Source organism: Patagioenas fasciata, chromosome Z (assembly GCF_037038585.1).
Source record: "Patagioenas fasciata isolate bPatFas1 chromosome Z, bPatFas1.hap1, whole genome shotgun sequence".
Lineage (NCBI taxonomy): Eukaryota > Metazoa > Chordata > Aves > Columbiformes > Columbidae > Patagioenas > Patagioenas fasciata.
The window spans coordinates 71,490,298-71,634,476 of record NC_092560.1 but is presented as its reverse complement, the minus strand read 5'-3'; the positions used below and the strand labels follow the sequence as shown (position 1 = coordinate 71,634,476).

At 41.0% G+C, this 144,179-nt stretch overlaps 1 protein-coding gene and 1 long non-coding RNA gene across 2 annotated transcripts; one reads left to right on the top strand and one right to left on the bottom strand.

The window, feature by feature from the left end:
- Positions 1-43,237: 43,237 nt before the first annotated feature.
- On the bottom strand, positions 43,238-64,640 carry LOC136115305 (uncharacterized). Its single transcript, XR_010653190.2, has 4 exons — positions 62,626-64,640; positions 57,657-57,781; positions 47,034-47,083; positions 43,238-46,927 (listed from the first exon to the last, which is right to left on the bottom strand). It is a non-coding gene; the product is annotated as an uncharacterized lncRNA (long non-coding RNA).
- A 58-nt stretch (positions 64,641-64,698) lies between these two features.
- On the top strand, positions 64,699-134,944 carry MAP1B (microtubule associated protein 1B). Its single transcript, XM_065861328.2, has 7 exons — positions 64,699-65,003; positions 69,885-69,986; positions 111,559-111,641; positions 115,509-115,649; positions 120,369-126,912; positions 129,061-129,299; positions 130,024-134,944. The coding sequence occupies exons 1-7, from the start codon at positions 64,826-64,828 to the stop codon at positions 130,177-130,179; spliced, it is 7,443 nt and encodes a 2,480-aa protein (XP_065717400.1). The 5' UTR covers positions 64,699-64,825; the 3' UTR covers positions 130,180-134,944.
- The last annotated feature ends 9,235 nt before the right edge of the window (positions 134,945-144,179 follow it).

Sequence of the window (144,179 nt, the reverse complement as noted above, 5' to 3'; positions counted from 1 at the left end):
TCTTAATCCTCCTGCTTTCTTGCTGCAACCAAGACACCTGATGGTGAGTCAGACTGCTTTATGATGGAGGTCCCCTGTCTTACCCATCACTTGAAACTTTGACCTGCACTATAGAATTGTAACTGATTTCCCTCTGCTTATTTTAGTTTAAAACAAACAAAAAACCCCAACAATAACAACTACAATCAGAAAACCAAACAAAACCAGTGGTGCTTGTGACAGTGAAGCTAAATTACAGCCAGACCTTCAGTCTGTGTTTGGTCTCAGACCCCATCCCAGGCTCAGCCAAGCATTGAGGCAGTGCAAATCTAGGAAGTGAACCTCTGTCCTTCAGAGAAGCAGGATTTGGCAGTGGTCAGGCCTGACCACTCCTGCAGGACAGCAGAGCATTAGTGACCTTCAGTGGTGCACTGAGGACAAAGCATGGGAGAGAAGCCCATGCTCTCTCCTTTAGAAATGGTGTGTAAGTCTTTCTCATTTCTAGCACTCACATGATGGAATCCCCTGTGCTGACATTAAAAACTGTTCAGAAAATTTTGGACTACATGCTTTCCATTGAAATGGATTTTGTTTTTCTTTTCCTAGTGGGAAAGTGCTAGTTCTGATGGTTCATCTGGTACTTCGCTTTGGTATCTTCCAGTGAAAAACAATGTATGTTCTTTTTTTGTTTTGAAACATATTCCTGTTTGTACAGCAATATTAATTGTAGTGAAACAAGGCAAACCATACAGAATGTCTGAAATACAATTGGAAACCGCATTCAGTGATGGAAATAGAAAACGCTTCAGCTGACATAGATCAAAATTGCTTCTGGATTTCCAGTTTGTAGAAGCATATGAGATTTTAAATTTTGGGTTGGAAAACTCTACACCACCACAAAAGGTTTAAGAGACTGGGGGTACTACTCCATGTCCTGCTGTCCCAGCATCCCATCCAGCTAAGATGGCACTGGAACCATGTTGTGTGACACGTTCAGAGCCTCCTCCTCTGGTGAACAGGACAGAGAGGCAGTGCAGCTTGGCCCACAAGCTTTCTGCAGTGATCTGTCTGGTAACAACACCAGAGAGAGAGTGTTGCCCTTACCTGTTCCCACAGCACCTCAAAACAGAATTTAAGTGAGTAACATAAAGCCCCTTGCTTTTTGATACATATAAAACTGCATTTGGTATTTTTGCATATATTTACATTTGGTGATAAGTAGGCCCATGACCAGCTTTTACAGGACAGAAGAGGAACTGATTACAGTTCAGCCTTTTTCTTTCTGGTTTACCACAGGTGGCAAGATTTGTGCTACGTGGGAAGAAAACTGGAGCTGCTCCTTTGTTTGGTAGATCAGCTTCACGTGGGAAGTGTATTTTGATTGCACCCGGTTTGACACTGGCGGAACAACAGGCTGTTTGTTTAACAGGACTAAAACCATGCCTGTTTCCCTGCTTGAAAATATCTCTCACAACTTATCTTGTGACTGAGGTCAGCCTCAGATAACTGAATCCTAGTCTGTGCCCGGCTATGGTGCGAGTGAACAGACAGGGAGGAAAGTTTGTATTTAATCCCCAGATTCACACCAGGCTCCCCGTGGCTTGTGCAAAGCAAGAAGTGTGTTACATGTCCCTAAATCCCATGGTGAAATCCTGCACTATTCCTGCCTGCCTAAGGCCCCACTTCATTTCAAACATCACTTGCACTGACTTCAACAAAAAACAAACAAGGCGAAGCCTCTAGCTCTTGCTTTTTAACAGTGCTGTGCTACCACAGTACTATTATAAGCACAGCAGGGCTATTATAAGCACGGTAAAAATGAAGCACCAGCAAAATATATGGGTTGCTTTAGGTGATAATTTTCAGTAAGTTTCACTTTTGAATTTTACCTGGGCTTTCTTACAGTTATACTGAATAGCAAAGAACTTTCCAATACATTCTGCAGAGAAGTACAAACATAATTTCCTTTTGAATCACAGACTTCTAAGCAGAATGCACATGTGGATAGAGTTCCCCTAATAAAATTCCTCCACTGACCTACGGAAATGATGGCAATTGTACAATTATGCAGGTGCTATAACCGGAATGTAGCTTTTTTTTTTTTTTTTTTTTTGATGTTGCAATAGTTATAGCAGTATAGAATAAGTCTACGTATGGAACTTGGCTCCTGTTTAAAGAAATCGCTTTAGAGGTTACTATAGTATACTTTGCCTAACTACATAATTTTTACAAACTTAGAGTAGGATTGTAAGCAATTTCGAGCAGTATTGTAAGTCTTTGAAAGCTTGAAAACAGTTTGAAAGGCTACTGAAGTTTTGGATCTCCTTGAATTTCTTATCCCTGGAATCATACCCAGTCATCTAGTTTAACGGGAGTCACGTGTTTGCTATACCTTTGAAATAGTCACCAAAGCCATTGTTTCATATATTTCAGTCAGCTGTATATTTTTATTGGAATCTGGAAGTGATTGTGGAGAAAATACATCTCAAAGCTGGATCAATAAATAGGAGGAGTCTCTTCCCGTAACAGGAACTGAGATTTCTCCTAAGCAAGTTACATCTTGGCATGTAGCATAAAGGGTGGTGGCTGGAGAGGTTTTTGCCCCAATTATCAGCTCTTTTTAGTTGCCGCTGGATGTAAAATAATTGCAATGGAGATGTTCTGACATACCTTAAACTCCTCTCCTTATTTACCTCTGCATGAAGTTAAATGGCACCTGCATTTTGCTCACTGTGAAGGAAATATGACAGCAATCTTCCAGCAGCCTAAATTGGCATGGCTCCCCTGGCTCTCGCAGAGGTACTGGGAGGATGCAGTCTTTGTGACCTGGAGAGGCTGATTATTCAGTTGAATGTTATTAAACTGCAACTTGAATTACTCGTTTCATGTTATCTGAAATACAGGTACAGTGCTGTGCTGTGTTCAGTGCTTGGTATCAAAAAAGTGCATGACAGTTCCTATTAATAACATAAATGCTAATCCTCTGCTAACTAGCACAACATGTTCATGCAATATGTTTACCGTACTGTGTGAATTAGTTCAGTCCAGCTTCTGATGTCCTCATTTCTTTTACGATACAATGCTCACTCAGACAAGGCTGGATATTTGTCTGAAGAGAAGGGCTTTACCAAAACGGAGATCTAGAGCTCAGTTCACTCCCTTTTGTTTCAGACAAAAGCAAGTGTAGACTTTCATAGAGCAACCATTGAACAACAAACTTTTAATTCTGCACAGGATGAAAATTACTTTGAGATTATTTGAAAACCTCTGCTCCAGAATTTGCTAAAAAAAACCCAACCAACCACAACCCCCCCACCAAACCCAAACTATTAAAAATTATATAAAGGCTTCTGGGTATGCCCCCTTATTTCTTAATGCACTGGAAATGATCAACAGTGCATTTTTCAATGGCTGAAAGGGAGTGTTTCAAACCCTTCTCATTCTGTTTACAGACAGTTTGGAAAGATAAGCAGAATGGCTCACTGTCCAGAAGGGCACATGCCCTTATTTATCTTGTAAATTTGCCCAGGGAGCATATCACAGGACACCTGCCTGAATTATATTTCTCCTGACAGTGATGTCAGATGAGCAAATGCTGAGGTAATCTACAAGAAATGCTGCCAGCATGGTAAAGCACTCTTCAGCCTGTAGATTGATGTTTTCCCTGTCTTAAGAACAACTAAAGACAGCAGAATAGCTGCCTTTCAGCTGCACAGTCTGATTTCACAAGCCTTTGCCTCTGGCTGCAAACAACCAGGGCTCCTGGAGCCTTGCCGCATGTGCTGCCTCTCCCGGGCTTTTCCCCTGATAGCTGTTGATGTCTTATGTCTGCAGGAATTTGACCCATGGTGAACAGCTTTGTTGTTGTCTATATTTCCCATGCATTCTGGTTCCCCTGAATTTTAAATAAATACCTGCTTTGATCCCTCTATGACATGGGGCCCTGCTCTGTAAGCGGCCACCGATAAACATGAAGTTTGCCATCTGGACCACACCTTGATGACTTTAAAAACTCTCCACAGCACCATATTCCACAAGGTACAGCTGGTGGCAAATGGTGTACAAACACAGCACATCCATATTTCAGCTGGGAAGCCTGGAATTGCAATATTCACAGATGAGCAGAGCAAAAACTAGGCGAGGCTGAGTGTCTGGGTTGAGGTATACAGTCATGGGGACAGAGCTGGCTCCAAACTGACCAGTTCCCAGCAAGCGAGGGATGTGTTAAAGAGCTGGGTGCCTGGGCAGAGATTTCTCAGAAGCAAGGCAGGAGAAGACCCGTGGTGAAGCAGGAGCTCCACCAGTGTCCTCCTGTCAGCTTCAGTGCCTGCAGAACAGTGGAGGTGACGCACCTCTGCCTCTGTCTGGTTTAATTCGCTGCCAGGCTCAAACACCACCATGCAGTACATAATGTTGGCACAGAGCTGCGGAATTGTCAAATTGCTGCCATGCTCCTGCTTGCCCACCCAGTTGTATTTCAGCCGGTCAGACTGAGGGTCAGTGAGAAGTGCAGCCCCTCTCGGTGGGGAGTACACTAAAGGACAACCATACAGCAAGCACAGCTTTTCTGCACAGCAAGCTGGGAAGGGCAGGTGTGTATGCTGAATTTGGGGGCGGTTTTCCTTATCCCAGAAAGGAGAGGAATCTTCCTTGCAACTGCAAACCTCAACTCTCTGCTGATGAAAGGAGAGAGAAGGATTGGTCATCCTCGTGGAAAGTGGATAGTAAACACAACCGGCAGCCACTAACTGCAATGAATATGCCAAGCATCTCTGATTGACCTGCTTTGCTTGTCTCAGATTGCATGTCCCCAAACCTGCAGCACGGAAATTACAACTGTCGATGCCAATGAGCCCATTTATACTGCTTCAAATATTTTTTCAGAGTTATTTTTTATAGTGGAGAGATTTTGTCCACCTCCTGTAGTGCTTTGCTTTCCAGTCTGTCCACCATTTCTTTGCTGCTTCCATAGTACCGGGGCTAAATTAATCCTTATTTCACCTAAGGCAAAGCTGGTCCCTGAGAAACCCAGAGTCTCTCCCTGCTTCTGCTGTGCAGTCCTGGGTCATCAGGGCACTGCTGCTTTGCTGTAGAGGAAAGTTAAAGGCTTTACCCTCCCTTGTGAGTCTAGCATTGCCTGTTGTGAGCTTGAGATGTACTCAGGGATATTCTGAAATAACAACTCCTCATATATGGCATTTACAAGTAATAAAAAACTGCCTTTAGGCAAAACAATTGCTAAAATTCATAGGAAAAACTAGAGTGGATGCATTTTTAGGTTTGTGTGTAGTGTTGTGAGAGGTGAGAGAGCAACATGTGTTTACGGACCAAAACCTGCTCTGGCCTGGTGAGATTAGGCAATTAAAGCAGCAAAAGAGGAGCAGCAATTACCTCAGGACACACTGTCTGCAGAACCCTGCAGTCTCTGCAGCTGAGAAAGGGTTTTGCTACCCAAGCTCAGCAGGACAGTGCCATGACTACTCTGCAATAAAGGCACAAACTGAGCCATTTGTGTGTGTGAACATGGGAGCTCTCACTACACAGTGCTGGAATTCGCTTTTCTGGAGCTGTAAACAGGTCTGCCACCAGCTGTCCCACTGGTGTCCTCTGAAAGAATCTGCTCATGGCCCTCATCCTCAGTTGAACCAACAGGCAGAGGCATGGTAATATTCTGCTTCACATGGGGATTTTTTTTAAATGCCTTTGACAAGACAACGGCACTGTGGTACTGAATATCCTCTCTAAATTTAGTACAAGAACCTGGAGTACTAGTGCATTACAGATCTTTGAACTGAAACAAGTCATCTAACAGAGGATTCATGCCAAACTGAAGCTGCTGTTGAAATAGAAAAAATGAACGTAATAAATATCCCATAAACTGGAGAAGTCAAAGCCACTGTCTTATCTTTTCCCTGGTAGAGGTAAATACAGGAATTCAAAGTGAAAAACATGCTGTCCATGGATATCTAACATGTTGTTGAGCTGTTTGGTATACTGTTTTGAATTCATGAATATAGAACTGTGAGGCTGGAGAGAGATAATCACTGTTTTTTTCCCTGTTAATAAGATTCACCCTGTGGGTTCTTTTTCCTCATAGCATGGTGGGTCACCTATGACCTCCAGCCAAGGCCAGGCTCTCTGTTTGCTACCTGCTGCACAAACACATAGCAAGTAGCAGTATCTGTTCTGATAAGTTTACAAGATAAGTGAACAAGGTCAGTAAAGGATTTAGAATGAGAACATAATTTCATAGCCGTCTGAGGCACAGAGGAATGAAGTTACTTGCCCAAGGCCGCATGAGAAGTCAGCTAGAAAGCAAGGACTTAGTGCAGCTCTCAGAGGTAAACATCCAGATCCTTCGGGGAGCACCCAAAGAGGGAAACTGGCCTGTGTTGTCACACCTGTAGTCCCTACTGCATTTTGTGGTTTTACGTGTGGAAACTGTTAATCAAACACATAATTTTATAGTACTGTGAACAGTATGGTGGCGTTTGTTTGTGGGTTTTTTCCTTTTTTTTTGGTCTTCTTTTAAAGCCCAGGGAACATTAGCAATGTAAAGTCAGATTTTATTTCTGTAGGTAACTGTGATGAGTTTGGAGTTACCTCTGCATCTCAAGATTTCCTTAAAGCCTTGGTGTGCACTGTTACCAGCCCACAGACTGGGCCTTGTAGGTTAATAGAGGACTGCACTGTAGAGCTGCTGGGTGTCCTAAACCTGCAAAGTGTGCACAGCACTTCAAGAGCCATCCACTCCTTGCTGACACATTTGCCACCTGCTGAGTGTGGAGTAGTCTGTGTTCAGTTTTTTGGGGATGAATGAAAGAGAGAAGAGACTAAGTGTGCTGCTTCCTATCGAAAAAAGTCAAAACTTATGCTGACAATCACAGAAACAGGTATGAAAACAGGGGTCTTCATTACAATTGTACTTATCAAGAAGGGTCTTCTCCACCGCCTCGTCTACTGGTGCCTCCTTGCTTGAGGAGATTTGGGGTGCTGGCATCCCCAGGGGACAGGCAAGGGCAGCACTACATAGCTGGTGCTTCATTGCCTCCAAACCAGCTTTCTTCGCTCGCAGTGGCATTTCTCATTTCTGTTTTCCTCCACACTGGTTCTGCTGTCCAGATGCTGCGACAGGCATTGCTACTTCATGTCATTAGGTTTGCTTAGTGAACACATCTATAGCTGTGCTGATACCTCTTATTTCTCCCTTTAATCGCATCTTTTATAAACTCTGCAGGTTTCATTCTTTTACAAACTGTGAAATGTGAAATAACCAATGGTGAGTTTGGGTAGCTGCTGCATGCATGATGCTCAGCTTATGGGAGGTGCTTCTGGTTATATGTGGTAACAAACTTTTTGTGGAAACATTCCTGTTCACTGTGGAAGACTATTTCTGAAGCACCCTGACTGCAAACTCTACCTGTGAGCCTGATATCCCTCTCCCTCCTCACCAAGCCTGCAGATCTGTTGCCACAAACGTGTCTGTGTAGCAACAGTGCAACAAAACTTGGACCAATGATGGTACAGCTTAGTAATCTTTTCCAAAATGTCATAAACTCAAAGCCAACACTACTATGTAACCCCTAAGGACCTTGGTCTTCTGGGGAGTGGGGTGGGTTGCTACCGCAATTGCTTTCCCTCTCTTCCTGATGACTTCTCTTCAAAATTAACTGCCTTTTTCTGGGTGTTCGATAGGTGAGGCTGATAGCAATCTTTTTCGCTCATGTTATGCCACCAGTCAATGTAATTGTCTACAAAAGGATCAGAATCAATAAATTTTCTCCCCACCACCATGTGTTGGTTAAAGAAGGGGAATAAATGAACTGACTCCATCTGGTGTGGATGTTTCTTCAGTTTTTGATTCAAGGTCACTGTGTCTATAAGACCAGCACAGATCTTTCATGCAGTAAGTGTAAAAAATCGGACCACTTCAAAGCCCTTGTTGCAGTTCATCTTGGCTCTGTACAGGATTATATGAGCAAACACCTTTGGATCCAAGATCAAGCTATCTTTTGCAAAACTGTCTATGTCTCGGGTCCTATTTTAATGTTAACATGTACTGATATTCTTCATCCTCATTGCTTCGCTATTGCTGCTTTTGCACACCTGATTTTTTTGCACCAGTGTATGTCAGGAAGTATTCTACTTAGTGGTATTATTAATATTAATTTACAATTATATTCTAGAAACAATAGCATTTCCAAACGTCTAGCAGGAGCCGCCTCTGGATCAATAAAAGCTGCCAGGTTAAGGGAAGAAAGTCAAGTCTAGGGCACCAGGTAAACAATGGTCTCACTCAGCAGATCATACACTTAGTGTTTGAGCTGGCTTATTTCATGAACGTGTTCAGCCAAATAAAAATACCTGTGTGTGCTGAACAACATGAACCCATTAGCGTAAGCACAGCAGCTAGCACTATAAAATCATGCGTTTCGAAGAATCTTAAGATTCACGGTCAGGAAGATCTTACTGAAAACTAATCCTGCATTTCTGTCTGGATTTAGTAAATAAAGCACCAGCTTGGGAGAAACGGTGAGTGGACTTCCTATTCTACCCATCAAAATGCATGTATTTTCGTGAATTATATATTAAATCTTCCAGTTCATGGGATAAATATTAAAATATTGATCCCTTTGGCCCCATAAAGATAATGAAAGAAAGATATTGCTATCTGCTCCTGCAGATAAGCCTGAACAAAGGTGCCAAATTAGAGAAAATGTATGTGTCAGAAACATATGTATTACATTTACTCATAAGAATAGATAGAAATTTTACGCTCAACCTGTGTAATATGTACTTACTTAATAAACCATACATTTCATATCTAAGAAATGTGGTTAGATATGTAAAAATATCTGTGTAAGCTGGTGCACTCAGGTGCGTTTATATAAACACACACATGCACACATACAGAGCTAGGCAAATAGATATAATATGGCAGAATGACCCCTATGGCAAATTACAGAAATATCCAGTGCACAATATGAAACAAAGTAAAAATGTAAATGAGACATTTTAGGAAAAATCACAAATGCCTTCTCTTTCTGCCTTTGAAAGCTGAATCCTGCCTTGCTCTGGGTCTGTTTTTCCCAAAGGTTAGCAAACCACTAATTGCAAAGCACGAGGAGCAATCAATTTCCTAACAGAATTTATTTTGAAACCATTTTTAGCCTAAGCCTCCTACCCACTGTCTCCACAATTTACCCTCTTCAGTATTATTCCTTTGTGTTTTTTTGAAACAGTTTTATAAGAACTAGAAAAGCTACAGCAAAATAAAACCATTCAGGCAAAGGGTATTGCTGAAGTGTTAAACCAGGGCAACATTTCTGTTGAAAGAAAAACACAACTGAATCAATCAACAGGGAGCGAGAAAAAAGTTTTAAAATAAGTTTTCAGGGATTGAGCCCATCCTTATTCAGTTAGGCAGCAGATTTTGGTGACTGAAATAGGAGTAGGAACAGGCCCAGTAAATCAAATCATGATGAGGAATGAAGGAAATTTCAATCTATAGATTGACACATTTTTACCCTGAAATAAATTTTCTAGCCTGGAAAAGCTCTCCCACAAAATCTGTATAAACTTATTTTTGCAAGAAGACCAATAAACCTTTTAAAAAGTGGTTTGGGGTTTTTTTTGCCCCTTTTATTTTTTTTTTAAATGTGATAGAATGTAAAGTGAGGTTAACGAAGAAGGGACCAGTCTGCCCTCATGAAGCATGTTACCTATGTCAGATGTCACCTGAGCATCAAGGCTGTGATGCTCTGTATCGCCCAGAGGGGCAAGTTGTATTCCCTAGGGACATCAAGCACACACTTGGTAACATGAAGGAAGAAAACACAGGTCTTGAATCTGCATCCTAATTAGAATACTGAATGCTATAATCCTGTTTACCTATTATTGCTAACAATGGCTACTGGAGGCAATAGACACAGTGATTCACACGTGATGTGGAAAATGATGAGCAGGAGAGAGGGAAACTCCCAGAGCATAAATAGAGTAACGCAACAGGGAAAAGGTATATGCAAAGCAGATCATGCTATCCCAAGGTTAATAAGCAAAACTGTGGAAATGACTGAAGAGATGGAACAATCACTTTTAAGATACAAATGAATAAATTATTGAAGACACATGTTAAAAGAAGACAGGATAATATCAAAAAGCTTTAAATTATTTACACTTTATTGCACTGAATCTATAAGCGATGCACCATGCTTTGTCTCACACCAGGGCTGTGTAGAGAGAGCAACCAGCAGAATAACACCACCAGCAATTTGTCTCCCATGAAATTTATGGTCATATAGATCCACTTCCTCATTTACAAGTGAGATTTCACACAGGAACGCCTTACTGAAAAGTCACCTGCTGGGAAAATAGCTTCATGATCACTGGTCTGAGTGCGAACAAGCATAACAGGCAGCTAAAAGGGTGTTATTCAAAAATAACCTTCATTATTAAAAGAAAACACGGTTTGTGGAATTTTTGTTGTCGTGAAACATGGTACTATTTATCTAGCTTTTTATTTTTAAGTTGTATTCTAATAGATTGCTGGGCATACTTCTTTCTATAGAACTGGGCTATGATTTCTTGGACTCTGGCAAAAATGCCTGATTTTTTTTCACCGATAGCTCTCACATATTCTTTCTCTTCCCCTTGTTCCTCCTCCCACCCCCACAAAAAACAATCTTAGAGGTAAACCCTACATAACTGAAGCATGCCAATGATATTTGGCTTTTCACAGAGGACATTGCATCTTCTAATATGAAAATATTGTGAATTCAGGATGAAGGTTTTAGAAGAATATTGAGTACATTTGTGGAACTCTCTTTTAGAGAAAGTGGCAAGTTCTCCGATATCTTTCACCATACCAGAATCACAAAATTCGAAATGCACTTGCATATTTCCCTTGAGTTGCAAAAACCCCAGCCTGAAGCTATTTTTAAAAGCCCCAGGACATTTTATTCTCTGCTAAACGTACACTTCATTCAAGCACATAATCCCTTTCTTCCACACAGCAGAGAACAGGGATTCAGCCTGCAGGGCTCGGCACCTTTTGTCGGTAGCTCTTGGCATGCCCGCAGCGAGGCAAGCCCGGGCGGCTCTCATGTGTGCCCCTGTTTCCCAGAACAGGCGACAGCGGAAGCCCCTGAGCACTGGCTGCAACTTGTGGGTCTCCCTTCCCCATTGCTGCCCAGTTTTCTTTTCTCTCATGTTTTTCAATGTCCTTTCCTTAGGAACAAATGGATTTATTTAATAAGCACTGAACTTAAGGAATCTATTGTAGCCTTCTGAATGGGGCTGGAGCCCTGACTTGCAGAAGCATTGACAGGCTCTAATTCATCCTCAATGACCAAGGCACACTGGTCTTTTAGAAAGAAAATTAAAATCTAAATTTAGCTGAAGTCAACAGGAAAAATCATCTGAAGAATCTGCTTGAATGGTGCAAGCTCATTTTCCAAACTTTATGAAATCTTACTGCTATGTCTGGGGGAAAAGAAACCACCAAGGTGAGACTCTGAACGTGAAACATTCATTCTGAATATTACATTTAATTCAGAAAGTTGCAAGCACTCGAATATGAGACTTTCAAGTTAAAACACCTTTCTTTCTGCCCTGAAAACATTTCTGAGGGACTGATAAACTTCAACACGTACGTGAACGTTCAAATGTATGTACACATACAACACACTCACACACACTCAATCCAAGAATTACCAGGCAGCCTCTCATTTTTGACAGGTAATATCAGACTGAATGCAGAGCAATTGTGACATGGTCACATCTGGCATGTGAGTCCAGGCAGCTGACATCACATCCACATTCTGTTGGAATAAGAAATGAAGGAAGTGATTTTTTTCTGTTTTGGTGAGTCACTTTTTGATGGAGAGGTTTTTCATTCCGTGATTCTGTGTGTGATTCTGTGAGCATGTGCACACAATTTGTAACACCTAGTGTGAGTGCATGACTGAAAAACACAGTCAAATATTTTATATACTGCTGCTGGTGCACAGGTCTTCCATAAACACAAAAAGTGTGATTACGTCTCTTTTAAATAACATCTGTATCTCAATCAGGACTGCTGTTTCTATCAGGCAACCGCAAAGGTCAATCAATCAGCAATGCACAGGAATTGTACAATTAAAGAATGAACGAGCTCTTGCTGGAGACAAGGAAATACCATGATCTTTTCTTATCACGTGTACCTTTTATTTAAAGAGATGATGAGGTTTTCCAAAGTTATAAGCATGTCCAATGCCCACATATGCATGAGATTGCCTAGCCCTGCCTTTGAGAATGGCAACCTATGGTATCTTCAGCAACCTAAGCATTTCCAACAGTGCTTTCCAGTCTCCCTGTATGCTTCACTAAAGCTCCCAGTCTCTGCAAAACTGAAGTCATTCACCAGTTAGGGATCGTTCGCCAGAGAAATATTTAACTATCTTTTCCATACCAAATCTTTGAAAACAATGGCAGGTGACATTTTTGCTTCAACTGTGGATCATAATTTCCATGGTTTTGTAATCTGGACTCTCCTGAGCACTGCCTGGCTGAAGGATTTTGTTTTTCAGAAGTCATATCCATGCATCCTCCACAATCATTTAAAAATACAACAGAAAGACAGCTGTGAATGGTTTTATCTGAGATTACCACAAGTCTACAGGACTGTGTACATTCCCACACTCCTAATCTCTTCTGCAAAGGCAGCTTGTTGTCTTTGTCCCCTGTCAGGTGAACTTTGGGATGAAAATAGCAGCAGAAGACATGCTCATCAGTAAATACTGCTTGTATGAAAATAACTCTTCTTCCAGCTAAATAACTTCCATTCTCTTAGATTTGTCCTACTATGTTTTCTAGTGGACAGAAAATGATGAAGGCACATGATGTACTGGGCCACATAAGGAGGAGCATGGCCAGTGCAGCCCAGGGAGCTACAACATCCCTCTCCATGGACACAGGTGAGGCTGCAACTGGAGTGCTGTGCAGGAGTTTTAGCCCCCTGTCCAAAAGAGATGTGAGGAACTTGGTGAGGGTCCATCAGAGAGCCTCTGAGACATTCAGGTACTAAGGCACACAGGGAGGCTGAAGGAGCTGCGCTTGCTCAGTCTGCTAGAAGGAGTCTAAACTGCAGCCTAAGAGTTGCCTACAGTTGTGCAAGGGGTCATTGCTAATGGTGGGGCTGACGGCATCTGTGTAGCGGCATTTAGTGAGATGAGGCCACAGTGATGCAGCTTGAGAGCTCAGATCAGACACCTTCTTCATTAGGAGGTGGTGCAGCATGGGCACAGGTGGCCCACAGAGGGGTCTCCATCCTTGGATACTTTCAAGGTTTCATTAGGCAAAGTCCCTGCAACCTGTCAGGGAGCTGCAAAAAGTCCTGCTTCAAGTGGGAGATCAGAGAAGAGGTCTCAAGGGTGCCATTGCAGACAACATTTCTGTGATTCTCTGATATTTGAACTTATGAGCCATGCTACTGTGCCTCAGACCTAAATGCATGAAGTATTTCACTTCCTTATTTAGAAGTTAAATTCACACATTTTCTGTTTGTTGCTCTGCAGTCCTCAGAGCAGCACTTGTATGGGAGACTGATCCCTCTGCCCCTCCCCAGGACTGTGTGCACTCAAACAGGTGTCCCTGACAGAGAGGCCTCCTCAGAGCAAGGTTTGCTGTTTGTGCAAGGCTCACCCTCTCCGATCTTCCAGGTGGTATTTGTGGCGCTGGGGTTTAACACTTCAAATGCAGCTGCATACTAATCACAGTTACAGAGTAGGTGCAATTTTTGCGTCAGAACACTAATATATCTGCAATGACTTGATGGGGTGTCTTAGCAGCAGAATTCAAGGTTTTACTTTTGCTCTTTTGATCTGAGAGCTCAGGTAACTGTGAGACAAGGGCAACAGGTCTGAGTTTCTCAAGCAGGACTGAATCTTTTTGAGTGTACTCAGGAAGATTTCCCCAAGAAAGCAAGGAAAGAAGATGTTGTGAAACAGTGGAGAAGCGTGTAGTAGGTTTTCTGTCTCTCTTTGACTTCACAAAACACATTTGCTCAAGTTTTCAGAGATGCAGCAATTAATCTACCAGGAAAGTGATGAACCAAGATCACACCAACCCACAGATGACAAGACTTCAAATATGAGCACAGAAAGACTATGTAAATACCTATTTCTATCTATCTATCTATCTATCTATCTATCTATCTATCTATCTATCTATCTATCTATCTATCTACCTACCTACCTACCTACCTACCTACCTACCTACCTACCTATTGAACATTTAACAATGATACTTTGGTAGTAACATCTGAATTACATTTGAAATCATTCCACCTAATGCCTGAACCTTGACTGCTAAAAATCACTCTCCAGTCAATCAACTTTTGCAACAGCAACTGTCATGAACCACTTAATGAGGATAAGCCATGGTGGTTATCTGTATGTGAATCTCCCCATCCTGGCGTTTGTGCTTTCAGAATTTTTATGGCTTTTTTCTTCATGGGAAACTCCTCTGTTGAAGACATGTCAGCCAAGCTCACAATGAGAGAGGAGAAGCAAAAGTAATCCCCAATGGACAATATTTCAGCTCCCACTGGTAAAAGGGATTAATTCAATTACATTAAATATATGGCAGCCAAGAACATGGGTCAGGGTTGGTGACAGGGACAAAGCAACACAAGGTTAACTCTTATTGAGATAGCATTGGTGAGAAGAGAAATGCCTATGGTAAAAGCAAATAAAAAACATCCCTTCAGACAAGTGTTTGGAGCAAAACTACCTTTAAGGTTGCCACTGTGTAACCTTTTAAAGAAATTTATAAACACTTAAGAATGTCGCATCTCACTTAGCTTCTATTTTAACTTCTATTTTTGGTGCTGCTTTTCTGTTACCTGCTAAACTGATGTGATTGTTTGCCATCCTTCTTATTTGCCACTTTTTCCAGTCTATCTCCTCTTAATCATAATTTTTTTCTTGATAACTGTTAATAAACAAAAATGTTTCAAGTTAGATCCAAGTAATCTATTGACTTCCATCCTTACCTGTAGGAGAAAATTCAAATCTGGTAATTTTTCTCTAGGGCTTAACCTTAAAACCTACAAGTACCTCACAATGGAAGACAACAATAAACCATCATGTTTAAAATCTTGCAAAGATTTTGTTTATGCATAACACATGTGAACTTGCGTAACTTCACCTGCATTTGAGCAGCTGTCATCACCAGTTTTAGCCAATCTGCAGGAAACTCCAGAAGAAAGAAAAAAAATCCTTTTCCTACACTTGTTCTCTGCTGATATAATCAGCCATTTCTCCTGTCTTTCGGTCCTTGTTATTATATCTGACACAAGTGTTAGAAAATTTTGGACTTCTGCTTAGATCTTGCACCTTTTTCAGAAAAATTGTCCCACTACCTTTCACAAGAGAATACATGTCGATTCACAGCATCAGGCTTTTGCTACAAAATTTACTGCAGTCTCACATTGCAAAGTTAGAAGTATCCCAGGTGTGACCATAAAGCCGACCCATATTTAACCTTGTTTTTACTCTAAGTTACTCTTTACTCATCCAACAATTTTTTCTCCAGCTTTTGATTATCCTTCTTGTCCACAGCTACCTTCAGAACAGGAGTTGGCACAGTCTTTTTGATGGGATATGACTGAAATAGGACACCTGCAGTTTCTGAATAGCATTCTCTTAAGATGGAATTTCAATATGTGCAAAAAATACTGCCTCACTTGAGGGGTATGGAAAAAACTCTCTGTCTTTTTAAGTGGATGGCTATTTTAGCTCTGACTGCTGTCACTAAAAGGGTCCTGCAAATGTGTCTCTAAAAATATGGAGATTATTTTTCAGCTATAAATAGATGCTTTGATAAACTAATACAAACCTCGGAGAGATTTTAGCGGTTGCAGATACTTGTAATGACTTGCCCCGTGGTAAATGTAAGCCACCTTGCACTTACAGCAAGAGGTAAGAATGTGCAGCTGGGTGATGGATAGCCACTGATGAGCCTCATGTTCAGCTTTTTGTTCCAAATTATTTGTCTGGGTACCTGGCCTGAGTCTTTTGAATAAAATACAGCTACAAGCTTCCAGCGAAAGATAACACGATGGTGAGGGCAAACTGGGATCTGCCACAGCCCAGCTGGGGAGCTGGTAAGGCTGAACTCCACCAGGCCAACAGGCTTCAGGCCCGTGGTCCATCCACCCTTGCAAAAAATAAAGGAAAGTCTGGGGGATGCACAAGGGCAGCATTTGTCCCCTGTCCTGTGATGTCTCCTTTACAGCAGAGGTCAGGTAAATCAACCAGTCACAGTCTGAACTGTATTTGTCATCAGTGTCATGGTTCAGAAACATGCACAAATTTTCAGTTATACATCCAGCAAGGTAATGAGCAGTGTTATCTATTGCACATGGCACAATCCCCAAATAATGACAGTTTAGTATTTGTTCATTTCCTTTTTATTTATTTAATTCAAAGACAAACCAAACCAAAACACACATGTACAAATCAAAAACCAAACCAAATTAAAACCAACCAAAAAAACCATACACACACTCCCCAAACAAACCCAAACCCAAACAAACAATACCAAACAACAACAACAACCACCACCACCAAGACTACCAAGGAACTCATAATGGTCCTCTTTACCAAAACTAAAATAAGTTCAAAAATGGCCATTGAAGTGGTCTGCTATTTTTACACAAAATTAAGATATGCCAGAAACTCCTGAAAGCGCATCAGGGTACAAACTTGTTGATTCATGTGGAAAGAACTCAAATGACAGAGTCTTATAAATGTCTCATATTGATACTGAGCTTGGCTTGCTGAATCCCACAAAGGATGCTGTGGCTGGAAATCAGGAGCCACTGACTCCCCTGTCTGTTGCTAAACTGCTAGCTCATGTCTTTCTATAAATATTGGTTGTATTTTTAGAAACGCTCCATGTTACTCTTTTCACTTACCCATTCAAATATATTTGTTTCCTCTTGACCTATTGGTTGAACTGTAGTTACTGTTTTCACCTGTTACAGCAAAAGTTACTGACTTGTGGAGATGATGCAGTGTTTCACTTGATGTCTTCTGACTGGAAACTAACCTACCATAAAACCAGCATCTGCTGTCCTTGCTTCTATTTAACACTGTTTCTTAATCCTTAACTTTTACGAGGCCAGTTAGTTTTCTGTTTTGTCTGGTGTAGTTTGCTGAGAAAGGAAGTTATGTGCCTACAAAGGTGTTAATTAAAGGTTAATTCAATGTCATGTTCATTTACAAGAATGGCTGGAAAGAGGATCCAGAGGACTACAGGTCTATCAGTCTGACCTCAGTGTGGTGGAAGGTTATGGAGCAGTTCATGCTGAAAGCCATCATACAGCATATACACGACAATAAAACAATCAGGCCCAGTTAACATGGGTTTATGAAAGGCAGGTCCTGCTTGATCAACCTGCTTAGTGGATGAGGGAAAGGCTGTGGGTGTTGTCTACCTGGACTTCAGTAAAACCTTTGACACTTTCCCACAGCATTCTCCTGGAGAAACTGGCAGCTTGTGGCTTGGATGACCATACTCTTCACTGGCTAAAAAACTGTCCCAAAGAGTGGTGGAGAAAGGAGACAAATCCATTTGGTGGCCAATCACAAGTATTGTTCCCCAGGGCTCAGTATTTGGGCCAGTTCTATTTAATCTCTTTATCAACGATCTGGATGAGGGGATTGAGTGCACTCTCAGTAAATTTGCAAATGACACCAAATTGTGTGGGAGTGTTGATCTGCTCAAGGGTAAGAAGGCTCTACAGAGGGATCTGGGCAGGTTGGATCATTGGGCTGAGGCCAATGTTACGAAGCTCAACAAGCTTAAGTGCTGGGTCCTGCATGAGGAAGAGGCAGCTTCCATTATTTTCTGGATTCAAGGCACTGCTGCTACGTCCACCTGGAAATGAGATCATGACATTGTACTAGATCTGTGAAAGCACAAGAAAACAGGAGCAGTCCAGGAAACAAACTGAATTGCTATGAAAGAGGATATAAAGGAAACATACTTGTGATGCTGTGTAAATCCCTGGAGTGCCCATGAGCTGACAGGGTAGAGGTGAGAGATCCCTGTAGAGACCAGAGAGCTGAGGGCATGTGGGGAGAAAAACACCTCAACGCATTTTCCAGCAGGTGCTGCACTGCCAGGACACAAATCTTCACATGACCTGCAGCTGAGCCAGGGAACTCCCAGGCACAGAACATGGTTGGTACTAAAAACCCACAGTGATGTAAAAGGCACTGAGCTTGATTGGAGCGAAAGCCACTGGAAGCTGCTAATTACAAACCCCGCTGCTCTGGTTGAGGAAATCCTGGGCTGCTGCTGGGGCAGTGTTCAGGGGCAGCTTCAGGACACACTTGGTCTTTCCTGCCCCAAACACTGGCTCTTGACAACTGCCAATGAAAGGACACAAGGTGACATGCAATACTTTTTCAAAATTCCTTACCTGCTTTGTTTTTATGCTTCCTCAACAGAAAGTATAGGTTTTGAAGAGAGAAAGTTTTTGTTTCAAAGTATAAGGAAAATTTAAATGAAAGAAAGTAAATAGCTGATATCTGAATGTAAGTTCTTGAAATTATAAACCCAAGAACTTCTGCTTGACCTAGAGCATAGTCTCTTCTGAAAACGTCTGATAGATTGACCAGCCTTATTTACTGTCTTTGAACACAAGAAAATGCCAGTCTTAATTCTTAGCATTGACGGAAACCCTTCTTTCTTTGCACATTTGTCCTCAGTGTCAAGGAGACGCTCTGTAATCCAGCTGAGCAGGACTGCATGAGATGCTGTTAATGGCCTGATCAGGCATGCTGGAGATTTCTTAATTCCTGAACACTTAGGATTAAAAAGTCTATTAAAAACTGAACAGTTCTTAGTAAATCAGATTTCTTCACAAAGGACTGTAGTTTGCTTTTAATAGGAAATGGAAGTAAACAATTCTCCATTTAGAGAGCTCTGCTTTTTCAATGCATGTACCTTTTTCTGCATGCACGGTACTGGGAACTGCTACAAGCTGAATTGCCCCTCAGACACACAAATATGAAATATACCAAGCATTAGAACAAGAATTGTGTAAACTGGAGAATACAAGGTGTATGTTCTTCACAAAAAGTTGAACTTATCCAGTCAGTAATTTTGCATTGGTTGACTGCAAAAGAAAAAGAGAAATCTACCAAAATGGGAATCCTATATTCCTTGTAGAATCAAAAAATTTTCTCGAATCCAGCATGCACAGAGGTCATAGGGCTCTAACTACTGCTACACTGAGGTGAAGAGAGATCACTATAAAGTACTCTAATGAAGCCATTAAGGGTGCAGCCTCATAAACCCACACCAGGCTACCTTTGCAGCAACAGGCACAGCTCAGTATCTGACATGAAATGCACTTAAAGAAGCCTGTTGGAAGCAGCTGTGTGCATCTATAGACTGTAATTTGCTAGATTCAGATAAAGCATCTCTCAGACTGGTAAGAAAGGAAACAGAGACAGGATCACATGCTCATATCATCATCAGTATGCTTCCTACTGGACTTATTCAAGAAGGTTGTTACTGAGCTATTTTTCTTTGGGAAAAATCCTGAGGGTGAGCAGTGTAAACAGCATTTGCCTCACCAAGGGGACGGGCAAGGCGGTCCCTGTGGAATACAGCCTGCAATTAAAAGCCTCTGTGTCTAGTGAAGGGGAACAGAAATCGCACTATAAACTGCCTCCTGTCATCTGTCTACAGAGAGCATCCTGCTTTTACAGATGACAAGAAACAGGTCCACCCATCTTTTTATTGCTGAAGGGTAGTGCTTGGCTTTCAACTGCAGGGGTGCAAAGAGTTGAGGCTGTTGTTTCTCACTCATGTTGGGGTAGGCTCTGGTAGGAGTCTGTCCCATGCTGGCTGGTAGCACCGGTCACCTGAGTGGGCATGGAGATGACCTAGAAGCCTGACTAACAAACCCCATGGGATTTACCCTAATGCCGTTCTGTGTGAAGTAGTAATTGAATCATGGAATGTCCTGAGTTGGAAGGGACACACGAGGATCATCAAGTCCAGCTCCTGTCCCTGCATATGATAACCCCACAGTTCACACCATGTGCCTGAGGACATTGTCCAGTCTCTTCTTGAGCACTGTCAGGCTTGGGGCTGTGACACCTCCCTGGGGAGCCTGTTCCAGTGCTCCAGCACCCTCTGGGTGAAGAACCTTTGCCTAATGTTCAACCTAACCCTCCACTGGCACATATTCCTGCCTAGTCTTGTACATATGCCATCTGTGTTTGATTGTGAAGAGCAATGATGAAAATCTTGGAGGTGGATGACAGTGTTCACTGCTTCTGAGAGGGCTGGTAGCCAACTGTCCAGAGAAGCATAAGGCTACGGCCTGGTCACTGAGATTTATGGTCTTATGTGATGCACTTCTGAACCAAATACAAGTAGCTGGCAATTCTAAAAGGAAGATGAAATGCCTTTGTCGAGGATTTGATTGCAGGATGACAATAAAACCATGGCAGATGTATTGTTAATGCACTCTCCCCCACTTTCCCCCTTCAGCTCCTCCGCCTCCCCCCTTTCCCACTAAGGACAGGCGATCGGGAGGGAAAGAAGGACAGAGAGAAGAGAGTTGGAAAAATTGAAAATGTTTTTCTAATGCTACTAGTAAGAATAGAGAAAATAATGCAAAATATACAAAACCAATCTTGACAGTCCCAGCAACTGCTCCGGCAGATATGAGGCTGGCACCCAAAGTGCTGGACTGGACTTTGCAGCCAACCGGAACTGGATTCAGTCTGTCACTAGGCCTCAGTTCACAGGGATGACTTGTAAGGTCCTGTCCTAATGTCAGCCATAAGGAAAACGGACGAGATTCTTGTGATCTCCCACTTTTACATGAAGAATTCACCTGAATGGGATGTTATACTTCAGTAATGTCAGTTTTTGGTCACCTCCTGCTTGCACATCTTGTGAGATGCATCATTATCCTTATCAAGGGCCTCACATTCCATTCCTATGTCCATTACCAAAAAATGTATCTAACTTTCAGGAGAGTGCATTTAATAAGAAGGCTTCAGCTGACAGGCAAATTCACTAAAAGAGAAACTTGTTTTTAACAAAACCAGGACAGCCTTCCTTCTTAATGAAGGCAGAATTTTCTTCTGATAACATTCTGAAAGAAATAATGATGCATGAACAGAAGAATTCTAGATCACTCTTTGTTGAAGTTACCTGCTCTTGAGGGAGCTGCACATCACATTTTGTTACTCTAATTACTGGGTCCTGAAAGTGCTTCATGTTTAAATGCAGTCAGTCTTTGCTCTGAAGAACTGGTGGATTTATACATGGACAGTGCAAACATTCAGCTTCCCCATATTATCTTAATTACAAAAGGACACTCAGCATTTCCCAGGTATATTGTGCAACCAGGTCCATAGTTCTGGTAACTGCTACAGTCTTCTGGTTATTTACAACACTCATTTTTGCTTTTATTGTAAGTATTGTTTCCCCTTTTGTTCATTTGTTAATCCTGTTCTTTTTTTCTCACATAACAACTTGCTTTGAAAATGTTTTGGTTTTTATGACAGCATTGGATAATTTCTAGTTTTTTGTCCTAGACATTGACTGTATTTTCCTTTTTACGTATTTTAATTATATTTGTTATGTTAGACTTTTCAGAAGCTCTGTGCTAAGTTCCCTTCTTACCTGAAGTCCTTATTGGTGGACTGCACTTGGAAACAGTCCAACTCCTTGAAGGAATGTGGCTTTGTCTAACAGGCATCCACCAGCTCCTGGTGGCCACACAGCAAGGATGAGTTACGCTTAAGGGTTTGCATACTCAAGCCTTCATCACTGTTAGAGAAGTTCCTTCACCCTAGGTTTCCTGTAGCACTCAGGCATAGATTCCAGAAAGTATTCTAAAATACATAATTTATTTGCAAGGTACAGCATAGAGCAGCTTGAACTGGGTGCCTCCTGAAGAAGGGCCCTCAGTGGAAAAAAATCTTTGGCAAATGTACCCCAACAATCAAAGCCTTCCTACCCCCCACCCCTTGTATCACTCCAGACCGATTGCAAAATTAGAGTCTGAGGTCTCCCCATTCCTCATTGGATCTCTTCATTCTCATCAGGCAGGCTGTCAAGTAAAGCTCTGACCTTCAGTTGCTATTTTTCACCTGTGACTGGGGAAAATAAGTTCTTGACAATAGCCAAAAAATTATTCCGTTAGACACTGTTCTGTTTCTTTACTTATCTCCAGGGAAGCGGCTCCCGTTATCTTCTAGCTTGAAGATTGTCAGGCCTTTTTCTCACTTTATAAAGCAGAAAACTTCAAAGCTTCACAGCTTACAGAAGTTAAGCTAAGCTAACTTATGCTAAGTGAATTCTATGTTAGCAGTTTCTAAACAAATTCTACAAAAAGAAGTATACTCAGTAATTTAATAAGCTAAGGCAGTTTATTCCCTAACAATCACACTGCACATCACAAACAGGTATGGGAAAAAGGAGCTCAGGAAAGAAAGGGAAGACTGGGAAGATGAAGAAGGACAATGATAAGGAGCAGGTGGAGGCCTGATGAAGCAGAGGTGACAGGTGATAATGACAGCCCCATGCACTTATTAGGGATTGGCCTTCTGGAAAACGGCATTGCAGAGAAGGACCTGAGAGTCCTTGTGGACGACAGGTTGACCAGGATTCAACAATATGCACTTGTGGCCAAGAAGGTCAATGGTATCCTGGGGTGCATTAGGAAAAGTGTGACCAGCATGTTGAGGGAGGTTTTACTCCCCCTCTACTCTGCCATGGTGAGGCCACATCTGGAGTACCACATCCAGTTCTGAGCTCCTCTGTTTAAGAAGGACAAGGAATTACTGGGAAGAGCGCAGTAGAGAAATACAAGGATGATTAGGGATCTGGAGCATCTTTCTTATGAGGAAAGAATGAGAGAGCTGGGTCTGTTCAGCTGGAGAACAGAAAGCTGAGAGGAGAGGATCTGGGTAACTACAGATCTGTCAGTCTAACCTTGGTGCTGGGAAAGGTTACGGACAAGATCATCCTGAGTGACATCACATGGCACATACAAGAGAATGCTGCAATCAGGGCCAGTCAAAAAGGTTCATGAAAGACAGGTCCTGTTTGATCAACCTGATCTCCTTCTATGACAAGGTCACCTGCCTAGCAGATATTGTGTACTTAGACTTCAGTAAAGCCTTTGACACCATTTCCCACAGCATTCTCCCGGAGAAACTGGCAGGTCATGGCCTGGATGGGTGTACTCTGCAACAGATAAAGAACTGGCTGGATGGCTGTGCCCAAAGAGTTGTGGTGAACAGAGACAAATCCAGTTGGTGGCTGATCATGAGTGGTGTTCCCTAGGGTTCAGTATTTAAGCCAGTTCTGTTTAATCTCTTTATCAATGATCTGGATGAGAGGATTGAGTGCACCCTCAATAAGTTTGCAGATGACACCAAATTGTGTGGGAGCCTTGATCTGTTTGAGGGTAGGAAGGGGGATCTGGACCAACTGGATTGATGGGCTGAGGCCGATTGTATGAGGTTCAACAAGGCCAAGTGCTGGGTCCTGCCCTTGGGTCACAACAAGCCCAGGCAGTGCTACAGGCTCAGGGCACAGTGGCTGGAAAGTGTCTGGTGGAAAAGGATCTGGGGGTGTTGATTAACAAGTCGCTGAACATGAGCCAGCAGTGTGCCCAGGTGGCCAAAAAGGCCAACAGCATCCTGGCTTGTATCAGGAATAGTATGGCCAACAGGACTAGAGAAGTGATCATCCCCCTTTACTCAGCACTGGTGAGGCCGAGTGAGGACTCAAATCCTGTGTTCAGTTTTGGGACCCTCATGGTAAGAAAGACATTGAGGTGCTGGAGAGAGCACAGAGGGTGACGAAGTTGGTGAGGGGCCTGGAGCACAAGTCTTATCAGAATAAGCTGAAGGAACTGGGGCTACTTAGCCTGGAGAAAAGGAGGCTGAAGGGAGACCTTATTGCTGTCTACAGCTACCTGAAAGGAGGCTGTAGCATGGAGGGTGTTGGGCTCTTCTCCCAAGTAACAAGTGACAGGACAAAAGGAAATGGCCTCAAGTTATGCCAGGAGAAGCTCAGATTGGAACAGTCTGCCCAGGGAAGTGGTTGAGTCACCATCCCTGGAGATGTTTAAAAGGCATTTGACGAGGTTCTTACGGACAAGGTTTAGTGTTAGATTTAGGTTATGGTTGGACTTCATGATCCTGAGGGTCTTCCAGCAAAAATGATTTTGTGATTTTATGATTTATGCTTATAAATATCTCAAGGGTGGGTGTCAAGAGAATGGGACTAGACTCTTTTCAGTGGTTCCCAACGATAGGACGAGGAGCAACAGGCACAGAATGAGACATAGGAGGTTGCATCTGAATATGAAGAGAAACTTCTGTGAGGATGACACAGCACTGGAACAGGCTGCCCAGGGGGGTTGTGAAATCTCTTTCCTCTAGAGACATTCAAAACCTGCCTGAATGCATTCCTGTATGATCTCCTCTAGGTGAACCTGCTTTAGCAGGTGGGTTGGACTAGATGAGCTCCAGAGGTCCCTCCCAACCCCAACCACTCTGTGATTCTGTGAGGCAGGACAAGGTATGCAGTCTGTGTGCTCATTCCCAAACTTCTCACTGCATTTTGATGCGTTTCCTAGGCTTGCCACTTTGGCCTGTTTCCTGGTGGCGTTTCTGTTCACTACCTGTCCTGATCTCCAGTGTCTTGGTCACCACTCCTCTTCTTGTGGTGCAAGAGGCTAGGAGCTTGCCTCAAGGGTGTGCAGCTCCCTCTGGGCTGGCTCCTGGCACTGTCAACCATGGGGGCTGTGGAACCTGTCCTATGGAAACACTGTGCTATACCTGGCCCCTTTCATAGCCTCTCCTGGGCGTCTGCACTGGCTTCTAATGGAGAAAAATGGGTTACATGGACCTTTGAGTCTGATCTGTATCAGCTGCCATCATGGTTTTGTAACTAGGTCATAGGAATTAAGCAAGTTATTCCTACCTCAAGAGCTTAAGTCCAGACACATCTTTAGAGAAAGACAGAGTCTTGATTTAAAACACCGAGGTGAAAGCTTTGGCCTAGAAAATTGCTCTGTTTGTTAATTACATTTGCTGACTTTTTAAAAAGGAGGTCTTTTTTTTTTGCTATGAATTCATCTGGCTTCTCCTTCTAGCTATTTGACCTTTGTAAATCTCTGCTGAAGAGCCCTCTGCGAGTAGTAACAGCTTCCACATGCAGCTACTCCTAAAGAGGGAGCAAGTCACCTCTTAACCTTTCCTTGGGTAGGTTGACTAGACTGTGTTTCTCTGGCAAATAGCTTTTCCTGGACCTCCCATCATTCTCCCTGTTTTCCTCTGAGCTCATTGCAATGTGTCTATCATGCAGGTTCCTGGCAGAGGTGTGGGATTCCATAGTGGCTCTACAAATGCCATGTGTACCTGCAGGATAAAACCTACCCACTTCTTCTGGTCATAGTCTTGTGCCTAATTATTAGTCATTAGGTATGCTGACAGGAAACTGTCAGTGGATTAACCTGCTTGACTCTGAACCTTTTTTAATCCTGGCTTTCCAAACTATGACTGCATTTATGTGTCATATAGCCTTCAGTCCTACATGCATATCTATAGACATAACGCAACATGTTAACAGGAAGTTGTCTTACCATTGGGATACAGATCTGACAGTAGTCATGACCTGATCTATTAGCTTTTCCACTAGTTCTGTCTCATCTTCAAATTTTTCCAACTATATGTTTGTCATCATCTGGAGGAAAATAAATCAAATAACACTGGAGTGTGAACAGACTCCTTTGACCCACCAGAAATGCCTGCATCTATCATATATCTGTATAACTTTGAAATCTAGCAGCAGGCAGGCATCTGAATATGGGTGTGCCAAGCTGACACACAAAGGTATTATCTGGCTACATTCATACTGATAGGTAGGGTTTATGCAGTGGGTGACTGACAACTGGACAGAAAACACTGTTGAAGTAATGCTTGGTAGGAACTCAGGATCTGTGTACTTCATATTTCACTCTAGTATTTGAACTACAGCCAGTCCCCTGTGGCTGATTAATGGTAATTTTTGAGAAGTTGAACTACAAAGTACTCTCGGAAGCCTTTGTTTTGTTTTGTTGTATATTTTTGTGTGTTTTGATTTTTTTTTCTAATATTTTAATAAATAAATGAGTGTAAACAAAAAATGGAGACACAAAAGCTCTCAAAAGAGCCCTTCCTGGATTTGATATTAGCAGAGTGAGAACTGTTGAGGCTCTGAGGAAGAGGGGAACATAGAAATACAACCTTTCTAGAAGGACGGAAATGTAAATCAACTTACATTTCATTAGGCCAGCTGTTGTCAGCTCTGTGGAGTGGTTCTGCTGGTTGGTTTGATTTTGCACCGACTGATTAGAGCTCCTTGCCCAGCTCCTGGGCTGGTTGTCACCCAGGTATCTGGCACTAGGAAAGGCAGTTGTCTCTGTCCCTTTACCCCCAGTCCCATGATGTGGGCATAACACGCCTGTCCCAGCCCCAGGATGCTTCTCCCTCTGCCTGCTGCTTTCTGCACCAGGCACAGGGCATGCAGAGGGTAGCCTGCATCTTCTGTTGTAACTAAAGTCTTGGTAGCTCTGGCAGAGCTAAGCAGGCAAAAGCTCTGAGCCAAGGAGGGCATCTGGCACACTGGAGAGTTTCGGGAGAGAGAGGGACTGGGAAAGATAAAGAGGCAATAGCAGGGATGGGGAGAGTACCATCTGAGGATAAGCAAGGGTGCTTAAGCCTATGTGATGGAGCAAGAGCGCACAGGGTCAGGGAGCAGGCTGGGGATGGTGGTGGAAGAGGCGGTTTTGAGATGGAGGCTTTGCTGAGGTGGTAGAGAACGTCCAGAGCATTTCATGAGATAATCCCGCACCTCTGAATATGTAGTACTTTTATTCATGCAAATGGAAATAATGAAGTCCCCAGAAACACTTGACAGAAAAAAGGCGTTCACTGTGGGAAAAGAGGCAGTCCAGGCTGTAAATAACTCCTCCATCCTTTCAGTGGGGAGAAACAAAAGAAAACTAGACCTGGGTACTGAGAGGTGAGCACTTGAACAAAGGATAAGTTCAATGGGTTTGTGGTCATCAGCCCTCTAAGCAACTGTGCCATCGAATGATTTATATCTTCTGAGCTTTATTGTGTGAGGATAATAAAACAGAAATAGGTCACTGTGGTTTAAAGGTGAATGATCCCTGGGAGGTTACCTATACTGTATGTTTCTTAATGTATTTATGGAAAATTTCATTGTCTGTAGGTATTTTGCACATATCAGTGCTTTTTTGTGAGGGCTTCTCTTTTATGTGACAGTTCAATTATCTGTAAAGTCAATGTAAAGAGTCAGGGCTTTTTTCTCTGCAGATATTGAGTTTTGAATTACTAGTCATCAAACTGGGACCTGATGGTCTTTTGTGCAGGTGATCTCTTCACCTCTCCTTCTTCTCAATAAGCTGTGAATCGACTGCTTAAATTCAGCTATTTTGGTCTTATATTTTTATAACTTTCCTGCAATCTGTGTTCTTCCATAGTGATAAGAACTTATGTAGCTGCTAAAAGGAAGCTCAAACAGTCTGAGACAATTGTTCATTTATCACTTGTGGAAATGCATTTGCAGATAAAGCCTTGTATATTGTACTCCATTCAATGGTGAAAAAGCAAAACAAAATAAATAATAATTAAAAAAGCCCAAACAAACAAATCAACAAACCCTCACAACAAAGCCCAGCTGCTACTGTGGAGTGTCTCCTAAAGGCAGAAAAAAAACCCCAAATATCTCATTAAAAAGATATTCCATATCTCAGAGGCAGCATAAACAACTGTGTGATGGAGCAGTTTCTATAGTGACTACTTGCTTTCCTTTGAAAGCTTCCTCAGCAATCAGACAAAACTAGAGCAACTGGCTGAGGTGATGCGTGATTATTTCCATCTCCTCTCTGCCAAAAAAAAAAGAAAAAAAGAAAAATACTGAACACACAGATTTTCTACACTTGAATTGGAAATGCCCCTCCCTGTGAAAGAGCTTTTGTTGTACACCAGAATGGAGGGGGAGGGTTCAGAAAAGGCTCAGCAGCGGTGTGGAGAGCAGATAATCAGTCAGCTAGCTGAACTGGCTCCTGGTTTGCAGTCTGGTGCTTGGCTGGCTCTGGTGGGACCCTCGGTGAGACCCTGGGCAGACACTGCCCACCAGGCATGCTCCTCCCTGCCTCTGAGGCACCGCAGCTGTCTCAGCCTCTCTGTCCTTGGAGGTAAAACACAGAGCAGAATAATGTTAAGAAAATTAACAGAAGCACAGTGTTACACTTAGGCTTCCTGAAAACCCCTGGGTAGTGCTGTGGGGTGACACAGTGCAGTTACAGACCTTGGGAGGGAGATACACACTGGCAGTTTCAAGGAAAAATAAAAGCTTTCTTTTTTTTTTTTCTTTTTTCTTTTTTTTTTTTTTTCTTGAAGCCCTTTGTTCTCTTCCAACATCTTTGCCCTACTTTTATTTGATAGGGGTTTAACAGCAACACTTTTTTTACTTTGTGATATGAGCACTTTATGGCAGAGAGCAGAGTGAAATCACATGCTTGATTCCTGTGGTAAGTTTTTAGCTGATTTTTACGAACGTCTTGTTGAGCACTAATTCCTAGAGAATAGAGAAAAAAGAAAGTCTCAGCACAAGTCTAATTCCCCCGCTCTGTGGCTGCCCCAATTATGTTAGCAGTGTCCCCCTTGACGTTGTCACTCAGTGCTTCAAGAACTGCCAGATGGTCCCCTATGGCTGACTGACAAGAAGTGTGTATAAGCACTTTAGTCACAGGGAAAAACAACAACAAAAAACAAAACAAAACCCCCAAACCCACCATCAACACAAAAAAAAACAGTGTCCAAAGAGATATGACCCACCTGACAGTGCAGGCTGCAGTAACATTGAGTTTAACCTCACCTCTAAAGCAATACTGCTCCAAATATGTCCTGGCTAGTTCTGAGTAAATAATTCAGTGGTGTAGGATTTATTTGATTTGTTTCAGATAATTCTATTTTCCTATATTTGCTTCTCAGTAAAATTTCCTCCTTTTTCCTGAACTCTGGATTTTTGGCAAACATTTTGCTGTGAGAATTCAGTGCGTAAGACTAGAGGCACATTGACTGCAGCAACAATCACATGGCATTGCTTCATTGTGTTTTGGGTTTCATGCCTTTTCTGTATGGATAGAGTTTGTGATCAAAAGCTGGGGGGATACTTCTGTTCCGAGGGGTGTTTTAGATATCAAACATGTGAATATAAAATTTGCTCTCTGCAGGTACCATGGGAATAAAGTGAAATTGCAGCAATAATGATGAGAAATGAGTACAAAAGGAAAGAGTGTATTTCAAGGAATAGTCAGAGAAAAACGTGCATACCTTTGCTAGTGGCACTTTAAAAGATAATTTGGCACATTGGTCATGAGCTGTTCTTGTGGTAATTAGCTTCATTGTTGCTGAATGATGTTCTGTTGCTAAAACTGAGTACAATTATATTGTGCCTTTGGAAGGACAATTCCGGTTTTGATGTATTAATATTCTAATACAGGATAAGACAAAAGCTTTGAAAAGGAAAAAGGGATGCTGCAAAGTGGGTTTTTGGCAAGAGAAGCAACACCAAAATTGTTGCTGCTCTAAACATACAATGCACTTAGATAATAATTTTTATAAGTGTGTTAACCAAGTAGATCTTAACTGCCTTTAAATTGATAAGATTGAGTTGTGGATGAAATTATGATCTCAGTAACTCATCTTCAGTCTGATGTGTTATTTTGCTTCTGCATCTATGACAAATCCACCTGTTCTAGACACACTCCACAAAGAAGCACCATAGATTAATAAGGTGCCTACACATAAATACTGAAGAAAGGGTGACAAGCTGGTAAAAATGGTGTTTACAGCAGTGCCCCAGAAATTAGAGAAGCTGATTTTAATACCTGACTCTGACACAGACTTTCCCTGAGGCCTCAAACAAACTCTTGGAGCCGGGTCAATACAAAGCAGTCTGTGGTGCATGGTCTGGGCTGCAATACTCTCACTGCTGTAGCCATCCACAGGGAAGGGTCTAAAGGTAGGCAGGAATAAGGTGCTTTGTACTCAATGGCTTACTGCCTTCTCAGAGGTGAAAATACTTTGTGGGTAAAAGCAACAGTGTTAATGGCTGGGATTCTCAGTATTTCTCAGTCTGCCTAGCTTTCATCTGTGGTATCAGAATCAAGGTAATGCAAGCTGGCTTTGGAAATCTAGCCCTATGGTGTCATTTCAACAGTTTTGCTAACATTAACTGGTTTGGTTGCAATAGGAACAGAAAATGCCATTCGTATAATTTTTTTACTTTTATGTTGTCATTGTAAGGGCATTTGGAGAATATAAATAAAGAATTTCATACCAAAGTTTGTGGACTTACTACCTGCTGGGTTTGTTTACAGATTGTAAATGGACACACTAAAAAAGAAGTCAGCCGTGTGATTTATTGAAACATTTATCACCTCAGCTGACTTTATTTGAACACAGATGTGTTTGTGAGATTTACACGCAGGCTGGAGAGGAGCTTGGAGAGACCTTGCGTTTTTTTCAAGATGCACAGGCGGGCTTTTATGTGAAACAGCGTGTTCGTTTCAGAAATCACCTTCCTGAAGCACAACCAGTCTTCCCAGGAGACAACAGCAGCGACAGACTTGGCTGCTGTGACTCATTTGTCTGCTTTGTAACCCCCGTGCTCTCTGCTACACGGGAGCAAGCTGCCACTTCAGCATTTTCTGTGCCCATAAGGATTTGGGTTTTCCAGCTTGCTTCCCCCTTGTTCGCACTCCTTGTTGCTCCTTGCACAGCATAGTGTTCTGTCACCTGCCAGTCCCAGGCAGGTAGTGAACTGAGCCAGTGTAGGTCTTGATATTTGAGCCTCACTGTGCTGATTGCGATTGTATCTACACATTTCTAATGCATAGTGGAGGAGGACTGGTGACTTCAAACACTCCCCAGGTCTAGGGTCTGTTTCATTACCCCCGGGTAATAATGCCTCACCCATTGCATTTTCACACCTTTCAGGCTTCATTTTGCAAGTACAAAAGTGCCCATTTTCAATTAAATCTCATTTGTTTCCATGTTGTAGAACTGAGTTTTGAATTCCTGGTGAGGTTTTGTCATAAATTCAAATCAGAAGAGGAAAAACGATAGCAAGATTTTTCAGCTTACGAAATGCGCTTTTGCAGGTTGCCCTGTGCAAATACATCACTTCATCCAAGTAATAAGGTTCCAGTGACCTTGCAGGCAGGTCAGATGGGATGCAAAACAGGCAACCCTTGCTTCAGGCAAGGGCAGGAGAAGGTTGGATATATGGCTTGACTGATGTATATCTGGGGGGGGGGGAGGAACACTGGGAAGAGAGCTCATTAAAAGAGCACTTTCCTGAGCTGCAGGTAAGTGTCCAGGCGTCTCTGAGATAATTGCTCTACCATGTTGTATGTCACAAGGAGAAGCCTAGAGCCTGGGGGTCGTCAAATAATAAACTGATAAGAGACAGGAGACACACTCACTTCTACAAAAGCTTCCACCTCAGTAAAATCTTACTTGTTGCAGAGAATAACCGAAACAAAAATCTGAGATATGAGTGGTTCTGAGCACGGAGGAAATATCCAACCAAAGGTTGCTGGTAGCCTATCAATGTGAGTAGGAAGTAGCATATAAGATGTCGAGGGTTAGGATTGCGGGGTGACAATCAAACCCTGGCAGATGTATTGTTAACCTCCTCTCCCCCCCACTTCCCCCATTTTGCCCCTCCCTCTCCCCCCTTCCCACTCAGGACAGGCGATCGGGAGGGAAAGAAGGACAGAGAGAAGAGAGTTGGAAAAGTTAAAGATGTTTTACTAATGCTACTAATAAGAATAGAGAAAATAATACAAAATATACAAAACCAATCTTATAAGTCTCAGCAACTGCAGAGCCAGCACCCAAAGTCCTGGATTAGACTCTGTAGCCAACCGGAGCTGGATTCAGTCTCTCACTAGGCCTCAGTTCGCAGGGACGACCAGCAAGGTCCTCTCCTAATGTCAGCCATGAGGAAAAAAGGGGTGAGATCCTCGTGATCTCCCACTTTATATGAAGTATTCATGTGAATGGAATGTTATACACCATTGGTCAGTCTCTCAGTCATCAGTTTCTCGTTGCCCCTCTCGCGAGATGTCCATCCGTGCTTATCAATAAGTTTGCATTCCATTGCTAGGTTTAACCAAAACATGTGTTGGGTTCTCCAGGAAAACGCAGCTAACATGAAGGCTTTAGCTGACAGACAAATTCACTAAAAGAGAAACTTGTTTTTAACAAAACCAGGACATAAGACTAGCCTGCACGTATAGGTAACCAAAGATATCATCTTTCCTGTAGTAATACAGTCTGATACATCCAGTATTAAAGAAATACCCAGTATTATAAGAAACTCTGCTTGCAATGACATTTCGCATCATGTGGGTTGTTAAAACACCATGTCAACGAAAAAAGTTAATTTTTGGTGTTGAAAACTGTTTTCTGTCCCAAAAAAAATGAAGCAGAAGTATTTGTCTTAGATTAGACAGAAAGGTGCAGTAGCTGGAAATATTCTGGTATCAGAAGAAGGAGTTCTCAAATTTTTAATGAGACATCATTTGTCTCAGCCTATAATACTTTCTAAGATCATTCATACACTGAACTGGTAAGCAAGTTTTATAGCTAAGTCTGGCTCTCTGTGGAGACTTTTACTTTCTTAACAATGGAACAACATTGTTCTGTATTGTTAGAGATACTAAAAACCCTAATGGACATGCTCTAGGGAAACCTGCTTCCCCTGACCCTGATTGAGCTGGGTGTGGAACTAGAGGACACTCAGAGGTGTCAACCAGCCTCCACAACCAGATTTGGTTGTCTCCAGCTCATGATGTGAGATACTGACCCAACTGTTTGGTTCATTCTTTCTCATCAGCTTGTCACACTGGCCACTTCCACATATGGGGGAAAGCCTTGACAGCAGGTCGTGGCTGGAGGTCCAGGGCAGGTTGATCTACTGGTCCTTGAGGCAGCAAAGCTGCTGTTGGATGCAGGAGTCCTTCCTCCAGCGAAGGCTTTGGCAGGATGGCTGGGGGAAGGGAGAACACATCCCACTGGGCCTGCCAGTTAGTGTGAGTTAATTGTGCTGCTGCTCTGCTGGCGCTAGTACTCAATTAGTGCTTGTTGGGACCGTGTTATGCCATACCTTGGCCCAGGTGATAAAGGCAACTAAGAGTTGCCTTTTCAGTTGTCAAAAGAAATGTACCATTCTTCATTGATAGGTGCTTATTATAGGACTTGCAAAGGAATACATGGAGTGAGATTTCTAAGCAATTATCCTGATCGTTAGAGAGGCGAATGCTTACAGAGCCACTTCTGAAGTCACTGGGACCAAAGTTAAATATGTAACTCCTCTTGCCAGTGGCACCAGTACTATAGTGAGAACTGTCATTTTCCTTCTGTTAAGAATAAAAGAAAAGTGGCTTTGAAAGTCTTGGTTAAAGTTCTGCCCTGAAGCAAAAAAGTATGGTTCAGACACTTGAATCAGTGATTTCATCCTGACCAATCTCTCTGTAAAGCCACCAGTTCCTTTGTCATTTCTCAGTTACCCAGAATACTTGGACTGCTGTGACCAAGTGAAAAATGTCTTTGCATGAATCCTCTGTATGGTGAAAAGCTGCAGAACTGTAGTAGCTTTAGTAACTGTAGTGAAACTTCATCTCCGCTTGTTGGAAACAGATCCATGCCATGGAATCCATATTGCATGATAAAATTGCTGTGACCAGCTGTTCATGGCAAAAGTACTAGCAGTAAGTCCAATGCAGCAACATGTCTTACAGTGAGATTTTGTTGTGACCAGATGCCCACAGTAGTGATTTTATAGTGAACAATATGCACAAAGAAAACGAAAATGAAAATAGCACTCTTGTTTTTCTTGATGTTTGAAGGCTGTTTGTAAGAACAAAAATCCTTTGTGGGAATTAAATTAGAAAACACTGACACGCATCATTAAATTTTAACACTCAATCCTACTAAAAATGGGAATGCTAAAGGAAATTGGGCAAGTGATTGATGCAGGTCTGGCACATCTCAATTCTATTAAGGCAGGGAGATGACTGGTATGCCTGAAATGCTCTGTCGATGCTACTTGAATTAACTTGCCAATCCCAGCCCTTCTTCTGCTCCTGCAGCTGCACTGAGTCCAGCAGCCAGACTGTGGATGCTGCTGCCATGGGAAGAAGCAATACTGGCAGGTGCGGTGAGGACCCAGCCTGTGACTGTTCCTTCTGTGTGGTGACATGTCCTGCTTCCCTCTGAAGAGGAGAGTGGGAAGAGGGAAGAAGGCAGTAAAAACCCTCTTCTGTTCCAGTAGCAAGATCTATTGATTATTGAGAATATTGCATTTTACAATGATCTGCCTTATCCAGTTAATGTAACTTGAATCTGAACCTGGAAAATTTATGATGGCTTTGCAGATCAATACAAGCCTGCCCAGAAGCATGTCATTTATGCAGTGACAAAAAAAGTGAGAGAAGACAAGGTTAGGTATTTCAACTGCAGAGCAAGTAGCAATAAATATGCTTTAGAGATGAAGTTTAATTTTGCTACAAGGTGATCATGCTGCTTGAGAGTCCAAGAAGAGATCACAAAATATGTCACAGCCTACAAGTAATCTTGTTTATCTGCAAACAAAAAATTCTAGTGAGGATTGCATTGAAATTAACACTTTTTTTTTTTTTTTAAATTTTTCCTGAATCTTACCTCTTTCATGAAGTACCAGAAACAACCTGCATAGTTTTCTAATGGAAGACAAACATTGGTTCTAAGATCACTGTTGAGTTCTGAGGATGAATATTACACATAAACATGTTCCAGACACCCTATCCCAGAATCTCAAGGCCTTCCAACTCCAAAGCTTCAGATCTGGTAAAGTTGCTGTTGTTCTGACCAGTGCAAAGCCATCAGGACCTGTGAGAGCTGTCAATAACTGGCATACATCTAGCAGAAGAGCCTAAGCACTAGCTCAATAGCCAGGTAAATACAGGAAGGCACGTGCTACTGGTCTTGCCTGTTTTGCATGTTTCAGCCCTTTGCCACTCTGAAGGCTGTGCCCATTTAGGGGAGACCACCAAGGGGTTTCCATTTTGCTGCACTCAGAGGAGCAATGACGTTTCCCTGTGACCCACAATGAGGGTAAATGTACATAACCTTGCCACTTCACACTAGCAGAGCATTACTGGGGTGGAGGGAGGTGGGGAGCAGCAGGCAGAAGATTGGCTTAACCTGTCGTTTCCCTCCACAAATTATTTAATCCAGTGGCAGCTTCCACCTAACCCCCTGGAAAACTGTGCAGTCTCCTAATAGGCACTCTCACGAAGGGCTTGCTTAGCCTCAGGTCTGGATGTGTAGAGGCTTTTGTTACGGGAATATCTGCAGCAATGGCATACACACATAGCAGTCTCACACCTGTCCATCCTCTTCCTGGTAAGGGTGCTAAACCCTTCCCATTGTCAGGGCCACTGGTGCAGAGCTCACCTTGCTCCTCTCTGAACATAAGACACATACTGAATATGCATTTCTTAAACTGAGAGCATCCTTGAAGTTGCTGGGAAACAACGCAGATGTCATAAGAACCTAATTGGCTGGTGTTTAATGATTGCTGAAACAAAAGCAAAGTGGCTTTTTGCCTATGTTTTGTAATACGTGATGTCCTGGCACTGCTGCCAGGTCCTCACTGCCAAATGCTGCTGAGTTCTGGAACTCATCCAGTTCGGCTCTTCAAACACTTTGTGCAAGTACCTTGCACCCGCTAAGGAGGACTTTGAATTGCATGAGCAGTAAAGGTATGAAGAAAAGGATAGACAGGTATGAAGAAAAGGGTTGAAAAACTGAAAAGTCAACACAGAAATGTGTTAAGGAAGCATCAAGACGTCTATTCCCAACAAGCCTTTGTTTTTATTCTGGTGTGGGATTGAAATGTGCTTAGCTTTCCAAAGAAAAGTTGGGGTTGTACAGAAAGAAGTTCTAATCTCAGACAGTTTATGGTTTTCCTATCACTGCTTTCCTGATACAGCTGCAGTGGACTGCAAAGCATTTCACAGATGCCAAGTCCATGTGATTCAACCCTTTTCCCTGACAGTCTGCAGACAAATGCATTCATTTTCAATAAAGGTCATAAGTTAAAGGGAAGCAGGAGAGCTATAAAATGAAAACGTATGCTATCTGAAACACTGTGACAGAAGCAATATAGAACAGATATTGGTAATGCAATGTAAACATTGGATGCAAGCCCAATAACAAAGATAGAAAAGCAGCACTTCAGCTAGCAAAAAGCTGAAAGAAGAACTGGAACTGCAGGAAACAGTTTTAAGCTTGTCAGCCTCTGTTTTGTCCCAGTGTATTGGAATTGCAGCAGCAGGGGTTCTTGTTTAAAAGGGACATCCTTCATCCCTGTGCTGCCAGGGACAGTGCAAGACATCACACAGTTATTTCTTCCCATGGGCACTGAACAGTGAGGCAGATGAGAAGGGAAGGTGTAGCAAGTACCTTTGTGAAAGTAAGGGTGAAATAACATGGGATAATAAGTGGTGAGGTGGAAATGGACTTGCAGGCTACTCTGTGCAGACCCAGACATGCTTCTTGTTTTGTGCTGGAGGAGCATTTCCCTGGGTAAATGTCATGTGTCTGTGTTTCTGTGTCTGTGTGTGTGTGTTTGTGCATCTGGCTGTGTCCTTGCTTTTCTTATTCAGCTTTCCCAGGAGCAGCCCACAGATGACAGCAGAAAGCCCCTGGTGCACATCCCAGTTAGCAGCCCCACTGTGGATTGAGGATGCTCACTAACCAAGTTTAGAGTTTATTTAATATTTCTTCTAGAGGTTATTTGCTGCTTATTAAGAGTTAGACACTATGATGTGAGTATTTGGATTCAGTTGCAAGAGTTCAGTTATTAATTTCACTTAGTTTGTAAAAAAAAATGTGGTAAATTTTCAGTTTTATCTCTCCAAATGAACGGTAATTGTGTCTTCTGTGTTTCAGTTGGAACTAGAAATACTTTGTGCTTTCATGCAAAATAAATCTGACATAGTTTCACTCTCTTGGTGCTTAAATGATTGCCCAATTTCAATAGTTGCACTTATTGCTCATATTTTGGATGAAAACAGAGCCTCCCCCGCTTTTTGTTTTTGCATGTTTCTGCCTCTGAATTTGAGCTGGTGAGTGCTAAAGGTCAAAATGTCTGTGAGATTCAAACCGGTGTTTGAGTTCATGTGTACATATGCTGAACCTTCCTATATTTCTTTTTCCAGAATTAACATTTATGTATGCATGCAAAGGCCAGCTAGGAAGCATGTAACGATGAATGTATGAATTTGAATGAATGAATACCCACTTGCATGCAAAAATACATGCCTGTATGTTTCACATACAGTTTTAAAGGCAAGAGTTTAAAAAATAGTACTGCAAATAGAACCTTGAAGTAGGCAGCAGGGGAAAGAGGCTGGAGGCAACTTGATGTGATGACTACAAAGAACTGTAGAGCTATCATGAAACCACATCTACAATACCAAAGGTGAGTTGCATAAGGGTGAGCGATAGCAAAATTACTATGGATGGTTCAGTGAGTAATGAACTTCAAGTTTTTGATGCTGTCAGTCATGGAGTATACTGTTACATGGCCAAAGGGTGGTTGATATGAACAGTGATTAAATCTTATGATCCTTGAAGTAAATTCAGTGTTAGAGATGCAACATGACAAATCTGCCACTGAGTGTTATGCTAATCTCCCGTTGACTTTTGTGGCAGTTCCACTTTCAGGGTGATGGCAAATGGCCAAAGGCTCTGAGGCAGGTGGCAGCATCCCAAAAATACGAGAAATGGAAAAATAATTTTTTTTTTATCAAGCAACTTTAGGCATGCTGGGATTCAAATCCAGCTGCTAATCATTTAATGAGTCTTTGTGAGAGATATTTTAGGACATACTTCATCTTCAGTTTTGCAGCTCCCAAAAAATATAAAGCAAGAAAACCTGAGAGTCTGCAAAGATTCTGGTAGATGACACTAAATACAATGACGAAAAATGAGCCAAGAACATCTAAAGTTAAGTACGACGCTTTTGAATTGAGAGGGGGAGAGTACGTGAGAAAACTTTACAGCTAAGGGAAGGAAGATAGAAGTCATCTTCTGATGGCATTCAGGCAGCGTGTGAGAGCTGCCTGGGCTTCTCTGAAGCCCTACAGAAAAAAGGCTCTTGGTTTGGAAAAGGCTACAGCCACAGGCTTAAGATCTTCCCTTTTTATTAATTTGCTTTCCCAGTTTGTCCTGACATGCTGTTCATGTGTTGATTTTGTTTCATGCGAGTAAGGTCTCCATGGCCCTGATGAGCTGATTTTGTAGAGCTCAGGTGCTCCTGTCACAAGAAGTGTTTGGGTGGAGGGTAATGTTTCATCACAAATCCATGATGACTTGCAGTTTCCTGTTTTCTCACATTGCTCCTGAAGACTGTGTTGCTAATTATTTAAATGCCCTCTTATTAACAAACGTCCTCTTCTGTTGAGAAAGCAATCATCAGTTTTATTAAACAAAATTTGCTCTACAAATTTTGGCAATTAGAAAGTCATTAGAAACCATAGACAGCAAAAAGTAAGTCAAGAAGCTCATTTAGTAAAATCGCAATATTAAAGTAAGGGTGTAAATCATGGGGGAGAGAGAGGTTCGATCAATTTTTAAAGTCCCTGATTCATCACAAATGTTTTTGTGCTCAAATTCTGCCTACAATAAGCATGCAAACGAATAGATAATGGTTAGAAAAGACACGGTAGACTCTATCTAAGCCTAGTTGAAAAAAAAATGCATCTTGGAAGGGTCTGGTTAGGAAATAAAAAAGGGGGAATATAGGAAAGCAACATTGCGAGACTATGAAAGATTGATTCAACAAAGTAAGAATCAAATACAGTAAGACACAACAAAGCAGCAGAAATGGAAAGGTGACATTTACAAAACTGAAACCCAAGGCTTTTTTGCAGGCAGAGGCCATCCAGGAGGCTACTGGAGTAAAGGAGGGCATCCCTGCACACAGTTACAGAGATCAGCTCTGTATTTACGTGCAAGGAATGGTCTCTGCACCTCTCCTGTTTTTAAGTGATGAGTAAAGTGACCAGTTCAACTGTTCTCCCAAAGTCCACACAGACCTGTCAGTTGTTGCATGCCATGAAGTCTTTTGGATCTCCATATTTTTTCCCACCCTAGATTTTAAGGGAGATTTTTTGGGAGGCATAAATGAATACCTTGGGTAAAGTACAGTGCCAGGGATGAGACATCCATGATTGCTTATAGGTAACAGAAAAACTGGAAGTAGCATGTTTGTGGTCTCTTATCTTGCAGGATTCTTGTGAAGCCAAAAGGGTGATGTGGACCATAAATCAGCAGTCAAAAACATAGATGGGGCCAATTTTGAAATGTCATAATGAACATACAGGCCCTGAATTATTCAGCTCTAAATTTTGCCTTCGAAACTCAGAGCAAAGCTTATGGTTGCTTACAAAAACCGTAAAGATATGACAGTGGGAATGGAGAGCTGGGATATCATGCGTTCCTGAAAACGATTTACTTACACTGCTGATCGGTGCATGTAATAGGAAGCAAACCTGGGCTACTGCGTTTGGGATTTGCAGGGCTGGGGGACCCTAATGTGTCTAGGACCCTTCTTGCTCATTCATATTTCAAAGCTTAGAGGATGCTTCTCTCTGCTGCGTAAAATGTCAGTGGTGGGGCAACAAGATTGAGATGTGTGGGTGGGACAGGGAGAGCTGGCTCTTCAGGATAGGAAAAGCCCTTTCCTCTGGAAGCCAGCAGCCCAGGGAGCCATGGGTTCAGCTCCTCCAGGGAGAGTGTTTTGAGTCCAGGTCTGAAGGTTGCAAACAGAATCCATAGCCATAAAAGTGAAAATTACATCATCCATTACATTTTTAGCCGCTGATTTATTTTAAGCAGGTGCTTGCAAATGTAGTTTTAAGAGTGGTTAGTCAATATGCTTGTTTCCTTCTGATACAAAGCTGAATATGCAACTTATGCATGAAATATATAAAGACTTGTTAGTTTCCATTGATCCTGCAAAAGAGAATTTTTCTTACACATAGGATTATTATTATAGTAATTAATAACTAACGTAGTGAAACCAGCATTTGAATTTCGATTGCTAGATTTCTTTCATGAATGCCTAGATATGTGCTGTTAATACATCTTTAAAAGACTGTTAATCCTAAACAACCCTACTGTGAAGGGGCATGTTTATAGAGAAAAGTGTTTGTGTGCATGTGCATTTATGTATGTGTGCAGAGATAGCACACACGTATAGACATACATATTAGTCTCTCTACATAGCATATATGTTATGCATATTTCAAGAACCACAGTGCAAGTGTGTGGTGTATATTTTTAGTATAGCTGAAATGCAGCCATCATGATGGGGCGGAAAGAGGACCATTAGCAAACCATTGTACAGGAAACAGCCATTTCAGTCAAATATGTCGGACAAATTCTCTCCTTTGTGAAACCCAGTGCTATCTTCAATATGCAGGTAACAAGCGGGCATGTGGTACATTAAACTGTGGGCACAGATAACCTATGTAAACACATACTCAGATTATCTCTGCTTTGTCATCCTCCTCCTCGTGCATCTATGTGTTTCTGGCAATTGTTGGTGGGAAAACACTGGCCTTGAATTCATGCTATTATAGTAAGAGCCGTGACTGAGCCAGAGAACAATATTTTCATCTGCCTGCAGTAGTTACCATTGTTTCTTTTCAAATTTCTTCAGCATCCAGTACTGAACTGTTCACCCTAGATTTGGCATAAAGGGTAATGATGTAGCACAAATGAATGATGATAATAATGATAAAGTATTCCTTTGTATCGATGAAGGAAAACTAAATAATCCAACCAAATATTTTCCAATGAGAACATATAGTTTTAGCCAGGTGGAGTCAACAAGGGCTTGTGACATCTGTGTGAGTGTGTCTTTGCTTTATATAGCACAATGCTCTTGTTTCCTACATTAAGAAACTGTATTTTCTTTGTTCTGGCAGACTTTCTTGAAAACTGGGGAATTAAGCAATTCATTACTTCAGTGTGACTACGAAAACAGGGTGAACTTCACTGGGAATTTTTATTCCCAACCCCTTTGCAGTGTTTTGGGGGATGGATTCTCTGCTGCACCTGAGCTTTCCCAGGATATTTGGGTGGGTATCACCCCCCCTACACATGCACACTAGACTGGGAGCTGGACAAGGTCCAGCCTCGGGTCCCAAAAAAATGCAGGAAGGCACTGCTGGGAGGTGTTACTCAGACTTCCAAATTCCCACTGTCCCCCCACGTGCACACCCAGGGAGCCCACGATATACTGTGCATCAGGCATCACTTGATACTCATTCCCAGTTCTCTGTTGTTGCCATTGGTGAAGCTTCCACAGAGATCGTGGTGCAGGAAAGAAAGGCTGTTGTCCAGCCTGGGTGCAGCTGCGGGATGGATGCAAGGGGAACAGGCAGGGGTCTGTGTGGCCACTGGGGTCTCTCATGCTCCCAGACAGGAGCAGGGCTTGTGTGCATGTGTGTGTGGCAACACAGAGCATATTTTGCATACCCTTCCCCCCGCATCCTGTAGAACAAAGGACACGCCTGACTTCAGGCACAGCCACTCAGATGATACGGAAAAAGTGGTATATTGGAAGGCTGTGAAATAAAATGTGTCTTATAAAGAACATCAATGTGCAGGATGAAAAAAGTGTGCATATAGGACTGCTATTTTTCTTATCTTTAGAACCACACTGCAACTAGCGTATACATATGCAGGAAAATGAACTTGCTTCTGATTTTTTTTTTTTTTTTTTTGTAAATGAGATGGTTTCTGTGCTACAGAAGCCACTTTGAAGTTAATCTAACTGCATATAAAAGTCTGGCATATGTTTCATTTTCATATGCTATTCCATTCTGTATTTACTGTAGCTTCACGTGCAGCAGGCAGGATGCTGATCTCACTTCTAATGGTATGAGTCCAGAGTAAGTCCACTGGCTTTGATGTCAACGAGAATCTGGCAGCTCAGTGTGCTCATTTATTTACCACCTGTCAGGTATTAATTGCTGGTTGCATACTCCTAAAACATTGCTTGACCTAAAGAACAGAAGGGCCATCCTAATCAATCCTAGGGCCTTGGGCCCAGGTTTTGTACACGTGTGATGCCATGTATACGCAGAGGTACCTCTGATGAGATCTCTGTGCCTATGTAGAGACACTTGGAGCTTCTCAGCGAGAGCTGGCTGTGGGTAGCACATCAGAATGAGTTTCTTTACCCATACCAGGCTCATCGGTCCTGCCTGCTGTGGGTGATCATCAAAGGCCTTTGCTGCAGGGCAACCTTCCAGTTGTTGAGTTTGTTGTTGGTTTTTTTTCAGGGGACATGCCTGGAATGAGATGGCACTGAGTAGACAAGGGTCATTTCCAAAATACATGACATTTTAACACAGCAGACAGCTAAACGCATGTTATTTCACCTGATGGCTCAAAGAGCCATTAATGTCTGAAGGCCTTAAATTCTAAAGAGCAGGGATCAGTCAGCTCTTCAGAAATCTCCAAGTGACGTCATAGGCCTTGAGATCCCCTTTTAAAAATCCTGGCAGAGGGTTTTTTTCTGTCCCATATCCTAAAATTTACTGAACCACTTCTAGCAGGTCAGTGTAGTCTCAGAACAGCATCACAAGGTGGAAAGTCTGTACCATTTCTTATTTCACGAATAAGAATTTGACAAGCAGTGTAAATGTTCGGATCAAATCCGCCCCCGTCATGATTCTTTCATGACTTTTCTGCCCTGATCACTAGTAAACATTGTCTGTGTGTGCAATTAAATAACATGTGCTCAAGGGATTGGATTAATAAATTAATATAGACCAGCACGATGTCTTCTGAAAGCAGTGCCCAGTCCCACACTGATGTGATTGGATCTGGACAATAAGATGGTGGCAATGTTTTTTCTGACAGAAGAAAGACTGCTTTGTAATTCTGCTCCTGGTGTTTTGTTACTGCACATCCAAATGCCCACGATCCTTCTCCTGCATCTGCTGAAATGCAAGATTTTTGTACATAATTTAAGAAATAGAAGGTGTGTCCAGTATTCTGGAATCCAAACATTTCATTTATTTTGTATTACTTTAATCCAGAAGCATGACACAGACGCTGTAGCTGCTGTGAAGCAGTGTGTCACCACTGTGATATGAAGCATATATGTCTGTGCTTTAAAAGAAAGCACTGCTCCTTTGTATTTTCTTTTTCATTTTGGCAGTTATAGCATTAAAAAAACCCTTTATTTTTTATCCCACATACATTAAATATGAAAGGTACACACCATTCATCAATAAAACACAATGTAATTTTTCATTTTGACAGCCAAAGGATATCTCTTGTTTACACGAAGATCTCTGTATGCATTTAACTTTTCCTTGTTATTGCGTTACCAGTATTGCCAGCTGAGACAGGAAAGTGAACCCCAGTGAAATGAAGATATCTGGGTTTTGCCAAATCGTGTGAAAATATTCACTACATTGGTACTGAATAATGGATCACACCACTGAAGACTTTGTGTTAATGGGCTATTTTTGAGTGAAATAAAGCAAAGTCAGTAAAATAATGATTAAAGAAATAAAGAAAAAGGACAAATAATAAGGTCTCATTGTGGTTCAAAGTTTTCATTCAAAATGAACAAATAGTGAGCCTTCACCACATCTGTGAACTATTTGTTTCGTGAATTAGCAAGCACCACCTACACAAATTCTAGTATATGTATGCAAGAAAGTGCTAGACGACATGCAAAAATCCAAAATGACAATGCAAAGGCCGTGAATCTGTCTTAAAAGAAAAGGAAAAAAACCCATCTATAATGGCAGAAGTATGGACGTGTTCCATTCCAGGACCTTAGACCATAAGCTCATGACTGCAGGGTATGAAAATCAAAATTGCAAGGAGTGACATGCCACAGCCATAAGAAATCACATTATCAGCCTCCTGGGATATCATTAAACTGATTGAGGACAAGATTGAAATGATCTGGATAGTAATTTTCAGAGTTATACTGATTACATCCATCCAACAGCTCCAGCACCACCCAGGTTGCAAATTAAAGGAGAGCTGTCAAAAAACATCCTATGCAATCTTATACCATTGTTTTGTCTTAAAAGCCTGTATTTATACAAAGTAAACTTCATGTCACTTCATTTTTTTCAAACATTAAATGCTGTTGTACACACATATCAAGGATGTAGGCAGCCTTAAAACACGTTTTAGCTCAGCCATCACCAGTATGTTCCATTGTGTTTTTTGTTTTGTTTTGTTTCAGTGGAAAAGAGGGAATGATTAATATAATGGGTTTAAGTGAAGGCAAAATGCCATATGCCTCTAGTTTGTTAAATGCAGTCTTGGCAAAAGAAGTAATGGAATATTTATTCTATATTTATATTTCTACTGTATTTTTCAGTTTCAGGTGACAGCAGTGAGAGACAAGCTACTGAATCACTATTCTGGATATCATGTGTCCTGATTACCAAATACTGTGCTTGGGCAACCGGTTATAAAGCTATACATCAGGTATCATACTGGAAAACAAAAGTGAACAAACATGCATTTAAAACAATACAGAAACCATTCTCATAATTCATCTCATTAAAAAACATTTCAGTTAACATCCTTTTGCAGTGTCCCTGCCAAACCATTTTCATCTGGAGCAAAATAACTCCACTGATCACCACAAGATTGTTCTTATTTTCGCTAATGGACCTGGGGATAGCTCCGGTCCTCATCTGTAGTTGTACTTACCCCAGTCTGCACGAACTTGTTCAGAAACTCAAAGCTGTTATTTGACTAAAGCTGATTCTTAGCCAGAAGTTGATTCATCAAAGTGGTCACTGTGCTTTGATTAGGCCCAGTAACTGAAACAATCCAGGTGAGAGATCAGAGCTAAAGATACTATTTTAATTCTTTTTTTGGGGGGTGAAAATGTCCATGACAATGACAAAAAAGAAAGCGGCTGCATGGCTCTTATTTGATGTCTCTTTTCATTCTCCCATTTGTTTTCACAGAATTTGACCCTTGGTTATCCATCAAATTCAAGAGGCTACAGGAGCATTACCGAAGAGAAATATTTGGCCCCAAATATTCCTAAGTAAGGGGGCTTGGGGATTTGTGTACTTAATATATTTATTCTGAGGGTGAATAGAACTGAGACTGTCCAGCCTGTTGGAGGGTTATATGTAATGCATGGCTTCAGATGGAATATTATTTATTGCTTATTAGTAACATCTGAAGCCATGAAATGTCAAAGCTGTGTGGTGCCTCCTCAGGTATGGAGCGAGGATCATGTCCTGTGGTGGGGCTGTTCTGCGTGAGGCAGTCCAAATGCAATGATGTTTTGTGCATTGGAACAGACTGTTCTTCATCAAGGAGATGTTAAAATTATTCTTTCTGTGCCAGTTGAAATAATCTAAATAAAGGTATTCTCCTAAAAGCATATGTGAGCTGTGAAGATGCATAATACTGCGTTGGGCTGGCATTTCTAACACAACTGGGGACTGTTGAAAACTAGAAAGTAAACTGGTTTTAGCGACCAATTTACATGAGAATTGTTCTAGCTATAGAGCAAACAATGAATAAACTTTACTATCAGTTTCAGGGAATATTCTTTGTCAAAACCCATGTAGTTTGAATTACCAGATGAGCCTCCTAATATGCTGACCCTAATGTCAAGACTGCTTTGATTTTTCTCATGTGTTGAAATGAACAGACAATATTCCTGTCTGCTAGTGACTACAATGGAGTTACAAGTTCCTTGAATAAGTCTTCTCAAAAATGCCTTTTGGCTAAGTTCTGCTTTAGAAAATCGCAATTAAATTTAAAAAAATGGAAGGGAAAAAAAAAATCAAGTTTGTTTTAATTTGGTCATTTTAAGTCTTTCCTCAACAGTTCAGCTAATTAGTTGGCTTCTAAAATTTCTGCATCGCTCTGAATGTGCTATTTCTGTCCTCACACTTACTTGTGACCTTACCCTTAAAGTTACCTTTACCTCTATTTTGTCAGCTTGACACTCTGCTGTGTTCAGGAATAACCTGGGGGTTGCTTGTCCAGTCTCAAATCCCCTCGTCACTCTGGTGGAGGCGATAAGATTTACCACTGTTGTAGCACTTCTCAGGGTTTTTTTTACCAATGGTGAATTAAACTAACAGCACTGAAAAATTATGACATTTTAAAAATCCAAGAGAAAGGGCTGAAGAAATTGGCTCTTACAGGAGAAAAAATACAAGTGATGGCAAAGTATTTTTTCATACGAAGTATAGTATATTGGGAATTTTATTATAACCTGGGATTCACCTAAATGCATTTACCTTAACAGCTTATTTCACAGGGGAGGGTATGTGATGGATTTTAGGTTGGTCCCTGAATGATAAACATAGTGCAGGAAAAGGGGCTGGGAGACAATGGTAATCTGTAGTTCATGAAGTATTTATATTTTTTCAAGACTACAAAAATAGTGATTCACTCTATTGTACCTCAGAAAAAGACTGAAGCTTGACTTCTTGTTTCACCTTTCAGGCCATAAATGGATGCTGGCAATAATTAGCAGACAGTGGGTGGCTTCTGAGCATGCCTAGTGGGGAAGCTTGTTTTTTTCCAAAGCACAGTTTCTATCTTGAGGAGAGAAGGAGGGAGCCGAGTTGTGCTGCATCACTCTCCTTGCAATCTGTTCTGGCATAGCTCCCTGTGCTGCATGAGGGAGCTCAGCCATCCTCCAGCATTGCCTTCCGATAGCAGCTAGGATTAACAAAGACTGAGGGCTGAAAACAGAAAGAGGTGACAATATTTTTAGGAGGCAAAGAATGAGAACGTTGTAATAGATAGCCCTTGTTTTGTACTTAACTGATGCTGGAATGCAACACTAACCTGTTTCCATAGCAAGTTGCACATGAGAAGGCTCAAGGTCCCACATTTCTCTGGTCCAGATAACATGTGAAAAAAGCAAACAATACAAAGGAAATCTTAAGTGCTGCTGTTTGAGACAAGCAACCTTCCTTGCCTGTATCAAAGATGACTCTCCATCTAGCTTAGCTGATTGTAACCTCTGCTTTATCATCACTGCTGAGCCTCCAGTTGGATGGAGTCCTAGAGCTAAAAGCCTGAAACTTCCAGAGAAGGATCATATTTGGCTGCAGCTGCTGATGGTGTGGCACCTTGCAGGGCAACTCTCTTCTCAGCAATTGAAGTGGAAATTTCTTCAAAGCCTGGTGGTACAGGCTGTGGTTGTCTTCTGTGGCCACCTGCAGAGCTCTGGTTTCAGACTAGCTTTTGGGATCATTATACCACTAGGAGAAGAAAAACCTACACTTGTATTCTCTTTTTCCACTCCACTCCCCTTTTATGCCTTATGGAAGACTTCATGGATGACAATTTCCTCTGGGCGTATAATAGCGAATTAAAACTTAAAGCAAGGTGTTTGCTGTGTTTGTCCAGGCTCTCCAGTGTTACACACCATGCTGAACATTTTGATAGAAAGAAGCAGAAGCCACGCTGGGCTGGCAGCAGTATAGTCAGAGGCTGCGTTTCTTCTAAGCTGCCAGAAAAGCAAGAGTCAGTGTAGCTATTCAGGGCAGGGCCAAAGCTGGGGAGAGGAGAGCTGTGATAGCTCCACTTATCTTGTGCAGCTCGGCTCTTGGAAACACCATTCGCGAGCCTCTGGTGACGGTGTTACTATAGAGACAATGCCCTGTGCCACTCACCCTTTCACTGTAGTCAGCAACTTGCGTGAATAAAGTCTGGCAGGAGATTTCTGCTAAGTGTTTTCCCTAAGATGGAGCGTTTATATGACATGTAAATATACATACACACGCTCTCATTATTAGTCATTACACATAAGTTTTGCAGGTTTCTGATTTCCCAAAGCAGAATGTCAGGTCTGCTTGAATTTTTTATTTCACAGGATTGACTTAAATGACAGGTTAATTCTGTACTCCACCAGCCTCTGTATGGGCTCACAACTCTCTGTCTGTAGCACTTAACTGTTTCTACTGCAGCACAATTACTGATTGCAGTTATGTTGTGATTGGTTTGTTTGTTTGTGTTTGGTTTCCAGGTAATTATTTTAATAAATGCTACATCAAGTACAATGCAAGCAAGCCAACAGACTGTATAATCACAGGTGAGAAATCAAATGGCATCTTCTGTCCCCAATTAGTCCCTCTGCCGTAATCCACCTGAGCAAGGCACGTGCAAGAGCAAGCCCTTGTTAGGTGCCACCTAAACTGGTCTGCAGCTCTGCCAAGCAGCCAAAATTACCATTGCATGTTGCAAATGCCCTTCTGTGCTACAGTGAATTGCAGGGACTCATGGAATTTGAGCTGTATTTCCACCTGGGTTCCAAAGGGCGTGAGACTGGCATGATCGTGCTGCCTGTCTGTCTGTCAGCTTCCCTTCTCCCTGTGACTTCTGGACTTACAGGCAGGTTGCAACCAGGTTTGAGAAGAGAGGATGGTGCTGCAAATACACTTAAGTTCTTGCAAATACAATTAAATTCTTGGACATACTATGAGTATCAGTGGCAGGGTAGGAAGTGACAGGTAAATTATCACCCCCGTTACAGAGAAAGGCAATAAAATATGATTATTGTACCCTGTTTGGCTGTAATCTGTGGTAAGCCTGTGACTGTATGTATAACACTTGGCTAGACTCAGTAGGTGTAGTCAGGTGGCAGTGCTGCAGAAAACAGTGAGGGAAAGCTGGTCTCACCACAGCAGGATCAAAATAAAGGAAATCACTCCTCTTGGAATATTTAGCATCTTGCAAAGGAAAGTGCCTACTCCTGGAATACTGTGAATAGGAGACTCTCTGCTTTAATTTAGCAATAGTTTCTAGCTTGTAACTTTTTTTTGAGAAAAGCTTGGAAACAAGACCTATGAGTTTCAAAGATCGAATTAGGAAAAAAAAAAACCCTCATTGTCTTTTAAAAAATCTCATGATTGGAGGTTAAAGGACAGAACTTCTTCCTAATGTGATAAATATGCTCAGTGTCATCAGGCAAGATATTTATCTAATGTTCTGCCGAGTATAATGATGCATCTGCAGTCAAACTGTTGGCTCCTTTACTTCCCTGAGCTGAAAACTGCTGTCCTGTATGCTGCTCTACAAGTAGAATAGTAGACATCCAAGGAACTGATCACCAGAAGGAAAATGTAAAGCAAATAGTTAGTTCATTTTCAGATCTGTTTCTTCTGAAACAAAACAAAACAAAACAAAACACTTTAATGAGTTTGTGAGAAAGCAAGTCAATAAACCTTCTACATAAAACATCAGTATAATGCTTATGGCTACCAAGCCCTGTATATAGATGTAATAATGAACTAAAATATCAGCAATTTGGGCTCTAAAGATAGAGACCATATTTTATTACATTTAAACTTTATTTAACTTCATGTTTGGAAAAAATATTTTTCTTATGTGTGGCCTGCTTTTAAGTTAGAAATTTCAAAAGCCTTTCCAGCTTTCATAGTGTATTATCTGAAGACTGAACATGCCAAAAAGTCTACATGTTTTTTATAGTTTTTATGTATGTTTAGATATAGAAATCCGTAAAAGCAAAGTACATATAAGTCTAGAAGCAGTGAAAAAAAAAGGAGTTTACTTTTAACATTCTCATTCCACACATTCACTTTTCAGTGGTATTTCCTCTGGATTTTGCTATTTAGCATGGTTTTACTAAAAGAACAAAATATATCATGCAATTCAGATTTATAAACCACATCAAAATATGCAATAAAGCTCAGGACAAACATTGCTGCCAGCAAGAACCATGTATACTATTAATTATCTCTGCTGACAGTACAGTTGAAGTGTGAAGTTTGTATTAACATCTCGAAGGCAGTTGAGTCAGAGTCCCAAAACACTGCAGGTACACAAACCCCCAACCTCTTTCCTTGATATTCACTGATGCTTCCTTCACCACCATGGCGAGGCAGAGGTTTGTCACTGACTGCCCATACTGCACATTCAGTTTTCCCCCTTGAGCTTCACTGACAACACAGACAGTTAAGCATGCAGACAGTATATTAAAAGACCAGAGCTTCAGTCAGCAGCTAAGTACTTTCATATTTTATTATGTTAAGTTTTAAACATCAGGGAGGGTGTATAGCAAACGAAGGACAACTGCAAAGATGCTCTGATGCTTGGGTTGAATATGTGAGTGAGAAAGAGTTGGGACTCAGGAAGGTTCAAAAGTTACTCCATGCTTCAGTTGCATTGACTTGTGCAGTGAGTGGGAATTTGTATTTCTCTACACTACACTTGGGAGTTACTTTAGAAGCGTAGATTCATTTAGGTTAGAGAAGAGCCTTGAGATCATCACATCCAACCATAAACCTAACACAGCCAAATCCATCAGTATACCATGTCCCTAAGAGCATCATCTGTACATCTTTTAAACACCTCCATGGATGGTGACTCCACCACTTCCCTGGGCAGCCTGTTCCAACACCTGACAATGCTTTCTGTGAAGAAATTTTTCCTAATATTGAAACAAAACCTCCCCTGGCACAACTGGAGGCCATTTTCTCTCATCCTATCACTTGTTACTCAGGAGAAGAGACCAACACCCTCCGTGCTACAACCTCCTTTCAGGGAGTTGCGGACAGCGATAAGGTCTCCCCTCAGCCTCCTTTTCTTCAGGCTGAACAGCCCCAGTTCCCTCAGCCGTTCCTCATCAGACTTGTGCTCCAGACCCCTCACCAGCTTTGTTGCCCTTCTCTGAACTCTCTCTAGCACCTCAGTGTCTTTCTTATTGTGAGAGGCCCGAAACTGAACACAGGATTTGAGGACCAGCCTAAAAATTGCCGAGTAAAGGGGGACAATTTCTTCTCTATTCCTGCTGGCTACACTACTCCTGATACAAGCCAGGATGCTATTGGCCTTTTTGGCGACCTGGGCACATTGCTGGCTCGTGTTCAGCCAGCTGTCAATCAGCATCCCCAGATCCCTCTCTGCCAGGGAGCTTTCCAGCCACTCTTCCCCAAACCTGTAGCGCTGCCTGGGGTTGTTGTGACCCAAGTACAGGACCCGGCACTTGGCCTTGTTGAACTTTATACAATTGGCCTCAGCCCTATGATCCAGCCAGTCCAGATCCCTCTGTAAAGTCTTCCTACTCTCCAGCAGATCAACACTCCCACCCAACTTGGTGTTATCTGCAAACTTACTGAGGGTGCACTCAAACACCTCATCCAGATCATTGATATAGAGATTAAACAGAAGTGGGCCCAATACTGAGCCCTGAGAAACACTGCTCATGAACTGGCCACCAACTGCATTTGACTCCATTCACCACAACTCTTTGGGCCATTCAGCCAATTCTTTACCTAGCAAAGAGCACACCTATCCAAGTCATGAGCTGCTAGTTTCTCCAGGAGAATGCTGTGGGAAACTAATTCATGAGAGACTCTTAATTTACTATACATTGTCCTGTGGATCCATGACATACCAATTATTAATGAGTTACTTAGTCTGTGTTAACTTAAACCTGAATAACAGATTTACAAAACTCCAAAGCAAAAAAAAGATTAGAGAATATAATGCAAGGGGACAACTGTGTTGGCAGTGGGATACATTAAATACATGATCTTTTCTGCTTTTATGCTCTCTAACTGAAATATGTATTGGCATCTGTACAGCCAGAATATTTTTTTTAGGTGTCTACAGTAAGATTCCTTTGGTATAGGAAGCCAGTGGGGAAACTCCACTTAAAAGTTAGAGTATACTTTACATACAAATACGGATCTCTCTCTTCAGGAGCTCATCTTTCAAAATCTCTGCTCTCATGCTCCTAGAGTTTGACAAAGGCCTGACTTGTATCAGTTTATAGCAATATTTTCAGCAAACTTGGTCCTTTTTACACTAACATGAAATCACAGTAAATCCTCTCAGCACACACATGTCCATGGGTGCTGACACACATAGTTGCTTTTGCAGATGCTCACTGTTTTCCTCATCCTATGCATGAGGCTCAGAGCACAGGAGCAGGCGACAAGCTGAGGTTTCAGTCAAGAGCCATCACCCCCCAAAGCTGCTGGCTTCTGCCTTTGTTAAGGAGTGTGTGCACAGACCCATGAGTCAGCAGGCTGATCAGCATTGATGGTCACATCTGGCACTGAGGTCCCGGAGCTGGAGACAGCTGGGGATGCTGTGCCTGCAATCCAAATACTTACATAAAGCAAGTGAAATATTATCAGAAAATACATTTGCACTGCTTGGGTGTTTGTGACTGTGACTGAATACACTTCTATTGGCCTGAAACTAGATACAAGTTAAAATTCGTACTTATAGTCTGAAATTTATTAATGTTATATTGAGACCTTGGAATATGCAACTATGTTAGAAGTCGCCAGCAGGAATCTCAGGAAAGAAATAATGAAGAAAAATGATGCAATGAGGATGAAAGACCTTCCCACAAACTCTTGGGAATTTGTTCAAAGATGACTTGGTGAGCAGCTGATCCAAAGGGCTTGGCTCGACCTCCTGTGAAGTTCAGGAAATAGGTGGTGAACTGTGGGCTAAGGAGCAGGAAACTGCCAAGACAAAACTTTGCTATGTAAAAAGTGACTAATTTGCAAGAGTTGTTTGGAAGCTCTTACAGGAATTAGACAGTTTGTCTAGAGGCTTTGCTCTTCTTTTATATCCTGCTCTGTTCCTATCACCAGGTTGATCAATACATTGTTTTAAGGAATCTACCATATTCACCATCAGTCACAGACTCACAAAGGGAATAACGTCAATACTGGACCCAGTCAGGCCTCCTGGGTAAGGATGATTACTACTCTCATTTAGCACTTAGCATAAAAATGGGAAAACAACATGATGGGTTCTCTGAAAGGGTAACATCATAGGCAGGAGAAGAAGCTGGGTTGCAGCTATTTGCTTAAGCATGAACACTGCTAATTTATAAAACGACTCCACTCCAGTTTTAGTTAGAAATATTTTTTAAGAAAATAAACCTAATCTGCAATTGCTTATTTGTAACCAATGCATAGAATTTTGTGTTAATGCATTTACTGAATTTGCATTCTGAAGTGTAGAAAAAGCAGTACAAAATGATGTTCCAGAGGCAACACTCAAGGCAAAACTGCTTATAGGCCCTAGACTTAAGAACAGAAAACCAATTTTCCTTCAAACACTTTATTGGACAGTACTCACAAACATCCAAATAAGGCATTATTAATGATTTTGTACTGTGAGTCACTGGTTCATTGTACAGAACTGGAGTTAGCTGAAAGCTTAGTAAAGTCCTGTCAAGCTTTTTTACTGAGAAAGTAAAAACACATGGCACAATCTACTTATTTTCTGGGATTGGGCTAACTTTGTTTTTCATGCTCTGAGACAATGATTTTTAGAAATCCAGCATAATTTACATACTGCTCAGTACACATTCACTCTATCAGAGACCTCAGCTATAAGGTTTGTCTTTCTCACCTTTCCATATAGTCGAGGCTGTGAAGGCCAGAGGAGCTCTTGCAGAGTTGAGTTCAAGTCCCTGACCATCCCAACTGCAAACAATATTTAAGTAACCTTTATTGATACTCTAGTTGTCCCATGCACCAAAGTGATGACAAAGTGGTGGTGCAGACCCCACCTTGAAAGCAGGAAGAACTAAACTACAGTGCTGGTATGTCTGAGGGAAATCATTTGTACTGAAGAGATATTAATGCAGCAATGAATTATTCAGGTATTGTTTGCACATTTGAGGTACCTTCCATTATTTCATTATATTTCAATTTTGATACCAGTGACACTTATTTGATAGAAAGCAAACCTTTTATAGAATGACCTGCATTGCAAAATGGCTGTGAGCTGTGTGTGTTGCTGGAGAACCAGGTGACATTCGGTGAGAACAAAGCAAAACCAATACTATGGGATGAGGTTATGGGTCAGTGTCTACCAATATGACATGAGGGCAGGAGGAAAAAGGCAAAGTAAATGAGCTCTCTTTCACATAGAGTATACATCAATGCTTTTTCCCTCAGGGCATCCTGGTTGTCAATGAATATTTCAAGAAGCAGAATCAGGAGATTCATCTCCAGCTACCTTTTTATTTAGACAGTTAAGTTTAGAAGAAGCTCAACAGTAAGTCCACTGAACAAGTGAAAAAGCTTTCATTCTCTTCAGCTGGGCTTCCTTGACACAATAATGGTGGATATCCAGTATCTTCTAAGAACCAGTGACTTGCTATTGCCTGATGACTGGAAAGTATAATACTTTAGCTTTCAGTCAAAATTAGTAACTCAGTCACTTTCCATATACAATATAAAATGTTAACCTTATAATCTTTAGTTACCACAGTTAATTTTTAGGCATCTAAACTAGTGTCCTGAATGGAAAGGCTCAGCATCCTCAGTCCCCGCTGTAAGGAGGGGAGGAAAAGGGTAAAAGGGTTGCTCCCGCAGAGTGCTGCTCTGACCTCCCCAGTTACGCTGCTGCTCTGAACAACATTTCGTCCTTGTCTAACGATACAGGGAGATGACAGAGATTTTCTCCCCAAAATAGAAACCATTTGGTTTTGTGTCTTTCTTAGCATGAGTTTTCCTGATATTCACAGTGCAATTTCAGGGCTTAACTTGTAATGGGTGTTGTTGGGAAATCCCGATGTGATCGTTATCCAATCCACATGTATGCAGCATCAGTAGTAATACACAAGCATAGACTGTTAGGTTATTAGGGCTCCAGTGAAGACAAGAGTTGCAGTTACTGTGGCGTGGACTAGAGAAATGCTACAAATTTTCATCTGGTAGCATACTGAAGCTGTAAAACAACTGGGCTTCAATTCTTACCCCATTAAAACAAGTGATAATTTTTCACTGACTTCATTATGCCCCAGATTAGATCCAGTGTGAGCTAATGCTTGGAAAGGTGCACAACCAAATCTGAAAATCAAGGCAATAATTGATTAAGCTACATATCAGAGGATGAGGTGTCAATATTGAGGATATTCCATTTTCTGGAAATGTGACCTTTTAGGAGAGGTTAACCCAATTAAATGCAAAAAATCTTAAGTATTTCAAAGAAAGAAGACTAGAAGCCTACACATTGTGACAGCCTCTATGGAATGTTGAGCACGCATTTAAATCACGTGGCCCATGCACATCTTATTCCTTAGACATAGCTTACACTTACCCAAGGATGCTGCCTTTTTCTGGTGCTTCCTCCAAATCTGAAATACCTGTAGTCAGTCTCAGCTTATAATATCACCCACATCTGCATTTCAGGGCTCTGCTTGGGGACAAATGGCCTATTGCTATGTCTTGGGCCATGTGTTTGTCCCTATCAGCCATTAAACCAGCAGCAGTATTCACCACTGATCATTATTACTTAAGTCAATATCAGTCTAGTTTCAAAGCAGATGAACTCTTATCACGGTGGTTAGGATGGGATAACTGCATAGCTGCAGGCAAATCACATCATTCCCTACAACAACCTATGAAATGTATAGAAATAACTCTTCCAAGTGGTTCAAAGCACTTGGCCATGTGCCTAACAACTCACCTAAGCATTCTGGGACTGCATAATAAAATACTACTTGTCATGTCTTACTGCTTAATTATTGTTATCACCTTCCAGAATTTCAGTAAACTGGGCGTTCTGCATAATGAGGTTATACTAAGCCAGAGACATTGTAACACAAAAACAGAGAGAGCTATACTACTATATTGTACTGGATATATTATTACTACAACACAGTAAACTTTTCACTCTATTTTGACAAGGGAAAAAAATAGTTTACAGTAGACTTTTCTTCAGTGTGCCTGGATCTTAAATTCTTTGTGAACGATAGATATGCTGATACAATAAAATCCCTCTGTTAATATTATCACAGTATGTTTAAAATGTATCTGGAGAGTTGACGAGGAGACCGCTCAGGCTAGGAGACAGCAAAAGGGAACGTAAGGGAGAATGATCATCCCCTCATATTATGAAATCTCACCCTCACTCATTTGCATAGGGACAACATCTTCTTGCTTTTTGAACAAAACACACCAAAAGCATAGATAGTCAAGGTAAAAAACAAAACAAACCAAACCAAAAACAAATAACCCAAACAAAAAAAAACCAACCAAACCAACAACAACAACAAAAAACCCCACAAAAACCAAAAAAACAACCAAACAAACAAAAACACAAGCAGAAGAGAACAAAAGTAAACATGGCCTGTAATTTGAAAAATTATTCATCCTTCTTACATCTACCTTGTCTCCCATGTATTTCAAACACTTACCCCAAACCAAGCAAATATGTAGTTTATAAATGATAAAACAGGTGGCTAATGAACGCCAAACATTATTTAATATCAATGCATTCATGCAAAAAAAGTTAAATACATTCATTCCCTTGGCAGGTGGGCTTCTCTCATTCTTTCAGAATTACAAAGGCCTATTATCCTACCCTACTATCCTCACTAAAATAAAATTTTATTATTTCTTACTGCCATTAGCAGTAGAGAACAAATGCAGCTCTTGGAATATGAGCTGGATTTTATTCTGGTTTATTTATCATCAAAAGAACTGTTAATTAAATTCTCTGTGCAAAATATCACTGTAGATGCATCAGCCCAAAATAACCAAGCTTGGCTTTCAGTGTTTATTAGATTCTAGTGTATGTTTTCCTGCTTATGCTCAGAAAGCAAAACAAAACTCTAAAAAAAGCTTTTAAATGGAAAATTGTCTAGAAGCCACTGGAAAAAAATTCTCATGGAATGAATATCCTAGTGGCCACCACCAGTCAGACAGCAAGGCAGTAAAAAATTGGAGATAGGTTAGTTGGCCCAGATAAGTCCTTATACACTGGTCAGTGGTGCAATACTGGACGGATAGTCCAACCCATCAGTGGCATGATGCAGAAACAAGGAGAGGGAGGGATCTGCAAGCTATATTGAGAAATTTGCCCCCAAAATAAGTGGAGTTCAGAGAGATCACAGTGCACGGAGTCTGGAAAATGCTTACTCATGAGAGCATCCCATTGTCTTTCAGACTTGGAGCCAGAGCATGTTGGCACTACTTGAAAAGCACACTGTATAGCAAGCTTGCAATATGATGCTGTGACTATGCTTTGGACAGTCCTGTTGGTTACAGTAGGGATTTGCATGTGGTCTGTAGGTGCCCTCTCAGGACCTGTAGAAGGCAACTCAGAAAATCTAGTCTGTCACCAATAGATTTAAATACTCGGTGTAGTAATCTGTTCCTTCACTGCACAGCCCACACATTTGATAAAGACTGGAATTGGATTTAAATCATAAGGACTCATTTGCTCAGTCTTAAAACCCTGGAGGCGGTAGGTGAGTGCAGTCAGTATTGGTCTCCTAAGTGCCCAGAGGAGTGAATGAGAGCTGTTACAGGAGTCCCAGGGGTCAGGACATGGCGGAGGTGCTGACTGCATGGCTGCTGCTCTGCTCCACGGGGAATGCAGCCGACCACTGCTGCAAAATCATTCTGCTTGTCTGAGGGGATGAAGTGACTCTTTTGGCCAGTGCCCATCTTGACTTACCTTTTTTGTAGTCCCTTGGATTTTGCAAGGTGGAGGCTGAAGAAGAATCCTGCCAGAATCCACCTTCTCCCCATTTTTTTCCACAAATGATGAATTCCCATCCTTCATCTGGGACACTGATTCTCCTGTGGAGAGTGCATGGGAAGACACATGACCAGGTTTAATATTTGTTCAGATTCCTACTATACACGTCCAAATCTCCTCCTACAGCTGCCCATCCTTCATTTATTTAATTGCTTTCAAAATTCACTTGACAATGGTATAGCCTTCTTACTAGTCACCCCTTTGCTCTTACTCTACTTTTCCCCCAGTGCCCACAGCTTGAGGGCAGGCACTAATAGTTATTACCAGAGAAAGTTGCACAGTACCTGGGGCACCTTTCTCAGCCAAAATAAACATGTTTCTTTCTTTATTTCATATGATTCTTGGTCAGAAACTTTTCCTCTTAAAAATATTTTACAGTCCTCTTCTCTGCAGGACGCTAGCAGAACCTGGGATTTACCTGTTGGAAATGTCCTTCAGACCAAGACCAGCACACTAGTCACTTAATTCAACCTTCTGAAAAGACAATGGCAAAAATGCTTATCAACCCTGATCATGATCGGAGCATAAAACAAAAATCTAAACTTGAGAGAATATTTCTGAGGGAGAAAATAGCTCTCTGTCCATCTCATTATAACTTCACCAATGTCCTTTGTACTTTGTTTCCCAATCTTTTATTTTCATTCATGACTCTTTTTCTGTACATAACTTTTCTCAGTACTTTGCACTATAAGCTGGTTTCAGCTGTTTTCTTCTGGAAGTTAGGAGTTTTACTGATCCTTCTACCATAGTGTTATTTTTTGTTTTCCCATAAAAGTGGCTATGGACAGCTGCTTTATACCCCCCACTGAGTTTGTTACTATCAAATGAGACTGAGATACAACTGAACCCAAGCAAAATGTTGTGGTCAGACTGGAAAGCTGAGCGTAGAGCTTTGAGATGTTGGAAAGTGAAGAGGTAACCAGAGACTCCTCTGGAGATGAACAAAACTTTTCATTGAATGAATCATCTACAACTATTTTAATGCTGTTAAGAATAGAACGTGTGAATGCAGGAATATAACACTGAACTATTTTATCACCCTGGGTCACAAGGAATTGTTCGGGTGCTTTTTATCAATGATAACAAAAGATACTGTGACTGAACTTACCCAGTGAAAATCCTTCAAAGAAAACATTCAGTGCTTGTGGTAAGGATGTCCAGATATTACAAAAGAAACACTGTTCCCTTATTTATTAGTAAACTTATTTCCTATTAGACAGCTGACACATTATGGGTTATAGAACTGGGGTTTTCTCAGTGAAATGTGAAAAAACAGCTCTGACTGAGTGTTGCTAAAATCCAGAGCCTCTGTATCACCCCAAAACAGGGATTACATTCTGTCTGTGTAATGTACTTCTATGAGTTTGCTTGGAAAGGATATGTTTCTTCATGTCTTTTCACAAAACTGAATGCAATGGCAGCATCCTTCTGTATGTAAAAAGTTGCAGTTACAGAGCTACCAGCTGGAGAAAGAGACTTTACATCTGTCCTGTACATTATATATATATAAATACGTGTTATTTTACTACATAGTGACAGTACAGTAGCTGGTATCTCAAGAGTGTGGATGCAGGGTGACTGAAGTAAACCATGTCAGATCTGGCTAATATAAATCTTGCCTTCCTTGAGCTTTGAAAACTAAACCGTGATCTTCTAAATTTGGAATTCAAAATGTTGTTGGAACAAACATAAACAGTAGTTGGGGAAAAAAACAAACAAACACAAACCACAACCGACCAACAACTGCAAAAAAAAAAAAAAACAACAAAAAATAAGAACAATAACAAAAAAAATAGGACAAACCCCAAAGAAGCTCAAGCTATCTTGAGTAAAACTGAATGGAATGTTCGGAAAAGATAATTAAAAATAATGCTTCTTTTCTGCATTTTGAAATTTGTTTGTTTGTGGAGCTGTATGTTTGTATTGTAAATCATACTTTCCAGCAATGGCTCAAGGGAAGCTCAAAACTACTGTCTGATGCTGGTTCACATTCTGTTACCACTGGTTTTATTGCTGATGATGTTTTAATTATACATCCGACTTTGCAGTACTATGGATACCATTGTTTTCCATGTATTTATTATCATTTATCGCTGAATTTTAAGTGTCATCCTAATTAGTAAACAGGATGTAATTACTAAAACGGCTCAATTTTCTCTCCAACAGCAGAGAAGCAATAATTTTATTTTCCTGAAAAAAATATGTTTTGGGTTTTTTTTATAGCAAATTTCAGAATAAGTTTATTCAAATGTGTTAATTTCTAATTTGGAATTTTTTTTTTAATAGCTAAGAGGAAAATACTTTAAAAAAAATTAATTCTCAGTAAAATTATATTATTTTCCACTCACCTCAAATTTTTACTTTAAACTTCTTTTCCCACTGAACAAAAAAATGTAGAATTTACTTTGATAAAAAAAAATAATTTAACTTTTTCCACTGGTAACTAAAGCAAAATGTTACTTTGTGTTATTCTTCTCTCACTTCAAGAAAAAGTGAGAGAAAATGTTATTTTTAAAAGCAACAGTGCTACTTTCCTCACTTTTCTTTTTTTATTTATTTATTTTTTATTTAACTCCTCCTTTTCTATAAGGAAAGTGGGAGAACTGGGAAATAGCTGAAATACCAAATGAAATTACTATTTCACCACAAGCAAATAAAAACTTTTCTGCTTTTACTATTTAAAAAGTAATATTAAAATTGAAGTAATATAATTTAAAATACCTGAAATGAATGTCGGCCAAGTAATATTTAATTAGCATGTAGTTAAACGTAAAGCTCACTATCTTTAAAAGTGAAGTAAGTATTTCCTCTCTTAAACCATCTATCCCCAAGTCCCTGGCTACACACTCAGGTACAGCTCTCTCTGGTGCCAGGTACCACTGTCCTTTGCCATGTCACTGCTGCACGAGAAGCTCCTCCCGTAGTGCTACACTGAGGATGCTTCTGTTCAGGATAAGAATGCCCCCCCTGTCTAAAATAAAAGGGGGAGCTGTCTTTATGAACCACATGTCCAGGTTCTTGCAGGGATATGCAGGGTTCCTGATTAGTCACGTCATGGCCAGTGGCTGCAGGATGACACTTCTGCTCTGCTGGGGTTGGGGCAATGTGTGACTGTCCCTCCATGCCTGTGCTGCTGTGCCATGCTCTGCTGAGTTGTCCTAAAGAAGCATTGTGCAGAGGAGACTCTGGGAGGCAAATGCTGGACCACGTGAGGTTGGTGGAGCTGCTGAGTGCAGGAAACGAGGAGTGTGGGATCACTTATGGAAGTATTGAGAGTGAGTGTAGGTCATATTGGGAAGGCATCAGGTGAGGTACAAAATTCTATGGGTATTATCTGCTGTAATATTAGTGGCATATTCCTGACATCATCACACATCAGGAAATACTTCTTCACTATGAGGCTGATCGAGCACTGGCATAGGTTACCCAGAGAGATATTTGAAAGCTGTCTGGATGCTGTTCTGGGCAACCAGCCATAGGTGACCTTGTTTGAGCAGGGAAGTTGGACCAGATGACCTCCAGAGGTCCCTTCCAACCTCAACCATTCTGTAGTCTCTGGCATAGGCTGGCAAATTTTCATCTCTAAAATATGTTATGCCTTACTGTCTCTCCTTATGAAAACCTACCAGTTTTGTGAAGCTGCTTCATGACACATGGTGCAGTCCTCATATTGATACTTCTCTCAGTGAAGACAGAAAATTTAACAGCCCTCTGAACCACTTCACTTTCATTAAAGATCTTAAATTGGTCTGAAGTAATGCATATGGATACGCTTTTCTTTTATGCTAGAGGTGACATTTAACCTTCGACAAAGGGCCAGACTAAGGATTTGCGTATCACTGAAACCTCATTTGAAACTTGAAGATAGGACTTGTATGAAACCTGAATATTAGTGGGCAACAAATGGCATGCACCACCAAGAAGTATGTTCTAGTTTTAGACTTCAAGCACTTTATTTAAAACTGCCTGTTTACTTAGAAGAAAAACCAGATCCGCAAGAAAAATACAGTTCTACATGTAATGTTTTACTATATTCAGTTGTGGGACATCAGTTTGGTATTGAACATACTAAAGGAACAAAACCAAGCCAAAACAAAGCAAATAGAAAGCCAGACACAGCGGGTATCAATCATTGTCTCTTTAAAACAGCAAGACATATTCTGTATTCTGCATGAGTTTTGCTGTTTCTTGTGCTGAAGTGTGTCCGAGCTGCACTAGAAGCTGGTATCACTTTCCAGCACTGAGGGTCACATGTCACTGAGTCAGCTTTATACAGCACAGCTCCACATTTCATCCAGCAGTAGATCTGTTGATATGCTCCATATTGCAGAATTTAAATGAGTTTCCAGATAGGGAAAGATGATGACAAATAAAACTGCCCAAGTGAGATACTGACAGGGCAAGTCTCAGCATGAACACTGACCATGGAGCTGGGAACCTGCAGCTTCCTCAGAGATACATCCAGGAGGTTACAGCATCTTTTCTTGCCTGACCTCCATCTCAGATGAAGTGGCATATGCTTGTGAATACATGCAAGCAGAGGTCAACAGCCCCTAAAGAGTTCAGCACAAGGCTATTTTCTTCCACTGGCAGCCTCTTGTCCTCAGTGTTTTTAATGTGTGACACACCTACCATCACAATACAGTTTGACTGTAACCGTTTACATTTTATCATACATATTCTAGCTGCCTCAGCAGGCTATTTCAGGTACATCTGTATTACCTACCTGCTTGTATTTTCTTCTTTGGCACTTTTCTAATTATGTATGTCTTCATGTTTTCTTAAAAGAAGAAAGTGCTAAAAAGCACACATAATGCATTTTGTGTACATTTCTGAGAGTAATGCATATAATCTGCTGTGGTTGTGAGGCAAATAATTGCTTTACCTTTATGTCCAGGGATGACTTCCAGTCTCTGCAACCGGGCAGCAAGTCCTCATGGCAATCCCCTCTGCACTCCAGGGACTACCTGCTCTTGTTAGTGACTGAAATAAAGACATATCCCAAAGCTACATACTGCAGCAGGACAAGTAAGAGCCTAGCCTCCCCGGTTGCGGACCGCATGGCAACTCTTGAGGCTATCCATAATTAGAATAGATTATTAGGGTGGGGGTCATACGGGGCATGGCCACAGAAGAGTGGACATCATTCCTAGATAGGCATCTATACTACCACATGGAAACTGCCAGGATCAGCAGGGAAACACCAAAGTCACAGCTGAGCTCGGATGAGTGGGAGTACCCAAAAAGAAGCACCCTGTACCTATGACTACCTTGCCAACTTCTGAAGAACCGTACCTAGTTGCATTTGTTCTATCAGCAGTGTCAGCTCTAGTGAAGAACGAGCACTGTTGCTCTTTTCCACTGTGTCATCTCAGCCACCTGACACGGCTATAAAAATGCTCGTCTGCACTCTACAACCTTCAGACTGATGGCAGTTCAGAAAAATAGTCTACTTTGGATGCAACATGCAAATACATCATGCCATATTAGCTGAGGCTCTCAATGCTGTATTTACACATAGGAACTATTAATATTAAAAACAGTAGGTGCTGTAGGCAGAGACAACATTATGGACCAGCATCTACAACAATGGTGTCTCAATCTTTGCAGATGCCTCTAGCCAAGTAAAACAAACTTAGCAGTGACAACCTGCATGTTAATTACAATGAATCTGGTGTGCCCAGGAACAAAGTACATATTCCAACAAAACAGGTCTGATATTGGTTCATCCAGACAAGTACTGTGTTTCTGAGCAGCAGGCAGGGAATTTGAGCAATCAGGACTGGAAGGAGCTTCACACAGAGGAAATGTCTTCTCAATCATGGTTCAGAGCTTATCTTAAAAACCAGGCTGTATAAGTTTATATCCTTTCCTAGGTCACAGTGAGATTTCTCCCACATCACTTTTGCCATATAAACAAGAGACTTAGTGTGAAACAGTGCCTGGCTTCTGTCAGTAAAGTGAGAGAAACATCTCAGACAGGCTGATTTATCTGACTGCTGTATCCCATTTTAGGAGAAGATAGAACACTTCGGGGAGGTGATGGAGTTTCCCTCTTAAGTTGGTCTTAGTCAGTATTGGGGATCAGATATGCGGAAAGGAATGAAACCTTTGTTTTTGTAATTGTAGATGTTTTTCAATACCATTTCTCCCTGGAGTTGCTTGAGCCTGGTCGAAATTAGTTACCCAAAGCCCATTGAACCTCTGGAACCTTAAGGGTATGGGTTTGAGCAGCTTCTCTAAAACCAGTGCTTTTCTGGTATAACTCATATACCCATGGCCTTCAATATATGCAGAAATGTTATATTTAAGGTACCTTATTAAGTGAACTGCTTTAAAATGAAAAAAGGGTAGCAAGAATATTTAGGTTGCCCAGTTGTGTCTGTGGGGGAATTATGACTCAAATTCTGCTGCAGTGCTACAGTGAGATGCAGGAGACAGGACCCTTGGTCTTGGACAGTGGAACCGCTTTGTTTTTCTGTTGGCATAAGGGGTGTGGCTGGAACCCCGACACTGGCTTTCACAGACGAGCTCCCCAGGTCTGTCAGGTCATCACCTGCACCTCGTCACCACCGTCCTTCAAGGCTGGGACTTCAGGAGGGCCTCGGGGAGCCAAGGCAGCAGAGCCCGATCCCGGGGCTGACCAGCCCGGCAGGGTGACGCCCGAAGGGCACTGGGAGCAAGGGACGCGGGGCGCCCCTGGGGCTAGGGACCCGCGCTGGCCGTAGCGGGTCGAAGTGTCCCACGGGCGGGGGCCGGGACCCGGGCCCGGAGTGCACCCCTCGGGCGTTGTTCGCCCCCCGCGTCCTTCCTGCTTCCGGGGCCCGCCGCGGGGTGGATTTGCCGCAGATGACATCAGCTGTGGATGCTGGAAACGCGGCGGCAGCGCGGGGATGCGCCGGCTCCCCCCCTTCCTCCTCCTTCTCCTCCTCCTCGCCAGGTCCCTGCCCTGCACCGTCTCCGTATAAAAGCGCCGCCGCCTCCCCGCCCGCCTTCGCTCACTCCCTGCCGCCTGCGGACCCGCTGCCGAGCGGCTCTTCTCCCCTCAGCGCCCCGGAGCCGCGGGGCGGAGCGGGACAGCCGCGATGGCCACCGTGCTGGTAGAAGTGGACTCGGAGCCGTCCTGCAGCATCCCCAGCCTGACCTCCCCGTCGCCCAGCCTGTCTCACCGCTTCCTGGACAGCAAGTTTTACCTGCTGGTGGTCGTCGGTGAGCTGGTGACCGAGGAGCACCTGCGGCGGGCCATCGCCAACATCGAGAGAGGTGAGGCTGCGGGCAGCGGAGACACCGCCGGCAGCGCCCCGGCTCCCCCCGCCGGTGCCTCCCCACCCCTGGGGCGCGCCCGGGCTCACCCACCCCGGTCCCGCTCGGGGCACGAGCAGACGAGCCGCCAAGTCGCGGTCTGCGGTTCTTTATTCCCCAAGGGTCCCGCCGCAGCGCCCCCACAGCCAGCCCCCGCCCCATCCTCCCCCGGTGGGGTGCGGACACTGCGGAGCCACGGCTGCGGGCCGGGCCCCGCGCAGAGAGCCGCAGCGGGCTGGTGTGCAGCCCGGCAGCGAGACCCCCGCCCGCCATTGTTGGGGCGGAGGGGCCGAGGCGGGAGCGCAGCGCCCGCGGCGCCGCCGAGCCCGTCTGCCCGAAGGCACCGGCGGGTGGGCGTGGCGCAGTCCGCACTGCGGTCCCTATGGCAGCCCGGAGCGGACAAAGGGCGGCTGCGGCACCGGCGGCAGACGCGGCTGGGGATGGGATGGGATGGGATGGGATGGGATGGGTGGGGATGGGGATGGGGATGGGGATGGGGCTGCGGCTGTGGGGCGGCTGCCCCCCGCAAGCCCTCGTCCCCGACACCGAACCAAACCGGTGGGATGCGGGGCGTTTTCCTCCTCGCCGCAAAGGCTGCCCGAGCGGGAGCGCAGCCCTGCCTTTGTGTCTAACTTTGAGCTGTGAGACTTTTCTCTCGGCTGGAGGATTTTTCAGGATCCAAGCTTTATATGCAAATACATATATTTCAATAAAGAAAAACCATGTGAGTAACGACGCTAATACCTGAGTGTTCAGCCTCATTATTGTCTGGCTACGGGCTGCTTTGACTTGCTGTTTACTTGTCCTTTCCTTGAAATGGTGATACAGAAAGGTGTTGCAAGTGAAATGACACTTTTATAAGTTCCTGTTTTGGTTTCTGGTACTATAGAATGCAGGAGGGAAAAAAAAAATAAAAAAACAACCTCATTGCAATAATAGTGTTATGAAGCACAAAGAAAATTATTGTCAGACACTATATTGTGTTAAAGTCAATTGATAACTGATTTTGTAACATATTTTTGTTCTGGGCTGGTGAAAGCAGAGATTTTGAAAACCTGCCATTGTCAGAGGAGAGGAAGAGACCCTGGAATGGGGAGTTGGTAGCAGCCTTGTCATGTAGGTGTGGTTCAGCAGTCCAGCTAGGACTTCATTTGTCTCTATTGTTGCTTTTTCTGGCACTGTTATTTTAGTCGGCTATTTCTCGTACGTCTTTTTTATGACTGTGGTAAAGGGCTGCCTCATCACAGCTAACCAGCTATACCATGACCTGTTCATCTTTATTGCTACCATTGTCTCCTAGGGAGAACTACTGAGGCAGATGCTTTGTCATTCAGACCCTCTTCAGCATTGCACTTCCCTAATTCTATCTAATTTTGAGTTGGACCAGAAGTGAACTGGCTGTGTTTCAATTAAATTATTAAAAATTATAGAGCTAATGGATAAAACTGTCCTCAAGACAGCTGATGTCATCCTTCCTCTGAAGAGATGGTCTTGAGTCCTTTCTTGAAGCTTCTGTTGTACGGTTGCTGCTGCATAGCTCTGTTGCTGCTACCTACTGCCACTAACCATAACACCCACTTACAGTTTTAGATGTTCAGAGGGAACACTTTGACCTTTTTATTCAGCATTTTGGATTAGAAGTCACCTCACTCCTCCTGGTGTCAGACAATCTGATTCAGATTTTGCTTGCTAGGAAAACAAAAAAAACTTGATGAAATTTTGAGGTGCATTGTTCTGGGTGACTATACTGGCAGTCTGAAGCTCTATCTGCATGAGGCAAATATGGGCTCAACTGATATCCTCTTTGGAAAGTGTGCTGTAGTCTGGAAAAATCTCGTTTCTTTCAACCTTTATTCTCAACAAAGCCTTAAATGTGTTTTAGGTTCTTGATAACTCTGCCTCACTGTCTTCTCTGGTACGTCTTCCAAGTACCATCACTGAATACTGTGGATTCATGCGCCAAACTGCAGAGCAACGTGTCAAAGAAAACATCTGCTGATAACACATCAGTGGCGTGATGCTACGTAACCTGGTGGAATGCAGAGTCATTTCTTAATATATTATGAAGAAGAAATGGCATGGCGAGATGCATTTTAAGTAATAACATTAGGGATGTGACTTTGCTAAGGGGGCAATCCTCCAACCCACCATCCACCAAAAAGGGAGAGTGAAGAGACCTTCAAGATTTTTCCACTGGTTTGGCAGATGCTACTGGGTGTGCCCTGCCTGCTGTCTGATTAGTCTGGTGTCTAGTGGCACTGCACTCCTAAGACTGCAGAAAGAAAGAAATAGCTCCAGTTCAGCCATGCTTCCAGTAATTACATTCATGTTGTTACTGATCTACATCATTGGATTGACCTTGGATTTTAGTTCCAGGTTTACCTCCGTTCTGCCCAAACCTGATTTTTTTATATAATGTATATAATACATTATGCTACTTTATAATTTACATGTATAATTTTTGCATCCAGACTGCTGAATCATGCAGCTGCAGATTTAGGATACTCTATCCAAATCCCAGCTTCATCTTCTATGTCTATTATGTGCATGGGATGACTATGATTCCCACACACCCCTGGCCCATGTATTTTGCATTGAGTCCTGCATTTTGGATGTTGCCTGGCTCAGGAGCCTTGATTACACCCAAGCAGAATTTTATCCCTACAGCTAGTCTGGATTCACAGCAAAAGCAGCTAGGGAGGATGGACAGGCCCTGTCATTAGCAACACTGCTGAATCATAGTCCATGTTGTTCAATTGACCTCCAGAAAGCTTTGTATGCTCCCCACACAAGCTTGCTATCAGAGGCTGGTGAGCTGTTCATCTTCTAGCTTCTTGAAGTTAAGCACTCATTCATTAAAATATTTCAACTTCATGATTGATGTCGGTTTACTAGTCATAGTTTCATATGTGCTGTACATGTGTGGTATTATATCATCTTTCTTGCTCTCAAATATCTGAACACCTGGAAAACATTAAAGCTTGCTGAGCTGTATTTGCCTGCCAAAACTACCCCCAAAAAATGCACCATGTGGCCAAGATATTTTTGAGAAATGAAAATAAGGAGGCTTGCGGAAGAGACTCACTACTTACGCCTCTGAAAAATGATGCATCAGTCAGGAAGTGGAGGTGGCTGGTAATTCAGTTATTTTTCTCTCGATGGGTTATGAAACACACAGGTAGTACTGTATTTCCAAATGTATTTAGAGTTTCAAATAGCAACTACTTAGTAGCTGGTAGCATATCCCAGTAGTAACCACACTCCTACCTGGACTGGGCTGCTGACAACGAAAAGCCCTGCATGAATTCTCCATGCTTCAGGCTCTTGAAATGCAGATGTTCCTATTTGCATGGAGAACCTGCCCAGAACTGCAGTGGGAGACCAGCACTGCAGATCTGGTTACTTTCCTCTTCCCTCTCACTTTCTCCTCGTCATCCTTCAGCCCTACAACATGGCCTCTGCCAGCCTGAGTCCTGATGCTTCCACTGCTTGAAGGAGAATATAGCATGGGAGGTGGTGTTGACAGTAACATCCGTAGCCTGAAACCTGACAGATTTACTAGCAGGAATGTTAACGCCAGTCTTGCAGTGAGGGGTTGGCCACACACCTCTTCAGGCATCGCCTCGCCAAACCCCAAAATGATTTAACTCAACAATTTGATGCAAAGGCACGGGGAGGCAGGTGGGGAGGGGCTGCCAGACATTTCCCCACCTGCAGTCCCTTCTGCATTTGCCAGCTAATTTGTGTAAGTCTAATGACTTTCCTTTAGGGAAAAAACAAACAAACAAACAAACAAAAAATCGCTGTTGGTGCTCAAAACCACAGCAGTGCCTCGACTTGCCTGTAGTGCAGTAGCCTGCTCATTGTTTTTCAAAATTAGAAGATTTTTCAGAACAATTTAAAACCAAGAAAGTTATAGAAAAATGTTAAGTGTGTTCTCCTGTGGTGGCTTTTTTTTTTTTTTTTGTTTAGTTGGTTGGTTGGTTTGGGTTTTTTATTTTCTGTGTGTGTTTTTTATAGTTTCTTCTTTCTGCTTTGTTTTTGAATTTTGTCATCAAGATCATATGGAAGGCAACTATAAATTTCTCTTTTGGCTGCAATGATTTTTTTTTTTTTCCCTTCCTGATGAAATTTCAGTCTTAAAGATGTATTTTGAGCTAATCTATTTTTTGATCATGTGTGTCATGTGTTTCAATTTCTAAGTAGCTTGGGGGGGAAAATGGTAGGGAATATAGACATGCTCTTCAGCTTTTAAATAAAAAAAGATCAAGCATAGCATTTTTAAATCTCAAAACTAGAATTTTGATAATTCATAAATAAAAGATCACTTAAATTTTAATTTAAAATACGGGATGCTTCAAAGCTTTTGTGTGAAGAAGTCAGAAATTTATGACTTTGTATTTAAATATTAATTTGCAACATGCTAGGTGATGCTGTCCTTTTTCCTCAGAGGGACAAATAAAATGGTTCTGCAATGTGACTAAATTGTTCTCTGAATGATTCACCCTTTCAGTTTTGTAAGTCAGTCTATTGCTATTTTAAAGTCAATTCAGGGACATCAGTAATTGTCGTAATGTGGCTACTAGGATGTGGGACCAGCAGTCTCAAAGCTGGGGCCTTAAAGAATGGTCACCCTTTGTAAAAGAGAATTCCTCTGGTTTGTGACTTGTTCTTGTCCAGACAGTTCCTTCTGAGCACTCAGCACTCAAAAAATAGCTATATACCTTGAAAAGAAGAGAAGCTGGGTTTGGAATTTAGAACTAAGCAAACAGCTTGAATGCAAAGTTAAAACTTCCAGTGCTCATGCATCAAGCTAGATGTGTTTTGTATTTTGAATTTTAGGAATCCGATCATGGGACACAAACTTGGTCGAATGCAACTTGGATCAAGAACTGAAACTTTTTGTCTCTCGCCATTCAGCTCGATTCTCTCCTGAAGTTCGAGGTGAGTTTTGGGAAGTGTTTGGCAAAGGTGTTTTGTTGGTTTAAGGGCAGTATTAATAAATATGTTCTAGAATTGTATGGCCCACTTTCATTTGTGATTCTTTACAATGAATATGTTTTTTCCTTTATTTTAAAATATAAGTAGAAAATTATAATTTGATTTAACTTTCTCACAACCTAAACATAATCAGCCCTTTAGGTTAGCTTCATGGACATCACCATGATGCATTTGGTAGGAGATACTAGATTTTAGGGCCACATTAAAGCTAAGCAAAACTCACTTCTCGGCTGAATGGTTTCTCTATGTAGCACCAATCTAATAGTCCCAGAGACTGTAGCTTATTGTGGTAGGTAGAAAACATACAAAAACTAACTGTAAAGATTAGCTCTACAGTTTGATAGAACCAGAAATGGAATCAGGACTGTTGCGCAAGTGCAGCTCAAGCCTTGTGTTCTTCCCAAAGGTCTTTAATTCTCTTTCTTGATTTGAAAAGGTAAGGGATGGAGGGTCTGCCTATACCCACAGGAACTTTCTTTGGGTTGTATGAGGAAATTAGAAATTTGCGTAGCTCATAAGACTAAATCTCTTTTGCTGCCTTTTCTTCAAGCCTGTCCTTCCTTTAGAGGATTCATACAATAAAGCAAAACAAAAAAAACCCCAGTTTTGTGAAGTATAAACTTTGATTTTGTTCTGGTTGCATGGGAATCAACTGGTAAGTTTTTTAACATCTCATTACTTTAACACAAATGCTGAGTGAGCAACAGTGAAATCACTGTTTTAATGTAAAAATGAATCACATTATCAAAGGAGTAGGGGTTTCTTTCATTAGTGAAATCACCATGCCATGTGCACATTGAGTAGTACAACCTGGTACTGATGAGTGTTATAAATTTCAGCTTTGGGAAGATCTTGTAAGTGTGGTGGAAAAGGGCTATGAAATGCATCATGCTACTACATCACATTCCTAGGGGCAGTGGCTATACACTGTTGACAAAGAGATCCTGATGTCTCGGTAGCATGACAGCATTGACCTGATGGTTTTGAATAATGTACTGAAATGTATTCTGTAACTGATTCTTCCTTTGGCAGCATAAGTTATAGCAGGTTTTGGTGTATCTTCCCATATTTATAGATGGTAAAACATTGCCAGAGTTAAGGAAAAACTATCTACCTCTATGATTCTTCCACTGGTTTGAAAAGCAATAGAACAAATACAACAATACTCAGTATGAAGATTTAAAGTCAAAGCATGTAATTCCTCAGTCACATGGAAGTAAATTCAGGCCTGGAATACATATATTTAATTTTAATTTAAATGTCATGAAGCCAGTTGAACTTCTCAATGACCCTAGTTGCTTTGTTTTACAGATAAGCTATTCTGATAAGTGGGATTAGCAGAATTTATCTTTAAGGAATGAAAGATACAATGCATCCCATTTTTAACATGTATGTGCTTTCCTTCAAAACTGCTGAGAGAAAAAAGATCCTGCTTCTCTCCTTTAGCAAAGAATATTCTAGCATGCCTAATATCTGTTTCTATCTTGTTTAGATGACACTTCCTGATATCATTGCATGAATTAAAATAAATCAAATATTCTGCTTTCATATGATAAAATAAGATTATGCACTCCTTTTTCCAACAGAAAGATTATAGAATCGTCTAGGAATTTTTCTCTAGGAATTGTATTTTTGGTTGATTTTTTTTTTTCTTGTTTTTCTGGACTTGCCTGTTTAGTCTATCATTGTGTTGAATTACAGCTTAATTGTATCTGACTGGAATTCATCAGCATCCCTGTGACAATCAGTAATGAATGTTTTTTTCCACCACTGCTCAATCTTTAAACAACAAACTTCCAAAATCTATGTTGAAAGAGCATTAAGGGAGCCTGGAACTTGGATAAAGGGAGCATCCGGGAATAAAGATAGCCTTCTTGAATGATTTATTGCCTAAAATATTTGTGGGGAGGATCATTGGCACCTCCAGAATCTCACTGCACAGATCAGAGGATCATTTATTTTAGTTTCTCTCCGTGGTTCTCTGATGTTGAATCTGCATGAGGCTCCTTTGTATTCTCTCTATTGTTTGGAAGGGAGAAGGGTTTTTTTGTTGCCACTTGTTAATAAAATGTCAGAATGTTTGATTTCTGTTACAACACCCAAAGGTTGAATGTTGAGTGTTCAACCAGTGAAATGGTCAATGTTCATACTAAAGGGATGATTCTAAGTACGTATTCCCCTATGGTCCCAAACTCAGACATTCTGTGGAATTTGGGTAACTAGGTGATCCTTTGTCCAAGGAAAGTATTCATCCAAAGTGACAGGGGAGTCTGTGGAATGTAATTAAACCAGCCTTTTTTTCAGTCCTTTGAGACTGAACTCTTTGTGTGAGTCCCACATAAGGACAGTTTACGCTTGAGGAAGGGGCAGAGTCATCTCTTGTGTCTGCACGGCTCTCGGTGTAGTCAGGTCTGACTGCTAACTGAAGCCTGATTATCATGTTTAATTATGGTAATTGCAGTGCTGGCTCAGTACGTGTTTGTATGCTTCCCTGAGAAGCTTGAGGTTACACACAGCAGCAATATGAAGGGCAAGACTTTTCTCCAAAAGGAACCTTGGAGGAAGTGGGGCCAACCCTGTCCCCATGCCATACACCTGCCATGCTGAAGGAGGGGCATGTGAGAGAATATATCTGTCAAAGCATTTGTGTGTTTTCACTTGAGGAATGTGAGGTTTCATCCTTTTCCCTGCGTAGTGAATAGCAACGCACATATTGATACTGCAGGAAGCACGACTGGAGCCCAACAGTCTGTTTGTGCTCTTTTGAAGGGAATGGATTGTCAGTGGTATTTGTGCATCCTATATTTGGTTGCTGGGCAATTCATGGATGATTTATGATTCCTGAAAAATAGGATTCAGAATGGAAATGGCAACAGATCTTTTCTGATACCTTGTAAAGCAGCTGAGTTAGCAGTCTCATTAATAATACCAAATCTTGCAGAAATGTTGCTATCAGGTGCTGGTGAAAAATGAGTAACAGAGCTTAGTAACTGGTTGCCAAGACAACAGGCAACATGACTTAAAATGGGTACTCCAGTGCTTGCCTCTTCTCTTTCTGTCATGTACTGATAACTTCCATCTTATGTTAACATCACAAGGACAAAAACTTCAAACAATGAATTGTAACATGTACATGCTGGAAACGGAATTGTGTATCTGGTGGTGAGGCAGAACAAGTGGAGAGACTTGTGAAAAGCTCTGTTGAAATTGCAGCTGTATCTACCAATCTTAATTTAAAAAAAAAAAAAGCTTCAGCTGCATAAAGCAGCTTCACAAGAGACCAAGTGAATAGGTTTTGGGGCAGCGGTGTGGGAGTGTAAAGCCATTGAGGGCCCTTTTGCAAGGCTTCCACACCTGCTGTTTTGTCCCTCAGTTTCCACCTGGGGACACTTGACTGTTGCGTTGGTGCATATTCAAGCCCTTGTCTAGATGAAATCTGTTGGGGTTTTTTTGTTATTTAAATAGCTGTTCAAGCTGTTCAGTAGCTATTCACCCTTGACCTTCTAAGAAAGGCTGCTCAACCAATGCACTGTGGCTACTTCATACTTTGTCCTGTTGGTATGAAGAGCATGTACCTGTGGAAGACATGTCTTCTCTCTAACCAGTACCAGGAGGTCTCCCATTGCCCATAACTCAGCAACTGGTGACTGCACTGGCTTAACTCAATCCTTCCTTACCTGTGCCCAAGGCTTTATTTTTACAAGCCTGCCCATAGCCAAGGGGACCTTGGCAAAGCATAAGATGTATTTGGTGTCCCCTTGGCAACCACCTGCATCATTAGCTGTAGGCTTGCCTTCTTCAGGCTTCCTAAATAAGGTCATTGTTATCTGAAACTGTTGTTACACCCATAACCCTTAACAACTTTCATTCTGGAAGTTACCATTTCAAAAGTTACTGTTCAGGACTGTTAGTATCCTGAGGAAAATTTTTTTATCGGGTCATCAAGGGTCATCAATACCTAGAGCTTTGTACTTTGCCAAAGTGGTGTATAGTCCCATTACCTTTGTTAAAGCAGATCTAAACTCAGTTAATATCATACCTAGCAGCTTGCAATGGGAGCTTGTGGAGCTGCTGATAAAATCCAAAAGGGCGTGCTTTTAGTGCTGTCTTACTGAAAACTGCCATTCATAAAGATTTGTCAAGTAAGAGGGCATAAGTTTTGCTCAAGTACTTATCACTTAAAATGAACATGAAAAGAGAGGACAAGTCAAGACTGAAGTTTTTAGCTGGTGTCAGAGCACCAGCACTACGCACCTAGGAATTAATTTTGCTTAAAATTTAAAATAGTCTGGTATACACATTTAGGGACATGTTCTAAATATGAGTTTTCAGCTATTAGGATTGTAATAGCTATTGAGTGGAGTCATTTTAGCTCATTATATGTTTGGAGAGGTTAATTTCAGTTGGCTAACAGACTTTTTTTTGTGTCTCAAAGTATTTGTGCCTTGGAAGAGAGAAAATGGAGGCAGAACAGGACTTGAATAGGGAATAGAGCTGACTCACGCTGTCGTGGCTGTGAATGGTGTCCCTGCGGGGCACTGCTGCCAGCGGTCCAGAGCCAAAGCCGTGGGGCTGCCCCACAGCGTGAGGGCAATGGGCTGGGGTCCACTCGCAAGCTTTGGTGTGTGGGATGCTAGGATTTTGGTGGTGCAGGAGAGGGTTACAGTGCAACAGCCTATATGTTCGGATGCATGAATTGTCAAAGACTTCCTTGCTCAGCATCAACGAAAATTCCAGAGATGGATTAGTAAGTGACTTAATATTTTATTTTATTTTGTTTTGTTTTGTTTTGTTTTCAGTGAATAAGTTGTTGCACTTATGTGACAATTATTTTGGCACTGACTTCCATTTCTGTTCTTTTAGGAATGATTTCAAAGAAAATTAGCATGAATTTACATTTCTGCCAAAACATCAGTACCTGCCGATGCTAAGCTGTTGGAGTGAATCGGCAAAATGACTGAGAGGTTATTTTTAAATGTCTTGGATCACAAGTATCTACAATCAGTTCAGCAGTCTTAGAATAGCCCACATTTCATGGGAAAAGGTTTTTGGTCTGTGCAAGGCAGCTACCAGAGAAATGGGATTAAGTTAGTTGTGAATAATGATAAAATTTTAACTTCATTATGAAATTTGCATCCCCATTCCTCTTTATTAGAATGACAATTTAGCATACCTAATGGCATATTCACAAGGGTTATTTTGTTAAGTGTTGTTTAACAGAAGCTTACAGAATTATAATTCTTAACTAGACCCTAACATGACTGCTCAATCTTTCTTACCTAACATTTTGTCTATGTATGATGTCAGAAACTGAAGACTTAAATGATATTTTATTTTTGACTCTTGCCCAGTATCATTTACAGATGACCTACCTCACATCTCTTACATCATGGATTTATAATAAACGTGTAACCAGAACATCATTGCCACTTTCAAAATCTAGATTCTGGTTGTCATGGGCAATATTTTTCTTGAATGTATGTTTTTCTTATTTTTGAGACTTGCTTTTAAAAAAAGTTGTCCTTGTTTTCTGCTTCTTTCTGGTACAATTTGAATCACTTTAGAGAAATATTAAATGTTTGTAACAGGACTTCATAATGAGAAAAAACTTGATACAAAGACTGCTAAAATAATTGGATTGGATTTTGGATTAGAGGATATAATATCTAGTACTTTTAAGGTAGAACAAGGACCAAATGTTCACACAATGAGGGAGAAAGTGAACATTTTATCTTCTTTCTAGCCAAATGAAAATTGTGCTCTATTTGCACCACAGTATTCAGTAATAGGACCAGACCCAGGGAAGAGGGTTGAGTGACTGCTTGTCTCTGGGTGGAATGGGGAGCACATGTTCACCCCTGTTGCCAAGTGCAGAATGAGAGTTTCCACTGTGGCTGGTGCTATCAGCCTTCCAACAGCATGAGGAGCTCCAGCTGTCATCTACCTCGTACAGACAAATGCAAGAGGTGTATTAGTGCTGGCTGCAGATCCAGGTGCCCCTGTCTGTGTGCTGCTGCGAGTGTCTCATAGTACCTCACAGTCCTTATGAGTAGATAGGGAATACACACTTTAGTCAGTAATAGTCACAAATGGAAATCTGGATGGTTCTGTAGGAAAGGCCCATGCTCTTACATGAAACCCCCAGATGGTCCCACCAAAAAGACATGATGGTTACTTCTGGCTTATGATTGCTGGTGACAATTTGTTCCCACAGTTGAGAAGAAAAGCCAGTGGTTCGGATGAGCTGGGCTTTGCATGCTGTCTGTATGTGCAGCATAGATTCAGGAATGCAAGAACATGAGTCTTCGGGTTCCTGTTTCCTCTACTAGTGGGCATTGGTCTGTTCATGATTCAAAACCAGTTGCAGATACAAGACAAAAATAAGTGGTTTTTTTTTTAATATTAAAATAATAACCAATTCAGAAACAAATTTGTGTGAATTTCAGTATTATTTTAATGCTGTAACTTTATGTATTTTGGTACTTGAGAGCTTTTCTGTAGTGGTGAGATGAGTCACTGTCCTCTGTCCCTATGTCCTAATCTCCTGTTTGTGGGAGATGCTGCCCATCAGAACTCTGGTAAGTTGAGGGTTTTATGTAAAACAAATAAACAAAATCCCACCCAAACCAACCAGCCAAAAAACCCACTTCCAATGAGATAAGCTGTATTCTGAGTCTATGTAATCTCTACGTGATTCTAATGAGGTACAGAGACTTTCACCTGGAAGTAAACTCTCCCCTGCCAAAGCAGCCTTTGGAAGCTGTCTCAGTTTTAGTGCAGTTCTACAGCTCTTCTGGAAAAAAGACTGATCCCAGCTTTGGCTTCCATGTCCTGGATCACAAATGAGCTTTTCTAGGTCTTTGAAATTCTTTATGGTGAACTGGGTTCCCCTCCCACCCCTGAGACATAAGAGCAAAAGCAAGAAAACTAATGGGTCAAGGTAAAGATGGCTTAATAAGTGAAGGAAAGAAGAGAAAAAAAACAACAAGCAAAGCAAAAGAAATCACTTATCACATCACACAGGCAGAGCAATGCCCAGCCAGTCTCTGAAGAACAGCCACCTTGGAAACTAAAACCCCCACTTCCTTCCTCTACTCCAGGTTTTGTTCTCAAGCATGTTGTCATACAGTATGGAACATCCCTTTGGCCAACTTGCTTTAGCTGTCCCAGCTCTGTCTCCACTGAAATTCTTGTCCACCCGCAGCCTACTCACTGGTGGGCAGAGTGGGGCAAAAGAAAGCCTTGATGCTGTGCCAGCACTGCTCAGCAACAGCCAAAACATTGGTGTGTTACCAGCACTCTTCTAGACACAGATCCAAAACACAACACCTTACTGGTGGCTGTGAAGAAAGTTAAGTCCATCCCAGTCAGAGCCAGTAGACTCTTCAAGAAAGGCTTGTTTCTTAATATTTATATGTGTATCCATTAACAAGAACAGGACTCCAGTCTTGGATGAGTCCTTTCAAAAGACCCTTATGAAAGGATTGACGTTTCCTGGATCCTTGTAGGTCTGAGGAAATTGGCATAATGAAAATTTCCCCAGATACCTGTGACAGACAAGGCAGACTACAAAAAATATTAAAACAGGGGTGAGGGAAGTCTTGCTTTTATCTTTTTTTGTTCAAGCCATGCTTTTTTGGCTGGCACCATTGCTGAACTTCTGGGATGTAAGGTGAAGTTTGACAGAACCCTAAGAAGACACACCAACTAGAGGGCTCTTGCTTCTGATCTTGGGACTTTGAAACATCCAGTACACACCCTGGCATGGGCATTATGGCCACTGAGCATGCTTTCTTAACCTCAGACTGTGTCCTGAAGTTTTCTTGGTCTTCCAGAACCTGCTCAGAGTTTAGACAGGCTGAAAAAATACGAATAAAAAAATATTTCCTATGTGACCAGTACTTTAAATAGATATAGAAGACAATGCCTTCCAGAGTATCTCTGGATAGGATTTAATGCTTGTCGCAAGCTAATAATTTAATGGCATTTTTTATAGTAATTTGTCTAGGACTACTGAGTTTTTCAATCTTATCATAGTAACTGCAAAGCTCAGATTCTAAGTTTATTAGACTTGGAAGATTTAAATATTTTTCAATACTAAATACGTTTTTGTACATCTAACATTTCCTAGCAATTTCATATATTTTAATCTTTCTGTACATTTTTCAATAATTGTATTACAGAATGCCATTCTTATTACATTTCAAGCTACTATGTATAAAAAAGCTTGAAATGTGTGTGTGTTTTTTTTTTTTAATTTGCCTTCTATTGTGTCCTACAATATACATTGCTGGGTCAAATGAAAAACATGCCACCTTTCAACACAGCACATGGAAGTCATGGAAGTCACCAAAAAGAAATCCAAATGGAGATGGTGTAATATTTAAATGACTCTTTAAAAAAGTCAGAATGGGCTCCTTTGATCATAGCACTATCTCAAATGCATAAATAGTCTGCCTGCACCAATTGTATTCTTGAAGAGTCCCTAGTGGGAATAGTTACTCTGCATCTAACAAACCTCTATAACTGTTGAAGCCTGTAATTACAGGAAGAATTAAAATTTGTCTCCAGCTTTGGTGGGATAATGTCACTGTATGTCAAGTAGAGGATTATCACGTGGAAGGAGACCTTGCTGACATTCTCATTTTGTGTTGAACAAGGGGATCTGATAGTATTATTCTGTTATGAGGAGCTGTTGAGTGGGGGAAACTCATTTACTGGGCTATGCTAATGGGTGTGGGTGTTCCACAACCATTCACAGGCAGTAATGACAGGAAAGAGGAGATGAAAAGCATTCAGGTTTCCTTAAACAGTATAGACTTATTGTTCAGTCCACTGAACGACATAATACAATGATGCATTAGAACTGTACTTACCAAAAAAAGTATAGTTTTGACTTAAGACTGATCAACGGCCTGTGTTCTTCCTTTGTAATTAAGTTGATTTGAACTGAAAGCAAATCCCAGGCCAAGGAACCAGTTTCTTGCAGAGAATCTGAAAGAAACTTGGAGATTTACTTTACTTGCAGAGTTGATGCTCCTCAAACTTTCAGTCCATTCCTAACTTGAGTCTTTTTCCCTGATTCTATTGGAGACAGCTGGGCATCTACAAAATCACCTGTGTCCTCCCATGCTTTTCAGCCCTTCCTAGAGTGCTTGGAGTTTTTAACACAGTGCCTGCCTCTTTTCAGGGGGGTAGTAGTGTGGTACGTTCAGTTCAGTGCAATGTTCTGGTCTGGGCACAATAATACCTTCTTCCTTACTGTCTTGACTTGTAGTCACAAAAAAAGCAGGGATGACTTTTAAAGAAGAGACCATGCTAAAAGCTTGCTTTCACCATTGGAAGTGAAAGAGTGGTGGTGCAAGGCAGCTATGTATGTAGAGCTACTTCACCAACTCCAGACAAGCTGGTGCCTCTACGAGGACAGTGCAGCCCCAGACTTTAGCCCCTGGGAGCAGAGTGATCTCAGTGATAGGCCTCTCAGAAGAGCATTAGGAGGGTCTAATCACACCAGTCTGTAGCTTCGCCACAGCTCTGAGTTGGCAGGATCCTACTACCATGTTTCAGAGAGAGTTTTGGTGTCTCTGCAAGGGCAGCTTTTGCATTGACAAAGCATAGAACAAAAACTTTATACTCTGACACTAAAATCCCAAACGATTTTTCCTATTTTTCTGATTTTTTGTTTGTTTGTTTGTTTCTTTGGCTTATTTTAAACGTTGTATCCTATTCCCTTCTGCTTTCCTAAAATGACTGAAATGCTGAGTCTTGATATTAGCGGATGTTTTCAAGACTACAGAGAAGCTTGGATTCATCCTAGATGACACTTTTTCTTCCTTTCCACATGCTGTTCCTCCTGCAGTCTACCTACGTGTCACAGTAAGTGGCAGTAATCTAATGGTAAGATGTGGATGGCATATTGTCAGAACTGGCACTTCAAGGACTGCTGCCTTTCTTGGAGTCACACCACAGCAACAACAAAGAAATGTTTACTTTTTTGAGATAAAAGTTTAGAAAAAGCTGTGGTCAGGGATGTCTCTGCTCACAAATGCACAAATGATGTTTTGTAGTTTTTTTTCTCCTACTTCTGTTTTTTTTTTCTCTGCTATTAAACATCTTGGATGTTACCTCTCACACTTCTAACTTTTTGTTGGTCTTCCTTTTGAGCAGATTGCTGTCTCTTTGTCAGTGATTGTTACCTTAATCTAGGCAATGATCAAATTAGATTTAGACCAAAGTCTTTGCTGAACCCCACCAAATATTACTCCCTGTACAATTCCATGTTTGACTGATTTGCGAAGATGGGACACTGTCAGAGAACATTAGGTCAATACTAAACCAACTGCTTTTCATTAGATAGACTGGATTAGCTGGCTGTTGGCTAGGTGTAGCCTGGACACAATAAAAAATTTCATCAACGATCACTGGGGGAAAAAAAGACAATGTATTTTCACACCAGCAGAGATATAGCTTATGTGGATCTGCCTTGCCATACCGCTAGGACAACAGCTACTTTGTAAGCGGAGTTAATACAGATATTCTCCACTGAGATGAATATTCATGACTGAATCAACATTGGCAGAGTAAAGCTTGGAATCATGGTTGCTGTAGCTGACAGCACAATAACAAACAGATTCACTGCAGGGTTTGATGCTTTTTCAGATTTTAGTGTCAGAAGTTTAGACTCTTTATATTTTATATTCACAAATATTTAAAGAACTCTTGAGAGTCAATTTTGAGATCCCGTGAAATAAAAGAAAGCATAGGAAAGTATGAACAATTGCAGCCTTGCATCTTTATTCATACTTTCTCATTATTTCTGTCTTTTAAACAGTTATTTTTTTCAAACATTATCATTTTCCAGTACAAAATTAAGTTGTAGTAATACTCTTCAGGTTCAAAACTAAGTCCCGCTGAAATTCCTACATAAAATTCAGCTTCATATCATTCAGTTACTTGATCTAAAAAACTTGAAATAAGCAATCAAAAAAAAAAAAAAAAAACCAACCCGAACAAACTAACAATTCACATAATATTTTCTTACCCTTTCCCTTATTTGGAAATTGCCTGCCACAGAATTATGCTCCCTTGTGCTTTATTTTGCCAGTAGATGGCATTCTCAATGTCCATACTCACTGCAGTGCAGTAGACGAGCACGTGCTAAAGTCAGAATGAATACTTCTGTACTGGTTTTGGGTAGTAGTACTTCACGTGAGACATATGCTTCTATTTTGCTCTGAGATCTCGCTTGGAGTTTAAATTTCAGGCACTTCCACTCTGTTGAATGTGAAAGATGAATCCCTCAGTGTGAAATGAGCTGAGCAGACTTCAGATCTCTCATAGTAGTCAATGAAGGAAAAGCAGAGTATAGCTCATGCAGGACAAGAGCTGTCTCAGTTTGAAGACCACAGATAGTGATAATTTATGATAATGCATAACACTACATTAACTTTGCATAGCCAGTAGGGGGAAAAGAAAGACCATTATACACATAGCTCCATTTGTGTATAAATTAACACATGCGGTAAGATATATCTGGCAAAATCAGCCTTACAGATCATGTATTCTCGGTGTTTTCAGGATGTTTCCAACAGACCTGAGCTTCCTCTGTTTTGAAGCTGCAATATAATCACACTGAGACACATAGCAGTGCCTCTCCTTCCATGCTGAATTTAGTGCACAGAGTGGAATAAAAGACCTTAGACCTATGCAAGTAGACTCAGACTCACTTGTCAAGTTTAGTGTACCTCAGGTTTTTCCCGTCTCAGTCTGTGCTATGACTGCCTGTTAGGAATATAGGAATACAGTAGCATGTAGTTTGACAAAACGTTTCAGTATTGTCTGTCTAAAAATACCTGCTCATACAAGTTAAATCCCCCTGTGGCCTTTTGCCTTTCTTCGGGAGGAAAAACAAACAAAAAAAATCATGGCTTTCTAACTGACTGTAGAATGCATGATATGTCCTAAATCAAGAGACCTGAAATTTAGTCCTCAACTTCGTCCCTCAACTACATAAAGACTGACTATGAGTGTCACGCTCAGATGCTGTGGACAATCCCTGATCTGGATTATTCAGTTGCAGGGACATAATGACATTTAATTCCTTTTGTCGTGCTTCAGCTTCCCATCGAGGACTGCTTTGCCAAGTGTGCCAGTAGGGAATATAACATTAGTGATTTATGCAGCATGGTCTTCATCAGAATTCAAAATGAGGCCACCAACTCTCTTCAAATAAGCTACCAGCCAGATGTTAGAAAGTAATCACTACAGGGATCACTCAACTTGATAACACTAAAGATAAAAAGCTGAGATTAGCCATTCACCAATCTGTGTAACTCCTTCAGATTTCTGAGTTCATTAAAAGACCAAAACAAAACCAAACAACAACATGAGGACCATTTTGTGACACTGAACACCTGCATACATCTGCATGGGTAAAACCTTTTGATACATGCAAATATGGGTAAATGGACATTCAAGTACTTTTCAGTCGAGGTAATTGTGGGCAAAGTAGCAGGGCTTTGGATGCTCCCTGGGAGCAGCTGTCTGTTACCACTTATTAAAACAAAACAAAACCAAAAAACAAAGAAAAACACTCAAAATGCCCAAAACATAGCCAGCAGTTTGTCTTAAATTGTGATTACTACATCACTTTGAGAAATTCTGCTTTTAACAAGCATAAATTATGAGTAATTCTACTGAAAACAGAAAAATCCATCCAGATCTACTCCATTGTATGTTAGGGAAATGTTGAAGTGCTGTTGCAGAACTGGAATTTGTAGATCCTTATAGACAATTGAAGGGAAGTGGTTGTGGGAAGCCAGTCTACAGTTTGGAACAGGCTTCTACATAAAATGAAATGCAGCACTGCTGGGTTGCTGTGGCGCCACTAGGAATAAAGCCCAGCAATTCTGTCCTATGGTTTCCTTGTGAGTCTGGGCGGTGCTGGAGTTAGCTATAAATTGTTAGACTTCCATTAGGCCTAAAACTCTTGGAAGCTGATTGTCTGAGCAAAGAGTAAGCCAAGCTGGTGAAATATTGTCTGCCACATCTAACAAAGCTCCATGTCAAGTGAGAGTGAAATGCTTCTAAGCGCCGCCACGTGTCTGTGGAAATGCGTGCCTTACAATTACTAAAACATTCTTGCCAGTCCTAAATCCAGGAATGCTTACAGGGTTGAAGTTAAAATGTCATGGGGAGATAAAGTAAATTACATTTTGATTACCCCTCTGAGTTTACTTTAGTGACTGACAGAACCTTCAAATCCTGAGGGAAGAGAAGTGGCAAGGATAAGTCTTTTACCTTTTGTCACCTCTGCTGTGCCACCACCACCTCTGTGTGGTTGCTTATCTCATGGCTGAGGGTTAGTTAGAAGACTTGGAGGCTGAAGTTGTGGAAGGGAATTTAAATTGCATCCGTCTGGATTAGGATCTGGTGGAGTTCATTAGCATGCAGGCAGAGTTCGTGCTCCTCTCCGCCTCTCTTCCGAGAGCTCACCACTTCAGGGCATTTCCATGCTCCCGTAGATTTGTTGTGCCTTATGGGCTTGGCCTGCATTTTCGTATTAGCATAGTTTAATTAGGCAAGGAGAGATTGCTGTGTTTCCAGAATGATCTATGGATACGATAGATCAATATTTATTACAAAGATTCTTTCAAATAAATGTGTGCTCTGTTAGACAGGTTTGCTCGTTCAGAAGCCCTAGAGCCATTTAAGAAACAATTAAACCCTCTCTGGTGTGAAGCAGAATATTAAAAAGGATTAACGCTGGTAGACCATGTATTCTCTCTGGTTTTGACTGCATTCCTGTGCCTTGCTATTCTCATTTGATACGTAGGTTTTCTGAGAGGGGGTTGGGTTCAGGGGCCACTGCCCATCCCTTGCACCAGTGTAGAGGGAGGATGTAAAATGGGCTAAGGCACTGGCTAAAAATGATCAAGCCTGAACAGAAATATGCAGCTGTAGAGGAGTATACAGCCTCTGTGCTGGGAAGATATTAGCTCCATAAAATTTATCCTGATTGTCCATGTTTGGTGTGAGAGGTGAGTATGAAGCAGTCCAGCCTTCTCAACACCCATGTGAGTAGCCAGGTTTACAGTGGCCATCCAGCAAACACCACATGAGGAGAACTTGCATGATCAGGTCATTGTTGACCATTTTTTCCCCCTGATTTTTCTTTTTACTTTTCGAATTAATTTTAGTGCTGTGTGCAAAGGAAGCAGTTTTCCCTTTAGGAAAGATGTTGGAAGAATGTGCAAAATCTGTTCATTTGCGAGGATTCACAAAAGATCTGAAACAGAAACCATGAATCAAAACTTTTCCACAGAAAAAGTCAAGGTGAATGACTTTGTGATATCAACTAATAAGAAGAAATTATATAATTTGTACAGAAAACAAACATTTCCCTTTCTAAGTTTTGTGGAATTTGTATTCTGCATGGTTGAGTTTGATACTCGTGCTATTGTACATATTCCTCATATATGATATGATTTAACATACGTTTATGAAACTATATATTGTAAAGATTCCTGTTTTAGAATTTGCATTTTTCAGGTTAATGTCTTGTGAACTACACAGCAACGTAACTTTGTAAAACTGTAGCCATTTCAAAAAAATGCAGTAAGAACCACAATCACCAAGTTAAAAATTATGCTTAAACTGGCAAATACAGTTTATTTGACTAATTCAGCATAAATGAATCTTCCTTTTCTTTGCTGGAGTCTTCAAATATAAATTAGAATTTGTAGCAAGAAAAGTTTTGTATCCAAAGTTGCTCCTTTTGGAAATCAGTCAGAATTTTGCTCTTGATCCCAGTGAAGGCAGGATTAACCCCAACATTATGGATTATTCCTGTTCTCCAGAGCTAAGTACCTTTTTCTTAAGTTAAGAAGGAATAATTATGCACTTGTACAACTTAGAACTATCATCAGACATAGGTTAGTTGATTAAAATCTAGTAAGGGTTCACCCTTTAGTATAACTCCCTCAGAAAACTAAGTGTGCTGGACTTAAAATGTTTCACGGTTCAAATGCAAAAAACAAAAATAATGCAGCTCTGTCTGTCATACAAGACAGTGGAAGCTTCCAATGGACATCTAATTGTAATCTTTACATTTCTTTGTCAAGAGAAAACATCAAAACTCACAGAATTCCTCTTCCCAAAAAAAGAGAAAATAAATTAAATACCGAGTTATTTTAGTCTCGGGGCGGGGGGAGAAGAGGAATGCAGATATATTGGTATCATATTCCTTTAAGCATCTCCTTGCCTTTTTGGTTTTTTTTTGATTATGATGATCCTAAAATTGTTCGTGAGTTGTGTTCATTTAATACTGGGTGAGTTAAATGTCTCACCAATGCCGACACTTTGTCATTCTAATGAAGTACAATTCATGAGTGTCTGTAATTACACAGCCTGTGTGCAATCAGCAAGAGAGTGTACCACATCTAAAATAACGTTTTCTTCATTGCGTAGTCTAATTTCACCTGACATTTCGCCAGCCAGGGCACAAGCTTTCTGCAGGAGGCAGCAGAGAATTTAGTCTCCTTTAGACTAAAGAAGGTGGAAAATTAAGTTATTATAAATCTGCTTCTAATTATGTTAATGAAATATCACATCATGTAGATTGACCTGCTGTAGATCTTAGATATTTCTTTTATTATTTTAGTAATTTGCTCTATTTGTTATGCATGAAAAATGCTTTTGATAACTCACGTTGATCATACTTGCTAATGAACCAATGCCTACAATTATTGCACTGAAGAATATATCTTCAGAACACACAATGTCAGAGGATTGATAATGAGCACAACAGTAGCTGAAGACACTGATTAATTTAATCAGGGTTATTTTGCCTGCTGCCATATAGGAGGATACCACTGGAAAATGCTGACTATTTAACCTGTGGCTATGTTTTTAGGGAAAAAAAATCATTTCAGCCAGCCTGTTTCAGAAACATTGGTAATGCAAAACGCTTCCTCCATTATAAAGGCAGTACATATTTACTACTTTGTTCAGATCAATTTATTATGAAGCATCATGACACTTCGTACTGTGAATGTTAATAATGTGCGGAGGCATTCACATAAAATATTGCTCCCTTAATTTTCACTGGATTACTTTTCTCCCTTGAAAAACAATAGCAATGTAAAGATAAGTGGAAGACTCTAGTAGCTTGCAAGTGCCCCTTTCCAGTAGTCATTACCTAATTTTCAAAGATAAATCTTTTAAAATACAGCTTCAGATTTCTTTTCTCTTTTTTTTTTTTTTTTTACTTTACGTGAAATGTTGAATATTTATAACTAGTTCTCTCAGTTCTGCAAAAGCAGTGTGCTTGTCGTCAAAGGATACAGACCATTTTTAAGGTAAATTTTATGCCAACCCAACTGTTAGAACAAAAATGAGTAATAAACACAACTTTCACTAGGCTGGTCATTTACATTGTCAAAAAAAGGGGCCCAGCAAAACACTTAAATCTATGTGGTTGGAAACCAGACACATAAAAGGCATACTTTGTCATTGAGATGGATATTGTTAATGGAATTGCCTGTGAGAGCATTGTCGGCCAGATGATGAATAGAGCAGCACCAGTGCAGCCTCTCAGAGGCTGCAGATACTGTCCTCTAAGGCAGAGGAGTGATGGGTTAGTGACAGCAGCTCTCAGGGGAGGCACGACAGGGGCTGAGGAATATATCAAGGGGAAGATCAGTGGTAAACAGACAGACTGGATGGCTTTTACTCACCTTCTATGAAACGTCTGGATGTCCCTCATGGCTATGAAAAAATAAAATGGCAGAAATTTACTGTTGTCATATCGTTTAGTAGTACATGGGCTGAAGGAATGTCTTTCAATTCCAGTTTTCCAATATTTTAATTTCAAAATGTCACCATTTTTTTCCCCTTTTTTGGGGGAGTTGGGAGGGGGGGGTGTGTGCTGCTGTTAGCAGAAGCTCTGAAGAGAGACAGGAGGATTTTATGCATCCTTTTCTGCCTTTAAGGGTGCTCTTTCCAGCAAAACGCCCCCGATCACCTCCTTATGTGGCAGGGGCTGCTGTCTGCTCAGACTTTCTGTGATACCTGCCATGTAGCTGTATCTACTGATGGGCTCAAGCATTTAGTGAGAATGGCCAGCTACCTAAGATAGGGTTAGTCAGAGACCCCCAGTTTTCACATCTACCAGCTGCTTTCTTGCTCTCTCAGTGATAAGTACAGATCCCACAAGTCATCAAAATGGAAGCCAGGTTTTCACACTACTTTTCCGTGTTTTCTAGTCAAACATCATCCAGGTAAGCCTGCAAGAAGAGAGCTCCAGAATCACTCTGGACATTATAAAAAGGCTTAGATTTGTTTCTTGTGCCAGGTTTGTTTTGAGATAGCTTTTAAAACAAGAGCACACCAAATCACTAGACTTGGAACGTCCATCCACCCTGCAGCCAGCCCTAGAAGAGAACTGGGCTAATCCTGACTGCAAAGAAGAGGAGAAGCAGATGATGAGGGAGACTAGAGGTAACATTCCTTTCCTGGGTATTACTCAGAGACACACTGAGTGAGCTTTATTCCTTACTAGGGAAAATGTTTTGTTGGTTTTCTCAAACTGCAACATATCTAGTATTGTCTTCATTTCACTGTTATTTGGGAAAACTATTTTTAAAAAATCTATTGAATCCAGACCTTTCAAAAACCTGTTATTTCCCTTATATCAGCCCAAGGGAAATCTTGCTGTTTCCAAAGTAATATATTTCTTTTCCCCTGGAGGCAATACTTATTAATAGCCTATACTGGAATCAGACCTGGAAATTGCTTTTGTATTACTATGAAAAAAAAGTCAGTGTAGTACATACTCCATGTTACATGTGCTCTTCAAACATCATTTTTAGGTTAATGATTACTAAAGGACAATTCTTACAAAACTTAAACCTTTAAAATTGTACTAGGTGAGTGGCTTTTCACTAGCGAGACAATCTTTTCAGACCAGTCATCGGTGCAATAATATTGGAGGGTAAAGACATTAGAGTATTTCTTAATTTCTTTATAGTTGGAGGTTTTTGTTATCTCATCCCTTTGCTAACAGCTTCCTTCTACTTTACTAACTTGATTATTAGGGATAAATTGCAGTGAATCTAGACACGGTCACATACTTCAGAGTTTTAAATCATTTGTTTAATTACAAAGAAATCTGAATTTGTTAAAAAATAAATCAAATGCAGAAAACGGGACTAAGTCCCCAAGTGGGAGGCCATACATGCTACGACTAAACTTTCACAAGAATGCTTAATCTACATAAATAGTTAGCAGTTTATACATGTATGTACAATTTTCATAAACCATGTAAATGCCCAAGTTGACACAAGATGCCTTGAAAATTATTTCAGTGTTGATCTTTCTTTCCCTCCCTCTTTAATGAAACGTAAGAGATGGAAAGCCAAGCTTTCCCTTTGTGCTCATTCTGAATCTGTGTAGAAAGAAGGCTGTGAAAATTGTCATTAATATCAGAGGATATCTACAGATAACTCTGCTGATGTCACATTGATCCTATGGCCCATATGGTTATGTGGACCACAGCACAGTGCATGCTAACAGAAATAAAGGCACTCAGGGGAGGACCACATGGAGCAACCAGGTGTGCCCTCATTCTGGATGCAAGAGTCTGGCACTCCCCGGGCCCATGGTGTGTCCTTGGTCCTCTTGGAAACCCTTGGCACTCCCAGGTCTGTCGGATTCTTCCCCTGGCAGCTGCCAACCTGGTTCCTCTTCTGTGGAGAAGGTCCCCTGTCTGCAATGGTCTCTGCCTGTGTTACCCTTTCTCAACACTTCCTTGGATTCTCTCATAACTTTCTTATGTTGCTCCACTTCCTCTGTGGGTTTCCCATCTAGTCAGACTCTAAGCCTGTCAACATAGGGAATATATAATTGTCATAAAAGAAAAGGCCACTAGATTATTGTAAAGGACAGAATTAGATGATTCACATGAAAATTTTAAGTGGAGGGACATAATTTTAAATGAGAGTTTCATTTTTTTTCTTCAATTGTAGAAGAAACAAAAACAACTTGGGCACTAGAAATGTAACTATAACAAAACTAGTGAAATTAGACCGACAATACTTAATTATGTATCTTCGGCTAAAGAGATCAGTGTAAATTTGACGATCTGCAAGAGGAGAGTGTGAGACGCAAGTTTGTAAGAACCAAATGGCAATGCTAGTTTAAACAGCACTCTGATACACTAAAATGTTATTCCCTTGTAACTTAAAAGCCCTTTTCAGAGCTAGTGAAAGATCAGAAAGGTCAAGGCTTTGGAGGCCTTGCTGTCTCTTACTATCTGTAAGGCTGTTTCCACACCTCTTCAGGTTCCCGAGCAACAGTGACATGAGTAGAGTGTTCATCCTTGAGCTTGTGCCCATGTGAGGTCTGGCCCCATGGAAAATTCACACTCCAGCTGGAGACCCTATTGGCTCCTTCACGAATTGTCCCTGGGCTCTTTTGAGACCAGGAGAAGCATAGCCTCACATGTCTCTGAATTCATCCAGAACTATACTAGACCTCAAATAGTAGCAGGTGGTATTCTAGAGACAGCTGATCAATGCTCTTTTCTCTACAGGAAGGTATTTAATGTCCCGGAGGGTCTTTTCTTCTGGCCAGTCTCACAGGGACAATCAGGCTTGGGGCTTTTTAGCAGAAATGTTGCTGATGGTTAATTATGTTTTATTCATGCTACAGATAAAATGTGTTTCTACTTCTGAAGTCCCATGCAGTGTTGGTATCTTAGACTTTGTAGCTCTTGTAGTACGGAAGAGAAAGTACAGTGTGAACAAATGACATATTTGCATTGTGCAAAAGCACAGAAAAAGTACAGAAACAGTGAGAAGTATTTTTAACTATATCCAGTCTTGATGGTTGTCTGAGATCCTAAGCACCTTTTTTTGGAAGTCTGAGCATCAGTGCACGTAGCTTTTTCACAGTAATGATAATAGCAAAGATACATAATGTAGGAAAATAGCAGAGTGAAAACTGAGATCTTGTTTCCATAAAAATTAATAACATTCCTAGTGATTTCATCCCACTTGTTTTATTCTCCTTCAGAATAACACTTACAAATATATTCTTAATCCAAGACATGATTTCTGTGAGAAATCTAAATCCTGCTAGTTTAAATTTAGAAATAATAAAATCTGTGTCAGTGATTTACCTTGTAAGCCAAATATATGCTAACGGGTGAAAATATGTTTCCATTTTGATCAATTATGTGGAAAATGCAGCCTTCAGGCTGTTCCCAGTCTAGAAATATAAAAACTATCACTATCCAAGGGTTTGAATTATTGTGTGCTCCATTGCAAGGTGAAAGTATATAAACTTAAAGGAAAGCTTAAACCATCAGGATGGTATTAGATCTGTTTTTGTTATGTCAGTCCTCTGCAAAATATGCTAAATGTACCTGTTTCTCTAGGTCAGATTTTATCTATTAGTAATAGCCAGGTAGGAGACCCTCTTCTCCTCACTTTTTGTTAAGGTCAGATGGGAAAAGACAGGAAACTGTAAAGCACACAAACATTTGAAATCAAAAATTGTCTTAAATTCTTTAACTCAAACTTTGTCCTTCTTATGTCTTAAGGAACTTCACCCATGCCCTAGAGCAAGGAGAGGTGCCCTTTGCTGGTTGTTAGGGCAAATAGAAGCCACCTGAAAGTCAGATTTGACTCTGCAGTCAGTGTTCACTGAGCCTTTGATAGGACAGTTAAGGAAAAAAATATTGTTAATATCCACTTCTGCTGTTTTCCCTTTTTTATTTTTCTTTTCCTTTGGAATTGAATGTCCTCTCCTCCCAGACATCACTCTCTTCATCTGGTCCTCATGTCTCCTGCTTGAACTGATACTGCATGTGAGATGTTTGAGGCTTCTGCCAAGCCATCTCTCTTCAATGCCTCGAGCAACTGCTTAACCTTATGCTTCTGGTATGCTGCCAGTACAACAGCACATTAAAACATTGCAAACAATTTAGTAAATATTAGAACTGAAGCAGTTGATTTTAACATAGCTCTGTGTAGGAAATTTTGCCTTTTTTTCTCTATTGACACTCAAGGCTTCTGAGAACCAGACTAATTACTAGTTGCTAGTAGTGCTTGAGATGGCACTGCATGAAGTTGAGAGATGTCAGAAGACGAGCGTATTTACACTTTGGGATGAGGGTAGAAGTCTGACCAGGCAGTTTGTTTACATTTAGCAAAATCCTCTCTCTCCTCTTGTAGAATATTTATTATGCAATTTTTTTTGTGTCAGTTGATAAGCTGTGTGCTGTACAGTAGAAGATCATAAAAGACAGGCATGAATAGAATCAGACATGTTGGGAGGTGAGAGACAGAAGTGAAATAACTCTTCTTTTCATCTTTCACTTGTCCTTAAGTTGTCACTGGTTGAGTATCTAATATGATAGGACTTGTCTTCAGCAGCAGAAGAGAAGATAAACTAGAAGGTACTGTTTCTTTGTGGGCCAAAGAAGGGTGACAACCTGGGTGGTGATTTGCACATACACTTAGAAACATAAGCACCTGTGAGAGTTAAAATGTAATGATTTAAAATAGTTACCATCTTCCCAAATAGATTTCTTAAAAGTACATTTTAAACATTATCATAAGACACAGTAAAAAGATGAAATTAATAGATATGAAAACAAGAGGTTGTCTTCTGAAATGTTTAGAACAATTTTGGAATCACAATAGCTGTACTATTACATGGTTGGGTCTACTTCTGAGCTTCTTACTCATTCAGTGAACTTACAGATTTGCCTGGATCCTGTCTCTCAAAGATTTAGGGACTTATTTATGCTTTAGCATAATAATTTTATGGAGATTCAAAAAACAGTACTTTGAAGTGTGGAGTTTGTTAAACTTTCCCTTTGTCTTCTGATTTGTCTCCTTAGTCTGATTTTTTGAGAAAAGTTTGGATAAGATGGTAAAAAAGGACACACATACCCATGGATACTTTGACCTAAATTAGTAAAATTAGACTAATGCCTTTATTTGAACTGGTTTTAAGCATTATACAGAAACACCTTTTTTTTTTTTTTTTTCTTTGTACTATTTGCCACAGCTCTTAATCCATCTGGTAGATAAACTGGAGAATTTATTCTGGGATTGGTTCTGCATGAATATGTTGCAAAACTCAGTTCACAGGAGCTGTTCGGTTACTAAAGACATTCTCAAGTAGGATTTCTTAGGCCTATTGCTAAGTGCATGCTAAACACAGAATAACAGTCAATTCACTGTTACTATGCCAATCGACATTAGATGGAATCTGAGCCGGTGAGAGGGGGTAGTTTCCATTTATCTTACAGATGGGATATAGAGCTATATGAGAGAGGATGAATAATTTATGCCTGAGTTCACAATATTAGACCCAGCATCAACTCACAATTAACTTATTCTTGAAACCATGGGAAAATTCACATTGTGGTGCATGGGGAATGTATTCATTGACTGAAAGTCTGTCAACATCAAGTTTCCTTGGAATTGCTAATTAGCAAGTGAAAATATTTTTGGCGCTGTGAAAAATCCTGGTTTTATCTTGTAAAACATATTTTATAGACTGTTGTTTTTAATTACTCTCTGTCTCTAGTGAGTTTGTCCAACTCCCACTGAAGTCAGTGGAAAATGCTCTGTTGTCTGAAGGCCAGCTGGACCAGCCCTTACTCTGTGTAACTTAGGGTGTTCTCCTGTTCCCAGCATCTGTGATATATGGTGCATGAAAACTATACACCGTCAAATTATCTCTGTATAGAAGAACAATATCCTATATTCTGTAGTACTTCTGTTATTTTTGTTACAAATCATACAGAATAGCCAAAACTCGAACAAAGACCCTTGTGCACAGCAAGTTATAAACCACAAGTATTTCCAAAATGTTCATTAAACAATTTTATAAACAGAAATACAAACAGTATACAAACATTGCTTTATCTGAAGTACAGCTGTGGAGCAAAACGTGTGATGACTTTATTCAGCATCCAGAAAATTGTGACGAAAACTAGCAAACGTATTAGCCAGGGAGATCCTAAGCAAGTGGAAAACAAACTAGTTCTGGGTTAGAATTCACTTGTAATCCAAAAACTATTTTGCGAGATATCAAGAGATTCTTTGTGGACAGGTCTGAGGTTTTGTGTCTAGCTGAGTCACCACAGCTGTAAGTGCACCCTAGCATCTACAGAGAGATGAGCTGAGTCCCTGCAGGATCTAGCTATTCTTTGAAGATTTCCCATCACAGACAAGAAGGGTTCTGCCACTGTTTTGCAAAGGTGATTTGTCTAGGCCTAACTTTACTCTGAAGAGTTAAAAAAAGGGAAGAAGAGTCAGGGGGAGGAGTAATGCCTAAGTATTCACACTTGAGGGTGGCTGAGGAAACCAGAGGTCCATTAAGAAACAAAGTACTCCTGTTATTAGTGTTCCAGCCATCAGCTTAAGAGGTCTGATGTCATAGCCACAGGCTCAGTATGGCCATTTCAAATCCCAGTGCTCCCACACTACCCTGGTACCCTGGGAATACTTTTTTTTTTTTTCCCTCCAGAAATGTTCTTTGATATTCATAGGCAATGGTATATATAATTTGCAGGTACAGAGGGGTGTGCATCACAGTGCTGTTTGGAAGTATGGGGGAACAAATGGATTAAATGACGCTGGAGGCTGTTATGAGGAGCCTGACTGAATGCTGTCTTTACAGTAGGAGTGGCCAGAGTGGTTAGTTGTGATAGAGATGGGAGAGCGCTCTTTGAAGCATATAGCTGGGGTTGTGTTCAACTGCTGTTATAGACAATGTCTATGGAGTTTGCATAGGGACGTTGCAGCTCCTCTCTGATTTTGCAGCCTTTTTCTATCTCCCCCTAGAATCTCAATTTTATAACACTGCCTGCAGTGTTACATGCAGATTCTAGCCTCCAAAGTACTTTTTCAAGTTCTGGATAATTGTGAATGAGAAATAGCCTACAGGACATTGGAATAGGGCTGAGATAGGTAGCAGACTGTGAACTGCAAATCGAACTTCCAGCTGGAAGATGCAGACTTTTATAACATGTGAAACATCTGGTAGAGCAGCTTAAGATACTTCGTGGAAGAGGAAGAGTTATTAAGCCTCAATTTCTTTTCTGTTGCACTGGTTTTGGAATAACATTTTGATGTGTTTAAGATGGGCAACAGAGCTGATTACCTATTAAAAACTAGGTTACCACCAGCTGTAGAAAAGTCTTCCCTTTTAAATTACAGTTTTTGACATATAAATACTGTTGATCTCCCCTGAAATGGTACTCAGCATTAGGGACTGTGCAATCTTACCAAGTTTTCCATGTTTTAGTACTTTAGCAACTGAGTTGGACTAATAAAAGGCATTTGTTTTCTATGCAGAACTTCAATTTATTTTGTAGTTCATTGCTTCCATTGATTCTGTTTGATATGCAAATAACAGCAGAAAGGGTAGGCTGACAGCTGCAGCTGTGAAACATAGCACTCACTCCAAATGTAAATTCGGCACAGGGGGACTAACCCCCACCCCTATGGCCTGGAGGGGTTTTGTCAGGAATAAAGCAAGTAAGAGCTCCCAGGAGCCAGGAAAGGGAGATGGAGGGAGTGCTGAAATGAAACCAAAAGTAGAATTTTTACTTCTGTCACTAAAACTAAAGAGTGCAAAGCTGCCCGAAGATTTTAGTTAGGTTTATTTGTATTGAAAATACCATTTCAATAAAATTTACATTCTGCTAAAAAGTCTTTTTTATTTTTCCATAGATGAAGGATTTTTCAGATGTAGATGAAGTGTGTCAAATCTTATCTTCTTTTTGCCTTCCCCAAAATTTCCAACTTGAACATGGTGCGAAAATTCAGTTCCATTAAAAAAAAAAAAATGAACAGAAATGCATTGTTTTCCATACAGTGTAAGACCGGCATTATCAGGGACATTTGTACAAAGGTTTGCTTCCCCTAGTCTGTTCAGGGAGGGAGGTCAAGGAGGGAAGTCTGCAAAGCTGAGGCATGGACACATATTTAGGCTGTAACTAGTAGTGACATCTGCAGCCTGATGTGCTGATACTGCCCATGTCCACTTCCCTGAGAGACCTTCAGCAAGAGGATGTCATGGACATGTACATTGCCTTGATGCAGCTAATGCATGCTGGCCTCAAGAGCAGCACGTGCTGCTCCATGTTAGTCGTTTATATTATTATATTGCACACTTGTGTCAGTTCACCTTCTTCTCATAAGAGATATTCCTTGAAAATTACAACTAAGACAGAAAGGAGGCAATGGACAAGTGGAGAAAAGGACAAGTGAACAAATTTATTCAACATTTTGCAATGACAGTGATGTCAAGGAAACGAAATTCCACAGCATAAAGTGGAGGGCTACCTTAGTCTCACAGTAAGGTAAGAGAACCAAACCTTCCCAGAGGAATCTGTTTTCCTACAGCTTTCCTGTTTCTTTCTGGGACACCTCAATGGCAGTGGTTCCTCTGATGGGTGTTCAGACCTTGGGTTTACAAACAGGAAAGAGGCAAATGCTGGAATTAGTTGTTCAGAACAAGAATCAAGATTTTTCATTATTCAGAGAGGTCTAGAATTTACTGCCGTACAAGCTGTGAAGATGTACTGCAGTCCGTAATTGAAATGAACATACTGTTTAATATATTATCTAATGCTAAGATGAGCAACGAGTGTTTTTCTTGGAGATTAAAATGACAGAAAGGAGGGTCTATAGGAACAGTGGATACGTGTGTGGATGTAGAATGGCATATATAGTAAGACTGAAAATGGTGAGGTGATAAGTGCTCAGATATTTGAAGTAGAAAGGGAAAGTGTGGGCATATTAATACTGGCATAGATCAACTTTCAGAGAAAAAAGTGCCATCTCATAGGTGTGTTCATATACAAGAATGTTAATATATAGAAGTCAACAGGAAGAAAATAAATTCTATATGGAATGGATAGAACTGTATTAGTGTAATTAAAACTTCAAGTCAGACCTACTAACTGATTTTATGGTCATTAATATATCATTCCCCCAACATAGCTTCCGTACACAACTCATGTGGCTTGAAAAATGATGCATAATCTGAAAATACAAATGATTCCTTAATATTGTTAAGAACTGTCTGATTTCACTTAGGTCTTCTGAGTCTTTCTGAGAGTTTCATTCACTAAAAGAATTACTATAATGCCAGCTGAATTCTCAGTATCGCTAAAAATATCATGGGAGCAATTTACAGCATTCAAAGAAGTGTGGCATGGGACAACTTATAAATATGTTGAAATAACAGGAAGCATGCTGTGGCTTGATGATACATCTATAAAATATAAGTCCACATGCTTTGACCTGAGGGAACAGCAGAGATGTGTTTACAGTTGCATATCAAGATTTAATATTCACTAACAACAAATATATTAAATTGTATAGAGAGTTCTGTCAAAGAACTTGTGTTTTATTTCATAATAACCAAGCCAAGGACAGTTTGTAAATGAATGTACCAATTTTCTTGGATTTTTTTTTTATTTATTTTTTTCACTCTTTGGCATATGAAAAGTAAAATATTTCCCTCGATTGTAATATTATGAGGATTTTATTGATAAATGTATGAATTATTATTGCCAGGGTAATATTCATAGCAGACAATATCTGTGCTTAGCATTTGATTGGACTCTAGCCTGTGATCCATCATCTTCTAAATTAAAAGCGAAAGCACACGTACTGTCTCACAATGTTTATGGAAAATAGGAAAAGGAAGACCGTGTTGGAAATCTGAGAATCTTTCTGAGACCTTCAAGCTGGGAACTAAAGGATGCCAGAGACAGAGTTTTGAAATCTAAATCTGATTTATTCCTACCCTGTTGGTGATTACTTAAAGCACTGGAAAGCATGGCTATGACCCCCCTAGGTTTTCCTGGAAGCGGTGGGGAAGAAAACTTACCCACCTTGGCAAATCTGATCTCAGCCAAGCCCGGTGCCCACCATCACAGAGGATGGGTCCTAAAACCGGGATACAATCTCCTGTGGATTCACAATGTCAGCCGTCCTAAGGTTGTGACAAGGCCTTCTCATGTCTGGGTGATAATGTGCTCTCCTCAAGGGTGACCTTGGTTTGTTTCTAAAACCTCCAAACCTTTCAGATCAGTAAATGAGTCTTCTGGTTCTCTGCTTTCGTTGGGCATATACGAACAGTCTTAGGGTAAGTGCTGGGTGTTCCCAGTGGTGCAGTCCCACTGTAAGAATAAGAATGTGTATTTTTCTTTTTGTCTTTCTTAGCTATAGGAAGAAATAGATAACCTCTGTATGTAAAGATACTATCACTTACCCCATGCCTACCAGCAGTCATATCCACTTTTTTCTTAAGCATTCATAAAAAAAATGAATGAAATTTTACCCAATGACTTATTAAAAATTGAGTAGCAGTGTATGATATTCAGCCTACACTGCTAGGCTTGCATGTTGAAAGCCACTATAACCAACAGCTGGTTTTATAATCACTATTTATTTTTTCCAGGTGCTTATAAATCAGCTGTTGTGTTGCACTGTGTCAGTTCTGTTTCAAATGCAGAAGGGACATGGTTCTCAGGACTGGGTGAAGTTTTCATCAGTCTAGGTAGCACTGTGTAGTAGTGAGGGTGTGGGATATGGAGCGCATCTTGTGGCACTGTGTGGGCTACAAGTTGAATAAGAGTCATTTTATGTACCAGTTGAAAATTAAAAAAAACCCCTTTGAACTGACTGTACTTTGAACAGGACTCTCCAGAAACTGAGTTAAGAAATGTAGGTAATACAGAATGCTCTTTTTCTTACTAGAACAAAGTGAAATCTCATGCTTTGTGCAAAGATGATTTTGCATAGCTACATGCAAAATGTCCAGACCTAGTGTGTACCATTCTCCATAAGACAGATGTGACTTGAGGCAAGTTCAGTCTGAATATGTACAGCACTTGACTGTTCTAATGCTACTTTTGGACTTGACTTTCTTCATTTACCCTGTAGGCATCTGCTCTTAGACAACACACAACATTACACAGTTGTATCTGAATCTGGAAAATGCTTTTCTCTTGATTTTCCTCATGGTCTTCTTCAAGGTATTTGGGAATGGACCACCTTGTGTGTGTGCATGTCCAAGGACATGGTATTAAAACTTATGAATATTCTCAGGGAGTCTTGCTATAAAATTCCCACTTTTGCTGTCTAGATTCTGCAGAAGTTTTGGAGGGAAACCATACAGGAATTTTTGAGACTACCTAGATTAAAATGAAGATGCTGGGTTTTGATAAATGATTTATACTTAGAAAATTTCTACAAAAATGTCCTTACTCTAATGACTGAATTTACCACAACCCGTCATTCCCATTTATATGAGACCTGAGATTTTCTTTCTCTGTTATCTGGTTTTTCTGCATGTCACCTTCTTTTAAGAAATTCCCAAGACCTGGTTTGTACTTCTTATTATTTTTCCCTGGCTCTTGTGTTCTGCAGTTGTTTTACTTGGGGAAACACAGCATAAAGATAATTTCAACAGTACAACAGTACAATCTACAGCTGAGAGCCTCCAAACCGGAGGACTCCTGGAGCACATTTCCAGGGGCAACCAGTGCACAAGAAATAAAGGCAAAGCCTGGAGCCTGCTGGAGAGAGGGGCCAGAGACTTGGAGGGTCCACCTTTATAAAGCAGAAAGTGTGTTGGCTCTCTTTGAAAGCCTGAACTGTTCTAGATCCCCTGATTTAAACAGGACCTTTACATCTCTAGAATCCACCCAGTGTTACTTGAGACTTAACACTTTAGATAAATTATCAGTGTCAATTGTTATGAAATCCACTGATGGAATATGGATACAATACATCTTTTAAAACATATGAAATAAAAATAGGGTACATTTCTTTATTTGGTATTTTCATTTTAATTCTGGTCCTCTTATGTCCATATCAACACAGCAGCTCTATTAATAATATTCTGCCAACACATCGCTAGATTTCAGTTTTGATATATTTGTAAATGTATTAATTATCTTTAAAGTCTCATCTTGGCAATTCATTGCTGGAGGCTACTTGGTGTTAATGGCCAAAAGTAATCAGAAAGATTAAATTTGTTTAAGAAGTTGGTGGTCACCATCCTTCCTGTGTGTACCCTAAAGCATCACACCTGGATGCAAGCCAGAGGAATTAATTTTGATCCCAAACCTAGTGTGAACAAATCTCTTTCTGAAGTCTGACTTCTGTAAGTTTCTAGGTTTTAGATACAGAAAAAGGGGTGGCCAATTTTAAATTTTTTTCTTAGCATGATGAAATTTGTATGATGAAACCACCTTTACTCATTCAGTTGGTGCCTGCAAACAGTAGCTTAGTGATTGGTGGCCTTTCTGTTCAAATCTGTCATAAAACTGATTTGTTGACTAGGTCACTAGCTGGTTTAAGTCAACATGACTCTGCTAAATTAATTGGTATGCACTAAGTCAACCTAGTTAAAAATAACATTTGAGTTTCACTGTACTAGTTTCTCTGTTACAGTTGTCTTTATTTTCTCTGATTGCTGTCTTGAAGAGTACTTTAAATCATCCATGCAGCAATTTTGGCTTTGGAAAGTACTAGGTGAATCCAATCATATGGTAACTCAAGAAGATGAGTCTGTGTGAAGTTTGCATTCAAAAGCACCACAATATATTAATTCCTAACTAAACACCTTTGTATTTGAATCTGTGATTCTTTAAAACAATTTTTTAAGGATTTGTGTGCTTAAAAATTAATTTAAAATGCTCTATTGTTTAGTCACAAATATTCAAACTGAAAATAAAACCACATGTTGTTGTCAGTGGGGGAGAAAGTGTCAGGAGAACAGATTCACAGCAGCTTACAGAATAATCTCCTAAGCAGGGACTGGTCTGTGCATGTGTTGTGGAAGCAGCTTTCCAGTTCCAGGGCACCAGGTGGTCACCTATGGTTGATTTAAGAAGCAAACACTGCCACAAATGCTATTAGTAGTGTGTAATGAGATTAACTCCCTATAGCACTTGCAATATCCATGAGGTTTTTCTCTAAAGCAGCACAGGGCTGATCACCACCTCTTAAACAATGAGGAGTTTAATCTTTCATTGTTGTGTGCGTATAACTCATCAGCATTAACAGGAGTTAAGCATGCCCATAAAGGGAAGAATAGACCTTACAGTTAAGTAATTATGGTATCCTAAAGGTTTCCAACAATTTCACAGAAGACCAGGCCAAAATCTTAGGACTGTTCCCACTGGGTGACATCATGTATCTTCAGAGTTTTGTATTTTTGAGACATAACGGGTGATTAGAGGTTTCTAGATATCAATGAGGATTTAGGAAAAAGTAAGAAAACTTAGCTGCAAGAGACAGAGCCTGAAGCAAAGCTCATACTTACTAACATGTTTTTCCTTTCCATGACAGGGTGAACTTTCACCTTTTTTTCACTTTAAAGCAACTGGTTTTGATGTGCACTGAGCATTGAGGTGGACTTCCTGTGAGCTGCGTGGATATTTGTCTAGATAGAGACGACATAGTTCTCCACAGCTGTTCTTGCATGTGCAGGAAGAAGCTGTTTCGCTAGTTGCATCTTCTGTGCTCAGCTGTAAAAACTTGCTGTGGCTGCGTAAGCAGTAAGTACCCTCCCACTGTGGGTCAGCAAGAGTAGTCCTCAGTGCCCCAGCTCAGAGGCTGTCTGAACTATTTCTAGGAGTCTCTGCTTCTTCCGAGGGAGAAGACTGGGAGTGAGAAGGGGTATCAGAAATGGTAACTCAAACACTTGAAGATTAATATAAGTGTTTTCAGAACTCAATAATTTTTTTCCATGCAGAAATTGGTTCAGGGAGAGTGTACAGGAACAGTAAAGAATAAAAATTATGCTCTTGATCGGCCTCTGGAGTCTGCCCACTTCTGTCATTTAGAGGGATAGCTTTTGCTTTCACACTTGCTGTATTTAGTTTCTGATTTCCAAGCCTGTTCTAATTACAGGATAGCATTGACTTTTTCAGTCTTATAATATTGTCCAATTGGTTGTACCTAGGCACATAATCAGAAAATTTAAGGCAAAAAAACTTCAGGGACTGCTTAATGGCTTGTTTTAATTTCAGAAATGAAAGCCAAAAGAGTGTTCATTTTGTGCTGAAGCTTCTAGCTAGCAGGTACGCCTTCTCATTTTCGTCTTTGTAAAACCTGGGATTAATTAGTATTACTTGCTGGTATTGTACGCAGAGGCAATTGATTTTATATTACATTTGCAGTTTGTGTAAAACCATCACAGTAGAGAATTGGACACACTCAATAAGGAACTGGAGGATTAAGGTGTTTTGAAGCTTTCAAACGAGTCTCTCTCCTGGCAGAGCAAGATCTCTGCCTTCAGGTAGGACAGTTATTCTGCTCTTTCAGACGAGGAAAGTGGTTGCTGCTAGAATAGGACAGTGAATTCCAGTTCAGAAAACGGTTAGCAACACTGCTTATTGTCATGGGTTTTTTCACTTTTTATATGTAAAGCAACTTTGGGCAAGTTGTCACATGGGACTGGGAAGCCAGATGGTTGCCAGGAGAAAAGCTTAAACCCAGTTCTCATTAAAGGCTTACAAACAGAGGACCTTGTTAGGTTTTGCAGTGGTTGAAGAGGCTCAGGGACATTTCACAGCTGGTAAATTAGTTGATAGTAACAATACATTTGACAGAATGAGAAGTTTCTAAAGCACACAAAAGTAAAACACAAGTATTAAAAAATATAATTCTTCTGCTGTAACACAGCTATTACGATTGTGTGATTTGTTCAGGAAACAGCAATATAGCTGTGATGTTACTTGTGAAAGAAGATCTTCACAGTTCTCCAAATACCACAACTAGCCAAATTATGTTTAAGGAGGTATTTTGGCAAAAATCTGGAATTTTTATTGTACATAACAAATGTTACAGTACAAATATCAAGGGTAGGCTATGTGATGTGGGTTTTTTTCCCCAAGAAAACTTACTGATTGCCAAACTGCAGGAAGATTCAGCCATAAATTATTTAATGTACTGCAAAGTGAAGTGTCTATTCTGGAGCATCAGGCTCCCTGCAACAGCCTTTGGTGCTTAGGAACAGATCTGTCATTCATTATTCATGGGCTGCAAAGGCAATGAAATTATTCTCTGAATTGAACTACAAGGAAGGATAGAAATTACATATAAACTAAGAAACTCTAATATTTTAATAATTACATGTCAAGGAAGATCTGCTTGAGGGAAAGAATGATTTCCTTATGTGTGAAACCCCTCTAGATTGTATCGATTTGTCTGACTTTTGACAGAGATGGCAGATGAACTTAATGCTAAGTTGTGTATGTAGCAATGACCCCAAGACCAGAAATATCCCCCAGAGGGTTTTAATTGGAGCTTTGCATTTGGCTTCAGCTGCTATGGTGATGAAAATCCATTAGTAAGTAGTCAGTGGCAATTTGGAATCATTAACACAGATCTTCTGAAATGATGAAAATTCAGAGACTTCTCCATGAATTGAGGGAGCAAAATAAAAATGCATTCGGGTAGAGATGTCTGAGAAGAGGAAAGTCAGGCTTCTGATTATTTTTTTCTGAACTATTCTCTTCAGTATTCATCCCTGTGCTGCACATTTTGTGTTTACATCAGCTTTTCCCTGATGCTGCTGTGCTGCATTTTCTGTATGAAGGTGGGAGTTGCAGTGCAGTGGAAGGAAGCATCTGCAGAAAGTGCTGCAGAGGAAAGGGGAGAACTGTGAGCAAACTTCCCTCCCCTGGCAGCTGAGATGGCGAGGACAGGATGATACAGCCAGACACTGCAACACAGGGAGGTAAAATGGAAGGATCTTAAAAGGAGGTTTAAGCAATGGCAACATTTGAAAGGAGATAGGGTATGTTGAACTAAGCTCGTGTTTTCTTTAAATACAGGAAGGATCTTGGCTACTTGCTTAAATTCTGTAATGCTGACATTCCCTATCTTGTTTTCAACAACTGATATTTACAATCAAAAAACCTTTTCCACTCTTCATTGAGGTCAGTGGCAATTTTCCCATGGAGTGCACTTGGATTTGAATTAGATACAATGTTATTTAATGCAGGTTGGAAAAATCATGCTCAGTCATAAGAAATCATTAAAATAAATCTGATTTTTTTTTTCCAAAAAATGCAGCCTTTGGAAAACTTTCCAAGCCTTCTTCCTTTGATTCACAAATTTGTGTAGCGTCTTCAACAGCACAGTAAATGGTTTTGTTTGTAATGTGAGTATACTGGGCACTTGATAAACGAAAGAACACTTAGCCTTCTAACCAGTCCTGTGAATTATGATATATGGTGCTGTTTGATAAACAGTGGAGTGTGAGGTAATGAGCCACAGAAGTATTGAAAAAGAAGTTGTATTTTTCCAAAGAAGATTTAGTTTGGCTGTTTAACAGTTAACACCAAGCTGGGAAGGGAAAGAGAGACTCTTTTTCTGGGTAACTAAGCAAAGTTAAAACTTCACATTGTTGGGACTACTGCAAATAAGTTATATTGGGAAATGGTCATCTTTGCTCAGGATTATTTTAGTTTCTGATTCTGAGATGTTTTCCAGTAGTAAAAGAAGAAATTTAGTACTTTCTATACAGAGAAGGTCATTTCTGGAAGATGTCTGATGTTGCGCAGTTCTGTTTCTCGTCCCTGGTCAGTAATTGTCCCAAATGCAGGCTCAGATGAGGACTTCCACTGACCTTCAGGACGGATGAGTCAGCTCTGCATCACTGCAGTCTCCCATCGTGGCGTGTCTTGGCTGCCAATTTCTATGCAGTATAAGGGTAACACGCTGTGCAGCTGAAAAACAAAGCTCCAGATCCTCAGTTTAGTTTTGCAGTGTACCATGGAGCTGCCCTTGTCATTGTCTATGCATTTGAAATTTAAGGATAGGAGAGCAGTTACAATGAGACAATGAAAGAATTAGAGAAAAAAATACAGGTTTGACCACAGTATGCAAGCCATTAATTTATTAATTTGCTGTTAACTGTTTTTTTAAGATTATTACTTGTAATGGAGAAGTGTAACACAAGACAACTGCTTACAAAGAATCTCACATCTGACTACTTGCCTGCATCAAGTCGATGAAATATAAAATCTAAGACAGGAAAAGATTAAATGCTTTGCTTTTGTTAGATAGTACAAGACAAATTTCTCATGAATTTCCTTGGGTGTTGGTTTCCATTTTCTGTTGTCACCTGTAGCTAGAGTTTCAAGATCTGGAGTGATAGCATTATTATTTGTTAAATAATATACATAACTTAATAGCCAGGGAAGTAGTTTTTGGAAGAATTTCCGTTGTGAAAAGTAGTTAAAGGTGAATTAGGATGTCCTTCTAAAAAAATGATCCATTTTGCATAGTTTTTTAAGTATTCAGTATCTTGAATGCACAACATAGTGATGTGCCTTGCAGAACCAAAAGGGCTGTGTATCTAGAACTCTGCTTGGCTTCCAGAGTTTCAGATTTCTGGTTTTGTATTACTTTGGGAATTGTTTCCTTATCTCTATGGGTTAAAATCCTTTCACACCTATCAGATGTGCTCTAAAGATAATACTAGTTGTTAAAGTAGTTGTTCAGAGATCACAGTGTTTCTAGTGTTTTAATCTACAAAATCAGTATGTGGAAATATTCCTAAACAAGACTAAAATATGCATTTCAGGAAGACACTCTGAACAGTGAATATTCTTAAGTTTGGCTATATGGAGCATAAATAAGTGCTATGTATTGCCTTGAATATAGTGGAAAAGACTACATAATTTATGCAAAAGGACTTTAAGGGCAAAACAGTTGAAAAATAAGACGTAACGTTGTATATGAAGATTCCCTGTTGATTAGTGTGACAGTCTTCTAGCTGTCTCTGAAATCTGTCGTTTCAGGGTTCAAAGGGTGATTCCTGGGTGAGGTGGTGACTTCAGGTAAAGAAATTGTGAGAGCCCATGTCAGACACTAGGGATGGGATGGGGTGGGATGGGGTGTTGGCTTCTCAATGCCATGCTGACTGCAGCCAGGTTATGGAACAAAGCAGTTCTCATTGGGACATTGCATAACCCTCTGGTAAACAGCCACCATTCTTCTCTGTTTTTCTGCCCAGATATTGAACTGCCCTGCTCTCCAAACACTTCCTTGCCCAACCCCCATCCTACAATTACAGGAGATTATTTCTTGGAGTAGGGTCATAAAGCTGCACTCACCTGTCTGCAAAGTGTAATTCCAGCTATGCCATTTCAGATTTATGTCCTTTGCTTGCCATCCTCTCACTGAAATTACAGTGCTGCCAAATAATAGTGGACATGGCTTCTGGGATTTGAGCCTTATTCACCATGTGAATAGTAAATGACAAAATAGAAGTGGCAGAATTCAGAGACACCTGTGTCTGATCACAGTGACAACTGTGCAGCAAATGAGAAAGCAAAGATGCTTCCAAGGACCCACTGTCTCCACAACAGCTGACTGGGGTATTGAGTAGAAATATGAAATCTTAGGTATTGGGAATAATTGGTTATCCTAGGATGAGTGAGGAATGTTTGTCTTCCTAATACAAAAAGATTGGTGCTGTTGGCTGACCAGTGGATGTATTTTTCCTTAAGCAAAGTCAAAGATGGACCCATTTATCAGGAGCATCAGATTCTACTACTGTTGCAAGTTCAGTATACAAACAGGAGGTCCTTTCTTGATCCCTTTTACTCTGATTTGACTGAGGTCTTCAGCAGTCATGGTTTTATATTTCGCTTCTGTCCAGAGTCACAGTGAAATCAATAATGAAATCCCTAGGGAACTTGGTTCAGCTTTTGTGGCCTATCCCCTTTTTGGCAGATATACCTATCTGAGCTGGCATTTAAAATATAATCTATACATTTTTATTGATGTTGTTCTTTAGGCTAATTTGCTTCAAATTTTTTTTCAGGGTACTTTTCATAGTACTACTTTGTTCAGAAGAGATTTTTAGTGCTTTAGCAGTCCTTCATAGAGCCCTGGGATAGTAAAGCATTGGGAATTATGTAAAAAATACTGTTTCTGAAGGTCAGGAATGACAGCTGAGGGTAACAGTTTGCCCCTGCCAGAAGCAGATGGGAGTGAAAGGCCAGCAGTTTGCTTTTGCTTGATCAATGGCTGTGCTTTGAGAACTAATCAGATGTCACACAAAGTTGGCAAATACTGCAAGAAATCACTGTTTAGTGTGAGAAGTCGATATAATTAGTCTGTTGATCAAGCAGGCTGTGTGAAAACGTGATTTAATGCCTTGAATTTACTTCGGGACATTTCAGTGGGAATGGGTCTCAAAGCAGTGGAGTCTCCTGCAATCATTGTAGTTCTTGCAGCAGCTCCTAGCACAGCTCAGTTCATAAGTCTGCAAGTATTAGAGATTGAAGTTTGAGGGGGAAGGTGTGAATCCAGCAATGAATAATAGTGCAAACAGGTCAGCTTGCTTTCCCTCTCTGCTATAGAAGAGTCCTGACCAAGAGCTGGCAGACTGAGTTCATGTACAGTAACTGGAGGCTGAATCTTGAAGTTACTGTTCAGGATGCATCATCATCATCTGTCTAGCCTTCTATTTTCAGGGCTCTGTTATTACCTGGAAGTACAAAACCAAATGAGATCTGACAGATAAGTATGTATCCAAGAACTAAAATGAAATTATATACAACTAACCTTATTTCATTAGATAAATGTTAGCTTAAAAATCCTAAATTACAATATGCTGCAGGACATTGCTTCTCAGGATTTGTAGTTAATAAATTGTTGCAAGTCAGATGTGAGTGCAAAAAACATTTGACTGTCACCAGGTTGCAGCTGAACCGTATGAAACTTGAATATGAATTCCATTTATGTAGGGAGAGGGAGAAGATGAAACAAGGATTTATACTTTCTGCAGAGTCACAACAAACTTCAGCATTCCAGCAGATCAGATGCAGGAAAGAGTAACATAAATTTGCAGAGATGACACATCATTCTCTATAAAAAGCATGTTACATTAGATATGAATTTGAATTAACCATTGTGTTTAGAGCAAGCAGGTTTAAATAATTACAAAGAAAACAGTCACTTTGCAATCAGTGTCACTCTTGCAAATCTTGATCACCATCAGTTGGCTCAGCAGTGTTACTAGTGCTGACTTTTTGTTCACAGCTGTCACACCAACTCATCATCCTAGCAGATATGGATTTTATTTTCACCCAGAAATGTGTAAAGTATTCCAATATTTGTACATGTATGAGTTCTGGTTGGAAAAAATGAAATACCTTCCTTGCACCCAGCTTAAATTTAGAAAGTCATTGGGCTGAACTGAACCCTAGAGGCAGTGAATCTATCTTCTCTGACATAAATTGAGTTATGCCTGTGTTATGCACTCCCCATCGTGTCAGCTAGTTACCAGACTGACTGATGGGCTTCTGCACCGCCATCATCACCTGTAGGGATTTCAGACCATGTCTGGAAGGGGCTTTGTGAAGTTCTGCTCTCACAGTACAGTGCCTGGGCATTGTGTGGCAATTTCTTCATCAAGTCTGCAAATAATTTTCTTCTTACTTATAGACAGAGAACTCCAAGTTTTTAAATGTCAGAATTTGCTTTGGCAGCTCTCTGTAAAACCCACTACCTTGCTTAATGCTGTACACTTACCTGTTTCTCCAGGATGCAATTTAGTTCAGCAGGAAACTTAAGATGCTCTGGTGGCCCAGTCTCAACAGAGGGATGGAGTGCTCCGTATCATTTCTTCACATAGGTAGTAATCTACTGTAGAGGGGGATCTTGATTCTTTCTCCTTGGTCTGGAGGAGTTGTTGCAATGTAGTGCCTCTAGACTGACAGTGAGGAGGTTTGGGGCAGGTCACACTTATATCATTATTTGACAATTTATGCCCATTGATCTTTCTATTGAAAACAAGGAAATATAGATTTATTCTGCTAGTACAAGAAATAGCAACCATCAGATGACCAGTCATCTAGAACTCTGAATACTCGATAACATAGAACAACCATGCTGAACACAAGGTTAACATGTCTTTTTTGGAGGACAAATTTGAAGTTCCCACTAGAAAAATAAGGCAAAAAATGAGCAGTTTGAATTTAAAGACTATGGATTACTGCACTTCCCTTGGCTAGGCAAAAAGCTCCTTTTTTCCAAAGGAATGTATTGCTTTAAATAAATCATGTGCAAGGGATGTGATAACTTCTGATAACCTTCATCCGACATGGTGTTAATAAATCTGAAACAGATGTAGTTGAAGCAATTCTTGAACATCTGTTATTGCTTACCAGCATAGTGACTGACAAACCCCAATACTGTCTTTCAGAGTCTTATCAGCTCAAGGACCATGCTCCATCTGATCTCTTGTTCAGTGGTCAGGAGCTTTGTTGTGTTCCTTAGGCTATTTATTACTTCTGATTTTTGCAAAAGGTGTATTTTCTTCTACCAATTTAATTAAATGTAAAAGATTGATTGATTTGCCCATGCCTTGACCTTTAGTGCTTAGATGCATAGAAATAGAATGTAAAACTCCTTTTCTCTTCTCTCACTTTGCCCTCAAGACCTCCTATATGCTGACATATATGAAATCCTTAGCTGGTAATATTTTCAGTCATCCAGCTCTTGCTTGCCACATATGCAAAGGCAGCAGGGACTATGTGTGTTTATCAATAAACAGGCTATTGTCCTGAGTAGGAATTAAAATATATCAAGCCTTCCCTGCCATCTATACCCAGAAATGTTGAGCAAAATGGTTGCACACTACTGCTTTGCAACGCAACATTGTCCTGTTGGGAAATTATAGTTTCCTTAGTGATTGCATTTGTTAAAGACCCTTTCTCAGAGTTGAAAAAGAACTCTAGGTAAGCCTGTGCTGCTCTTACAAAATTGTAAACAGTTTTAATAAAAGATATGGTTTTTTGTTTCTCGAGGAGTAACACAGGACCATGTTACAGATGGCAGTAAATAGCCACCAATGTACAAAGTTTTACATGGGATGGGAGTCCTTGTAGTCACCCACACCCTACCAGTGCTTGGTCCCCATCCTCCGACAAGCCATAACACATGTTGATACTGGGGAGTCCAAGAGGGAGGCAGTCACCCATGCAGCTCTAAACAGGCATCATGAACATGGTGCAGACCTCTGTGCTTGCCTCTGGAGATCCATCTCAAGGTGCATGAAACAATGCAACCACTGGAGATGGGCATCTGGCCCACGGGAGCACAGGATGTAAGTAAAAACCCTATTGGTCAGCAAGAGTTGTGACTCCTCAGGTCACATCCCTCCCAGCTACTCAGATCACGACTGGGAGCAGCTTCAGTGAAGTCCAAAGTGGGTGCCCTGAGTCAGGTGGAGACTATGCATCTTTGTCTAACTTTGCATGTGGCTAATTGCATTTCTTTTCTACCCGAGTTTAATGTGTTAGTATCTAATCTTATACAAGGCTTAGTCTGGCCTGAAGCAAAGTCTGTGCTCCGTGTCACCAACTATTAAGTGAGAAATTTCTGTGGAAACTGAAGGTGATGATTTATTTTGTTCCCTTCCCAACACTAAAGAGGAGACTTGATGAACTGCCTAATCTCTCCAGTTAAGGGAAATAACTAAAACATCAGATCACATAGCATCTTCTGAAGGAGTCTGCATTAACACAGCCATCTGGATGTTTTATTAAATGTATCCTTATATATGCATTCTTGTTAGGTAAGAAAGCAGCACTATTAGAATAAACTGATTTACAAAGATAGAGGCCTGCTCTCCTCCCCTTTCCTAAGATACAGTTTGTCTCCTTTCAAGTATAGCAAAAAGAATATATGTTAAGAAAACCAGGTTTCCTCAGACAAATTACGTTATTATCCACAAGTCCAGGCACCGTCATACACAAGATAGTAAACTACAACCTGATCTCACGTTTTACTTAAGAGAATGTTTTCCTTCTCATTCACTTTCTACTATTTGATTGCGAACTCTTACACTTATAAATGCAGAGCTTCCCCAGAACAACAGCAAAAGATGAAGCACGCTGCGAGCCTGGTGGGTGAGGAGGAGGAGGGCATCACTGGCGCAGGCAGGGCTGGCTGCCTGGTGGGGGGCTGCCTTTGGGGGGGCAGGGGGCAGCAGGGAGGGAGCCCCGGGGTGGTGGGAAAGGCTGGCTGCCCACCCTCTCAGCCTGCCCCCGCCTGCCTGCCTCTCCCAAGAATGCAGAGCTCCTTTTAGCCTGGCCATTCCCAGCCTCCTTATTTCGCTTCTCTTTATAGAGGAGTTTTTCCTCAGTTCGCAAATAGGTGACTTGTTCTGTGTCCCTCGTAGTTCCTTTTAGGTCTAATTAATTATTTTAATTGATTAATATTGCAACGAGCAGTTTGCTCAGAAGAGACAGCTCTTCTGTTTTTTTTGGGCTAATTACCAGTCTGGATTTCTGAATGACAATACGGCTGCTAATTAATCTCACTGCAGTTCTCACAGAAAAAGACCCTGATAAGAACTTGCCAATTACCATAAGAAGACAAAAATGTCAAGAGTCCTGTTGTGTTTTTCTGGCATGCACTCCCAGTCACATGAATATCACTATTAAGTAAAGAGACAGACTACATACTAAGTATGAAAGCTGGCTGTGAGGCTTCTCCAAAATTGCCCAGATGTTATTCATGTAGGAGGCAGCTGTACTTTGTATGTCCATTCACTCTTGTTGCCTAACATTGCTTGCTATAGCTTTTGTAAGCAGGAGAAAGATGAAGCAGGGCAGAGTGGCAAGTGTCTGACCATCCCACTAGGGATTTTCTTGCAGTGTCCTGGTGTTAATCAGTATTAGCAGAAGGCTGAAAGGGGAGTTTTGGCTGGGTAGGTCCCAGCTTTCACCTGGTTGGTTTCGTGCAACCAGAGACCTGGGTTCTGCACAGGGGCTGCCTGGCTCCAGAGCACTCCCACGGTGCATGATGGGGAGCACACTCGTGCCATGCAGGACGGTGCTGGTGGTGGTGGAGAGCTGGTCTCACAAATTGTGCATGTTAGCATGATGGGCAACATCGCTATGCAGCCCAAGTATTCACTGTGCTCTTGCAGGGGAGGTTTGCAGCACGTGCTGGCTTCCCCACTGCTACAATTATCCACTGATAGTTCCTGGAAAAGCGTATTTAAAACCACCTGGCATGTTACAGGATGCCGTAATCTCAGCTCTGTAGTGTTGATACACCCATTAAATACAGGTCCAGATGTTCACCTGATGACAGTTACTCCAGTCCCTGATGCGCACCAGCTCTGTGAGACCCAGGTGAGCTACAGGGACTCTTCCTGCCAGGGGAAGAAACAGGACTTAGCGCTGTAGCTAGTTTGTTTTCCTCACCTTGAGTTTTCTGGAGTGGTGTTTCTGGCCCGCATAATCATGTGCTGTGGGTGTTTCTGAAGAGATGAGCAGTGCAGCTGTTGGTTTGGCTGGTGTGCCCTTTTCTGGGTAACCAGAGAGCTGTTATACAGCGGGATGTAGAACTAGCTGATGGAAAGTGCTGTTTTAAACCACCATGGTTGAATTTAATTTATTTTCTCTTTTTTCTCTCTGTGCTTGCAGGTCAGAAGATTCTTCACCACAGAAGTGATGTCTTAGAAACCGTGGTCCTGATCAACCCCTCAGATGAAGCAGTTAGTACTGAGGTAAGTCTGGACCTGTCATAAAAGCTTCCTTAAGTGCGCAGGATGAAAGCAGGTCATAACTGGATGAAAGGACATGTTAGGAGCAAATATCATCAGAAACATCAGCCATCTCTTGATTTTCTTCCTGGTTTCCCAGACTCCTGATAAAACCTCAGAGGCATAGGATGGAAACACACCTCTGATAAAAGCATTCCTTTCCTCAAAGTGCACCAAATTTCCTTCTTGATGAAGTGGAGGCTGCTGTGATGAAACTGCACATGCTTGCCTTCTGCTCCTTCATTATTTAGTATTTTACACATGAAAAAGGGCCTGAAAAGAAACCAGGTGCTGTGAGACAAATTTAAGTCTTAAGAAGAATTGCCACATATGTGGTGGTGACTCTAGGTGGCTCTATCTGTCCTTCAAAAAGCATGTGACATGATCAATGGACTCTGGAGAGTGCCCCAAAAGAGGGGTGACAATTCCTCATGAACTCCATAGAGCAGAGTCAAAGAGCTGAGTGTGTAGCTCCAAGACAATTCTGACATATTTCACTAGTGAGATTGAGGGTTGAAAAAGTAGGGATAATTGCATTGCCAGCCAGTGCTGGGGAGCACTGACATAGTATGATCTCTGTTGGGAAATGAAGTATCTCTCCTTGTAGTACATTGTGGAAAATCTGTTTTGTTACCAGCCTTAAGTGATATTAAACAGAAACAGGAGGAAGCACACTGAAACAAATGAAATTTCTGAAGTTGTGAAAGTTTAAATTAGTCATCTTAGTTAATAGCAGCTCATTCACTAAAATAATGCTTATGAAAATCTCTTACAATGCATTAGAAGTACTTGGTATGGAGCAAAGGGGCCAGCTGGGTAGTAGCTGTTAATACACTCAGACATTCAGTCTAAAAAGCTATAAAGTGTGTTCGTGTGTAGAGGAGAAGAAGAGCCAAAAAACCTTCCAGAAGTAGGGAAATGCTGTTTCTGTTGCTGTTTCTTGTCATACCTTTGATGGATGACTGCATGGAAGAACAGAGTCTGAGGTCCATTAATGACTTTTGAACACTGGCTTTACTCCTTTGGCTCTGGAAAATGTTTAGCTAGGTTACTGTTAATTTCCTCTCGCTAGACAGTGGGAGGCAATCTTTTATTTGCTTTCATCTTGCCAAACTGGTCATGGCCAGAGTTTCAAGCTGAGATTTACATTGACTGGCTAAGCAAGACTCTGACTGGACACAAGCCAGAAAAAGTGATAAGAAAGAGGCAAGAAAATGAAGTCAGAGGTTGGAATAGATGTGCTCTACTCATTATGGCAAATAGAAAACTTAGTTTCACAGATCAGGAGATTTCCAGGTTGCATCTGAGGAGACAGTGATATACCATGGAGTTCTGACTTCAGCAGAAGAGGAATTTGAACCTATCCATTCAGGAAAAACAAAGGCAAATGTTATTAAAAGAAATTCCTGCTAATATGTCTGGTAATAGTCATACTGGTGGTAGTCTGAGCACAGTTCTGCCCAAAGCTTCTGTAGTGTTCTGCCAAACACCAAAGTACCTTTCAGAAGAGGGAAGTCCAAAAGGAGAGAGACTGTGGTTTCCCAAAGAAAACAGGTTTCTGAAACCTCTATGAACAGTTACTTCCTTCTGAAGAAGACCCTGATGGTCTGTGACTGTATCAGAAGCTTAGAGAACTGTGTATCTGCTCATGCTTTTTTTTCTGCTCACACTCCATCTTTACCTCCATTTTGACTGAGGCCACATCTTTCTGTTCACTTCATTCAAACAGTCTGGGACTTCAGCCAAGGGTGAAGCTGAACAGAATCATCACCTTGCAGTATTTCTTCTGAAACTGAGTGGTCTTGAAATCGGGAGATGAATTTCTGGTAGTCCTCCAGGAAGCCTTGATTATACCCAGACATAGAATTTATGTGTCTCTCGAAGGTCTTTGATGTGTATCATATATTATGCTCTGTAATCTGCAAGCATTTATTTACTTTTTTCTTGCCATAGTTTGCTAGCTCTGCAGAACCTATTTCATCATTGATTAATAAGATAGGTTGAAGGAGAATTACGTGACAGTCACATATCAGTGATTCACAAGTCAGGAAATAATTTTAGTGTTGGAAAACCTGGTGAATTTACACATAAGTTGGCAGACTGCCCAGCACTGCTGCCAACAATGAGAGAAAACATAGAAGAGTAAGCCAGTTCTTTTATGGTTTTAATACAGCTAAGAGAGACAAGATTTCAGTGACACACATCAGACAGCTGGCTGCACTTATCTATATTTTTGTCTGAAACAGAAATAGATATACTTGATCCAGCAAGGATATTGCTGAATTTATAATTATTTAGTGGAATTAGTGACAGACCAGCATTAGTTTTTAGTTAAAGGAGATTTCTGCTGCTCAGCATCAGGGTCGCTTATTCAATAAAATAACAATGAAAATGTGGTAGAATTGGGATTTTTTTTTTTCTTTTTTCCAGATACATGCTATTCAGTGTCTCTTTTCTACTTGTACTGAAAACATGAGTTGTTAAGCAGAGATTCAGGTCGAGCCTCCCTGGCTCAGCCTCCCTGGTGTGAGCAGGAGCTCTTTAGAACAACTGATTGCTTAACAATCAATATAAAAAATGGAAAGAATAGCTTGCTAGGAGAGCTGAGGTGATTATGTCATCTCCATGGAGACAGAGCTTATATGCAGTATCACGTGGAGTTGTTCCAGATGGACTCTACTCTTTTAGTTTAATATGTGTGTGGATAGCCTTGTTCTGGAATCACTATTCTGATTTAGCTTAGTTGCTCCTTAAACAGAGAAATTAGTGTGCTGGAAATTTACACATTAGCTGAGGCTGAATTGATCTTTTGGTGTTGCAGAAGATTTTCGAAGTATTTGCAAAAAACTTACTGAACAGTACAGAATCTTACAAAGGCTTTTAGTTTTGTTTTATTCTTAAATTTAAGTTGAATTCAGGCAACAGAAGTATTCTGAGTGTATGCATTTCTCTTAGTATGCAAGTAAATCTCCCCCTGGAATTATTTGTAGCTGTAGTGAGGGTCCATAAAAGTAATGAGCTTCTACTTTAAAGTAGTTAAGGCTTATTTCATAATGTGGAAGGTTATTTCTCAGTAGCAAGTTCATTTGTGCCATCAGGCATCCACTTTACTTACTACTGTATATTGAAAACAGTCTCGGGCTCACACACCTTAAAAACTTATGGTGTCCATAGTTACGGACATCATAAGATTTAAATGGTGCATGTGACTTACTGAGTACTCGAAGTTCAAGCTTACGCTTATCATGAGGAAGAATTATCCCTTAACTTCGTAGATGATCCAGGTTACAAAAGAACGACAGTTCAAATATGACATTTCTGTCTGTGATTTGTGGCTGTTACGTTTCAGTGATGTTTTTGCAACTGAATGGCAAATAATGCTGTACTCTAGGGAAAGAAGATCACCCTTCCAAAAACTGAGTCTGACACATGCAATTGCCCCTCATTAGCACATGGGACACAGTTCCCCAAGGCTGTCCTGATACAGTGATATTAAAATTCAGCAAGAGTTATACAAGGAATGTATTTGTTCATTGAAAATACTTTTTGTTGCATTAAAATTCTACTCTGCTCCCTTTCTTGCTCTGTTTTCCTTGTCATTAGTTTGGTTTATTCATCAGACCTTCTTTCTAATTGCTTCTTGCCCCTCCTTTTTACCCTTTCTCATTGTCTCTTGTAAGCAGCACTAAAACTTGATAATGTTTTGACAGTCCTTGGAGACTCTGATGCAAAATATGTTTTAAATTAGGAGAGATAAACTACACATTCTCAGTGGAATACAGAAACACATGGTTACTTCCATTATTAATGTGTTTCTCTCCTTCATTCTAGGTGCGTTTAATGATCACAGATGCTGCAAGACACAAGCTCCTTGTGCTAACTGGACAATGCTTTGAAAACACAGGCGAACTCATCCTTCAGTCAGGGTCATTCTCCTTTCAGAACTTCATTGAGATTTTCACAGATCAAGAGGTGAGTTCAGAAAAGTTTCTTCCATCCATTGTCATGTGATGGGATAGGCTTCTACCAGACTTAAAAAGGACCTCTGTGTTGTCAGATTTAGGGCTGACAGCTAGATGCTGATGGTTTTTACTCTTCATTTTAGGCTTTCTTTTGGAACATTTATTTAATTTACTTTAGATTTGATTTTAAATGCTTAACTAAAGTATTAAATATTAATTTGAGCAACTAAATTGTAACTTCCAGAAACAGAAAATCAGAGAACCTTTTTACAATGGAAGGAAATAATGCTGTGTTTAAAATATACAGGCTGTTAATCTAAGGTGCACATAGAAAGCAGTCAAATTGATCTTGACATCAGGTTCTTGCCTGGTGGCAGCTAAGGAATAGGTGACATAAAATAAGACAGAGGCTGCCTGTTGGAATAGCTGTATTTTTTTGCACCACCTACCTGGCCCCTCAGTTCAAGAAGGACAGGGAACTGCTGGAGAGGGTCCAGCGTAGGGCAACAAAGATGATTAAGGGAGTGGAGCATCTCCCTTATGAAGAAAGGCTGAGGGAGCTGGGGCTCTTTAGCTTGGAGAAGAGGAGACTGAGGGGTGACCACATTAATGTTTATAAATATATAAAGGGTGAGTACCACGAGGATGGAGTCAGGCTCTTCTCAGTGGCAAACAATGATAGGACAAGGGGCAATGGGATCAAGCTGGAACACAAGAGGTTCCACTTAAATTTGAGAAAGAACTTCTTCTCAGTGAGGGTAACAGAGCACTGGAACAGGCTGCCCAGGGAGGTTGTGGAGTCTCCTTCCCTGGAGACATTCAAAGCCCGCCTGGACACCTTCCTGTGCGACCTCACCTAGGCGTTCCTGCTCCAGCAGGGGGATTGGACTAGATGATCTTTTGAGGTCCCTTCCAATCCCAAACATACTGTGATACTGTGATACTGTGTGATATGTTTCTTTATCGTAGTTCTTAAAATTTGGCCAGTGAGATCTGTAAATCCTGTGATTTTTATGTACCAAAGAGATAAGTATGAAGTATACCGGTATTTAATACCATTTGTTTCGTGACTTGTTATTTTGCTGTCTTGCTTAATGTACTGTGTCTGAAAGCTCCCATAGGGCAGGAACCCATAGTAAACAAGCTGTCACACTTAATTTGGCTGCTGTACATGGTATATATTTAAATAAACTGTATGGCTGCATCCCTAGGAATTTCGTTTCTAAAATCATTTAGGAGCATGTCAGTGGAGTGAGATCTTAAAGTTCAGCACTGAAAAAACAAAGTTTGCATGAGCTCCAGCCTGACCTTATTGTATCCATTTGATCCTTTTCTCAAAGCCTCTTTTTCAGCCTATGGTTGTAGGGTTGGGGAAGGAGCTAGATTCCTGCTTACTGATACATGCACAATGTCTAAAACTCAGTGTCAGTTTACAAAGCTACTTTTCTATGAAATTGCAAACCCACGTTCCTTGCAGCTCTGGCTAATGAGTGACACATTTATGCCTACATGCAAAACTAGGGGCAAACTCTGCCATTATCAATAGGAAACAAAACTGTTGTCTGGAAAGCAGCCGGGGGTGGTGGTTGGTCATGAGTTACAGCTGACGAGGTATTGCCGCAGTGGTGGGCATGCAGGACGTACTCCCGTGGGTGATGAGTAAGGCTCACTTGGCTTGTCTCTGCGGCTGGCACCTGGGTCACCAGCCAGCCTGGCTCTTGGGAGATGTTGGCTTCCAGCTTCTTGTTTCTGAAGCCTTGGGCTCTCATTGCTTCTACAAGACTTCACAAAACCAAAGGAAGATCACATATGCCATACTGCAGTCTGTGTATGTGACACTGTTTAAAGGGTCTCGTGACCAAGTAATTTGTAGGTGGTCTATAAACTGGAAAGAAAAAAATAGAAAAAAGGCTAGAAAAGAGTGGTTAGTGGTCTTGTAAGTGGAGATCACAAGAAAGAATTCCTGTCCTGTCCTGATCCTCGGGGACTTGACAGTGTTAGATGTATGGTTGGACTTGATGATCTTTTCCAACCTAAATTCTATAAACATGTAGGCACTCTGTAGAGTTGGTATTTCTGGCCTCTACCCCTTTTTACTTCACCAGATCAAGCCTGAACTATGATCATGGTACGTACTTACAAATCAGCAAATACTCTTTGTGGGGTCATATTATGAAGTCTAATTCAGAAATTCATCTCTAGCCTGAAGAACTCCCTGCAGGTAATGCTTCAAACTGGTGTTTTCAACTTCTTCCATGCCATAAGACCGAAGATATACCATTCCACTGCCTCTGCAACAACAGCTGGCAGAGGAAAACCTTTCTTTCAGTCTTTCTGATCCAGGATAGGAAAAAAATATTGTGTTTTCTCTGAGCAGCCAGCTTGCTCTTTGCCTTCACCAGCTGTGACACCTTTAAAACTTGAGGATTCCTCAATGGATATCTCCCAGTGCTTGAAAAGACAATCAGGTTTGCAGATACATTTCTTCGCTCCCAGAGTGACTTTGAATTTGAAATGGAAATACATTGAGGCCTTTTCTGGGGCATTCCTGAACTTGCTATTCCTAACAGATGTGATCTATGTCTGCAATAATTTTTCTCCAACTTTTCATTGGTCTATGCTGCCAGTGACTTAACACTATCTGCATTGAGAGTGCCAAATTTTAGTAGAAAAGAAAGAATTTAGGAGTTTTAAGCAGAAATCCAAATACGGTACAGCATAAACTGGAGAGGACCAACCCCCAAACTAGGCCCAGTATATTAATTAGCCCAGCGTATTACCATATGATATTTTTATCTAGCCAGAAAATTTGCCCTAAGTGAGAAATAGTCTGTAACTCAAGTTATATCCTTACTTATGAACAGACTTGGATTTATTCATCTGGAGGAAGTGATCTTTTACTGCTATTTTCTCTCTCTAATAATGTGTTTTCAACCCTAACCAGGGACACAGAATAAGAAACACACTTGAGATCTTAAATCCATTTCAGAACTGTGGTCTGTGCTGCCCCTCTTTTCTTATTTCTGCAATAAACAACAGGAACGGTTCTCTTATTTTGCTTATCTTTCATGCTTTCCTACCTTTTATCCTTATATTTTTCCCTTTCTTTTTTTCTCCTTGGCTCCTTTTCAGACAAAGCCATGTCTGATATATGGGTGAGATTTATTTGTACTCCTGTCAGATGTTTTTTATACTAAGTAGGGCTGACAAAAGAAGATAGAAAAAATTCTATTTTCTGCTTTATTTAGGTATTGGTTGGACTTTTTTTTTTTTTTTTGCATAACAGGCAATGCATCTTTGTTGAGTTTTATTTTTGGTAAATGCTGAAAATAAATTATGTGACACCAAGAAAGGAAGTGAGATATACACATGTGGAGGCCCCAGGAAGCGTACCACAATCAAACATCATTAATTTTTTATATATTCGTTTCTTTTGCTGATTCAGCTCATGGTCCAAGACTTAAGAATTATTCAGCTGTAGCATAATCTATATTATCTTTATGAAAACTCTTCTTACAGCTTGAACCAACAGTTGAGTGTCTGCAAAGAATGTTGTCGTATTTTGCACAATGCTGTGCTGGCACACTTTGTACTGACATTTTGTGTCTGAATTACTCCTTTAAAGAAGTAGTTTACATCATTTGGTGGTCTCTTTGTTAAGTGCAAATAGAACAGAAATGGGCTACATGTAACCTAACTGTTAGTAAAAAAAAAAAAATCAAAGTATCTGTGGAACTGGGACAAGTTATAAAATATGACTTACCTTTTTATGTTTGTCTACTAATCTGGGACCATCAAATATTTTTTTTTTAAGTTCAGGCAGAAATAGAACAACAACTCTTCATACTGTGGCATAGAACTTCTTGTTCTCTGTGCCTTTATTTCAGAAGCTGGTTTTGGTATCAGTATGTTATCAAAAACTGTCAAAATTGATGGAGTTATTCCAGATTTCAACTTTTGTGGCACACAAGTTTTAAATCAAAGTAATGGCAAGATCATTTTTAACCCTAACACTTATTTTTCTGGCTCTTTATTTAGCCATGTACTTCATAGCCTCAGAAATGCAAAACCTGTAGCTGTTTGCATTTCTGAAGAATAACTCATTTTTTAGTGGTCTGGAAAACAGTCCTGCAGTCAATCATGTTAATCTGGGAGCTGTGCTGGCTTTTCAGGAGCCAGCCTGCAGAAAAAACTGCAGTAACGATGGTGTGGTGGAATATATCCCATGAGAGAAGAGGAAGGCAGCTGCTCCTGGGAGAATGCTGGCCTCTTCTGGGTCGCAGTTACTCTCTGCCCATTAAGAGAATGTGCTTTGTCCCTTGGATACTTGGCTGGCATCTTCTGGATAGATTGAGGCAGCAGGGAGACTCAGAAGCGAATGGTAGGGACAGTGGGAGCTCTGACAGCATTAGACTTGTAGTCCTCATTCCTTCTCAGTATAAAAGCTTGTACCATCCTCCTGTAAAGGGAGGGTGAGGGAAGGGGGAACCTTGGGGTACTGTTGTTCTTTGGGCAATAGAGAGCAGGAATAAGGTCATTCTTTGTATAAAAAAAAAACTAATTGTGGTAACAGATTCCTTTAGTTTCTAGGATGGATAGTAACCAATGCAGAAGCAAATACAAATAAAGCTTTTATCTATCTGATCAGGAGAGATTACGTTCTGACACTAATTGTCATTAAAAAATGAATTTACATGCATCTTCTTGTGTTTTTGTTTTACAACTCTAGATTGGTGAATTATTGAGCACCACACACCCTGCCAACAAAGCCAGCCTAACTCTTTTCTGCCCTGAGGAAGGGGACTGGAAAAATTCCAACCTTGACCGACACAACCTTCAAGATTTTATTAACATTAAACTCAACTCAGCCTCCATATTGCCTGAAATGGAAGGACTCTCTGAATTCACAGAGTATCTTTCAGAATCAGTAGAAGTGCCATCACCCTTCGACATTTTGGAACCTCCAACCTCAGGAGGCTTCTTGAAACTCTCTAAACCCTGCTGTTATATTTTCCCAGGGGGCAGAGGGGACTCTGCTTTGTTTGCAGTGAATGGATTCAACATTCTTATCAATGGAGGATCTGAAAGAAAATCTTGCTTTTGGAAACTCATTCGTCACTTGGATAGGGTAGATTCCATTCTGCTCACTCACATCGGAGATGACAACCTGCCAGGAATCAATAGCATGCTTCAGCGAAAGATAGCTGAACTAGAAGAGGAACAGTCCCAAGGGTCTACTACCAACAGTGACTGGATGAAAAATCTGATCTCACCTGATTTAGGAGTTGTATTCCTTAATGTACCTGAGAACCTGAAGAATCTGGATCCTAGCCTTAAAGTAAAAAGGAGTGTAGAAGAAGCCTGTTTTACTCTCCAGTATTTAAATAAATTGTCTTTGAAACCAGAACCTCTTTTAAGAAATGCAGGAAATACTATTGACCCCATCATTTTATTTCAGAAATTGGGAGTTGGCAAGCTTGAGATGTATGTTCTTAATCCTGTCAAAAATAGCAAAGAGATGCAATATTTTATGCAGCAGTGGAGCGGTACTAACAAAAATAAAGCTGAATTCCTGCTACCAAATGGCCAAGAATTAGACATTCCATTATCCTACTTCACCTCTGTCTCATCTCTGATTGTGTGGCACCCAGCTAATCCTGCAGAAAAAATAATCCGAGTTCTGTTTCCTGGAAACAGCACCCAATATAATATCCTAGAAGGACTAGAAAAACTCAAACACTTAGACTTTCTTAAACAACCAATGGTTACACAAAAAGACCTAGCCGGGACCACTGCTAGTCCTGCTGTGAAACAAACAAAGCTGAAACAACGAGCAGACAGCAAGGAAAGTCTCAAACCTGCTGCAAAGACAACACCAAGCAAGCTTGTAAGAAAAGAATCTAAAGAAGAAATAACAGAGCCTGTGAAGCCTCAGAAGGTGGAAAGCAAAGAAAAAGTTCCAATTAAAAAAGAGAAACCAGCAAAAGTGGAGACCAAACCCATAGTGGAAGAAAAAGATGTAATAAGTAAAGAAGAACAAATAGCAAAATCCGAAACTCCTGAAAAACAAGGTACAGATGTAAAACCAAAAGTGTCAAAGGAGAAGCCAGTGAAAAAGGAAGTCAAAGCAAAACCTGAAGAAAAGAAAGAGGACAAAGAAAAAACAAAAAAAGAGACTTCTAAAAAAGAGGAGAAAGTACCCATCAAAAAAGAAGAAAAGCCCAAAAAAGAAGACATCAAGAAAGATGTTAAAAAAGAGGTGAAAAAAGAGGAGAAGAAGGAAACCAAGAAGGAATTAAAGAAAGAAGCTTCACCAAAAGAAGTTAAAAAAGAAGAGAAGAAGGAAATTAAGAAGGAAGAAAAAGAAACCAAAAAGGATATCAAAAAGGTTCCTAAAGAAACAAAGAAGACACCCTCTCCTTTGACTGAAGCCAAAAAGCCAGCAGCAAAACCTAAACCACAAAAGAAGGAGGAACCTGCTAAAAAAGAAGCAGTACCTGCAGGAAAGCCAAAGGAAAAAGGAAAAGTTAAGACTGTGAAGAAAGAGATCAAAGTCAGTGGAGCACAAGCTGCTCTTGCAGCAGCTGGAGTCGCTGCCACAACTGTAGCAGCTGTAGCAGCTGCAGAAATTGCAGCCAGTGGAAAGGAACTTGAAGCCGAGAGATCCCTTATGTCCTCACCAGAGGATTTAACCAAGGATTTTGAGGAATTAAAAGCCGAAGAAATAGAAACAATAAAGGAAACAAAGCCTCAAGTTGCGCTTATAGAGGATGAACTGAAACTCACTGGCACAGTACAAAAAGGAAAAATTGATAACGAAGGACCTGCTGAGTCCTCTGATGAAGGCATAACTACCACAGAAGCTGAGGGTGAGTGTGAACAGACACCTGAAGAATTGGAACCTGTGGAGAAGCACAGGGCTGATGACAATGAAAAGTTTGAAGATGAGGGAACTGGCTTAGAAGAATCATCCGAAGCAGGAGATTATGAAGAAAAGGCGGAGACAGAAGAAGCTGAAGAACATGGTGAAGATGAAGAAGAAAAGACACCACTGGACAGCACAAAGCCATATATGGAGAAAGCAAGAAAAGCTGATGAGAGCTCTGAAGAAATAATGGCTGAAGCAGATGGTAACATTAAAGATGAAAAGGCATATTATGAGGCATCAGATGAACGGGCTGAGGAAGACAGGGAAGAAGCAATAGAAAAGGCAGAAACTGAAGGGACTGAAGAAGAGGAGGAAAACAAAGCAGAAGATGGCAGAGATGAAGAGGAAACTGAAAAAATAGAAGCTGAAGAAGATTATGTGATGGCTGTGGTAGACAAAGCTGCAGAAGCTGGTGAAGTTGAAGATAAATATGGCCTACTTATAATTACACCAGCAAAACGCTCAGAACCTCAATCTCCAGCAGTTGAACCAGCCTCTTCTATCCATGATGAGACATTACCTGGTGGCTCAGAAAGTGAAGCCACTGTTTCTGATGAAGAAAATAGGGAAGATCAACCCGAGGAATTCACTGCTACTTCAGGATACACACAGTCTACCATTGAAATATCCAGTGAACCAACTCCAATGGATGAGATGTCAACACCCCGGGATGTCATGAGTGATGAAACTAACAATGAGGAAAGCGAGTCACCCTCTCAGGAGTACGTGAACATTACCAAGTATGAGACATCACTGTACTCTCAAGAGTTTGGCAGACCTAAACTTTCTCCACTTCCAGATGCTTTAAATGGATTATCTGAAGGATCTAAAACAGAAGCCACAGAAGGTAAAGATTATAATGCTTCAGCTTCTACCATCTCACCACCCTCTTCACTAGAAGAAGACAAATTCTGCAAATCTGCATTCCAAGATGTATACCGGCAGAAAGAAAGCGAAATCCAAAGCACTGCTAAACTAGAAATCAAAGAACCCTATCAAGAAGATGTTGGTGGAAAACGTAGTCCAGCCAAGAGTCCAGCTGACAGCTTGTCCCCTCCATCACCTGTTGCTAAAACACCACTGAGTGAACGTAGCGTGAACTTTTCGCTCACTCCCAATGAGATCAAGGTCTCATCTGAGACTGTCCCCATTTCTACATTGCCTGATGTACATCAAGAAGTTGCTGAAGAGCACTGTGCAAGCCCTGAAGATAAAACCTTAGAGGTAGCATCTCCTTCTCAATCTGCTGCTGGTAGTGCTGGCCACACACCTTATTATCAGTCTCCCACTGATGAAAAGTCCAGTCAACTTCCCTCTGAAACCAGTGAAAAGTCAACAGAAGCTCCTGTTAGCTTTGAATTCACTGAAGTCAAAGATGAATCTGCAAAATCCAGGGTAAGCCCTATGGATGAGCCCGTGCCAGATTCAGAATCTCCTATTGAAAAGGTTCTCTCGCCTCTACGGAGTCCACCACTCATTGGTTCAGAGACTGCTTATGATACATTTTTGAGCGCTGATTTAAAGTCTCCCACCAGAGATTATGAAAGTCCTTCTGAGGGCAAACCTGAAAAAGAAAAATCACCTGTTCAGATGAGTCCAGCTTCTGAAGCCAGCTCCGTGGGCCTTTTTCAAGAAAGACAAGATGAAAAAAGCATGGAGTTTATGGTAATTAAGGAAGGCTTCAGCCTAGAGAGGAAAATGGAGGATACAGAGCCCAGCAGCTCGCAGTCTTCACTGGCCTTGGATGAAAGGAAGTTTGCAGGTGATCTCTCACCTACTCAAGTAGATATCAGTCAGTTTGGTTCCTTAAAAGAAGATACCAAAATGTCCATTTCTGAAGGCACTGTTTCTGACAAGTCTGCAACTCCTGTTGATGAGGTTGTAGCAGAAGACACATATTCCCATATAGAAGGGGTAGCTTCTGTCTCTACAGCATCTGTCGCTACTAGTTCATTTCCAGAGCCAACTACTGACGATGTATCTCCTTCCTTGCATGCTGAGGTTGGATCTCCACACTCTACTGAAGTTGATGATTCCCTTTCAGTGTCAGTTGTACAAACACCAACAACTTTTCAGGAAACAGAAATGTCTCCATCTAAGGAAGAGTGCCCAAGGCCCATGTCAATTTCTCCACCAGATTTCTCACCTAAAACTGCAAAATCAAGAACACTGGTGCATGACCACAGATCTCCTGAGCAGTCAACTATGTCAGTAGAGTTTGGTCAGGAGTCCCCTGAGCAGTCTTTAGCAATGGACTTTAGCAGGCAATCTCCAGAATATCCTACTTTAGGCACTAGTATGCAACATATATCTGAAAATGGACCAACAGAAGTAGATTATAGTCCTTCAGATATACAGGAGCCTACTTATGCACGGAAGATTTCCCCTGTGGAGCAGTCATCTTACTCTCAGGAGAAAGATATTTCAGAAATTATTTCAGTTTCTCAAATCGAAGCTTCATCCTCAACATCATCAGCTCATACACCTTCCCAGGTAACCTCACCACTGCCAGAGGAAACTTTTTCAGGTGTCGTTCCTCCCACGGATATGTCACTACATTCTTTTACCTCAGAAAAGGTTCAGAGCCTAGGAGAAAAGCTGTCACCAAAGTCTGACCTATCTCCATTAACTCCAAGGGAATCTTCTCCTCTGTACTCTCCTAGTTTTCCAGATTCACCTCCTGAAATCACAGGAGCAGTATCAGCTAGTCACACACCTTCATTGTCACTGCAAATGTCCTCTGTCACAGCATTTGGTTACCAGGAATCCCTAACAAAGCACAGTCCAGAACCTTTACTCAGCCCAGAAAAAGAAGATTCAGAGAAAAGTAGCAGGTCACCGGAAGATCTTAGTTACTCGTATGAGGCCACAGAGAAAACTACTAGATCACCAGAGGATATTAGCTACTCCTATGAGGCAGATGGAAAACCTACGAGGTCGCTTCAGACCACAGTTTATTCCTATGAGACAACTGGGAAAACTACCAGGTCGCCTGAGGTCGCAGATTATTCCTATGAAAAAATTGCAAAAGATATGAGGACATCTGAGACCACAGATTATTCTTATGAGATGCCAGGGAAAACCACCAGGTCACCGGAGGTCATGGATTATTCCTATGAAATGACCGGGAAAACCACGAGGTCACCTGAAGCCAAGGATTATTCCTACGAGACAACAGGGAAAACTATCAAATCATCTGAGGCCACAGATTATGCCTATGAAATAACTGGGAAAAGCACCAAATCACCTGAGGCCACAGATTATTCCTATGAGAGAACTGGGAAAGCTACCAGATCACCTGATACTATGGATTACTCCTATGAGACAACAGGGAAAAGTACTAAATCACCAGAAGCCATTAGCCCCTGCTATGAGACAACTGGGAGAACCACCATGTCACCAGAGGCAGTAGCTTACTCCTATGAGACAACTGAAAAAGTCTCCAGTTCACCTGAAGTCACAGATTACTCATTTGAAACAACTGGGAGAGCCACCAGGTCACCCAAAGCTACTAGCTATTCCTATGAAGCAACTGCACATTTCACTCCGGGAAAATCGTTAGCAGAATCCCGCCAAGATGTTGACTTGTGCCTTGTATCCTCTTGTGAATATAAACATCCCAAAACTGAACTTTCACCCTCATTTATCAACCCAAACCCTCTTGAGTGGTTTGCAAGTGAAGAACAGCCTCAAGATCAAGAGAAGCCATTAACTCAATCTGGGGGAGCTCAGCCACCTTCTGGGGGAAAGCAGCAAGGGCGGCAGTGTGATGAAACCCCTCCCACATCTGTAAGCGAGTCTGCCCCATCTCAGACTGACTCAGATGTTCCCCCTGAGACTGAGGAATGTCCTTCCATCACTGCAGATGCTAACATTGACTCTGAAGATGAGTCAGAAACCATTCCGACAGACAAGACAATTACGTACAAACACATTGACCCGCCACCTGTCCCAATGCAGGATCGCAGCCCTTCCCCTAGGCACCCTGATGTTTCCATGGTTGATCCAGAGGCTCTGCCTGTTGATCAGAATTTGGGTAAATCTTTGAAGAAGGACCTCAAAGAAAAGACAAAGACGAAAAAGCAGGGTACTAAGACCAAGTCATCTTCTCCTGTTAAAAAAAGTGATGGTAAATCAAAACAAGGGGCTTCACCAAAGCCAGCTACGAAAGAATCTTTAGACAAAATTTCCAAAACAGTTTCTTCAAAAAAGAAGGAGTCTGTGGAGAAGGCAACCAAAAATATCTCTACTCCAGAAGTAAAGTCCCGAGTGGAAGAGAAAGATAAGGACACTAAGAATGCAGCAAATACAACAACATCCAAGTCAGCAAAGACTGCAACCCCAGGTAAAGACAGATGGCAGTTCTGTAGTGTTAAGATTTTCTCAGTTGAGGCAGTGAAGTTAGTTTGCCTTTATAGCAGCTGAGAATGTGGTTTGTAGCAAACCCCTACAGAAAGTCCAGGCTTCAAATATAAATCTAACCTGTAAAGGCCATATTTAAATGCATGAAATTAATTAAATTTACTTTTGTAATCTAAGAAGCTTGATGTGTCAGTTTGCTCAGAGAGTACATAAAGTAAAAAGAACTTAACACTAGCTGTCTAAACTGTTAACCAACTAATAGAATTAAAAGTATCACTTTAGATGAATTGAAATCAGTAGCAAAGTGACCCAATATATTCATCCTAAGAAATAAGTAGGTGCAATTCTCTTAAAGTTAATGCAGTTTAATCTTGTGGAGGGCAAAAGTACTATCAGTCATTGGATGCTTTTATTACTTTGCTGCATTAATTTTTAAAAGGAGTATTTAAAAAATTGTAACACTAGAAAGGGTATTTTCAGTGAATTAACCATGTTCATCACATAATCCGGTTAAAATCTTATGCCATCAATGATGACTGGACATCAAGAAAGTTAATGTCATTTTGAATGACTGTTGTGTATTCTAAGTAGTGATAAAATATTAATTAGATTACTGAAAGAGACATTGTACCTCTCTTTTCTGGCAGATCTTGTTAGAGAGTGTTTGGGGCATACTTCGATTTTGCTGTTGTCAGGACTGTTGTTCTGTTGTAAACTTTTTTACAAGGACCAGGTCTAGGATTCAGTACAAACAAACCAGCATTAGACTGTCTTTAGCTTCCCCATTTTGAGTGGTCCATTGTCCCTTTCTCGACTATTGTTTTCGTGTCTCTGTTAGCAGATACATTTCAAAGCAGCAGTGTAATTCCTCATGCTGTACATTTCTTCATCACTTTAGCTCTATATGAGATGCTGCTTCTTTAAAGCATACTTCTAAGGTATGCACTAGAGCAGAAGACAAGCCTTTGTTTTATAATGACATGTAAGTGTGAAATGTAAGGTCTAATATTGTATCCAGCCTTCGTATCCACAATGCAGAAAGATACATCACAGATGTTTTGATGATAAAATATTTTGTAATATAATCCGTAGTAAAAACTTTCTAATTCAGGAAATATTATATCATGATGCTTATTTGGCACATTGCCCTGTGATGAATGGCAGGGCATGCTAGACAACTGTAATGGACTTTGCTGACCTTACACTATGTGACCCTAAATAGAGCGTATTGGTCAGATAATTTTTTTACCTAACTTCATCCTCTGTAACAACATAAGAAGGCTAATAGAACATAAATGGCGATCATCTAGATGAAGTTATTGGTTGAATTCTGATTTTCAGTTTACACCATGATCCAGTGTATAGCAAAAGCCACTTTTTTCAGGTAGTATTCTTAAGGTGTTTGAATTTTGAACTTCCTTTTGACTGAAGCTTTTCTTACAAGTACTCTGCTATGTACAGCAGCAAAAGCATGCTTCCCTCTACTTTTTGTGATAAGTGGCTAAACTGTGTATGCAAATAAGGATCCAGCAGGCAAACAAACACTTGTTCTCAGTTCCCTGAAGTAACTGCTTTACAACCTGTCCTCCCAGGTTCCTCTTTGCCCCTCTTTCTGCTCATGTGTAGCATCTTCGTGTTGCACATGTGAAGCAGTCTGAGCACAACAGCTACCATGACTTGCTGTGTGGTGATACTCCAAATCTCAGGACTGCTTCTAATCTGTATGGCTCCCTGTGTGACCCTAGGTTTCATAATCATGCATACATGAGACTTTCGAAAGGCTGTACTTCTTAACTTGGAGAATAATACCACCATTTATTGAATGGTAATTCAGTAATTACAGCCCTACACAGTAATTGTTGGGTGATAGTAGTATATTACTGGGAAAGGTTTAAGTCAATTGTTGGTTATATGGTAGTGAGTTTTTATTGTATTCTATAGTTACAGTTCTTCAGGTTTTTCCTCCCATTACTATTCTAATTGAGACACAACAAAGCTGGAACCTGTCATTAGATATATAAGAGTAATGCCACAATTTGACACATCTCACCTCGGTGGTTATAACGGTAATTAATAAATGCATGTTTTTAACCAGACTGTGATATTTTCTTTTGTTGTTTGATTTCTGAAGGACCTGGGAATACTAAGGTGGCAAAATCTACCGCAGTCCCTCCAGGACCTCCGGTGTATTTGGATCTGGTGTACATTCCCAACCACAGCAACAGCAAGAATGTTGATGTTGAGTTTTTCAAGAGGGTGCGGTCATCCTACTACGTGGTGAGCGGGAACGATGCTGCAGCTGAGGAGCCGAGCAGGGCTGTTCTGGACTCCCTGCTGGAGGGCAAGGCACAGTGGGAGAGTAACCTGCAGGTAGGCTCTTCAGTTGTATCCCTACCGGGAAATGTAAACCTCTCTGGGAAGCAATTACAGGAAGCCAGAATGTCTCTGGAGTGGGCAGAAGCTGCCCAGGAACAGGGTCACCAAACTGGGCACCTGGTTTCACTGGTGATGTGGGAGGACATCTGAGTGAAGCGCAGAGCTGCACTGCACTCAGCTGCTCCCCCATTTCTGGCCTTTCTGGCCTGTTCCCGGTGAACAGAACACTTGGGAGCTGATTTACAGGGCCACTTGGCTGTTTCATCTTGTTACTATACCATATATGATCCAAGTTTGGAAACATTGCAGTTTGTAAGTAGGAAAGAGTGTGAATGTTTAATGGATTGTATGCTAATCATGTACACTTGGAAACCTCATGTGCCACTCCATCACAGTCAATAAGTGAACAAAATATTTGGTCATAATCTGAATAGTATCAGTGCAGATTACAGATTACTGCTTCTCTGGAAAGCTGCATCTCAACATCTTACAAAACCATGGTTTTATTTTGATAAACTTATTCTTTGCAGTAATTTTACTTTAGTTATGTGATTATTTATTTTTAATCCACCCATACGTTCAAGTATTTCTAGCATAAAGACCCACTGTTTTCCAGACAGAAACATTCTTGTTGGCTGGGGCTTCTAAAAAACATGTTTTTCCTTATCAGCTGTTTCTGTTGTCCATTCCTCAGGACTTCTTCTGTTTTGTGTTGCAGGTGACCTTAATCCCGACCCATGACTCTGAAGTAATGAGGGAATGGTACCAAGAGACCCATGAGAAACAGCAGGACCTCAACATCATGGTTCTGGCAAGCAGCAGCACTGTTGTTATGCAAGATGAATCTTTTCCCGCATGCAAGATTGAGCTGTAAAAATGAGACCATGCTCTACAAGATAAAACTTTGTTTCCAGAAATTGTTCAGTTTGCAAACACCTTTTCTAAAAATTTGACCCATCTATTTCAACTGCTGAACTATATACCTGCCAAATGTTATACTGTGTCATGGTGATGCAAGTCACTAACATTTTTTCAGTCTTTGCTGATTGCTAAGGGAAATTAACAGTATTCCCATAGTATGGTTCAAATTACTGTGAAAATACAGATCCAGTTTCATCTCCGCTGAACATTTGGAAACCATGCACTAGCAACCCCAACTGACTTCTACCAGGTAGAGGCATTTGCCCTCTAAAGAAACAAAGAGAGAAAGGGATGGGTAGGAGGAGAAAGTAATAAATAATTAGATCTGCATTAGTCTCATGGCAATAGATGTATCGCTTCCTGCAGTCTGTTTATGCTCTTACATGAAAATAAAAATGAAATTTTTATCAATCATCTGAGCTGTCCCAAGGGGATCCTTATTTTGCAGCACTAATAGCTGGAAAATAAAAAGAAATAGAATGTGGCTAGGAAGGGGCACACAATCTAAATGTTCATCAGCAGTTTTCCACTTTACTTTGAACTCTGCATACTGACATACCATAACAATCATAGGCCAAATATGCATGAAGCCTAAAACCTTTCTTTCAACATGCAGAATTGTTGGTCTAAGGCATGCTCCCAGTGAAAGTCCACTCACTCCAGGCAGAAATGACTAGTCCACATGTGTGAACACCCATGTCCACTGCTGATTAACTGAAGCAAAATACCAAAGCGGTCAGGAGTACATACAGTAGACAATTTGCCTTAGAAAGTGACTTGAATGTACAAAGAAACTTGATGCACTTATTTTTTAATGTTGAGACAGCAAATTTATAAAACATCTGTGTAGGATCATAGTTACACCAGTAAAGATGTGTGAGTGTGCACGTGTGGTACTAGAAATCTATCTGACTGGTCTAGTGGCTTGGTGCTATGAATTCCTTATGTTAGTCACGTGAAAGCTTCAGTGATGCACCTGGACAGCTCAACAAGGCAAGATGAGCATTTTTTTGAGAGCTTCTTTTGTACTGCGGAAGCAAGATTGAAATGGTGTCCAGTATCAGAGTTACAATGCTTAGTGAAACATTCAGAGTGATGAAAAAGGTTACCTGCAAGCCTGTACAGTATTCAAACTTCCTTTGTCTTACCTTTTTTGTTTAATTTAAGATGGGGATAAATGTACAGAAACCTTTTTTTTAGTGTTGTGTGAACTTTTAATAGATGAATTTTTAACAAATGTTTTAATTTACAGGAAAATACAAAGAAAAATTTTTCAGATGAAGGCAATTTTTTTAGTAGTTTTGTAAGATAAATGATTAATGTTGTTTAAGGTTCTAGTGAGAATGGATATTGAGGTAAAATTTATTGAAAATAGTCAACTGCCAATACCTTTTTTGGGGGTGTGGGAGGGGTGGAAAGGCACCCTGGTGGTAAAATGAATTGATTGACCACAACAGAAAATGGGATTTGAAATGTTGCTTTCCTAATACTTACAAGGGTGTAACCTACATCTTGTACCCTCACAAGATCTTAAAATAAGATAGAATAAGCAATAAGCTAAAATAAGTCCCCTTTCCCTTTCCTTTCCTTTCCTTTCCTTTCCTTTCCTTTCCTTTCCTTTCCTTTCCTTTCCTTTCCTTTCCTTTCCTTTCCTTTCCTTTCCTTTCCTTTCCTTTCCTTTCCTTTCCTTTCCTTTCCTTTCCTTTCCTTTCCTTTCCTTTCCTTTCCTTTCCTTTCCTTTCCTTTCCTTTCCTTTCCTTTCCTTTCCTTTCCTTTCCTTTCCTTTCCTTTCCTTTCCTTTCCTTTCCTTTCCTTTCCTTTCCTTTCCCTTCCCTTCCCTTCCCTTCCCTTCCCTTCCCTTCCCTTCCCTTCCCTTCCCTTCCCTTCCCTTCCCTTCCCTTCCCTTCCCTTCCCTTCCCTTCCCTTCCCTTCCCTTCCCTTCCCTTCCCTCATTTCCTCTTCTTTTACTCTTTCTTCCTTCTTTCCCTTCTTCTTTCCTCACCTTTTCTTTTACTGTTCCTTTACTCTTCCTTTCTTCCTTCCTCTCCCCCTTCCTTTCCTCCTCTAGACTGCTTGCAGAGGAACAGCATCACTGTTCTGTGATTTAAGACAGTTTAGATTTTTCAGTCTCAGAAGTTTTACCCCAATTAAAAAAAATCATGTTACACTGTAGAGTTTTGCAAATCTGAATTTAAAGACAGTGTAAAGGCCTCCAGGATGGATATACGTGCTGGTCAGCATGATTTACCATTATGGTTGATATTACATTTCACAATATAGTGAACTATGACCTCATTTTATTTTTTTATAATTTATTTCAATTTTAGATTGTTAGGTTATTTCTGTTTAATAGGTATATGTTTGCACTCTTAATTTTAATGAGGGTTTTTTTAATACTGCTTTGGGGTCCTTTAAATGTGGGCTCCTGAGGCCCATTTAATGCTGTGAATTACTGTTTATCTGTTGTTGGGGGTTTTTGATTTATTTTTAATGTCTTATCTTTTTTTAGGTATCTCTAGCAATGCTGTTTTATTTATTGCTATCCCTTTTAAGTCGTGAAGAATAACTTAGAATGACTATGGCACAAAAGGCAGATGGAAATGTATTGTGAAAACAAACACATTTGCTGGGCTCATAATCATTAACTTAAAATTGCTTTTGTAATACATAGTCTACAAAGTTATAGGCAAAATGTTTGGCAGAATAGTTGTACTATTTCTACAACTCTTTCTGCTTTGTCTACTTTCTTCTATAGGTCAGATTTCAAACTTTTTGAGTGGGTGGAAACAGATTTTCTGAAATGTCTGAAATGGGTGTTATCTCTGCTTTGGTAGAAAATCTGTTTTAGGTACAGCAGTGGTCCTGAGACTAATCTCATGCCACTTACTCCTGCGAATCAGGAGCAATTTCACTACAGTCAGGGAAGTTACAGTTATTTGGTCCTACTGTAAATGAAACTGGAATCAAGCCTTAAGTCTCCCCACATGAGTTTGTGATGGCTCAAGTATTTGTTTTTCTTTTAAAATAATAATGATAATTAGACAATTACAGCTGATCTTAAAATGTACATTCACTTTTTTTGTGGCTACAAGAATATCAAAACCCTGGTCTAGCTATTCTGAGGTATGGTAATGCCTGTTCCATCCATTCCCTTTCAAACGGCAGCATCGCCTGGGTGCAACAAAATGATGAACTCCTCCATTAGCTCCTCTTGCCCTTGATGTCTTTCCTGCCTGCGGAACTAATCTAACTGTGCTAGTCCTACTACTACACAATTAGTTTAGTGTAACAGTCATCAAAATGTACCATGTACATTAACGATGAGTGCTGTTGATCAGCATAGATTTCTAGGAGCATGGTTTGTTATTGATTACTCTAATTATAAAGACTCAATACTTGAGTGTAAAAGACACTCAATTTAAATGATGCTGTTACCCATAACAGCATCCCCAGTCATGATCTTTATGCTGTTACTATACTGCTTCATATGATTCAATGAAGGCTCAACTTTGGGGATCCCACCCCATTCCTGAACTTGCACAGGGCTCCTCTTGCATGCCTTTTCAAAGTCCTGGGGTGGGCCTGACTTCATTGACTTCTACTTTCACCCCATCTTTCACAGATATCACTTTTGATTTATTTTCTTTTTACTTATTTTACATACTGTGGTGAATGGAGATAACTGTGTAGATGAATGGGGTTTTTTTAATTGTCTATGATAGCTAATGCATTTTAGGAGAGTTCCAATGCTCATTTACTAAGATTTAATCTATTTGTTAATCCAATTTTCAAACCCTCCCATCACAAGCAAGCAGGCTCCAAAGAGCTCTTACTGTGCTTTGGGAACATTTCTGTCATATGCTTCTCTTTGTTCATCTGTCGCCAGAGGTTCTTGCTCAGTAATGATGTTTTGAGAGAAATAGTAATTTTCTTGGTCTGGATTTATTAGAAAAGAAAAAAGTATAATGTTTACACTTGAAAGAAACTGTAAGCTTTCATCTTTTCACTTAATAATTGAACAAACACTAAAAGCAACTAGAGGTAAGCATTTCTTAGGACGCAATTATATTATTCACCTGGTTTAAAAATGTTTGCTATTTAAAATAAAAAAGAGAAAAGTCTGTTTGTTGTGACTTTACAAAAAAATCTAAAAAAAAAAATTAAGTAACTAAGTAAAACAATGTCATAAAAATATAGAAAGAAAAAAAAAGAGAAAAAAAAGGCAAAAAAAAAAAGGCAAAAAAAAAAAAGAGAAAAAAATTAAAAAAAAAGAAAAAAAGAAAAAGAAAAAAGCAGCTTCTCTGCACTAGACTAGCGAGGAGCTCCAGACAGCAGGAGCTACCTCTTCAAGACTGGGCTGTAATCACAACTGTAAAAGAAGAAATCTGAAATATGCTTTCACGCATTTGCATGCAGCCATTATCTTCCAAACTATGGAAAGAAACAGTCTTGTTGCTGGCTGAGAAGCACCTCACACACCTCCTCTCTCTTGTTCTGAATGGTGTTTGTGTCAGTCTGCAGCTGTGTATGGTATTATGTCTTATAATCCTGCATCACTTCTATTCTATCCAGTCATATCTAATGTAGAAAATTAGTTTCCAGTGAAAGTAATATGTAGTGCTTTTATGATATTTGTGTGCAATATCCCCTCTTCCATTGAGGATATTTGATGTAAAGGAAACAAACTTGGTTCCACAATAAAATACAAAAGTGGCAAAGTGGTGTTGACATGTTTCTTGTCTTTGTGTATGCATGTAATTTTAAGTTTTCCCTTCCCTTCAATCATGATTGCCTACTCTATGGGTTTTTTCTCTAAAGATCAATTACTATTTAAATGCTAGATAAGAACCAATCTCTATTTAGAAACTGGAAAACAAATGTAGAGGATTACTTTTACTTCTTGTGGTGTAAAACATTACCACCATCTACCATGATGTGGCTTTTCATTGTTCTCATTTTTGTATGCCTCAGCAGCATGAGAAAACATGCATTCAAGGGGCTGTTTCAGAGATGATACCCAATAAAATTACGTCAAGCTGTGCCCATCTTAGTTCGGAAAAGAGGTCTTCTCTGAAGTTGTTGCTGTTTAATGGCTGCACATCTCGTTTCCAGTGGACATGGACCTTTCCTGACCACCAGTGCTGCCCATTAATCCCAGTGAGAGTGGACAGAGCATTTAGGGAAGATGAGCTCTCAGTTTAGTTTTTGACTTCATGAATATCAGACTTTTACTCTGCTGGTGTTAAAGGGACACTGTAAGATCAGACTTTCTGCCTTTGTAGTTTTGCTTGACACTGCGATGCCTGCCGTGATGAAGGGCAGCAGGCAATGCTTACACTCTTTAGCTTGGGGAGGTGGTAATGACATTAAAGCAGGTAAAGGCTGGGGCAGCAGGGAGCAAGGTGTGTTCGCTCCCAGGAGAAGCAGTGGCCCTGCAGGATTTCCTTCACCTTCAGACAGCAGTCTTTTTTTTTGTGGGCCCTTATCCATCTGCAACATCTAAGGTTTCATAGAATCATAGAATAATTTTGGTTGGAAAGGACCCAAAAATCATCAAGTCCCATCATTAACCTAACACTGGCACTAAACCATGTCCCTAAGAACCTCGTCTACACATCTCACAAACACCTCCAGGGATGGTGACTCTACTACTTCTCTGGGCAGCCTGTTCCAATGCCTGACAAACTAATATCCAATCTAAACCTCCCCTTGTGCAACTTGAGGCAATTTCTTTTCATCCTACCACTTACTACTTGGGAGAAGAGCCCAGCACCCTCCATGCTACAACCTCTTTTCAGGTAGTTGTAAACAGTTCATTTGTAACTTCTAATGACATTAGTAAGAAATACTGTGCGCGGCTTGAATTGAACGAAGCATGGTGAAATAAAGAAAAATGAAGACCAGATGACAGGAGTCTGCTGCAAATCTGCAAATCTCAACTGTAATCCTACATATGTTTCCATCAAGGTTTTTTGAGCTGTGGTGGTAGAGTAGCAAGATGCTACTTAAAATAGAATAAAATGATTGCACGAATCAGACCAGGTCAGGTTTCAACCCCAGTTATTCACCTGCAGTTTCAGGGTGAAGTTCTGGATTTGCACAAGTGGGAACACCCATGGTTTCCATAGATAGAGGCAGCCCAGCCTAGTTCATAGTGTTTGGCTTGCTCCTTCCAGATGCCAGAAGAAAGCTTTCTTCAGCACAGCTGCTGAGAAGGAGAAATTTCATTTCCGCTAGTGTTGCTAGCGGAAACGAATTCAATCTGCTTACATAATATTTCAGATGGCATGGGAAAACAATAGTCCCTCAGACCTTTTCGGTCTGTCTAAAATGAGGAATCTAGCATTGGAGACTCTTTAATAATGATTTCTAGTGCTCTGTAGTTGGGAGCTTTTCATGATTCCTAGGACAGGGTGAAAAGGGACATCCAGGGGTCTCTTGAGCAATAGCCATGGTGACACCTCATAGATACTGCTCATTCCTAGCATTGCAGCAAAGTTCCTTGGCTTTCTAGAAGGTATCTCTGAGCATGTGGTACTTCTGCTACATGAGTGTTGTCCAGGTCCTTCATTCAGCAAACAGTTTCTTAGTGCTCCCTACTGCTGTGGTCCCTTCTTTCAACTCCCACAGACATGACCAGCAAACAGCAGCATGAAGGCCTCAGGGCATTGTCCTCTGTTGTGCTGCATGAGTGTTCTTCAGATTCAGCCCAAAACCACCAGAGGCTGAGTGATGCTGAATGCCCTCAGTTTGCCAGGTGATTTGCTGGATTTTCACTGCATGCTCAGCATCATTTCCACCAGAAATGAAATACTAAGGAGAAATAAAGAACTAAATCAGCAGGTGCTGTAGTCTGCACGAGCTCTTTTCACTGCTTCTCATGGATCCTTCCCACTTGATGTAGCTGCTTCTATGCAGTTCAACACCTCCAGTGTTACTGGACTCAGTGTGAATAGCCAGCAACGTGGGGGTGGAGGGTGACTGCGTATGCTACCAGCTTCACTGCCAGAACAATAGCATATGCCATGATTTATGCATCATACTGCAACTTGGCCTGAGAAGATAGGTGAAACATATAAGACTTACATTTTAATACAAAGCTGAATATTCATAACAATGTCTATATACACTGAGGTTACACCCTCTGTAGCTGTTGAGGTCTGGAAATTAATATTGACTGAGCTTTTGCAAACCTCATCTTATCTCAGCCCAGGTGTGTTGCTTTCATAGCTTAAAGAGTTGAAGGCAAACTGAGCCACTGAGCAGTTAAATACTTAATATGAACTCCCTAGAGCACAAGTCAGTATTTCCAAGAAGAGTTTACACTTTCCAAAGATGTAATTATATGAGCAGGTGTAAGGACCGGAACAGGCTTTTAAGTTCTTTCCCAGTTCATTTAAGGTAGGATTTGTTAGAATATGTCATAAACAAGATATATCGAAAGCTAAATTTTGTCCTGATAATCTAATGTGTCCAGATAATCTAATGTGCTTGTCAGTGGGGCTCTGATGCTATTTCTGGGGCATCTGCAACTTAGAATGGGTTGGGTGGTCTTGAGTTTATCAGAAAGCAGCAACAGAGTTAATACTATGCAATTACTAGCTGAGTTCAGTGACAAGTTTGTGAATACCGAAAAATATATATTTTTTTCATGGGGACAGACTGACCCAGAGTAGATGGCAGTTTCCCATCACATGTTTAGTATCTTAAGGTACTCTTAAATTAATTTCTTATCCCTAATGCCTGATGCATACTTCATTCTTCACTATTTTATTTTGAAAGACTCACTGTCTGAAGTTCAGGTTGTTTGTCACTTATGTCAGCAGTAGTCTCTTTTCTACAATCAAAGAGCTTTGTCCTTATCACAATTGTTGCTATCATTAAATTTCTGGGAAGGTAAATTCAAGTTTACTTTTCACAGAAGTGCTTAAATACTCACTAGAAACACATTTTTCTATGTTAAGTTGTCTTTTCTACAGGAACAACCCCAGCAAAAGCAGCAGCAGTACTTGCAGAATCAAATGCTGTTCAGTGACCCACATCTTGCCTCCCTCAAGTCAAGGGTGCAAATTCCCTGTTGTAACTATGACTCCCAGCTTCCTGAGGAGATGGGAGAAAGACAACACTGGCTAACCTGTGCCCCAGGCTGTCTTCTGCCTGTCTCAGTGGCACAGTGATGCCTGCTCAGCTCAGAAACCCCCTTGTACCAGCCAAACTTCATCTGCATCTAGGGCAGGCCATCATGCTTGCCTCACAGTTTTAGGGTGTTCAGAGAGCACTGGGGACTGGCAGGCAGGCAGCTGGGACAGGTCCGTGTGGGAGGGAGATGCTTGAAGCTGTGGGAAGGGGCTCAATACCAGTGCTGTGTGTAGGACAAAGCATCTGAGGAGGCCTGAGAGCATCCAGTAACCTTATCTTGATAAGGCTGGGTGTTACCATAAATAGGGTCCATCTGTGTAAGGCTTCGGGCAACACTTATTTGAGCTGCAAGGGAATAAATTTGTAATTTTCCTCTGGTGAATAATGCATAATGACCTTCAGTGTTTCACTGAAAGTGTTCCGCCAGTGACACTTGTGGGAGGAAGAGTTACATATTTGCTTACCTAATCATCAGCGTATCTGGTGACTGACATGGATTTGAATTGGGAAGTTGTTTTTTGAATTAAAAGGAAGAGGTTTAACTTTTAAAGTGCCAGGTTTGTGGTTTTTTTTTCCTAACAGCAGCACAATTCAAGGTAACATACCAAACAGACTTTGCATTTGTACTGGTTTCTGTCTTTTAGCTAGTATTGTTGGGAGAAGGGTCTCTCCCACACCTGGTGAGAAACAGGGAAGCTGTTAACACTGCTTAGCACGTGCAAGTCTGGCAATGCTGTACCATAAGTGCCAGTGCAGGCAAGTATTATTTAGGCAGCTGGTCACCTTGTTTGCATGCACAGCTCAGTGACTGCAAGCAAATGTATTGCTTCTAGCACCGGGAGATTCTCCTCTGTTTTTAGCTATACAGAGTCCAGGATAATGAGTAGGGAAATTTTTCAAAATCTTTCACAAAGTGTCACCATTTACTGCAGGGTGACAATAAACCGTGGCAGATGCTCCCTGTTAACCCCCTGCCCTCCCCACTAAGGGGAGGTAATAGGAGGAAAATGGAGAGAGACTTGCAAATTGGAAAGAGTGAAAAATGCTTTACTAATTCTATTAATAAATAGAGAAAATAATACAAAATATACAAAACCCAATCTTGAATTTCCCGGGGCAGCACAGGGTTGCCTGTGGGAGCTGGCATCACCCCAGCGGCTGCAGGGCAGGTACCCGGCAGTCCTGGGATGGACTCCGCAGCAAACTGGAACTGGACTCAGGAATGCAGAGTCTGGAACCAGGCCTCAGATTGCAGGGACGACAGGCAGGGTCCTCTTCAGATGCTGGCCATGGTCAAAGAGGGCGAGAGCCTTGTGATTTCCCACTTCTATAGGGCGTATGATGTAGACAGGATGGAATACTCGGTCAGTTTTAGTAACCTCTGTTAGCCCCTCCTTGCAAATACACGCCTTTCACTTATGGGACATGCAAAATTTATCAGTAGCCTTGGCTGCCATAGCAATAAGTCTACACACCATTGCTAACGTTATCAGCTGTGGAGCTAACAGTGTCTGAAAAACATGCAGCCAAATTCAGAAAAGTACAGTTACTTAGAAGAACTTAGCTGAAACAAAAATTCACTAAAAGACAGTTGGTCTCATTTAAAACAAAACCAGGACATTCCACCCCTTATTCGATACCATTTACGTCATACGCAAATCACTACTGCTTTCTGCCTGTCTTCAAGTATATATACACACACATGAATATGTACATCACTAATTCATTACTGCAGGTCTCTGTCTACCACAGCAGTGTCTCTCTAGGCAGGAGAGATGATGTGTAATCTGGTGTAGTTCGTACCCAGGAACTGCAGGTCAGAAATGTCAGTCTCAGGGAAGTTACCGGATGCCACTCGATGAAACTAGCTCAGGGTTCATCACCACCACTGTATCAACATGAAAGACACTTATGGAACACTGTTAGTATCATGCAGCAATTAACATTGTACAGTTTGAAATTGAGTATTTTCACCCAGAATCAAATCTCCTTGAGTTACACATCGGACTTCACCATCCTTCAGCATCACCCAACAAATTCATCCAGGCCCTTGAGCGAAAACAATCCCACGAATGGGTTTGCCTTTGCCCAAAGCAGGAACAACCCAGACAGCTTTTCCTAACATGTTCCTTCCATGTGCCACAGGGACTTTATCCCCTTCTACGGTATGTAAAAAGTCTGACTGAGCAGAGTCAGCTCAATCGATTGATCCCCTGGTGTTAACTAACCAGGTAGCTTGTGCCAGATACTTATCCCAGTTTTTAAAGGTCCAACCTCCCATTGCCTTAAGGGTAGTTTTTAACAAGCCATTTTACAGCTCAGTCTTCACAGAGGCTGGTGCATGATAGGGAATATGATATATTCATTCAATGCCATGTTCCTTTGCCCAGTTGTTTATGAGATTATTTTTAAAATGAGTCCCATTGTCTGACTCAGTTCTTTCTGGAGTGCCATATCACCACAGGACTTGCTTTTCAAGGCCCAGAATAGTGTTCCTGGCATTGACATGAGACACAGGATATGTTTCCAGCCATCTCATGGTTGCTTCCACCATTCTAAGCACATAGCACTTGCCTTGGCAGGTTCAAGGTAGTATATATATATATATATATAGTCAATCTGCCCGGCCTCCTCATATTCATATTTCAACCACCACCACCCATACCACACAGGCTTTAACATTTTGGCCTGCTTGATTGCAGCACATGTTTCATAATCATGGATAACCTGTGCAATAATGTCCATGGTTAAGTCCACCCCTTGATCACAAACCCATCCATATGTTCCATCTCGTCCTTGATGCCCTGAAGCATCATGGGACCACCGAGCTAGGAAAAGTTCACCTTTATGTTGCCAGTCCAAATCCACCCCAGCTACTCTAATCTTAGCAGCCTGATCTGCTTGCTGATTGTTTTGATGATCCTCAGTGGCTTGACTTTTAGGCACATGAGCATCCACAAGCTGTATTTCTACAGCCACGTTCTCTAGTTGAGCAGCAATGTCTTGCCACAATGTGGCAGCCCAAATAGGCTTACCTCTGTGCTTCCAGTTATTTTGCTTCCATTGCTTTAACTACCCACACAGGGCATTTGCCACCATTCATGAGTCAGTATAAAGTACTGGCCACTTTTCCCTTTCAGCAATGTCCAATGTCAGCTGTATGGCTTCTGCCTCTGCAGACTGGCTTGATTCACCTCATCCCTCATCAGTCTCTGTGACTTGTCCTGAAGGACTCCATACAGCAGATTTCCACTTTCGATGTTTTCCTACAAGAGGACAGGATCCAACAGTGAACAGGGCATACTGTTTTTCGTTCTCTGGTAATTCATCATATGGCGGGGCTTCCTCAGCACGCATCACCTCCTCTTCTTCAGGTGACACTCCAAAATCTCTGCCTTCCAGCCAGTCTGTGATCATTTCTAAGATTACTGGGCAATTAGGTTTCCTGATTCGAGCCCACTGCATGATTAATGCAATCCGCTTACTCCATGTAGCACTGTTTGCGTGATGAGTGGAAGAAACCTTATCCTTGAACATCCAACCTAGTACTAGTGATTAGGGCACCAGCAGGAGCTGTGCTTCAGTACTGACCACTTCTGAAGCAGCTCGAACTCCTTCATATGCTACCAGTATCTCTTTTTCAGCTGGAATATAGTTGGCCTCTGAGCCTTAATATCCTCTGCTCCAAAACCCTAGAGGTCAACCTCAAGTCTCACCTGGTGCCTTTTCCCAGAGGCTCCAGGTAGGACCACTGTCCCCAGCTGCAGTATAGAGCACATTCTTAATATTTTGTCCTGTCCAGACTGGTCCAAGGGCTACTGAGTGTACAATCTCTTGTAATTTGTTCAAAGGCTGGTTGTCACTCAGGGCGAAAATCATATTTCTTTCGAGTCACTTGATAAAGAGAGTGCACAATCTGGCTGTAATCTGGCATATGCCTTTTCCAGAAACCCACACCACCTCAGAAGGCTTGTGTTTCCTTTTTGCTAGTTGGCGGGGACATAGCTGTTATTTTGTTCATCACCTCTATTGGGATCTGGCGACACCCATCGTGTCATTTAATTCCTAAAAACGGAATCTCTTGTGCAGGTCCCTTGACCTCCTGGTGTGCAGCGGGCCCAGGTGGCGGATGTGTCAGAAGCAGTTTCTCTCTCAGGGTAATACTGAGGGCACAGACAAACAGGCAGGTTGTGAAAACTTTCGGTTCCTTAGATGGTATGGGCACCGCTGCACGTCTTGGGTTTGGTATTCTTCACCTGGCCCCAGGAATCTGCTTTGCTGCCTGCAAAGCATTTGGCAGGGCAACTCCCCTCTTTTGAAAGGCAGAGGGGGATACAGGAAGAGATCTGGGCAGAGAAAGGTTCTGTCCACACTGAGTTCAGGTTTTAGATTGTGACCAGAGCCTTCAAATCCACAGTGCCTGGAGTAGAACAAGGAGGCAACCTGCAATACTCTTTCTTACGTTACTCAGAGCTTGGAGGATTTTTTTTTCCTGCTCTTGCAGCCTAGTTAAATCTAAATAAATGGAAAGGGGGGTCATTTGTGGGGGAAGTGAAGCATGATGTGGCAGAGCAGGGGGCACAGCAGCTGGTAGATGCTGAAGCTCGATTAGCATTAGCAGCCTGGCATATCTGCTGAGCAGGGAGAGGGAGGGTGGAGGTGGAGCCAGAAACAGGGTCCTTGTGCTGCCAAGAAACAGATGCTATCAATAAATAAACAGAATTGTGGTAGTGCATGTTGTGGCTTCACCAAACAGAGCCTCATATGCAATAGGATCGGCAGCTGTACTGTCTAGAGGCCACGTGTCAGCAAGGAAGGTCTTAAAACTGTGGTGGTGTAGAGAAGATCCCACCAAGGAGAGGTGCAGCCTGTAGAGAGAAACTGAGAAAGGAATAACGATGCAGGAGTAATTGTGAACCTTTGGAGGTACAACCCATGCTCTGACAGTGAAGAACTGAAACCTGCAGGCAGGGGGAGGATCACTTCCATTCCCTGTGGCTGGACTTAGAAGCGATGACCTCCTTAAAACCAGTTCTAAGGAAGTTGTTCTTAAGAGTGTGTTGGACTCCTGCTCTTCCTTAAGGCTCCCTAACTTCGACCCCTAGTAATCAGAAAGTATTTAGACCAAGAAAGATGGAAAAAACTTCAGCAGACTTCAGAAAGAAAAGTTGCCCTAGAAAGTCCACTGCTGGTTTAGTTAGGACAAGCCACAAAACAACTTGTTTAGTTAGGTCATCCAACTTACCTGGAGACAGCACTCTCTAACCGCAGTGTGGGAGAAAATACAGGGCTTGCTGACAAGATGGGGTGAAGGGCAATATTGCCAGGTTCTTGGACGTGAAAGAGCAATCAGGCTATGCATTTGCTGAGAGCAGGAGAGGTATCTGGTAGATATGGGTAAGATGCTTTCCTACACTTAAAACACTTCACAGATTTCCAGAGTTTTCTCACTGGATTTACAGTGAGTTTGTGATGTGAGTTTTATGGCTGTGTATAACAAAACTGGAAACACTTCTCAGACCCCATGGCAAAGCACAGTGAGACAACACTGTTGTCACCATAGCAAGCTGCAATACAGCAAGGCTGTTACTAGGGCTCCCTATTTTCCATTTGCCCTGTCAGCTTGCTGGTTGCAGCTGATGAGATTCTGTGGTGACAGGGAATGTAAGCAGAGGCTGGCGGTGATGCGTCCCACAGCCAACACACTATGTATGATCCCTTCTTCCCTTGCCATTTCCTTGTGCTTTGTGTGAATAGCTACATTGTTTTACTGGTCTGAAGAATGGGGCATGGAACCATGTAGACAGCTGAGGC

Coding starts and splice junctions, on each gene's coding strand:
- MAP1B (XM_065861328.2), top strand. CDS start 64,826: ATGGCCACCGTGCTGGTAGAAGTGGACTCGGAGCCGTCCTGCAGCATC. Junction 69,987..111,558: donor ATTCTCTCCTGAAGTTCGAG/GTGAGTTTTGGG, acceptor CTGTGCTTGCAG/GTCAGAAGATTCTTCACCAC. Junction 111,642..115,508: donor ATGAAGCAGTTAGTACTGAG/GTAAGTCTGGAC, acceptor CCTTCATTCTAG/GTGCGTTTAATGATCACAGA.